General features: G+C 40.5%; 6 protein-coding genes across 8 annotated transcripts in view; 3 read left to right on the forward strand and 3 right to left on the reverse strand.

Annotated features, from left to right (window-relative positions):
- Positions 1–166, forward strand: part of letm2 (leucine zipper-EF-hand containing transmembrane protein 2) — a 14,690-nt gene extending 14,524 nt beyond the window's left edge. Inside the window, exon 11 of the mRNA XM_069683604.1 lies at positions 1–166. This exon is cut by the window's left edge and continues 2,379 nt beyond it. The gene's annotated coding sequence lies outside the window, so the exon portion shown is untranslated.
- Positions 167–1,778: 1,612 nt separating this feature from the next.
- Positions 1,779–4,877, forward strand: LOC138610667 (uncharacterized). Its single transcript, XM_069683466.1, has 2 exons — positions 1,779–1,806; positions 2,631–4,877. Exon 2 carries the CDS (start codon positions 2,664–2,666, stop codon positions 4,257–4,259), a length of 1,596 nt encoding a protein of 531 aa, XP_069539567.1. The 5' UTR covers positions 1,779–1,806; positions 2,631–2,663; the 3' UTR covers positions 4,260–4,877.
- Positions 4,878–7,616: 2,739 nt separating this feature from the next.
- On the forward strand, positions 7,617–8,753 carry prnpb (prion protein b). The gene has a single exon (XM_069682421.1). It carries the CDS (start codon positions 7,617–7,619, stop codon positions 8,751–8,753), a length of 1,137 nt encoding a protein of 378 aa, XP_069538522.1.
- Positions 8,754–18,173: 9,420 nt separating this feature from the next.
- On the reverse strand, positions 18,174–31,303 carry rassf2b (Ras association domain family member 2b). Of its 2 annotated transcripts, XM_069683593.1 has the most exons (11): positions 31,166–31,303; positions 26,807–26,851; positions 24,361–24,434; positions 23,204–23,279; positions 22,845–22,996; positions 21,949–22,064; positions 21,375–21,517; positions 21,064–21,217; positions 20,823–20,944; positions 20,550–20,647; positions 18,174–20,207 (listed from the first exon to the last, which is right to left on the reverse strand). In XM_069683593.1, the coding sequence occupies exons 3-11, from the start codon at positions 24,411–24,413 to the stop codon at positions 20,138–20,140; spliced, it is 984 nt and encodes a 327-aa protein (XP_069539694.1). In that variant the 5' UTR covers positions 24,414–24,434; positions 26,807–26,851; positions 31,166–31,303; the 3' UTR covers positions 18,174–20,137. The 2 variants fall into 2 exon arrangements, with proteins under 2 accessions (XP_069539694.1, XP_069539695.1); XM_069683594.1 differs by lacking the exon at positions 26,807–26,851.
- Positions 31,304–31,991: 688 nt separating this feature from the next.
- On the reverse strand, positions 31,992–70,959 carry slc23a2 (solute carrier family 23 member 2). The gene is made up of 15 exons (XM_069682383.1): positions 70,778–70,959; positions 51,495–51,724; positions 49,414–49,512; positions 48,018–48,134; positions 46,666–46,823; positions 42,685–42,773; positions 42,335–42,402; positions 41,027–41,208; positions 40,075–40,195; positions 39,126–39,282; positions 38,414–38,561; positions 38,181–38,286; positions 37,711–37,978; positions 36,994–37,089; positions 31,992–36,647 (listed from the first exon to the last, which is right to left on the reverse strand). The coding sequence occupies exons 2-15, from the start codon at positions 51,597–51,599 to the stop codon at positions 36,370–36,372; spliced, it is 1,992 nt and encodes a 663-aa protein (XP_069538484.1). The 5' UTR covers positions 51,600–51,724; positions 70,778–70,959; the 3' UTR covers positions 31,992–36,369.
- A 2,437-nt stretch (positions 70,960–73,396) lies between these two features.
- Positions 73,397–118,151, reverse strand: kcnip3b (Kv channel interacting protein 3b, calsenilin). 2 transcript variants are annotated; one of them, XM_069682385.1, is made up of 8 exons: positions 118,073–118,151; positions 100,466–100,640; positions 78,106–78,230; positions 77,949–78,018; positions 76,878–77,056; positions 76,529–76,633; positions 76,337–76,399; positions 73,397–74,464 (listed from the first exon to the last, which is right to left on the reverse strand). In XM_069682385.1, exons 1-8 carry the CDS (start codon positions 118,076–118,078, stop codon positions 74,417–74,419), a joined length of 771 nt encoding a protein of 256 aa, XP_069538486.1. In that variant the 5' UTR covers positions 118,079–118,151; the 3' UTR covers positions 73,397–74,416. The 2 variants fall into 2 exon arrangements, with proteins under 2 accessions (XP_069538486.1, XP_069538485.1); XM_069682384.1 differs by lacking the exons at positions 100,466–100,640; positions 118,073–118,151 and having other exon boundaries at positions 78,106–78,606.
- Positions 118,152–122,431: the final 4,280 nt, after the last annotated feature.

Consider the following 122,431-nt stretch of genomic DNA (forward strand, 5'->3'; position numbering starts at 1 on the left):
ATGCGTCCTCTGTCTTCAGGCTTATTTCCTTTTGGTTTAAAATTACACTGCTGTCCAGTTACTTCTGACCCTGCATTAAACTTGTGCATCACTTGACCATGGCAAACGAGTGTTGGAGTGATGGAAAAAAAGAATACACATGATTAAAATCATGAAACCCTCAACAGTCTTGTGTCTTGTATCTGTCTATGTTGATGATTTTAATGAAATGGGAGTGAAATCTTAACTTTTTCAATGCTGAAAAAAAATCACTTGTATTGGTGACACAAGAAGTAAAACAGGAACATTTAACATGGATACTCTAGGAATACCAATGTAAACGCCACATATTTCATAATTTAATGGAACCTTTGCAACACAAACTTAATTTGGTTTATATCAACTTTTATTTTTTTTATTAAAGATGAGGCTGTAGGTTGAAAGAAATACAGTTTAATGGTTATTCATGGCCAGCAGGTGGCATCGTCTGTCTACAGTAAACCAGTTTGTGTACGGCAAGGACAAATGTACAATATATTCATTGGGTTAAACAGTCTTAACACAATTTAAACAGCTTCTCTAACGTTAATCACAGAATAACTGAGTTGGACTTTAAATTTAATTTATTACAATACCTTTTTAATGTGACAAGAAAAAGTATCTTAAATTGTTTAAACAGATTTGTGTTCATTTTAATTGTATCCAGTCATGAAGGTGTTTTCATTTGTCTGTATATGGTCTGTGTGTTTCAAACATTTCAAAAGAATATTATTCATTTTAAATAGTTGTATTTGCCTTTGTTGCTATTCCTTTTTAAAAAAATGTTTTATCAAAGGGAGAAAATTTAAATAAATAGTGTTTTTTGCTTTTAATATATTAATAAATACCTCAACGGGATAGAAATTAGAAGCAGAAATTTCATAGCAGATATCTCGGATAAACCCTAGCAAATTGACGCCGCTTGAAAATTAGCAAGATCTAATAGAATTTATCTGGCTTCATATGCTAATCTGCAGCTTTTGGGATTTATGGTTAGATACTTCGGAGAACTAGTTTATCCTTGCTAGCTTCTCTAAAGTTGCCTACACCAGCAAGCTAAAGCAAACAAGCTAAGGCTAATTTGTTTATTATTTTTGGTTAATCTGATGCTAGGTTATTTGATAAATGTTGCTCAACTGTCAAAACATGCTGTTAGCCAGTGTAAAACCGTTTTTGAACAAACCAGAAGTTTACTTTAAAAATATGAACAAACTTGGAGCCATAATATCTTAGACTAACTCAGCAATTTTTTTGTTATTGATCAAGTAAACTACATTTGAGTGACAGCCCTTTCCTCTTGCGTCATGTTATTATTGTATCAATACATCTTCTAAACTTAGCACAAGTGAGGCAATAAGACTCAGAATCGGGTTATTATTTTCCCCAAACTCAAATATATTAATAGCCATTCACTTTAAGCCAGGTCTAAAGCCAATTATTGAAGTTACACAAAATTGATTAGCACACATTTGGCGACCAACGGCTGACAAAAAAAAGACGTCGCTCACTCCCAGATAGCAAAACGCCATCTTTAATCAAATCATATAGCCTACTTTCTTTGACGAACATCAAACTAACACCAAAATATAAACGAACGCTACACAAAACTTTTAACGCAAAGGTTAACCTGTTTCTCTTCCACTTTTCACAATAAAACGTTAAGTGATATGCTCTGCAGGTGGTGGGGAGGGGTCCTAAAAATAGTTTACCCGTAAAGGGGGAAGCTGTGGGCGGATACAAAACTTTCGGCCAAGAAACAAACGGCGGTGTTGCGGACACGTTTACAAGGTCAGCAGCAGTGTTTGTATCCATGTCTTTTGTCTTGAATAGCCTCAGACGTGTAGCCTACTGCATTTTCAGACGTGTAGCCTACTTTGATTACATCTCATATCTTTTCCAATGAAGGTATTTTCTGAAAATTGATGGGTCAAAAGGGTCAATATCATGAAAACTCTAAAGGATTGTACAAAGATGCCTTTCTTGTTACAGAATTTTTTCTGGTCTGTCTCAAGAAACATGACAGCATGTGAAACTAGAATATTGTTTTCAAAAATTAATCTTAGCTAAAGGATATCAGGTGGTCAGCAACAGGTGTTTATTTCAGTTCCATTGTTGATCATGTGCGCTTCATGAAAAAAGTACAACGCATTAGAAACAACATTTTTCACAAATAAGACTGTAAAGACTAACATTTGGTTGTCTGCAGTTAGCTAACAGTCTGAGGAGCCTGTGCTATTTTAAGCCTGACAGCTATGTTTGGACCAACAGCTTCATGTTGAGCCGATGGGATAATACAGATAAACAAGGCTTTGTGATGCAAAAATATATCAATGCTGTGTATGTAAACACGATTTAGTCAAATATATCCCTTTCAAAAATACTTGCTTGAACTTTTCCTGTAAGCCCAGCAAAAGAAATTCAGTAGGCTAATAACTGTGTGTTGTGTTAAAGGTAGGTTGGTAATGTATCCAAAAGTATTTTAAATAAATGTGTCTGTTCAGCGATGAAGAACACATTTTTTGTAATTTGTTTGTTTCAAAAATACTTAGTAAAGAGTAAAATAATAACATCCTTGTATTCTTTCTTATATTTCTCTATTTCTTGTTCTCTAGAATTCTTCCCTGGCTCCTCTCTGCAGTGCAACAATGAAGCCGACTGTTATAGCTATGTTGTGTCTCTCCCTGATTTCGGTTCATATTGATTTTTCGCTGGCCAAGAAAAGTGGTGGGTTTGGTGGAAAGATTAATCTCTTTAAGAAGACCCCCAAAACAACCTTTAAAGAGCCCAAACAACCCAAACTAGGAGGCAACCCTCAGCAGCCAGGCAGACCAGGAAGCTACCCCAACCAAGGAGGATACCCCAACCAGGGAGGCTACCCCAACCAAGGAGGCTACCCCAACCAAGGAGGATACCCCAACCAGGGAGGCTACCCCAACCAAGGAGGATACCCCAACCAGGGAGGCTACCCCAACCAAGGAGGCTACCCAAACCGAGGCGGCTACCCAAACCAGGGAGGCTACCCCAACCAAGGAGGACACCCGAACCAGGGAGGCTACCCAAACCAAGGAGGCTACCCCAACCAAGGAGGCTACCCCAACCAAGGAGGATACCCGAACCAAGGAGGCTACCCCAACCAAGGAGGATACCCGAACCAAGGAGGCTACCCAAACCAAAGAGGCTACCCTTCGCATCCTGGTAGTCCAGGAGGCTACCCGAATCAAGGAGGTTACCCCCAACAGCCTGGATACCCAGTTGGGGGCTATCCAGCGGCAGGTTACCCAGCCCAGGGCTACCCATACGGAGGGGGTTATGGTGGTCATGGAGGTTATCCAGGTGGATATATGAACTATAACCCAAACAACAAAATCCCAAGCCCTCACTATGGGGGAAGCTTTGGATATGGGGGCCACGGTGTCGGGGGCGGCTCTCCCTTTTCCCAATCAGTTCAGCAAATGGGCATATATCCCAAAGATCAGTCCAGAGGGTTTGGGCGCAGTGCAGTGATGGCAGCAGCTGGAGGAGCTATGGCAGGAATGGCTCTGGGTTACGGATTAGGAAGGTTCCCTCGTCCTCACTTTGAGTTCCACAGCCCGCAGGAGGAGTATTACTACAACCACTACATGTACAGGAAGTATGGTACAAAGTCTACTGATACAAACGACTACAGCAGGGACTACAAGTACAGCCGACCCCCTGAAACCTATGACAGCTACATGGACTCCTGCATGAAGAGAACAGACATACTTCCTGTGGAGAAGCCAAAGCCAAACAACAAACCAGCTGCCACGACCACAGCTGCAATTACAACCACTACAACTACTGTAACTCCGACAACCGCTTCTCCAGACAATGGCATGGGCAGCAACACAACTCAGAATAACAGCACTGAAGCAAAAAACTCCTCAACTTCTGCACCTTCAACTCCTCACCCTCTAAATAAGTCTGAAGCAAGTTCTGTTCCTCCAGCAGCACAGGTTCTCAAAGAAACTACTACTGATGATGATGATGACACAGTCAGCATTGTGGAGATTGGATACCCAGCACTGATCAATCAGCTGAAGGTCAGGAGATGTGTAGAGATGTACATGGCTTACTCTGAAAAGTATTTGAAGAAAAAGACTGAACCCAGCCCCAGGGATGGGGTGCAGGGACTGGAGATGGGCTGGCAAGGGCCTCTAGCTGTGGTAACAAGTACTATAGTGATGCTACTGAATAGCAACATGCTAATGCTGCTGCATTGAAACCTTCAGTAGCAGTGAATGTGATGGTGAAATATAGAATAAGCTGTACAACAAAGAATGTGTTAAAGTAGTGATGTAATTAAACACCGTAGCTTAGGGATGAAAGTGCCAGTTGGTTGGTCCATCACTTCAATCCAGATTGAAATTATCTCAGCAACTGTTGGACTGGTTTTCATGAAACTTTAGAAGTATATGATAATACGTGGTCCCAAGGCAACCTGGCCAGTGCTCGACTGCTGAAAGTTTCAGGTTCATGACCATATGCTTGTAAAACTGCTGAAATTTGAATAAGTGTCTTCTGAACTTTTTGTTTAGCGCTAATTCGCACATTTATGCATGCTAACATGCTAAAGTTTGTAAACATGTTAGCATGCTAATATAAGTATTTTTCTCAAAGCACATCTAGATGTACGCTTAGTCTTCTTTGGTTTATTTAGTCAAACTGGCCAGTATCTGTGATAAAAGTTTTGGGAAATTATTTTTATACTTGCCTCCCTGTTTTCTTGTATTTAGTGTTCAGTTTCTGAATGTTATCTTGCATTTTAAGCAAGTTAAGTTACTAGTTGCTGATATTGGATTTCAATATACAAGATTTTTTCTAGTTACCAGACAAATGAAAGGAGCACTGCAGGTTTGTTATTGTGAACAGTTTGTATTCTTCTTTTCTTTTTTTTAATCAAACAAGTTTGTTCACTCAGTATTCCAGTGTGTGTTTGGCTCCATGCTGCTGCTAGCAGTGCCTGCCTAGGAACTGATACTACCTTTGACTGTGCCTTATTTCAGTTAAATGTTACTGCTGTTCATTTATTTTTTCCTTGCATTGCATTTTTTCTTCACTATACCATGGGGAATAAAAATGGAACGAAAATCACATAGATCTCGTATATGTAAAAAAAACTCACTATTATTTTGTGTTGATAAGAGCAATAAAAGAATATATTCATATAATAATGCATCATTATTATTGTGTGAATGCCTCTATAGCCATATTGCTTGTTAGTTTGTCATTTCTTTGATGTTATGGGTTTGCAGTATTCTTTATCACAGATGTTTTTTAATGTAAGATTTTAAATGGCCAGCAGGTGGCGACATCTGTATTCATGAATGTACTGTATCTGTTGAGCTCTGTTTTTGCTTTTCAAAGCACCCACAACCTGCTGATTATTTTTTCTTCCGGAGCTTACCTACATCTGTTAAAAGTATTTTCACCTTCTGCTCTTACCACAAAAACTCTACTCTTCCAACCAGCAAATTAAGAGTAAAAAGAGACTACTGGAAGGTACCTCTGTTTCCATCTGTGTCCTTTTGCAAAAGGCATTGAAAATAAAGGAACCTGGCTTTTTCTATAGAGTTGTAGGCTTTCCTGAAATAAGGTATTTGCTAACGTATGATATTAAATAAATCTAGGAAACAAAGAAGTTCACATGGGTTATAACTCCTCTAAACTTCCTTGTAAGGTTTTGTTGTGTTTAATATTTGATTACACCCTGTGGAACTATCACATCAAAAATGATTAAATGTTTATATTATTTATTATTTATTATATTTATATAATATTTATGAAATTTAGAATATCTACTGTCTTGTACTTCAAAAAAGGAAAAGATAACTAGGAAGTTATGGTTTGGTCACTGTCTTTACAATTAAGTTAGATATAAGTGACGTTTAGATTTGGAATAAGTTTAAATGTTGTATTCCAGCAATGCCATGGCACAATACCAACCATTTTAATCCACAACATTGCATGTAATATCACAAGGTTTTGTTTGTGAAATATTAATGAGCAAAGAAAGTATTCTTGTTTAAAAATAAAGGTCATGGAGTTCAAAGTACAGTATGTTCTTTTCATTGTAGGCCTATAGTATAAATGGAACACAATGACAAGTCAATTGTCAAGTAAAACTACTTTATATTTGCCAATATGTAGTCGAGTAAGTGTACTTATTTTCCCACACTTGTTCCATTTAGTAAATGATGACTTGCTCCGTTAGTTTGATTTATTTTCCCCGAATGATGTCACCATCATCATCACATTATTGAGGATGCTGGTAACCCCGCCCACATCAATTGTATCTAGGCGACCCACACCCTTCGCGCCGTCTTACGTCATGTCGTGGGGCAGTTGTCTTCATCCGTTTGCAAACAGACAACGTTTCAACTAGTCTACAACAACATTCAAATGGAAAAGAGTACGCGGGAAACTAAAAGTAAATAGAACGGGAAAAGCGTCCAAACAGTCACAAATTAAGGTAAGGTATTTAAAGTAACTACACCTTCATCATTTAAGCTAAATTAAATGTAGCTACATCGTTTTTACCTACCTCGGACCACCGTAAATGTTTGTATTAAAACTGTAACACTACGCTCTCTTTGTCTTATGAATAATTACACTGGTGGTTAATTTAGTCTGACAGGCGCCATCTTTAAAGGGAATAAAAAGCTGGGCACTGAAACTGGTACATTAAAGTGATAGCACTGACAGTACAAGGTCAATATTAACATCTGTCTACAATATTTATTATAAACAATCCGCTTCCGCATCGCTTTGTCCGGAGCAGTCTTCCCGCGTTTGTTTGGAGTAGGAGGTTGTAGCATCAATATGCATCACGATCCCCGTCATAAAAGCTCGAGGTCTCGTGTCCTGTCACTGCCACACCTGTTTCTTTATTTATCTATTGACTGGCTTGAAAGAGCGATAAAGGCATTCATTTAAGCCATGAAAATGTATAATTTTCTTGTAAATGTGGAAGAATTAAGGGTTTAGAATTATGTTAAAACTACAATTTACCACAAAAAAATAAAAACGCTGACCTTATTTTGTAATTATGACTAGTTCTGAAACCAATATTTATTAATTATCTGGAAATGACATCATCAAGTTCTCTAAAGGACTAAATGCAGATCTCTTTATGATGATACTTCACACATCTGATATCAGGTAAGTAAACATTTGAAAGGACTACAAACTATATACTCTAGACTTTGTACTGTTCATCGATTTGCCATATGACAGGCCCAATATGACAGTTACATTTATATCATTTTACTAACAAATCTTTTTTTATATAAAGACACATGTATATTCTATATATACTCACACACATAGGTGTATCTTGAAGAAATGGATTAATGCTTTCACTCTGTATTGATGATACTGAATTGTTGATAATTAAATTGATATGTTGTACCATGGTGATGTATTGTTACACTAAAGCAGCAAGTATCTCATCATTACTACATTTTTCTCCCTTTTTAATTCTCCTTTTCTCCCCTAGACTGTCCCACAGTGCCAAGATGAAGCTGAGCTCCTTCTCTGTGCTGTGCCTTTCACTTCTTTTTTTTAATACCCATTTGTCCATGGCCAAAAAAGGAGGAAGCGGCGGCTTTAGTAAAGGCTTTGGCTCAAAGAAGACCTCCTGGTCCAACAAAGGCAGCACCAACACTAAAACTAACACAGGCCAGAGAAAAAATCAGGGCTCCAACTCTCAGGGTGGATCTAAACAGCCTGGACAACATAATACAGGAGGCTCCCCGCGTCAGTATCCAGTACAGGGCTCCCAGTATGGAGGGGGTTATGACGGTTATGGTGCTCATGGTGGCAGATATGGAGGTGTTGGAGGTTATCCAGGTGGATACGTGAACCATAATCCTAAAAACAAAATCTTGAGTCCTGGCTATGGTGGCAGCTTTGGTTACGGGGCCAACAGGCCTCGGGGCGGCTCTCCCTTTTCCCAATCAGTTCAGCAAATGGGCATGTACCCCAATGAAAGGTCCAGAGGGTTTGGGCGCAGTGCGGTCATGGCAGCAGGTGGAGGGGCAGTGGCAGGAATGGCTCTGGGCTACGGTTTAGGAAGGTTCCAGCGTCCTCACTTCCACTTCCGCAATTCCCAGGAAGAGTATTTCTACAACCACTACATGTACAGAAATTATGGTACAAAGTCTACAGATACCAATGACTACAGCAGGGACTACAAGTACAGCCAACCCCTTGAAACCTATGGCAGCTACATGGACTCCTGCATGAAGAGGCCAGACATACTTCCTGCAGAGAATCCAAAGCCAACCAAAAAAACAGCAGCCATGATTCCAGACACTGGCATGAGTAGCAACACAACAGAAACAAACAACACTGATGCAGAAATACCCTTGACCTCTGAAGCTTCAGCTCAACGGCCTCTAAATCAGCCTGTAGCCTTTCCTTTACCTCAAGCTACACCGGTTCCGGAAAAAACTGCTTCTAATGATGATGATGATGATGATGACACAGTCAGCATTGTGGCGATCGGATACCCTGCACTGATCAATCAGCTGAAGGTCAGGAGATGTGTAGAGATGTACATGGTTTACTCTGAAAAGTATCTGAAGAAAAAGACTGAACCCAGCCCCGGGGATGGAGTGCAGGGACTGGAGATGGGCTGGCAAGGGCCTCTAGCTGTGGTCACAAGTACTATACTGATGCTACTGAATAGCAACATGCTAACACTGCTGCACTGAGGCCTTTATTAACAGGGAAAGTGATAAAGAAATCGAGTTGATGGTATAAGAGTGGATAGAGGGACCTGTCACCTTTATAGGATTCTCTCATTTCCCATAGCCACATGGAGGCCATTTTCCTCTGATGTCACTCTCAGGGTGGGAAGCTCAAATGCTTTTATGATGCCTGACTGCTGTGTTCCAGGTTTTAAGTCATTTAAAAGTAGGGTATTTGACAATAGTTTTAAATTCACTGCTTCCCCTTTAAGTGAAAAGAGAATGGAGCTACATTGGGCCATATTTCAAAGTAGAACATCATATTTGATAACCCATTAAAAATGGCTAACATTAGCATTCAACCAATTCCTAGCTAACATTTAGTTTGCTAGGAAGTAAATCCCTAGTTGTGTTTTACTATAAATGTATTACTGACGCCATTCCTATTGTATTGTGTAACACTACCAAATGGTAGTGCTAGCTTTAAGCCACTTCCTAGTTATGGGTAATATTAGCTAGTAAGTGGCTGAAAGGCTAAAACATTAGCTGTTGTCTCACTGTAGCTTGTAGTTAATTAAATCTGATGTTATAACTTGAATTATGGCCCTATCTTCCTCCGGATTTTCAGTTACCATTGACTTTTCAGTTGCAGATCATTCAAAAAGTGAAATGCTAATGATTTTCTATTATTCTAATGTCTAATGTGTTGGTAGTTTTTTTCGGAGCCTCTCCTTCCTCCTGAAACGAACAAGCCGTTTTGTCGTTCGAAGGTTTGACTGTAGCCATGATTGGCTGACAGTATTTGGAGTGACTGCATAGCCCCTCCCCCACGTGGGAGCGCACACGTGTCCGGCCGCACTGCACTGTCACTCCAGTTGTAGAAAACATGGCTGCTCTAGGATCGGTTATTCGGCCTTATATGCACAAGCCAGAAACGCCAGGAGGTGTCGGAATGGTAATTTGAAATCTTGACAACGACTTGACTACAAGCTAGAATGAGGTGAATGAGGATTGGTCGATTTCAGCATGGAAGCTGAAAGCAAGGTTCTACGTAGAAACCTGCAGCTGTTCTGAACGGCCCATTTCAGAGGCGACCTTTTTAAACATGTCATTCTGGTAAAACACGGAATTATGCAGTTTTCACTTTTTCACTGTGAACAATAAACAACCAAACATGTGAAACACATGCAAAATATGAGGACATCCATTTAAAAGATACGGCCCCTTTAAAACATTACAGCTCCCCCACACACACCTGAGCGTGAGGTCAAAGGAATATGGTCAATTGTTTATTTCTAACCTGTCATGTGTTTTTTTTCGAGCATTTTATCCTCATAATTGAGCTCGACAGGCACCAAAAATCTGGCATGGACTGTTTAGCAAGTTTGAAATATTTATTAATATATGAAGGAAAGAAAAGGGATGGTCAGACTGCAGAGGCAGAGTGTTGTAATTAAATGCACTTCCTCTTTCCTCTTCTGATAGGTTGAGTGTCCATTAACTGTAGACAACAATCTTTCAAATCGAATAAGGATGAAATGAAACATGCTCTCTGGCCAGGCTCATGCTGTGTGTTGGTTTAAATTATGTTTTTTTATGTGAAAAATATTCAGGAAGCTGGCGAGGTTCTTTGTGTTTATTGTCTCTCTTTGTGTTTCTGGGGTCGGTACAGTCCCTGTCATGGTGCTGATCTGTGTAGACTGCTTTGCAATGTTGGACACGTGTGATAGGATCATATTAACTCCAGTTAAGGTTGCTGTTAATGAAGGGCTGTCTGATTCAAGGATATATGAAAGAGTCTGAAAACAGTAAATACTAATCCAAATGTAGTCTAACATTCCTATTAATCTAGTACTACAAATATCAGTACATGTTTTACATTATAAGCATGACTGAGTTAGTGTTTGTAATGGATCATATCTACTTCTTAATATCTTAAAACACTGTTGGACTTTCATCATATAAGGAAAACTAAAAGACATAAACTCAAACATCCAAAATGTATAACTATATGTGCTGGGACATATTCTATTTTGATGAACAGACAATAATATGCATGCTTTAATCCTAACACTCCTTACATTATTCACTCTGGAATCAATGCAAAGCAAAGCAAGTCTTTCTGAATATCCTTGTTGTCTTAACATCTTCCTTGTGTACTGCCATTTCTTCGTACAGTGTTGTATATATCCTGATATCTTTTTCTATATGTGCCTCCCTCCTCTTTTCTATCTGATGTGTTGCCTCCCTCTACGCTGTCTGGGGCAGATTGTGATTGCAGAAGTGCTCTTAATACGTTAAACCCCCTGATGGACTGAGTCTGAAATGAATCATTATCAGAGAGCTGTACAATACTATTTCTTATCACAGAAGCTGATGAGAAAACTATTTATAGGTACTCTCTGGAGTTTGGAAACTAATTTAGATTTAAAGAGCAGCTCCAGTCATGTTTTAAAGCATAAATTGTGTCTGCTAAGTTTTTGTCTGCAGAATACGTCTAACTACCTTGTAAAAATCCTCCTAAGGCATCTCCTCCTTGTCCTTCATTAAACATTCCTGAATCTGCTGTCCCACTATGCAAATTCTAACTGGTTCTGGAATGTTCAGCTTCTCCTTTGGTAAAATTACAGCCGAAAACTAAACACGTCTCTGCCATCGTTTAGTGGCATCTTGTTGAAACTTAGCTAGCTTGAAATGTTGTCATTAGTAGTAGTAACGTAAGTAGTCAGTTGTGAGTTTGCAAAAATGACAATGAAGGTTACAGCTGGCTTGCATATCACCGAAGTGGTTGCCATAGGTACGTTATGATATGCATAGCGCCACCCCGTCCATTAACGGGCTTCCTTAGATTTGTGACATCACAAACCCTGCCAATCTGAAAACGTGTTGTTGGTTCACTGCAGTTTAAAAGCAGACAGGCCCAGCCATGGAGATGACTGCTGATGTTGTCCCTGATATGTCTTGTAGCATATGGAAAACACCACAAGGTTAAACACTTGATTTTCACTGAAGGAGGTCTTTAAGATATCTTCACATTTTTCACACCTAACACATTTCAGAATTCTTTTGACATTGTCATTCTCTAAGACCCAGTTTTTAAGTGAAACATGTAGGATTATTTGTACCTACTGAATGTTCACATAGATGCAATAGCCAACTTTGTTGACTGCCTTGCACTCAGCTAAAACCCTAATGCCTCTTGGTTTGTCCATTAAGAGAGCCCACATGACTTTTCATTTCACTGCCAACAAATACACACAATTACAGTAAACACTTTTTATAGTTGATCACAGAACAATCTCTTCCTAGAAGTGATTAAAAACCCAAAGTGTACATTTAATGTGTGGTTATATGTAGCATACATTATCTCTTGTCTGACTTTGAATGTATTTTAAGTTTTACTGCTGTACTGTGACACATCTCATGTTCCAAGCTGATGTAGCTGGGTTGACTCGCACTTCTTCATTGTCTTGGCTAATAAAAGTACAAACTTTAATGATTTGCATTTGGAAATTTGTTTTTTATTACTCTTAGAATTGGGTGTGGACGTATGTAGTGGAATAAAACAGACAATATAACATGGTATATGATAAAGTAGTATAAGTATAAATAGCTGGCGAAGAAAATACTCCAGAAACTACCTCAATTCCAATTGACAATTTCCATCCAAAATATTAATTTAATAATGGAAAAAAAGGAAATTTGATTTGTAATAAACTTTTATCACTGACTTGATTGTATACAACAGGTGAACTAAAGCTCTGAGTATACTGTTAAGTAGCACACAGACAGTGGCAACATCTCATGTAATGAATAACAACACGACAGCTGTGTCAACACATCTCTGTGTTTGAGGTCTGTGCCGGTAATGAAGCATGATGATTGAATGTGAGAGGTTCTGATAACATGCTGCTTGTTACCATAACAGCAGGTGAAAGATGATTCAATCTAAAGCAGAGGTTCCCAAACTCTCAACATGTTTTACTGTATTATTATTATTATTACATGTATGTTGTTAACAAAATGTTCTAAGCACTACTTTCCACTGCAGACACCACCAATGTAACTGTAAAAAAGCCACCTCTTAAGCAATGCTCTTAGCTACCACCGGGTGGAGCTTGCAGAACCACAGGTGGTACAGGTACCAGTTTGGGAATCCCTGCTGTAGAGGACAACGAGGAGGTGAACCTGAGCTGGGTGTGATCTGATCAGCTGTGATCTCATGAGGATAACACCAATGTGTGAGTTTGCAGGCTGTTAAATGTCAGCTGACAGGCTGAGTCATGTTGCACCCCCACACCCCGTTGATGCAATTTACTGTTTCAGTCACATTAACAGGATGAACACACACAAACTGCCAAACCAGCACCTTACTACCAGAAGGTGCTGTGTTTGGAAAAAAACATCTCATAGTTCCAGCATGTAGTGATTTATTTGTTTATAATAACTGCAATCTACATTATTGTCTGCACTATTGTTAAGGCCTTTCTTTGGGCTCAGAGTAACTGACAGCATTTTCACTTTATTCTGAATTGTTACGAATCAAACAATCAAATGATAATCATAATTTTCTTCCCCAATACAAAACTGTCAACATGAATTTCAACTCAGCCAACTACAACAGTAGAACCCTATTTTGTACATAAATGCATAAGAAATAAAATATATTATTGTACATTGAGTACTTAATACTCAAATACATTTTCCTGTTTATATTTACATTCTTTTACTTTTATGTAATATGTAGGACTTTTACTTTTAACAACATAGTGTTGTGTTTGTACTTGATTTTGATTTGAATACTTCACATTCTCCTCGGGATACATTTTGAGACGTTTGATCACCGGGGCCCAGTGGTGCAAAAGTAATCTGATTTTGGATTTTTATCTGGATCTGAATTAAACATGCTGTTGGCACTTAAGGACAGTCCCTTCGATGGTTTGACTCCCTCCAAGATCGATCTGCCTCTGTTAGGGTTGATACAGTGCCCTCTCCCTCTGTACTCATCTCCTGTGGAGTGCCACAAGGCTCCATATTAGGGCCTTTATTATTTTTCTTATACAGTATAAGCTTTCTCTGGGTTCTATAACCTATAAACGTAATTTCTCCGACCATTGTTATGCCAAAGACACCGAGATGTACCTCCCACTGAAACCCTTTTGTCCATGCACACAAAAAGTATCCAACCACAATCACTACTCCCTGTTACTGAATGTAAAGTCTCACACAATTAATGATGTTATCTTGATTATGGTTTATAAATGTTGAGGGGAAAAAGGATGAGCTTCTTCCATATTAGATTACATGCTACATTACTTTGGTCAAAGCTTGCTGTTTTTAAATGTGCTACGTAAAGAAACTGATTTGTCTTGACTTTGACTGAACCCTCAGAATGTGCTGTTGAAAACTTATGAGTACGGTTAGGGTAACTTTAATGTATAATTATAATGGGATCTGGGTTGGGTCCTATCCATTTACCACAGGTCCAAGGCCTGTGTACCACATTATTATGAATCTTTGTTTACTTTTATTGATTTGCATGTAAAGAATTTTAAAAAGAAGTGGAAGATTTATTGTCTTATTATGATTATTTTTGTCTCTTTAAATGCAAACTAAAAGTGACCCTCAGCTGGCTATTTCCCCTGTTGCTATTTACATTGTGTGTAGCCTGCACTGTTATAGTTTAGTAAGTCCAATTTAGAGGTCTGGTAATCCGGATAAGGAGATCTTGAAAGTGTGTATTTGGATCAGGGGTCAATATAATGGCCCTTAAAAAATGGTGCAAAAGTGAGATGCGTAAGCTGATCTCTCCTGGACAGCAACATAAAGAATCTCAAAATCATTCTGATCTATCAAGTGGATAATTCACCTTTTTTATTTGTTATATAACGGCCTTGTATGCGGTAATACAGTTCAACACAAATCTTTGTTCTTCATTCTTTTTGTTTACATAAACATAAATAAAAGTCTACAAAATGGCATCAAATGAGTACATTAAATAGGTTAATATACACACACAAGCAATGTACTCAAAAGCATGAAAAAGCATGAATAAAATATAATTAATGAGTAAGAATACTGACAAATGGCATTATCATACTGTATTTAGCTGCTCTGGCCCTGACGTTACTTCTTGAGGTAGGCTTAGCATAATTACACATTAAATGTATTCCTATATTTACAAGAGGATTATGGAGAATAGATAAAATCATTATAAATAATAACCACTACTTTCATAAAAAGTATAAAAACACTGGCCACATTAAGAGGAGGAATGATGGTGTGGGGAACTGTGCAGTTATTCATCGAGCTTAGAGTGCTTCTCTTTATTCTTTATCACCTGCTCTCACACTGTCATGCTGTAGAGGTTAAAGGTCAAGCTCTTCTTCCTGTCTTCGTGGAGGGTCAGTGAAGTGTCGAGGGAATAAACTGGCCACAGTTTTTCTGCATTCAAGGGTTAAATTTTCAGTCACACTGGACTTTAAACCAAAAACAGTTCTGTTTTCTGTCAGGTTGTGGGTTATTTTTGGCCAGGGGCTTGGGCTGTGTCTCTGGCTTTGTGTCCATTTCTACATGAGCGTCGCCCAGTGTCCGATCAGCAGGGACATCAGGGAGCCGATCACAACAATGATGCTGTTGTAGATGGGGCCGCTTGATGCTCCGGCATAGTACTCCATGTCTCCAGAGCCCTCTTGCTCATATCCAGGTCTAGGTCCGTAACCACCTCCATATCGTGGATGGCCATACCCCCCACCAAACCCTCCATACCCTCCACCATAACCTCCGTACCCTCCACCATAACCTCCGTACCCTCCACCATACCCTCCATACCCTCCACCATACCCGGGCCGGCTCAGGGCAGACCCCAGCATTGCTCCTCCAACGGCGCCTGCTGCAGCTGCCCCTGCGACTTTCCCTGCACTGGGACCGCTGCTTTGCACAGGTCTGTAGGCCTGACCTCCACCCCCACCCCAGCCTCTACTGAAGCCTCCTCCTCCACCTCGACCAAAGCCACCACCTCCTCGACCACCACGCCGGGCCTCAGAGTCGGGCACCAGTGAGGCGAGGAGCAGCAGACAAAGGGCAACTGTGAGGGGCTGCTGCAGGCCAGACATGATGTTTATATCCTGTCAAAATAAGACAAAGAAACATGATTATGAGATATAAAGACAACCACAGGATAAAGGCTGCATTAAAAACAGGTGCAAGAGGTAAAAAAGATAATCTAATATATAAATAAACATGAAAAGATGGAGTATAAATGTTCTGAGTACAAGTAACCCAAATCGTAGTTATCCTGGGTCCTAAAGGAACACAGTGTTCATAAATAGAGTGAGGAGATGTTCTCACGGCAGCTTTGGCTCTGCGTCGTGTTATTTTTACGTTGCTGATGAGTTAAGAGCAGTACGGATCACAGGTCTTAATCTGGCTTTGAGAAACACATTTTACACAAGCAGCATCACAATCTATCACTGCAGCTGACCTGGGATCAGATTGCTTCTATAATCTCTAATGCCAGTCCATCTGTTAGATCTGCTATAAGATCTCTGTGGACCTGCAGCATTAAACATACTGGCAGCAGTGGGTGACTCTTTGTTAAATAAAAAACAAAAATTAAATTAAATAAAGTTTTAAAAAATATATATTTTTAAACCTGCCTTAACTACAAATAAAGTATGTAAGTTATATAATTATGGTGTTCTTTAATATTTTATGTGTTCACAATATAAAATATACACAGTACACACTTTACAGTTGTTATATCTTAGTATAAAATGTTTATCGTCATTATGTAAATCTAAAAGGATATGATGGGACTTGAAATGTAAACGCCTACATCTAAATATACTAAAAATAATAAATACAAATAGTTATATCAATATAATGATATATACGTAAATGGACATTTTTCGACAGTATTTTTGTAACACATGATTACAAAATATTTGGATTAAATGCAGCAGTGGAAAGTAATTTACATAAAATACATTGTTAAGTAAATTGTACTTTAGTGCAAATTAGAGATATATTAAGATGACAAAATATATATAATTTATTAGAAAATATGATGCTAAATATTATAGTACTGAGCAGCATCAAACAGTTAAAAGTGTGTTCACTGTAACCAGCTGCGACACTAAAGGTACCTACATATTAATCCATCATTAACAGTATAATAAAAGTACATTTTGTTTTGAAAAATATTTGGCAAATATCGGTATAGTTTTACTTGTTATGGAGTACTAGTAAAACATTAAGGTAGATAAATTACCTGAATACTTATTCTGCCACTGACAACTCCCGACGATGATGCTGTAAGCAGCATGACATCATTTTCTCTGCCGTCAACAAACTGTCAGTCTAATCTGTGTCCTCCTCTCAGATGAGTTCAGCTATAATTACTCTGGGTCACTGGGAATAATCCAGTCACTTTTAGATTACAGCTACAAACTCACTTACAAGATAGCTAACACACTTTATGATTAAATTTGATGCCATTTTATTGGTTGTTTTTCTGTGTATTATCACCAATTGTGCTTTCTTGAGATCGGCTATGATTTGTGCAGCAGATTAGAAATTCAACATCACACCTACAAGAAGAGAAATTCATTCACAAAAACAACAGAGAAAAATCAGGACCATCGTCCAAACCTGCTGGCATGATGTGTTGCCAAAAGGACAATTATGTTTATGAGGTCGTTAAGAAATAACACTTACACAAAAAATGTGATTAACAATATAAGAATAAAACGCCTGACAAAAGCCTTAAATATATTTTGGTTACATTTCTTAAAGCCTGAATAATTAGGACATGAATCAGTGTTTTTTTCAGATAGTCTTATTATTACAAAGTAAATATGTTTCCGTCATTAAATTATGAATTCTGTTGCATCTGATTTTTGTGTACGCCGCACTCTGGTCCTGGCTTGTAAGAATTTATGTCTATAGTTCAAAGCAATACGAAAGAAATAAATCATCAATTGTAAACAAAATGATCTTAGAGAAAAACAGACTCACCTGTTGAATGGATGTTAAGATGATGAATCCTCCTCTGTCAGTAGTTGGGATCGTGTGTTTGCAGCTCAGACTCCTCCGTCACTAAGAAGTGTGTTTCAAGGCCAACCTGCTGTCCTACAGACGTCTCTGTCAGGTGGATCACACCGTCTCACACCTGCTCATTGGCTGAATGAACAGTAAGCTGCTGTAACCGCCGCATCACACATAAATACCTGTGAGAGCATGTTTCTAATTTAACCTGCATTACTCAACCTCCCGCTGAGTGGAACGTTCAGAACACTTAACAAGCTCTCCAGAAGCTTCTACTACAGCTCGTCTTAAATTATCCAACCAGACCTAAACATCATTATATAAGCTGCGACAGGAGGCCTTTGACCCGGTGACCTGGACGTACAGAAGGAGATTACACATATATTTATGTTCATCTTCTCTAAACATAACTTTTTTTTATTAAATAACATTGACAGAAAAAAATCCTACATTTTCCAAATAGTGACATGAGTTCTTCACATCTTCAAGACTAAAGTTCATTCATTAATTTGTAAAAGACACAATACAAAAAGCAGGCAAGAGTCACTAAAAATACAAACATGCACGCTCTCAGAATCACATACACACACACGCTCTTGAGAACATTTCCAACAACAACGTTAGAAACACTGTACGGCTGAATAAAGTTACACCAGGGTGTGAAAAATAACTTTTAAAATTCACCCTCAGCTCAATAGTAGATCATATTTTGTGTCTGAGATCTACCCACCTTCCTGGCCGGGACACTTTCAAACTGCTGTACATGTGGAGAGGACATAGTTCTTCTTTGAAATGCTCATTCATTCATTTAAAACATTCTTTCATCAGATATCCGCAGCACGATTCACAGTCTTGTGGGATTTCAGTCTTTGTCATTCTCTGTTGGATGTGTTTGGACACCCCGTCGGAGTCCAACACGCATTCATCGTCTGAAAGTTGTCCATCTTTACTGTGCTTTTAAAATCTCAACATGACATCTTCTGGTCTTTTTACTCACAGGCAGAAATGTAAACGAGGACAGGACGCAGCTGAACACAAAAAAGGGGCCAAAACTTATTTTTCTGTCCTTAAAGGAACAGTTGGACATTTTAGTAAACAAGCTCATTCAATTTCCTGCTGAGAGTTTGGGAGCACTGTCATGTCAGTATAGTAAAATGTGAAGCTAAAGCAAGCAGCGTCACTGTGGCTATGTCCACAACTTTATTCAGTCACTGGTCAGGACCATAAAATGAATGAGTCTGAAACATGTACCCCTGTAAAACTGCAACTCACCATTTCTATACTTATTTTACATTAATTAAAACAAGTGAGATACCAGATGTTAACCAGTGAGCTTTAGAGGTGCTGGTGATTTGACTTTGTTAACCTTGGACGGAGCACAGCTAGCCGTTTGCCCTTGTTTCCAGTCTTTGTGCTGTGCTGTGTTAATCTGCTGCTGGCCGTAATATACAACAAACATTTTGGCTAGAAAAATTAAAAAATGTTTCCTTTAACTTCAATCATAAAATGTCTTAAACATTCAGTATGAATGACTGCAGAAAACCTGGAGACATTAAAGGTCACAACATAAACAGATGATCTGTTCACACATCCTTCATTAACCCCTGATGTTAACTTCTCAGCTGTGATAAAATGTAGAGGCTCAATTAAAGTCCTAATTACAGTTTTTAACACATTCAGGAGCACAAAGTCACAGTGCATTGTGGGATTAGATCGTGTAAGCGGCTCAGGTCTCTACTGTTTGCTTATTGTGCGTTTGTTTAGCGCCTGTTGTGGTTCGACTGTAGCTTCACTTTGTACTTTCAGGATTCACCTAGACGCACCTAGAAGTTTCCTGTTTGTCTTTTTGTGCTTAGAGAAACTTTGAACAGGCACTTTACTATGACAATGCTATGTGTTTTTTGTGCTTTAGATTAATGTTGAGTATCAGCTTGATATCTGGAGGGTGGAGACGGGACAGGATGTTTCATTTCAGGCTCATTCTGAGAAGTACTGCACAGCACAAGTTACTCAGAGTAGAGGAATGTGTTTATGTGTGTGCTGATTGTGAAAGAGAGAAAAAAAGCAGAGATAAATAAAATAATTTGGTCTGATGACTCTTTACAAGACTGCGTGAGCCGTCATGACTCAAGACTATTGCTGTCATAGTAACACGTAACATGCACACAGACAGCATGTTATGGTTTTGTCCGTTTGTTGAAAGATTGAAGGTTTAAAATAAACCCCATGCAGAGGCAGGAGCTCAGAGGAGCAGGATAATCGCTGAGACACATACATTGGGCTCTTGTCAGCTGATTCTTGGTCCCTCTTGGTGGAGGATGTGGTTCTGTGGGAGCCGATTTGACAGTTTGATGTGAGGTTCACATACATGTCGCTCCCTCTGGCAGACAACTGAGCTGCTTCTCAATTCTACACCGCAGGTAGGTGTACCTACAAACGCAGAAAGCAGAAAAGAAAGAATAAATGACTGTAGATTATATTTCTTTATTAAACAATTAGTTGTTTGGTCTACATTATGTCAGAAAATGCGAATAAATTGTTGATTGTTTCCCAAAGCAGATGATGTTTTATCTGCAACCCAAATACATTTAAATTACTGTCACAGAGGAGTAAAGAAACCAGACAGCATTCACATTTCAGAAGCTGGAATCAGACAATTATGAGTCTTCTATCCAAAGTGACAAATCAAAGCAGCTGACAAATAAAAACAATTAAACGTAGACTGCGGTGAGACGACTTGTAATAGCTGAATAACATCGTGATGTCTCGTACCTTCTCCTGAGTTTCTGCACCTCTCTGTCCTCCTCCTCCTTCAGTTTGGTGATGAAACTCTTCAGAACAGGCATTTCAAACTTGATATACTGCGCCACCTGGTGGAGGGGAATGGAAATATCATGACATAGCATAAAAAAGACACCAACATGGAGGATGCAGCATGTCACACAAGACTAACATATGTTCACTTATAATAGGGAGTCACATCTCTGTGTCTATGTGTGAAACTCCTCCTTAAATAAAATGTTACAGTTAAAAGTGGTGACTTACATCATACGTGACTTCTTCTACCAGGTCTTCTTCCATGAGGAACACCTTGCAGACCAGCTCACAGGGACCCTGCATCACTCTCAGCACCAGAGGATAGTCGCTGCGCTTCAGTTTCACACGCTCTGAAACAAATCCACAAAGGTCTTGCTTAAGAAAAGGTGCAACAATTAAGTACAGTATACCTGTGGTATATAGCAAACTCCATCACGTGTCAAACAAAAAATAAAGAAGTATCACTGACCTCCACTTGTATGGACGAGGTAGAGTGCAAAATCATCCGGGCTGTTTTCTATTTTAAACTTGTTGAGGAGAACTCGCAGCACCTGAGGCGTAGTCATGCAGCTGTTGATCCGCACATTCGTCACGGAGCCGAACGCAGGAGTAAACACGGCTGTCTGAGGATTAAAAACATACAATAATAAAGAGACATCAAACATTAATTCACATGTATATTCTTTTTTATTATCACGTGATTTGAACATCAACATCAGATTAACTTCCCAGATTAAAACGTGCATTATTACATTACTTGGATACACATTCTGTCAGCACCTTATGGTTGTAAAAGTGTCCATTGATCGAAAAGCGATGACGTCTGATTTTCCTCTGGTCGCTCGGTGACCGTCGCTGCCCCCGTCTTAGGACCCCGGCGTCACTCTTCGTCCTGAGGAGCTGAGCCGAGCTCTCGTTGTCATCTGTCAGATCAACAATCATAACATCCAGTTATTAGTTATTAATAATACAAATATTAATCACAAGGAGGAACCAGTTTGGAGATGAGAGGTTTACATTTAGCAGCTGAACGTTAGAGATTTGGTGAACAGAGCTTAAAGAGTGAAGCTCATTTGATCTTAATGAACTAACTAACCTTTCAATCAACACAAATAAACAAGTGAAACAGGATTCTTTGGTAGTTAACTTGTTTTGGGGTTGATGTATGTAGGAGAGGACATATCCAACATCATGTACACAAATCCACATGTTTATGCTCTTAAATTCATCAATGAATATAAATGTGTCTAATAATGAATCTTTTTGCAGTTTATTCCATGCCCAGAGTGCATTGTAGGAAACCCAAGGTTCATTTAAAAGCAGTCCCTTTTATCAGGATCATAAAGCCCCTCACCATCTGCCTGTTCCTCCATCACGCCGTTGTCCTCTGGTTCGCCTTCAGGTGGCGTCACTTCCACTGTGGGCGGGCTCTGCTCCGTCGTCTGCTGACCATCTGTGTTGTTGGGGGAACTATAAACAGAAAACAAGAGTCAGTTACTGTTTATATGTCACGTCTTGGTTGGTTAGTTTCAACTTGTTGTTCCTCTTGTTTTGCAGTTTTTCTGTGCTTGAGATCTCCTGTCATTATTTCTCATATCAGCTGTATCAGTGTGGATTATTTGGCCTGTTTGGAGCTCTGTGTTTGAGAGATCGTCTGTGTGTTGCATTGAAAACTAGACCTCTTTGTTGCTGGTTACTGCCGCTAACTGCCATCTGACCTCATTAAAAGCTATTATATAACTATAGTGTTGAAGCTGATTTAGTCACTTCAAAGTAAAAGTCCTTTTTCAAGACGTGGTCATGTTATTTTGTCTATTTCCTGTGAATCAAGTTGTGTCTGAAACACCCAGCTGCATGCCTGTGAGCTCTGTTATCCCTGGAATAAGAAAAGCCTCTTCTGATAAACGGGATTAGAGAGCTGAATGGGGCTTCAACCCCTTTGACTCAAATTGATTTGTGGTAGCTCGAGGCAAAATCCAAAAAACGAGCCAGATGTGTGGGCTGAAAGGCTCACTTTTGTCTACACACCGTTGCCAATTGGTGTTTCATCAAAGCGAACTGTGTAAATCAATTATAGCTTGTTGCACTGAAATATAAAGTTAAAACAACCTTCATGGATAAGAAGCGCAAACACATTTAGTCAAATTCATCAGACTAATTCGACATAATCTATATTTGCCCCCTGCTGACCCTCTATGCTCCACCATTTCCGGTCAGTGGGGTGTAACTGGATCCGTCTGCACCTCTTACCCTTGACTGTCCAGATTGCAACCCGAGTGCCAGGACGTGGAAGAGGGCGGCGGTCGGATTCGCTCGTGGTCGTCCTGCATCTGCAGCCTGATTGGTCGACGCAGGCCCCAAAAGATATTCAGCAAGCCCTCAACGACCAGCTCCCCCTCTTCCTGTTGGCAGAGAGGAGCCGTGATCAATATGAACGCAGACATATAAACACACAATGGACAGTTATTACCCCTCTGGGATGCAGCGTGTAATGGGGAGGGGGGTATTAGATTGCAAATGACAGAAAGAAAAAGGGGCGACAGGAAGTGGTGAAGGGAGGAGGCTTTGCTGTGCTGGAGGATTAAACACAAAAAAGGATAAATCCGCACCTCTCTGTGTCGGAGCTGCAGATTCTGTCCTTCATAGTAGAGGTTGTACGTCTTGAGATGTGAGAGGACCGTTACCCTGGAGACAGAGATGTTGAATCACTGAGGAGGAAATGCTGCTGAAAGGAGCGTGCAGCTGATTTCACACTTTAGTCATGTATGCTTCACATTTCTTGCTGCACAGTATATCGGATGTGACTGGATTGACTTGCTGCTGTTGACTTGCTGTTACACTCGCTGGTGTAATGTTATCAAGTGCATTTACTAAAGTGAAAATACAAGGTACTAGTACTCAACTTAAGTCTTTCCCTTTTATGCATCTTTATACTTTGAGTCCATGATAACTCAGAGACACATATTGTACTTTGACTCCACTGCTGTTCCTGACAGCTGTTACTTTTCAGATTAAAAATCTGTTTACCATTCCTGTCTGCTGAAAATCATGCTTCTCCAAATGCGGTGATTTTTATGATAAACTGAAGGATTACGTTTTTCTTAATGCGTTCAGAAAATTCTCCTACTTCTTGAACTAAATAAACTATTTAAAGTTGTTATCACGAAGATCTCAGTTTTGTTCTCTTTGGCCGCACCTATAGCGACAAACGGTAATTGCGGGAGCACACTTCCCAGACAGAGTTGCATGTTTGACGTCCACGTTTGGCTCCGGTTGTAACTCTACAACTCTTTTCAGACTGTTTGCTTCATCTGAGCGTCAAATTTGTTTCTTTTTCTTTGTATTTTCACTTATTTTTGAAGTTGTATCTGTAGTCATCGATCTTTTCTTTGTTTGTTCAGCCAAAGTAGATTACTGTTTACTCGCAACACTTGCAGAGAGCGGAAAAGCAGCCGCCTAGCTCCGCCTACCCTCTCTGGCAGACCAACCACTGCTGGATTAAACCACCCAATAGTGCCCTTCTCATGTATATTAATAGTGTGTGGAAAAATATAATGCACTGTAGTACAACACCAACACCCAATATGATCTCAATAATAAACATAGATGTATGTATGCTTAGAAATGGTTAACAGTGAAGTTAAGTGAGCACACGGTTTCATTCCAATTGCAAAAGTTACCTAAAATTATTGTTTAAAATCATAACTTTTGTATGTATCGTGTTGTGTGTGTGTGTGTGTGTGTGTGAGGGTGATTTAATCCTTACTTGCTGACGAACTTGTTCTCTCCGATCTGTACCCCGTACTGTGTGTTATCCATCCTCAGTCAGCATGAGAGGAGCTGGGACACAAAGAAGCAACACAGAGTTAATAATTTCCATCCCTCTGATTCAGTCTCATGACTCCTCATGACCTGCAGCAAGCGGAGAGACACGAAGTGGAGAGAGAGAGAGCAGCCTGAGGAGAATGAGAGTGAGTGCAGGAAGAGGAGGAGATGCAGCTCCACACAGTAAACAATAACAGCAGATCATATCTAACTTCCTGTCGATGTATTTCCTTTAACATACAGATCGACTTGTAGTAAAACACTTTAGTGTGTGATGGAGAGAAACAGCTGCTCTTCCTCCTGCAGACAGTACATCTTTTCTTTCCTGTCACCACTTCTGTCCTTATGTCTTTGTCTCTCTTTTACACATAAACACATGAAACACACGCACACACACACACACACACACACACACACACACACACACACATGCAGCTGTTTAAAATGGCACTCTGCCATCATCACCCCGTGGAGAGTTTTCCTTCCCTCTTTGCTGAGCGTTGTGTTTGTGTATGTTTGTCTTTGTGTGTCTGCAGACGAGGCAGGACAGAAGCCTGCAGGAAGAAGACGAACAGGTGCTGCGCACACAGGCCACCCGCCGAGCCAAATCATGTCAGCTGCTTAAACATTTATCAGTGAGAGAGCTACTGGCAGCACAGACTAATGCTTTCATCTATCATACATGAATCTATACATACAGGACCTGCAGTCCCTCTTTGGACTTAACGGTTCCCGGTTTTAAAATAACAAGCATAAAAATATTAAAGTGGGCTGCACGGTGGTGCAGTGGTTAGCTTTGTGACCTCACAGCTAGAAGGTTTGAATGTGGGGGCCTTTCTGTGTGGAGTCTGCATGTTCTCCCTGTGCATGCATGGGTTCCCTCCAGGTACTCCGACTCTGTTAGGTTAATTGGTGACTCAAAATTGCCTGTAGATGTGAGTATAAGCATGGACGGTTGTCTGTCTCTATGTGTCAGCCCTGTGATTGACTGGCAACCTGTCCCCTGCCTCTCGTCCTATGACAGCTGGGATAAGCTTCAGCCCCTCACAACCCGGGATAGATAATGGACGGATGGAAGATATCAAAGTACCATTCAGTTTCCTAATATTTCCACAGACCTGAATGAGACTTTCTTGACTTGAAAAATAGTCTTTTAAATGGGCAAACATCACATGTTCAAATAGTTTCGAAGTGTATTTGTCTCTTGCAGTCACTACTGTACGTTATTTTTTGCAAAATAATGTCCCATGGTGCGTCATTGGAAGGTGAGAAACTATATATATGGTGTGGAGATTCAAGCCAAACTTCTGTAAAACTACCTGATGGAACGATACAAAAGTATGTTTACAAAATGTACGGTTCCCAGACAAAGTGTCCTAATCAATTTGGTCATCCCTAACTTTTCATTCAGCACTATTAGCAGATTTATGTTGGTTCATGACCATATACTTGCAAAACTAAAGACACTCCCATCAGACTCAGCTGTAGTTTGTGTTAAAGGGGTTATCGGTAAAATGTGAGCTAACTAAGTGCTACTAAGCTTAATCCAAAGGCAACTGGGCTTGGTTGAAGTTCTTGAAGACGTTTCACCTCTCATCCGGCTTCTTCAGTTCTAAACTGACTGGTGGAAGAAGCCTCTGTAGGTCATTAGTTTATTATTACTATATTATTATATGACGACCTACAGAGGCTTATATACCAAGTCCAGTTGCCATTTGGGTTAAGCTTAGAATGACCATGACCTGGATGACTGATAAGTGTTAGAAGGCTAAAGTAACGTCTTGACACTGCAAATTGTTACAGTTGATGCTGTAAATTAACCTCTGCCAATGTTTTTAGCCTTTTTTTTGCCATTGTAGGCGCTGTTTGTCATGGTGTGCTGTAGGGATGCACGATATTATCGGCACGTTATCTGCCAATATTGGCTTAAAAATGAACTATCGGCCAACACGACGATATCCGCCGATATCATTAACCGATAAAATAATGGTCTGCTGCATACTTGATTAAATGCCCGACCTCGGCGCAATGTCCCCGGCGCAAAGAAGACCTGCGCGGTGCAGCGTGATGACGTCACGTGTGTCTACCTGCAATCAATTGTTTTTAAGGTTTACAGTAGGCTCTACATGGTTAAGTTTAAGACTTTTGGTGACTTGACTTTTGGTGAAAGAGAGAGAAGAAGCGTCATGTGAGAGAGTTGGCAAATCTAAGATTACCCTCTAGACACAACAAACTGCATGGTTTCTTTCAATATCACTCCCTTATAACAGTCAGTGCTTCTATTACATAACAAATAAATGAAATATTAAAAAAAAAAACAGTCAAATAGACAAACCTGCCAAATAAATCCTTACAGATGACAGTAACACGGCTTAAAGCGATCTTACCGTGGTGAAGTCTGTGTGATGTGCTGAGTCACCAGAGAGTGGGAGCTGCAGATGTGAGGAAAGAGAGAGAGAGAAAGGTAAGGCTCTGTATGTATCCTCAGGTAATAGATAAATAAGCGTTTAGTCACTCAGGCGTTGGTGTCAAACGGCCCATGTGGGTCTCTTCTTGTGATTGTGACAGCTAACAGACGAGCGAAGACTGGGGGCATTTTCAGGAAGTGCTCCCCTTCCGCTAAATCACTTCCTCCTTTACTCAGCTAGTCACACAGGAAACTGACACTCGCCTTTACACACCCCAAAACTTCCTCAATTCAAGCGGCTCAGATTAGTTATCATACGCGCCCAAACAAAGGTTACACACAGGAGCACGGGTACAAAACCAGATAAGATCCACATTTCTACTTGTCCTTCTTCCTGATCTAACACATATGTCAACGTATTGTAAACAAAGATATTAATGAAGTTATGTAGCAGCTTTAAACACACTGAGCTGATAAATAAGTCGAGGCTGTCAATCTCTGAAATAATTGTGTTCTGTTATTGTGGAAGAATTAAATATTAAACATCAATCAGCCCAGCACCCCTGCCAAGGTCTATTAATATTTAAGCGCCTATATTAGCCCTGTCAGACGCTCAAAAGCTAACCATTCACCGCTACAATGGACATCATTAGTCTTTAATGGTGCGGTCGTGGTCAAGGGCGGCCCTGCTCCTAGACTCATTAGTGGGCGATGCCAGTGGTCTGAGACGGACATGTGGCTGCCAAATGTAATTGTCTGGTGAGTCAAAAGACCAACATGAACTTTAAGTCAACTTTATTTGTCGTCTGATAACAAATCGATCACAGACCTGACGTCACCTCCTGAAAGAGAGATCAAATCAGACGTTTAACCTTTAAAGCTGCTGCTCAAGTATCACTTACTGCTGTGATACTTGCTTTCCCTGTTGGTGTAAGTTGGCAGATAGACTCCTTTTTATGCTTGATGTGTGTGTGTGTATTTTTAACATAATCCAGAGGGGATTTCCACGGTTTTCTTCAGCTGAAGATCTCACAGTTTTCTCAAACCTCAAGATAGAGCTGGGAGATATTTAAGAGCAATATTGATTTTGTGATATAAGACTAGATATTATCTGGGGTTTGTGTTGCTCTCATAATGTGACAAAGCTTTACCTTCCACAGGCTGTAAAGACATTAAAACTAGCTAGGGCTGTGAACCCCTAAAATATTTTGCCAATATGATACCACAATGTTCTTTTCCACCTGCCTTGCAAAAATATGATTTACATCAGCAGCCATCTGATGAAGGATAAGCAAACAAGACGATGGATCTGTGCAGAAAACATTCTGCTAAAACACATATACAGTATTAAGGTTTAAACCCGCTTCCAGGAACATAATCAGGATTTAAGGAACACTGAGGTCAGGAGCCAAAATCACTCCAGTGCAAACCTCCTTTCTTTCCCAGACACAAAAATTAAATCACAAAAAATATTATACATATTGAATCATTTTCTTTGGCCGGAAAGGACTGAAATATGTTGAGTCTAAATAAGTATTTTCCTTTAAAAAAGCACCGATTATGATTGAAGGAAGCTTAAAGCACTATGAGTTTCCAGAGGTCATGACCTTAGTGTCCAATAACTGCAGTGCTGCCCAGTCAGAAAGGGTAGATGAACATTGAAACTTAAAGCTACTGTGAGAAACTTTTGGTTTGTGTTGATTTTGGTAACCCCTGTGGACAGAACCTTACCTCTTATGTCTTCCCTGATTTTGTCCTGTACATGCTTAAGTGACGGTTTTCAACAAAAAAATCACATGCACTTTAAATTTTGGCCCAGTAAAAAGTAAACAAAGGCAGCATGCAGATAATCGTTTCGCCTGACACCTACCCCCCCGCCAGCAGTTTCAGGCATTAAAAATAACTATACAGAAATAATCAATCTTGTCGCTGATGGTCTGGTTTGCTTTTGTAGGTCATAGAGAGTCATCAGAATTAATTTCAGTCTGTTTCATAACCCGCAAAAAACTCCTCACAGTTATTCTGCAATCATAACCACATAAGTCCATTACATTTTTTGGAAAAGACGATCTTACCAACCTTGTTCTATTAGGAAATGTTGCCTCAAACCACCAGCACTTAACCTCCCAAAACACTGATGCAGAATTGACATTTAAATAAATTGAGGAAAACCTGAAAATAACAAAACTGGACTTGCATAAACTAACTTGCATAACGCTACATGAACACATAAGCTCATACCTAGAACCTTTGTACACCGGGCTGCAACTAACTCTGATGAATCTGCTGATTGTCTTCACTATTAATCAGATCATTATTGAATCTATAATGTCAATACATTTGAAAAACGCACATCACAATTTCGCAAAAGCCCAAAGTGACGTCTTCAGATTGCTTATTTAATGATTATAAAGATTGTAGGCAATATATGTTCATTCATTTGACTATTCATCGCTGCAGCTCTATTGTATAACATGTTCCATGTCTGCACCCACATTATTTCTAAAGATTAAAGCCTACATTGTCATCATTTTTCTTGATGTCTGAGCACAGTTGCATAAAGAAAAGCTGCTGTCAGTTATTACCAGAGGACTTTGTCTCTGTGGAAATTATCTGTGTGACATTTAGACAACAGAAAGCTGCTTTTTGTTTTGATCCCAAAAGCAGCAAACAAATGCAGCAAGCCTGACCTGCAGATAACCCAGTCTGCTTTCAGCTGAGGGAGCTCTTCTCTGTCCGAATGTAGACTTCATTGACTTCCTGAATACCCCTCTGTCTTGCTATAACACCAGCCAATCCTCAGTCTCCATCTTCCCTCTGTTTTCAAATCCTTCTCATTTGCCTTCTTCAGCTCCATTGTCTCGTACTGTCCCATTTTTCTGATCACAAAATTCTTTCCTCCTTGCTGTCTTGTCTGTTTTTTCCATTCAGCTTCCTCCTCCCTCCTCTTATGAAAGACTAGAAAGGCCTCCTCCATGCTTTTAAAACTCATGACCACCACTTCCTGACCCCCCCCCTCACTCTCTCTCTCTCTTTTTCATTGACACACATGCACGCTTGTTTTCTGCCCTCTTGCCCTGCTGCCTCTGAACCTCCTCTGTCAAAGTCTTTTGCTGAAATGGACGATGAATAGCTTCAAACCTCCTCCTGCCCGCTTTCAAACCCACCACCACCCCTGCCTTCAGCCTCCACATTACTACTGCTCTGCCTCACTATTGTCACCATAGTCATAGCAACATCGAAAACATCTAAGCTCCAGCAACTAGCACACAACATTGAGCCAAAAATAGTGTGCGTTTGTCTCTCCTGCTCCTTGTAAGGCATGCTGGGGTTGTCAAAATTGTGCAAGGCTTCATTTGAATCTACATATGGTGCACAGACTCTCCAGATGAAGCGGAAACTATTCCTCGACTCTGATTTGACTGTGAAGCCGAAATGATTTGGTCACCTACAAGGAATTTATCTGCAACTATTTTGATCACAAACCCCTGGTTACAGCTTTTTAAATGTGAGGGTTTGATGCTAAACTGTATATCTGTGAATTCCTGTCAGTTTTGTTGAAAATAATTGTGCAGTAACCTTAAATTTAAAAGGTTTAGTAAAACAGCCTCACAATGAATTCTACCTATAATGTTCAATTTATGATTAAAAGGTGTTGAATCAACTTTAAGATCGTTCTGGAGGCCGGCAGTGCAGTTGCATTGTATAGTATTTAATACTAAAACATTATAAGCTTCAACATTGTAGGAGGAGAGGAGATGTTCTATTTAACTGCAGTACTTTTAGCAAAATGCACAAACAAACTGGCAGCTGAGCGAACACAACAAGCCAAAAAATTAGGCATTCACTTTTATGCAGAGGGTCTATTTGTCTAGCCAGACTTATGTGTGCTGAGAGGAATCTTAACTATCAACTGCTTGTTATGTAACCTGTTTTACTAATACATAGCTACACACACTCCCTGGTAGAGACCAAATGTGATTTAAAAAATAGGGAATTTATATCATTTTCTGCTGAAGGTTTAACACTGGACCGTCATTTAAAGTGCAATGGAGCATGTCTAGTATCACGGCATGTCAGTGAAATACGACACATTTGCCTAATATTCGGGATTTTTAGTCAATATCTGTGTCGCCTTTGCTTTAATATAGCAAATAAATGTTGCTGTTTTATGTTGTAGAGAAGATATACTAAGTTGTTTTACTACAAACAATCACGCTTTCAAACTACACCCAGTCAAAATCGCCACATCAACCCCATCATCATGATCAGCCTACTTAGCTACACCGACGCTTCTGTCTGATTCCTGCCGACTTTTGGAGAGCATAACTCGGCTTACCAAACGCGGGGAAGAAGGCTCTCCGGTTCTGCTCTTCCACCTCCTCCGCCGTCTTCCCTCTTCCTCCCGGTGAAACGGCTGAACAGTCCGTTAACGGTTAAACTCCTCGGTCAACTCGCTCTCTATCGAGCCGTTGGTAACAATCACAGGGGCGCGTGCATCCAGGAGCTGGTGGAAGGAGGAGGAGAGCGCGAGAGGTCCATCTGTTGTGGCGGAGCTCGCGGCGCAGCAGCGTCGGGGCCCCCGGCCGGGAGCCAATCAGAGAGCGACCCTGACGCCCCTTTGTTCGCGCTGCGTGCGGAGATGAATGAAAACAAGAAAACAATAGGAGAGTCGAGCATGCGCACAATACCAGGACGGTGAATAACCAGCCAGTCATTACTATTCAATGGAAACCCAAATTTACCCAAAGTGCTAAATGCCAATAAAACTGCAAATGAAAAGATAAAAAAGAATGAATAAAAAACATAATTCAAATGTATGTGCTAATTATTTAAACTGATATTCTGACAGCTCAGGTTTGACTTGGTATATACGCAATATATATATAACTTTGACACAAGTCATTTTCATTTCTAGCAATGTCCCCTGATGGAAATGAGATTCCAACATAATGAAGAAACTAAACAAAAATTTCAAATCTTGCATAAAAGAATCTTGAAAATAGTGATATTTTTCTAAATAAAAGTATGACAAACAAAAGTTGTATTGTTTTTTGAAAACTACTAAGTGAATATTAATCAATTAAACATTCCTCACAGATTATTTCAGTCATCACAATCGCAGTTAGTGACCAATAAAGACAGAAGACTGCTTTCATTCTGTAACATCTTATTAAATTGTTTTAGGAACAGAGCATAAAACATTTTGTTGCTACAATTTGTTTACACAATTTCTCTTCCAGAAGGTTTAGCAAACTTTTACTCCATTAAATATAATACATTTTTTTCTTGGTTTTTACATCTATTTAAAGTTTCTCAGCTCGTTCTTTCATTTATACTGGCAATGTGTTAACATGGACAGAAAGCAATGTTATAGTAAAAAAATACATTATGAAAAGGTCCTAACAAACAAAAAGATTCCACCAAACCACAGATTTAAAATAGGATCAAAATGTATTTACTTTTTAAATAAAAAGTACAACAAAATGGTGCGATTTCCAGCATGATTAAAGATTAACAATTATGATTTGTTTCTTACAAATATTTGCTTGCAAAAACATGAAAACGATGTATAAAAAACAGAAACATTGAAAAAGATAAAACACTTAATACATAAAAGTATATTCTTCAGGTAGAACCCCCTTCAAAATAACTGAAAGGGATCGATGTCTTTGTGTTACATACCTAATGGCCACCTTCTCAAGAGCCACCTGCTGGTTACACTGACTTTCATGCAATTCAAGTCAGACAACCAGCAGGAAGAGAGTCTGGGCTGTGAGATCCAAAGTGTTTCACTGTAACTGTCAATAACAATGTGAGAACTATATGTTTGTGTAAACAATCCTAAAATAGAGTTACGATAGAAACTGGGAGGTAAGAGTTAAAAACAAGAGGAGCTGCCTTTAGACACAAAGACATCCATCGCTCATGTCGTCATTCAGTAATAAGGCAGGTTCATCAGCTGCCGGTGACTTTTATCAGGCTCTTAATAAGGTGGCCAGACGGTGTCTTCTCCTGCGTCCAGAAACTTTAACAGCAAGAACTCCCGGGGAGAAAACCAGGTACACTAAACATGAGGACACCATATTTTCACTGCAGGACTTTGGGGTATGGGGAGGGGGGGTTAAACAGAGAGTGTGTGGAGTGGGGAAAGGGGATGTGATGGGAGAAGTAAGTGCTTTTCTCATGAACATGGTATGACACAGAAAACAAGATCACACGTTGTGTATGTGACTATTATGTGTGCATGCCATGTACTACAACAATTTACTACAAGAGGTGCCAAAATCGTCAAACCAGCCTCTGTTTTTTTACTCTTCTGAGGGGAGAAGAAGCAGGAGGCGGCAACTGGGAAGCTTATTTTACTGAGCACCCCTTAACACTGCTTCTTATCCACAGCTACCAGTCCTGAGCACAAGCAACATTTGATGAGGAAGGATTTAGATCTACAGTTTCTGCACACATCAGAGATCACTAGCCAGCATAGCCCCTTTTGTGACTCCATCGCTCCTTATGTTTGTCAGTGAGTTGGTCACAGAAGTCTACTGCCTCCAACACAAGTCAGCACTGAAAACCAGCTGAAATCTCATCTTACATTTTATTTGTTCTGGTAGATTTGTTTGGATCCCCTCCAACTCTACTCCCTAGCGGAAAACTGTGACAACATCATTAGTGTAACACACAGAGTGATAATGAGGTCATAAATGGGGCTATAGCTAGCCATGATATCTTAGACTAAGGCCCAGGTCATCAAACCAAAAAATCATAATACACAACTACAGATCAGGATAAGAGACTCAGTGACATTTCAGGGTGTTAGGTTAGTGAGGATTACTCACTCAGACCCCGGTGTTCTTGGCACAGTTACTTGTGCAAACAGTACTTGTAGCAAAAAGGCCCTGACTCTGACTAAACTGTCCAGGTTAATATTAAAAAGTGTTTCTCTTTTGATTTTAAAAACAACAGGATATAAATGGAATGAAATCGACGCAGAGTGCATTAGAAACTATGGTTAGAAAAAGCTGCTGAACACAGACAGTAGCCGAGGCTGAGGGGCGGAGGAGCAGCTGTCAATCATCATCACACCGACCTCTACAGAGCACCAACAAGTAAACTAATAAATATACTTGCAACATTGTGCAACAGACACATAAACCTGCTTGAAGCAATCATTAAACATTAACTCTCTTATTATAAATAAATAAATAGCTTTAAGAAAAGTTTAAAGGAAAACTTGGGATTTCAAATTGCCAAATACTTAAAGTTTTGGTTTATGGTAACAGAACAAAGACAAAAATCAAGAACTTTAAGCATTTTGGTTCAGTAAGAATCTCAGGTGGGCTAAATAGTAATTTTCTTTCAGCTGTTAATTGTCATTGTGCTGTTTTTGATTTCTACATTTACAAAGATCATCATTTTGAAAACTCTTCTATGGCATATTTTTTAAATAGTTTTTTTTTTGTTAAAACACCAGAGGCACACAGTGAGGTCAAATTACAGACTCTCTCTTCAGGGTCACATCTCTGTCCTTTACAGTACAGGCTGCTGATGCTCCGAGACGGTTTCTGTTTCTCAGCCAAGTGTGCTCAACTACAAGCAAGACATGTACAGCATCAAACATTAGCATGTATCTCACTGAAGGGGGATAACAGGGGAAGGCGCACAGGTGATTGAGGATGGGAGGAGGAGGAGGAATGTAAGGAAAATTCAAAGGTAAATTGTAAATGACATCATGAAAGTTGTGACAGGCCGCAGCAAAAGAATGACATTTAATCCCCCGAACCCTTCTTACTACATTTAAATACCTCATATCCAAACCAAACCACCACCCTTACCTATTAGTACGATTATACTGGGGATCACTGAACACACATGATATTAAATGAGCATGGTTAGAGGCAGGGGTGTGTTATTTATGTTGCAGCCTTTGTAAATCCTACATTAACACACATTCCTGCTAAAAGCAGAGCACTAGTGACGGCTTAAAACTGAGAGAAGACCCACAGACGATCCGAATCTCTGCAGTCACGTGATGAAGAACATTTAAAGCAACATTATGCAACCGTTTTACCCTAAAAGAACTGCTTCTGATGAACTGACTTGTGCCAGGGAGAATGGTGCCTCTTTCATCCCCCAACACCTGTTCTGGCATTATGTAAGTTGTGTCAAGCAGGTACAATCTCCCAGGAGAAGTAGGTTTTGCCTTGTGGCACTACTTTATGGCAGAAAGCCCTGAAGGCAAACTTAGCTCAGTATTCTTGGTACGGACCTTGTAGCAGAGGAGAAGACTCCGAGAAAGAGTCCAGCAGAAGAGACACTGAAAATGACGCAAAAAATACCACTGTTTGCATAATGTTGCTTTAGTCCTCTTGTTGTCCATCAAAGTTTCTCTGAGAAGGCCACATATGTTACTGTGTGGCTTTAATGTAGCAAATGAACTGCTTTCATCACAGAATAATGGGGATTATTAAAAGCAAATATGAATGGATACAATGCAGTTACGAAAAGAAAAATCTTGCATAAATTAGTTTCTTAATAAAGAAAAAGTTAGGTCAGATTTGACAGCCAGATGAAACCGGGTGTGTTCAGGAAAAGTAGCGTTTAGGTCTTGTTAGTATCTGCTGCGTAATACTAGCACATAACCAGATGTAAACTGGGATGTTAGGTTAGAGATCTGGTGAATTTTTAGCACTCTTATGCATTACAGAAACAGGGGGTGTGATGTTCTTTAGCATGAGATGAACGGGTGTGATGTGCTGGTAAACGAGTCTCTGAGGAGTTTCACTGAAGAAACAGGGGGACGCGAGCTGTGGAGTGACATTCTGGTTTTGAACTCAAGAGGCAGATAGTGCAAAAATAAATTGGACAATCACTTTGCATGAGTAAGGGCACCTGACAAACCACTTCCATCCATCTGCATCACCCTGACGTGCATCGTAGCGCTCAAGCTAGTTTAGGCGAGGCTTTTGGTGTGCGAGCTTGTGTGTGCGTCTCCTACATGGTTGCATAAGAATCTAGAGACAAATGATCATAATAATCATAGTAGAAATTTTGCATAATCCTCAATTGACATAATAAAATCTACTGTGCTTTTAGTAGAATTGGTTTTATAAAAGGACTTGGGCAGTTGAAGTTAGCATTAGAGATCATCAAACATTCAGTTTGATTGTTAGTTTTCTATCTGTCTCGTCTGGATTAAAGTGCAAATAAATTAATGCACAAACCCATTCCCTCTTCGTGCACGCACATGAACACACACCAACTGACCTCAGCGTGGTGACATCTTTTATAGCATGCTGTGAGACTTGCTGTAGCATGCTTAAAATAGCATAGCGGGAAGTGGGAAAAGACTGACACGAGCTAAAGAAAACACACACTGGTGGGTGGGGGGCTGAGGGGGTTTGGTGCATCACATTTCTTCCACACAATCTTGAATCCTGCACCGCTCCTGTCCTCCACTCTCCCATCCTTTTATCTTAGTGTACCATCCCTTGCTCCCCAAATTCAGCCACATTTAAGATTTTTTCAGCAGCAGCCCGTTGGCTATACCCGACTCTCCCCCGCCGCTGTGCCTCCCTCCCCTCCAATTCCTCCTCCCTTCACTCCATCCCCATGTCCTGTTCTGCTCCTGCAGGCTTCCCGTAGCCTCCCCCACTGGTACCCCGTGAAGGTGGGGCTGATGGGGATGTACTTGAAGATGGGGTGTCTGTGGATGAAGTCCATTCCGAACGGAAGATCGTAAGACCTCATCCCCTCAAGTTCTGATGAACTGACACCGACACCACGTTTCAGCTTCCTGATGCCTCGTTCCTCTGCAGTACCTGAGGGGAAAAGAAAACATATGAATGAGTTCCTTCAAATTCACAGTCAAAACCCCCACACTAACAAGTGGGAGCATTGTTAACATCATTAACTGATGAGCTTTCATTTATTGCAACAATCTAATAGATTGTCATTAATGCTTAAAAGTTTATCCCCTGGGTCACAACAGCAGCAGGTTGGACCCAGATGTTGTCTTCCAGTTGTATCTTGAGATGTTGTTTTGGTATTGTGCGTACTCTAAACAACCATTATTACCATCAATAACATCCAAACATAAACACAACCAAATGTAAAATAATTTTCATGTTGGCACATGTGCAAAAAGCAGTGGATTAAACACCTTACCAGGGATAGTGTTGTCCAAAATGAAGGCGACGGAGCCTCCGACAAACATGGCAGTGGTGAGAAGCACGTTCAGTACTTGGTCAACCTCAACTATGCCTGTGAAAGATTAAGGAACAGGGGCTTAGTAACCGACTATGTCATTCCCAGTAATTCTTCAATTCTAGGCAAAATACAATCTGACATTATGAATGGCTAACAGACCTAATTTTTGTCATACTCAGTTTTTCCACACAGCATGATTTTAACTCTACTGGCTTGGAATTTATACTTTCTCTACCTAGTTTTCCACAGCAGACGGCCTCTGCCAGCTGCAAGTGGGCTTCTTATCTGAACATCATAGAGAAGCTGCTTGAAACGGACGAGTATAACTTGTGTTTGTGACTTTAAAGTGACACAAACACAGGCAGGAAGTTTAGGTCAAGTAGTATACTTGATGAGCTTCAGATACATACATATAGTTACATATTCAAATGTGTATGCTGTTAATGAATATATCAGATCTTTAACTCTTTGCATAGTCACACAGACAGCTTAACCAACATGATACAAGATGTCCTCTGACCATTCAGTGGGCTGTTTTCACATCAACTTTAATTATCGGCTAAGCTCACTTGGAATCTTGGTCGAGTTGAAAAAAAGAAAAAGGACAGTGTAATATCCATAACTTCCGATTTTGACCCTGCCCTAGTTTGGTACGGATCGGTCCCCTCCACTCACCGGTGACCAGCGGGTTCTGTTTGAGGTAGCTCGGCAGCATCAGACCAAAGAAGATGGAGAAACCCAGAACAAAGAGGTTCCTGGAGGAGTTGAGGTCGACAAACTGCAGGTTGGACAGCCCCACTGCTGTGATCATACCAAACAGCGTGCAGAACAGAGCTCCCAGCACAGGGTCAGGAAGAGAGGCAAACAGGGCGCTGAATTTACCAACGAGCCCCAGCAGCAGCATCATGGCAGCCCCGTACTGAATCACACGTCTGCTGCCCACCTGGATGACCAATCAGAGAGCAGATGCAAGGAAGCAGGGTGAGTCAAAGTGAGAGAGAAAACTAAAGACTTAATTGGTCACTGATGTGATTTGTTGGATAATGGAGGTACATTTAGGTATAAAAAATGTAGCAAATGTTACATACATAAACAATAGGCAAATTAAAGAGAAAATACTGAATGAGAGCAGGTGTGTGTTTTACCTTTGTGATTCCCAAGACGCCTATATTTGGACTGGAGGAGGTGGAGCCGTTTCCTGTCCCGAAAAGACCGTCCAGTACACAGGAAATACCTTCTACAAATATCCCCCTGCACAGACGGCAGAAAAACAACCTCATTAAAGTATCTTCCAGACAGTTAATTGTCCGTGTTATAAACAAAGTGAAACAGTAAAGAGGCTGAAGTGGAACAGAAATAAGATAAACTGAAGAATCACCTATTGATGGCATGGATGGGGGGCGGAGGAGCACAGGAGAGACGTGCACAAGCGTAGTAATCTCCAATTGATTCGATGATGCTGGCCACCACAGCGCTCATCATGCCGATCACACCTGCAGCTGTGACGGTAGGAAGGCCCCACTGGACTGTGGAGGTAAAAACACAGTGTGAGTCACAATTTTTATACAGTTTTGTTTCATTTAGTTTTTTAATAATAATAATAATTACTTTATTAAGGACACAAATAAAAGGTCCATAACACACAATTAGTTAGAAATTAATTTAATTTCTGCCTCTTATCTGCCTCTACCCTTAATTATCCAGTATATAACAATATTAACAGACTCATTTTACCCTGTATGCCTTTGTTGGGTTTTTGTCTCTACTCAAGATATCACAAATCCACTTATCTGTGATGTGCATCAGTAGTAGAGGAAGTATTCAGTAATACAACAATGTAAAAGTTTTCTGTTCAGTTAGATTCTGAATGCTGAAATATTAATTAAGTAAAAGTACTACAGTGTACTAGACTTTTCTTAGGAGGGTGGCTAAGGCTTGAAAATGTTATCAATATGCAAATATAGAAAAAAACCTTTCAGAACCTCCCTGCAGCTGGGTCAATCAGCATATTGCGACCAGGCATAAACATCATAAGTCTTTCAAACAGTCCTTTACCTCCCCCTCCTCCTCCTCCTCATAAACACACTTACATGGATATGGGACCTTAAACCACGGTGCAGCAGCGAGGATTCCTTGTCGTGCATCTGTGCGAGCATAGAAGCCGTACTTGTCCGTCTCCGGTGGGAAAACGTCCGTAACAGTAAAGATGAAACAAAGCAGCCATGACACCAGGATGGCCATGATGATCTGGGCGCAGGAGAAAATATAAACCCATTTAAACCCAACTTTAAAGTTAAAGAAAACATTTCTATTTCTTTTTAATCATGCATCCTCATGCAAGTTGTCCAATTATCTCTTGCTTGGATCCCAATATGTCAAAAGTAAATCACTTTTGAGGGTTGTTACTCTTAAATCTGGTAATTGGGCCAATAACCTAATCATCATAAAAAGCCAAACATGTAAGCTGGTTGTTTGTTTTATTTAACAGCACTATATCACAGCACAAGGTGTGCTTGTATCTAGCTAAAAACGTTCACTGTCACTTTAAATGCTAATAGTTATTCATTAAATGTTTCTTAACTATTAGAGACAATAAGTAAAGATGAACTGGTTCAAAGAGTTGCACATTGTTATCAATCTCCCAGGCTCTGGCATCCTCCTACAAAATAAAGCAAACTTAAAGATTTTTACAGTCAATAGTGACCCAGTAAAAAGCAGTGGGAAGCCTTTTGAGGAGACAAGTATAAATGGGCCTCATGGGTAACTTAAATAAGAGTTTTTCTATTAATTAATATGTCACCAGTAGAGGGCAGAAAAAGACTGATTTACACACAGCACAGGAGGCACGCAAGGGAAAACCTCTTAACCTCCCAGTGAGAGCGATATTAGCTCCATTGAATAATTTGTGACTCACACAGTCTGTGGTGAAGGCAGGGGCCATTTGGAAAGAAACCCAGGTTGATTTTCATTAAAAGAGAACCGAGTATTTAGTTAAATACTGAAGCGTGTATGCTTTTTATGAGTAGGTTGTGTACTTACAGGAAACATTTTGAACACCTGCAGCCTATAGGAAGTCCAGCCTTTCTTAGCTTTGTAAACAGGCAGAGGGAAGTGAACGTTTCTGGCATACTGAGAGAAGAGTAGCACCAAGAAGATAGTCCTGTGGACAGAAACAATCATCCTCAGTTTGTTTGATCACAGTCAAAAAATAGTCTTGTTAATTGTCTGTACTGTATAGTGTCCTGTGAGACAACGTATTCTGTATGAACATGTCTCATTTCCTCCCATCTACGTCTGACTAAGACCCCAGAGGCTTCGCCGCCAATCAATTACCCTAACTGCCTCAGAAAGTGCAAATCAGTGGCAATTACCGGCACATATCCTCCGTCCCTGTGGAGCGAGAGGAGAGGCCCTCAAGCTACAGTGTAAACAGCCGTGACACAGCAGGAAATGATGTCACGCCACCTGAACATCACAGCTTTAAAGTGGATCTTGCTGCCTGAGTCATTACTCTGTATCCTCAAAGTCAGTAAAATCCAGTAAAAGAAGTGCTTCTTCCTGTCCTATCAAATATTCTCTGATAAACAGAATCAGTAATATAACATTCTCATTAACAATTAGTTAGGGATAATAGAGTAAGCTTCCTCCTTCTTTGAACCACAGCTTAACTCCAAGCAACACCTTTTGTATATAAAACAGGTGGCTGTGAAAGATATCAGCTTCCTTACGAACAGAGAACAATGGTTGTAGACAGTTGGAATTCAGTCAGGTGCAGTGGTTTCCAGTGGTGACAGGTTTGCATGGCGAAACAAAATAGTTCATAGAAACCAGTCTTGGCGCTCCTGCAGCATTATCTTCTACAGCTATTCCAAATTCTACCTCACTTGATTTTGTTTGTTTGGATGAATCTCCGAAAGACAAGTTTCACTTTACATTTACGTTATATGTGAGACATGAATGAGTATTTCTCTGCATTGGAGTCTGTACTTACAGCATAGCAATGCCCCAGTGTTTCCCAGCCCTCTCTCCTGCAGCCTGGAAACCAGACAGGCCGATGAGGGCCACAGTGGGGGTGATGGTCAGAGGTCCGATGTACTTCAGCAGGAGCCCAGGCAGACCCAGCGCTCCAATACACACTTCGATCAGGGAGGACACGATGATGGCCCCTTGGATCTGACAGAACAAAGAAGTGAAACAGAAATGAGACATTTTTAGAAACATGGAGTCACTCACTTAAACACGGCTAAAGTTTGAAATTATGTTTACTCTGAATCAGCACCTCAAGCACAGCTCAGGTGGATACAACATGATGTTGACTGAAGTGACTGAAAATTGATTTAATCAAAACACTTGAATTGAAATTACATCTTTCATTTTGAAAAGCTATATTTCTGTTTCCTGCAGCATTCTATGAAGGAGGTGTCCCGTCTGAGAGGAGATAACGAGTTGTTCTGCTCGCATCAAAGGAAGTTATTACATTTTTATCAAACATAATATTAGACTTAAAGCAGTGGCATTAAAACACACTGTTGAGTCCACAAACTTTATGAATGAAGCGACTGTTAGAACCATCCTTTAGTAACAAGTCTGATCATGAATTGTGTCAGCTCGGCGCTAATAAATCACATCGTGTGGTAACTTAGCAGAGGTGTTAAATGCCGATTTTACTGCAGATTAATATCTTCAAGGAGAATCTGTACAAAACCATCATTCTTCTTATCTTTAGACGATTAATATGAGGAATCAAATTTATGAATAAACATTTTGTTTGTATCTGGGTTGGAGGAGACGGGCTCACAGATTCATCGCATGTACGTGTTAAATGTGAAACTTCCTGAGAGATAATCCTATTTGTTCTGTCTAGATCCGTCTCCATGTTCTCTGCTGCCACTGTTTATCACCTGCACGTTCCCCATGCCCTCATTCAGGCGTCACGTAACAACAATTAGTCAACTGGCTGGCGCAAACACAAAAGGTTAATTCAAATTAACAGCTCCTGTCACACAAAACCAAACCCTGCAGCCATACGCAGACACTGACGCTCCTATTTGACTTTAATTTCTGCAGCTTGTGTCAGTTGTGCAACATTACTTATTCAACTAAAGAATTGCATAAGGAGTTATTCAAGTGAAGTTGAGTAACATGTTAATGTATGCTAATGTTATCCAAGCTAACATAATGTTTCAGAGCAGTTCTAACTTGTCCATCAGTTTTACTTTCTCCTACTTTTTAAATCTCCCTCCCCCTTCTCCCTCAGGCTTCGGAGTCCGTTTAATTTCAATATCTTTCTTTGCCTCACCTCTCGTATCCTGGGGTGCCAGATGTGCTCCGTGTGGAAGAGCTCTGTGCTGTTGAACACTGGAACCTCTGGTGATGGAAAAAGAGACGGGGAGATAAGAGATTAATTAGATAACTCTGTGAATAACAACTCTGGTTATTAATTTGGAGCAGCCAAATCAAAACCGGCTAATCCCATTTGGGGCTCGTTTAATTCTCTGCCATCTTTGCCAGCTTTGATGCCCATAGCATTTGGAGTTGGGATCAAAGAATACAAACATACAATAATCCAAAGTTTTTAATCACAATATTATATCACATTGGCTTGTCTGTAGTGGATGAGTGAAAGACAGAAGATGAGGGAGGGGTTACCTGTGGTGTTACACTTCCATTTGTCCAGTGACAGGATGGCTCGGGCGGGTGCGAGGAAAGCGAAAGCGCTGGCCTGGAACAAAGGCAACCTGAAGATAACGAAAGAACCGTTAAGAAATGAGACTGAATAATTACACAACTGTTCAACAGAGGCAGCACTTCAATTATAAGACATCATTGTGGGATGTAGACTTCATGCTTATCTTGCTCATTATTCACAGTGTTACATGTTAGTGTTTTGTTGGATACCATGTGTCAGTCTAAACCAGGGAAGGGCAGTGTGTCTGTTATTGCTGGCACATATTCCCCTCCTTCCTCCATTCTCTCCCTCTTTCATCAAACCATCCAGCACCACTCACGCACCTCTATAAACTCATAAACATGTCATATTTTCTGTAATGGCCATTTTATGAGCGATTAAGACAATGTACAATTGAGCTCTAAAGTAAGGCTGACCTTTACAAGTTCCAGCTGTCATGGGCGCTTTAGAGAAGCAGAGGGAAATCAGAGGATCCGATCGGAGATAAAAGCATGAATAAACTGGAATGACGTGATGTCTTTGAAAATGCCAAAGACAGAAATAGAAGTGGGTGAAGAAGCCAGAAAAAGGACAGAGGACATTTGTTTCCTTATGAAAGAAGAAGTGATGATTCATAAGAAAACCACAAGTAGAACACCTGCTTGTTTTTGGTTGCACGGTTTTGTCTGCACACAGACTTCTGACCAAATTAGCAATTTGATCTTTGTCTGGTTTTGAAATGAAAACAAAAAGGTATAGAATTGTTTTCTTCTTAACATAAATTTATGGTTTAAGGACTTTAAGTGCAAACTTGGGTCTTTAATCACGTAGTTTTAAAGTAGTCGTACAATTACATGTTGAATGATGTGTGTATAATAAGTTATTTCCAATAGATGTTCAAAGAAAAAATGTCAGAAAAAGGCACTGAAAGAAATACTTGTAGTCTCCAGACTAAAGAATTATGGCTCGAGTAATTCCTGTTCATTCAAAAATTTCTGCTAGTAAGGAAGAGACAAGGAAAGAGAAAGGGTCAGAGACGGGTAAGTCCCATAAGTACCGTACGCCTTACCTTTCCTGGAAAAAGCTTTTGGGCATTTGTTGATTTACCTCACCGTCATGACTCATCAACCAGCACACAATTTGCCCTCTTCCTTTTCCCCTCTTCCTTTTCCCCCCTCCCTCCCTCCCTCCTTGCATCTCTTTACTGATGAGCACAAGTTCCAGTTTCTCTCCTTCCACCTCACTGCGTTTCTCTTTTTTCAGTCTTAGATAACTAAAGAATTGGGGCTCAACATTTGATTTTATTAATAAAAAACACATTTTATCTACTTGTACTTTGTCTATATTATCCTTCCTGGCTTTGTATATCTGTTTGTGCTGAATTCAAATTATTTTCCAATGCAGTGGATTGTTTTGCTTCAATGATTATATTCAATCTGAAAGGGAAATGGCTCCAGACCTCTGACTGCGCTTTGATTCTATGTTAGTTTTATAGGAAGTCCTTCAATGTGTGTTGTATTAGAGTCAAACACATCTTGGGTGAATTTACCCCTGTATCTGACCACCAATCAGATCACTTATCATGTGTTTCATTGCTGCGTATAAACATGCCTTTCACATGTCTTTTTCTTTGAGCTCACCAGGAAGAAAAATAAGGAAATATAATATCGTGGTCATCTTCTTGTCTTCTTTCCCCTGCTTTCTTCTACTCCCTTGCTTCCTCTCTTATATTTTCTCAGGAGACAGTGATCCACAGAGAGATGGATGGATAGGCTCAGTCTGTGTCACCTCAGTCTCTGAGAGGGTGTGTAGGCTTGTGTGACATGAATGCCACTCATGCTGAAACAAAGATAAGACTGTGCTGTGTCTTTGTTTGTGTTGGAGAATGAGCAGGAACTTAGGGAACAAATACATTTTACCTTTAGAGTAACTTTGTCCTTTAGATAACAAAACTTGCCTCCAAAAAATCTTAAGTATCAGAAAGTGTAGAAGAAAGTGTTGCAACGGAACGTTGCAACACTGAGGATCCATGAGCAAAAAGAAACAAACGCCTACACAAGGATAAATCCTACTGAGACAAACACCTTCTGCACAAGGACATGACTTCGCAAAACATCCACATACTTATTTAAATAATAAAGGGACATTTCTCAGAGCTTCCATGCGATTGTTTGACTTAGAAAAAGAGGAATAGATAGGACTTTGTTTGCAGGCTATTTTCATCGGGGCATCAGTCAAGGCCATTGAGTCAGTGTCAAAAAAGAACAGAGAGTATCTGCGTCTGTCTGGGTTTGTCTGAAGGAGGGGATTTGATCGGAGCAGCAGCTGCTGTTGCAGTCAGGGAGAAATAATGAAACACTCCGAATCTGCTGCAACATGATGGACAGATTAGGTTTATTGCTAAAAATGAAACAAGAGGCAGATGACCTCAGTCGACCACTCATCTTTTTTGAAAGAAAAAGAAACCCTCATGCCAACATGACCTGGCTCTGATAAACACACAGATCTAAACTACTGGATAGAATGCATGGCAACAGGCGTGAATGAGTTGATCCCAAGTCTATAAATAAGTGTGTGAAAGGGTGAATGCTGACATTTAATGTTTAAGTGGTTGGAAGACGTGAAGCGCATTCAAAAAGTACAGTCCATTTAGCATTTTTTAATTCTATAAGAAATGATAGGAGGGATGAAACTTTGGCAGTGACTCACTAGTTACCAAACACACGAGTAATGTTATAAGATCAAAATAATTGAAAAAAAGGTGTTGAACTGCAATAATTAACAGGTACCAGATGTTGGGAGTGAGAAAAAGCACCTTGAGGGCAGAGAGAAGAGACAGGACAGGTGAGGGCAGAGAGGAGAGACAGGACAGGTGAGGGCAGAGAGGAGAGACAGGAGGAATGTGTGTGCGCAGTCAGCAGGGTGACATGAGGTCAAAAATATTGTGCAAAAAAGAATGAACAGAATGTAATAGATGAGGGGGAAGCAGTGTTTCCCGACATGTGCATACCAGTCTGGCTGACAGCAGGGACTTTCCTCTTTACTAACAGCACAAAAGACATGGCTGTGTGTTTAATCGACTATAGCTTCAGTAACATTAGTTGTTTGGAAGTGATGCAATAGTTGAAGCACATGCCGCTCAGTCCTTTGGCCTGCTGTAAAAATAGTTTCTCTCTTCCGCTTTGGTTCGGTGTTCTCAATTCAGGAAATATAACTCATCATCACACTCTTGGAAAGTTGACTTTCTACTCTTACGAAAAACAAATCTCTGTTGCACAGGAGGACTGCAGTCACATGAATGAAACAAGGAACTTAAAGTGCTAACTCGCCAAATTCTTTTGAGAAACGTGCATACAAGAGCGATTCAACTGTTTTGTTAGCATAAATGCAGCCAAAAGCAGGCTTACACAACGCCAATATGTAGAAAAAAAGATCAGAAATCATAGTATTAAATAAGAATGTAAATAATACCAAACAAATAAAATGTCCTGATCTTTTTTCAAGGCTTTACAAATCAGCAGCCTACTAAATAAGAACAAAATAAACATCCCTTCTAAAAGTCAAAAACCTTTTATATTTATCTGCTCATTTTTCTATGACATATCTCGAATAAAAATTCTATTAAACCTGACTGTTTGACGTTCTGGGAAGCAAACACGAGAAAAAAAGTTGTGTAAGCATCTCCTTAAATGAGTGTGCACACTTAAAAGACACCCCACAGTGAGGAAGGATGGGGATAGAGGAACTTCATACAGACGATGGCCCTTGTCTTTAAGTGGTACTTAGAGGAGAAAGGGTGAGTGTGGGACAAAAGTGTGTGACTGGGATTTGTGCCTATTCAAGCATCCCTCTTGGCCACGAGAGACGGTGTTTTGTGTGTGTGTGTGTGTGTGTGTGTGTGTGTGTGTGTGTGTGTGTGTGTGTGTGTGTGTGTGTGTGTGTGTGTGTGTGTGTTTGTGTACCTGCAGCCCAGTGTGGTCTGTAACAGGGTGGTGATCCCCACACAGAAGAAGATGGTCCCTATGAGCTGACTGGTGGCCCACTGATCGAAGCCGACACACATGGCCTCAGCGAGGAGGAACGGCACGGCGATAGTCCCGCTGAAACACGTCAAGTAGTGCTGCATGGACAAGAAGCCACAGAGTTATAGTGAAGACGTGTGTTTCTAATTGTAAATATAAAGTTTATAAACTTTCACTCTTCAACAAATGTGGTACAAAAGGGAAAAAAGCTTATAATAAATATGTAATCTGTGTATCTTTTCTGTTGTCAGACAACCGTAACATTTATGTCTCTGACACTTCCATCTAAAAGCTACTTACATAAGGTAAATTAAACAAAGTGGATACATTAATGTCATCATATAAGCTGCTTCAAGATAATTATGACTATTCTGAGGATAGCAGTATTAAACCAAAGTCTTTCACAACTTTAGAACTATCAGTGTCCATTTAATAAAACAATTTTAGAATCATCATAAATAATATTTGATTGTGGCCTGGGCTGCCCTGAGTAACTGACAGTAGACGAACAACAGCACTTAAGTCGATTTGAGAATGAAAAGTAGCTCAAGCTAAAATGAGCAAATGATTTAAAAACCTTGCTGTTATGACGTCAGAAAGTCCCAAACCAACCAGAGCGCACAGAGGGATTTGGAGTTATAGCATTCCAAAAAGCCCGCTTGGAAATACTTCAGATTTCCGCACTTTGCTTGGAGGATTAAATGTTTGAGCTCTAAATTACAGTAAACGTATTACTCTGTTGTGGGTATTTTGTAATGTGCAAGTTGTAGATATTTTTTATTAATCTTTATGTCAGATGAAATATAAATATTTTTTCATTTTAAAGTATGTGCGTTTCTGTTGTTTTGGCTGATTCTGACTGTGCTAATGTGTTCACTAAGCTCCTTTGTATCTGTGAAATACAGGGAAGAATACACTGTCAAAGGAGCCTCTCAGTGCTGACTAAAAGACAGAGAGAGACGGCAGAGGACAAACAGCATCAGATACACACACATCATGACATAAACCCACATCAACATAACAAATACTGTGAGCAAAATTCTATTCCTGTGCCGAGTTTCCAGATAATGAATATTTTGGACGGTTGGATGTAAAACACTGCACTTAGATGACCCGCACAGTAAAGACATGACACACTCTGATTATAAAGTACATGTGTAGGTGTTTTTCAGTCCATATCGTGAGACTGACACATCTGTTATCCATTGTAAAGAAAATATTGTGATGACTGATAATACCCTAGCTAAGCTTTATGAACAAAAAACCAACAACCGTGAAGTCTGTAGGTTTACCTGTAAGCCTAAAAACACACACAGGTACCAGGGTGGGGTATCTTCAATGGTATAAATCATGTCCATCCTCCTGGCATCGGTGCTGTCTGTGCTGTCTAACGTCTCAGACATGGAGCTCTGAACAAACAAAGACACACAAATAGAGAAAGAGAGAGGATGATCTTATTTTCTTTATTCATATTTTCTTGACATGTTTACTTTGTCCTATACATTTCTCTTTGCGTAAAGGGTCAAAAGGATTCATTTAAGTAGAAAGTAAAAGAGGAACAAAGAAACTGAGTGGGAGACAACAAAAACACAAGACTATTCTCTCACGGAAAGGAAAATGCAGAGTCATGGTAACAACGAAGCACATAGGGGAATGAGGAAACATGCAGACAGATTACAGATAACTAAAACTCTGATTTTTGGTTCACATCTCATCAGCACTTTTGTGCACTTGGATTGGTTGGAAATTAGTTTGTGTTTTACTGCTTTCAATACAAAGAACCCAGTGAGCATTGTAAGTCCTAACATAAGTAAAGTTATCAATGAGATGTATATAAGGACATTGTCATTGTAAGAGGAAAACGCATCATTGGAGGCTTTTCTGAAAATATAACTGACTTACTGGAGTTCATATTTACCTTGCTCTGTATTTATTTTAATGAGACTGGGAGGTTGAAGGAAAAAAACTAGGGGTCATAATTCATGTTTTTAACTTCAATTGAGTAAGATTAGTATTAAATCAAAGCCCATTTTCAACACTACAACACTACTCAGCACTTTTCGGCAACAGCCGTTTTTCACTTTAAAATCATTCAACTGGCAAAAAACACATGCTGACTGTCATTGTGAAGCAGCACCAGGAAACACCAAGTGTTTTTATAAAGAGGTTAGAGCTGACCTGTGAACATTCTTCACAGGTCAGAAAAGAAGCGGGTAAGTATTATGTATAATGTCATTATATATTTCTTAATGCAGTGAGACATGACAGAGCAGCCGCAGTGAGCAGTTAGAAGCCAGACTGTAAACGTCCAATTTGTCAGAGAGGACATGTGCTCTTTTGAGCTCTGCTGCTGAGTGGAAAACTACCCGCCCCCATGTGACTTCTACAAAACACGAGAGTTTGTTGGCTGTATTGTTAACTGATAAAAGCGGTTGCTGTTTGAGGAGTGTTTGCTGTAGCATGAAACCACGAATGTTGTTACTGTGGTAACCAAGAGAGCTAAATTTACTGAGACTGAAAACATAAGGATTACATCTTCTCTGATGTAGGGGAAAGGTGAGGGATTCTGTCATGTGTGATTATGAGTAAGCTTTTTAAACCACGTGTTTATGTGTCAGTCTCTCTTACCAGGAGCTTATTCCTGAGTGAAGTAACACTTTGAGTATTTTATTTTCCCTATTCAGTTACCTTTTCTGCTCCTTGATTCTCTTTAGTGTAGATGGCCATCAGCTCTGTGTTCTCAGTATCCTGGTCTCCGCTGGCTCCTCCCACTCCATTTACCACCACCTAAGCACACACACACACACGCACACACGCACACAGACACAGGCACAGATAAGATTTTTAATATTTCCCCTTTTAGTCATAAAGCAATACAGGAGGCTATCTTAATTACAGTATACCAGGACACCCTGAAACAGACAGCAGATTAAGCATGACGCACACAGATCTGACACATTATTGGTCGGCTGACAAAGCCACAGGAAAAGACAGGCGAGGTGAAAGAGTGGGTGCATGTGAACGAGGCCGGGAAAAAATAATGGACCAGATTTGGCAGCCTGAAAACGTGTGTGCGAACTTGTGTTAGAAACACATTTTTGGAAAGGAATATCTGTTGAAGAGCGTAGTGTATTAGTGTGTGCTTTCCCTGGGTATGTTTCCAATGTATTTGTGCTATCAACAAAGGGAGCGAAAGGGATCACACTCTGAGGAAGATTACATTTAAATTTCAAGACGAAATAGTTGCATATGGATTTGCCTGAGTGACAAGTTGCAAAGACATTGAAGTATGCAAACATGCTCATCCATCAGCTCTAACCTCGCAGTAAAGACAGGCTGCTGGCAAAGTGATTTTACTGCCAAGATTGTAATGTATAGTCCTGCCATCCCTTCTGGGGAAAAAAGCAAAGGAAAGACCTTTGCAGGCATTCATGAATAATCCACATGTTGACATACTCTGCTGTGTCTATATGTCGAGTTGCCTTGAGTAAACACTGAGCAGCAGAGTTTTTGGTAAAATGTTGAATGTCTATGACCTGTGAGTTATACAGGGACACACAGATCTCTTCACAGTGCCTCAGTGGGACAAAATTAGTGTGAGGGAAACTTCAGGATTGTATCTTATCTAATTTCACAATTTAGTAAGTACCACACTGACATTGAACTTATAAAGTGCAGTCATTAATAGTTATTGACTTATAAAAGGATGTGTTAGCTATCAACACATCCTGCAGATATGTTGCCTAATCCTGATACAAATCTCTGGCTCTTTATCTGCTACATGCTCCACTGTGTCAGCAGCTAATTGCAAACTGTTCTGAGCAGTATGTTTTGGCTGAAAGATGCCTTCCTGCTGAGGATGTAAAGCCTTGTATATCCTTTAAACTAGGGATGCATGATATTATCGGCACATTATCCGTATCTGCAGATTATGGCTTGAAAATGACACATCGGCATCAAAAGATGTGTCATTTTTCTGCCAATATTTTCCGCCGATAAAACAACAGTTTAATTCTGCCTCTCAATGATTCCCTGAAAAAGGTTGACGTAGTGCTACGACAGTAACTCTGCACGAGTGCACGACGCTACATCTGTCAAGCGTGAAGAAGGGTGCAAGATGTCTGCGGTATGGCAGTTTTTGGCCACTACAATAAGAGTAGGCATGATATCAATTCCATTTCAGGGGCGACTTGATGATGATGAAGAAAACATGCGCCTAATATATCGGTATTGAAATTGGCAATCGGCAAAAAGGGTTGGAAAATATCGGCATAACAGATATCGGCAAAAAATCCAATATCGTGCATCCCTATTTTAAACCTAAACCTAACCCTAACCTAACCACAAGTACCTCAAAATAGTACATAAGAAGATAACTTTAGTAAATGTACCTGGTAGATTTTTTACAGGATTTATTTAGGAAAGTAATTTTGTTTTGGTATGAATGGAGCTCAGATGAGTCATTTTGCCGTCTGACCTAAAAGAAGCTTTGGCCTGGTGACAAGAGGACAAACAGAGGAAACTGTACACAGAATGTGTGTGTGTACTGGGGCCTGCCGCTCACACAATCACATTCCAAGTAAAAGGCGATGCCAAATCTGAGCTTGCAAGTCAAAGAAAGAGCGGGAGACGAGGGGTGGAGAAGGATTAGGACACTAATTATAAGGTTGGGCGCTCATAGACCAAACCCTGTCTTTGTTCCTTCCTTGAGGCATGCCCGTAACATGTCTTGTACAACAGTAAAGACTTCTGTTAAAACAGCCATGTACCGGAATTGGGTAGAAATCTGCGCCATGCTTGATTTCCTCTTCATATTTTCCTCCCTCACTGCCGCTGTCCATCGACTTGGAGGTGGTATTCTTCCCAACGCCCATCCTTGTGTCTTCGATATCCTCCCCCTCTTTCTCTTCCTTCTCTGTCCCTCCTCTGTCTCGCTCCGATGTGAACACTGCAGATGAATCCTTCAGTCCGATTACATCGTCCAGGACGGCCTCACCTGCTGGAGAAAAAAAGAGACAAACAGAGAGAGATAAATATCTTGATTTATCACTTTGAGAGTATATATCCTAACTTAACCTGCACATTGACTGATCTCAGGTCAGGTAGTTTGTCTTTCGTTCTCTACTCAGGAAGGCCAAAGTATATTAACTGGAAACATATATCAAGTAAAAAGAGAAAACAAGCTTCTGGTTTAAGCTTTAAAAAGATTTGCAGCTTTTTCTCAGTTTCATACAAAAACATTTCAGTTTTTTGGGCTGCTGTAGGTTTTCTGGTTGCTAAACAGATTATGAAGGCACATTTCATCATCTGTTTTACTTCTGGTAACAGGGCAAGGTGATTAATCAATCTAGAGTAGGAACAGCTAACTTCTTTGATAAGTTATACATCTTTTAAGTATATTTTAACAGAAGAGGTCAAGATTTAACTTGTACCAGCTCCTCCGTAATGAGGGTTTTGCTCAATTTCGCTTGTCTTTTGTCTTAGTAAACTGGATATCTTTGGGGTTTGGAGCATACAGCTTTGGCTTTTAGAAATTATTATGGCCAGATTTTTCACTTTTACCTAACAATTAACATAATAATAAAAAAATATTTGTCAAAAGATCCCTGCCCTACACTAACCATTTCTAACATTTACTCATAGTGAGACACAAGAGGAGAAAGGTAAAAACATAGAGAGCAGAGGTTATGCGAGGAGAGAAAAATATGTACACAGGTTTGAAAGAGAGGAGGGACAGAATGATCAGAGCAGAGACATGGTTAAAAAAGGTGCAGGAGGCAGAGAGAGGGAGAGAAAGGACAGTGTCAGTTAATCGTAGCAGAGGTGGTGCGTTATTGTCCGATTTCTGGTTTCATGGTAACTTTTGTTTGTGGAAAAACACCACAGTGAGCTACGTCACTCTTCATCACCCCCGCCCCTTGGCTGAGAATAAAAGCCTTTTGAACTGTCAGTGCTATGTTTTTTAAATCATCGTTAGCCGTCTCTCACTTTGTAACCACAAGGATGAGAAAGTGAAATGTTGCCAAGATCTCAGTACAGAGAGCTGTCACTCAGATATCTGGCAAACCCAATAAATAGATTAAACAACATGTCAGCTGTGTTTACATCAAGTCTTTCTGAATCTGGTCCACCTTGAATCACAAACATTTCCGCTCAGAAATGCAGAAGTGGGATCGACTAATTTTAAGAAGCTACATGGGCAGAGTTTCTAATGCTAAAATAAGACTTTCTGAATGAATAGTAGATGCTCTAAATAGAAAATGGAAACAGCTATGGCGAAAAAGTTCTCATCATGAAACATGGCTAATACTAGGGAACATTAAAAAGATCAGTTAGCCAAGGCCACTTGTTTTGTTTCCAGTTCACAACTTCAACATTTCTACTCAGTATGCTGAGAGTGAATGAAGAGTCGCCTCCCTCACAAACATCTGACGAAACGATGCTTTGCTTTGTTCACTCTAAACCAGTTAATTGATATGCACCCACCACCTACATATTTGTATTTCATTTTAAAAACATTTCAAAAGTGTGCTCAAAATCTGCCTGAAAATTAAGTGGAGACACAAATGGTGAGATTGTGATAAAATGCCAAGTAATCCTAAATAAAAAATCTGGATGGTTCAGTGTACAGTATTTAAAAAAACATTTTCTCTAAAAACACATGAATCACGTTTCAAGCATCAGGCAAACATGATACGTCAGGTGATAACTCTGACGCCATTGTTCACCTTGTTTCACATTTCAAAGTACATACTTTTATCTTGTAAAAACATCTTGTCAGGATCATTGAGGCAGGTTCATTGCATTATCCAGGACATGAATCATGTCCCACTGTAAATGCAACACTAACACTGTACTGCATCATCAGCAACGACTGACGTGTTCATTCAAAAGGTAGTGTTGCAACACAAAAGACAGTTGATCTAAGCAGTACTCTTAAATGTAAAGCTAACACTCTATATAAACAAAGAGTCTCATAGATGTGAACTTGTTGAAAAGACACTAAAAAGGATCCTGTTTCTTGCATCAAACTGGACTTCAATACAAAGCCGTTTCATTATTTAAAAGGTCATTTCATTTATTACATAGAAAGCAATTTACCAAACCAACTCTGTAAACATTAATTTTGTATGACGGTTTTATAGCTACTTACCAATAAATGTTTTTTCCTTCCTCTGATTGCTTTTTCATTATGGGTTCATGTATATAAAGGGTAAACTTAAACCACTCTGAATTTCATTCTTTGTGGCTATTTGTTTGTCACATTGAAACAGTTCAACTTCATTAATTTGAGAAAAAAAATTAAATGGCCTAATATATCAAATATCTATGTATATATACAGTATACTGTATATATGAATAAAACAAGATGTCTCACAAGTGTGTTAAATGCACGTGAAAAATACATTGAATTAGGCATTTGTCACAGCAATGTTAATTAAGATTAACATTATCAATAACTTTCCAACAAGATGTAAAATAGTTGACTTTTACCGTCAGCTCTGTCCACCAACTGTAAGCAGCAGTTTTAACCTGCTCACCTAGCATCACCTGCACTGTGCATGTGTCACCACCTCTCTTCAATGTCATATTTCCTTCTCTATTTATTTTTCCTTTCATCCCAGAATCTCCTTTCCCACCCACTGCTTGCAGTGTAAAATGTTGGGATAGGTGTAATACCTAGTTGACACATCCCATCACTCCTGTCAAGCTGGGCGGCTGGGAGCATCTGTGTGGAAGGGGCAAGAGAGAGAGGGAGAGGAGGAGAGAGAGAAGAAGAAGGAAGAAAGAGTAGAAAGAGAAGAAGAGACGGGGGAGAAGGCAGAGAGGAAGAGGAGGCATAGGGGTCAAGGATAAGGAGGAGGAGGGAGGTGAGACATAAGTTAATTTGACAGACAGCATTTAATCACAAGCAAAAGTTAGTGCGTAGTGTTAGTGTGATTTTAATTCAGACTGTCAGATGAAATGTGGCTTTAGAAAGCAGCAAGAGTGAATCATGGTGCAGTTAAGTTTCCCACCTATAGGGGGTGCATGTCATTTAAGAAATAATGAGAAGAGAAAACAAGATGTATCCAGCCAAGGTTAACTTTATACAGAAAAAGCTGCTTTATGAATGAGCATTGCATTATTGTTAGTAATGCACAGTTAAGCCCCTCTCCCAGTCATGCTTAACATGCTTAGATTTGGAAAAAAAACATCTTAAAAGATGAGACTGAACTGGTGTTGAGGATGTTAAAGAGAACAGTTTGTTTTTTGTAGCTGAAGTAACAACTTCATGAATACATAAACTACAATTATAACCTTGTTTTTATGAGCTACTGCATACTTTTGAGAGGATAGGTAATCCTTTAGGCAAATTCCAACATTTTCCATTTATACACTGACAAAATATCATGTGCAGGTTCATGTGATCCTGGAAAAATGGGCACATTTGCTTATTTTTGTTAATTTGGCAATCATTCTTCTCATGTGAAATAATAACCATCAAGTTAAGATCTGGAAAGGCAACAGGAAATCCACGCGGCAAGCAAATAGAGCAGTCAGATGATCATACAAGTTTTAAACAAGGGGCTCAAATCACCTGAAGGTCACTGAGCAGGCTTTTCTCTGCTAGTGGGGCTGCTTCAGCACATGGCAGATCCCCACCCCTTTTTTAAACTTCTGTTTCAACTTAGACACTCGAAAAGACAAACTGATATTTTCCCATTATGTCCCTTATACTTGGTACACACAAGTTCAGTAGAGAAATGCTGTTTGAGATTGTATGAGTGGGAAATGTAATCAGTTGTTCATCTCTTTTCAAACTGTCAGTGCACCAGGACAACATTTTTCCCCTTTTCTTTTAGGGCCTAAACAAATAAACTTAGTCACAGTTATCAGACACTTTAACACTCCCGTATTTATGGTTATACATTTTTATGCACAAACTGTGTAGCCCTTTCTCTGGAATTATTTGACAATATATTTTTGATTCAGATATTACAAAAACATGGCTAGTGGGAGCGAATTTTAAGTAGCATACTTAGAATAATTATGTGCATTTAGTTTTCATGTGTAATGAGGGAAAAGTGCCAACATGTTGCACACATCAAAAATAAACTGGTTCAGGCATGGGCAATGTTTTTACAATTGATACAAATGCAGCAACAACAAAAAAAAAACACTAGAAAGTCACAGTGTGTACGTCACAGCACACGAAAGCAGAGCACACAACTGACCTCAGAGCTGCCCAGCCCGAGGCTGTCAGGACTGTGAGTCAGTTGTGAGATGTGGAGGGTGACAGAAAATATCCCAGCAGCCTCTGGGTGACTTAAGGTCTGATGAGGCGTGTGCCAACTGCTGTAGCATTACATCCTGAAATACCCTTTTCCCACTGGTGCCGAGGAGACAGAAACACTCTACTCATCCCTGTGTTTTCTGTCTGTTGATGTTGAACACACACACGCGCACACAACATCAGACAAGCAGATAAAAAGAGACAGACACAGGGAACTGGAGCGAGAGAAGAGAGAGCTGAAAGCGAGCGTGTGGTTATGTAATAGAGGGGGGATCTGCAGGTTTCATACACATAAGTTCATATCTCACACTATGTAAAAGCAGGAAAAGTGTGAGTTTGTGTTAGAGAGGAAATCAGGAAAGAAATGGGAAAGCACTGAAGAAAAGAGAGCGAGGAGGAACAAAGACAACCACGGTGGTAATTTTAACTCATCCCAGAATATGCAGGCTGGTGGACAGAGTTACCGCCTGGATCTATAACCATGGTAACCTGATCTATGAAGATCCTGTGCAGGCTTGTGCCGTGTTGTGTGCGATTCCACTGGAGGAGGACTTCACACCAGATGTTTGTGTTGGTGGTTCGTCTCTAGCTAAATCTGTGTGCTGGTGTGCATACACACACGTATGTACTCCATCCTGTCCAGGTGTTAGTCTGAAGTTCAGTCAGAATTTGGGTTTATATTAAGCCTGCAGCTGTTTGAGGGTTGATGTGAAGTCTTAGTTTCTCATGTGGTCAAAGAAGACTTTTCTGGGGTCTTGAAAACCATGATTTTGTGAATATTTGTTTAGACTTGTTGAATCTAATAAAAAAATGCAGCTTTTCAGTAGTAGACCTGTGTCAAGGATCGTTTCACAATATGATATCAATGATTTTATAGCAAATTAATGCTAAAGGTATAACAAAATATTATTAGAGGTTGGAGCATGTTTAGGGTCAGCTATATAAAATCATAACCATTCTGTGAAGCTGTCTAGTCTTGTGAGCAAGGCAAAACGTTGCCACACAGGTGACTTTCGGGAAGCAGTGATTTGAACTTGTTTATCTGTCATGTCCTAATCTGACAGTGACCCAAAAGTGCAGCTGCAGGTTGCCGGTACTCAGCTGTGCCATCTTTGAAATGTTTGCCTTCTATGTGCATGTCCAAAGAAAAAGAACAAAGGTGGAGAGAAGAAATTCTAAGAGAAACGGCGATCCTGCTTTGATGTGGATGATTGAAATCGAAAGCATAATTCAATACATTTTTTAATTTATAAATTGTGACACCCCTGACAATAACTATCTAAAGTAGTTTAATCCCAAACACCAGCAGCATCACATCAATAAAGGACAAAATCATCTTGAAACCCTCAAAACAGGATCAGGCGTGTTAGTTACTAACTTGTTTGTAATGAGAGCAGGAAAAAAATAATTATGAAACCCTTGCCACTGTCACGTGGGATAACTGTCTTATGTGTTTTATTATGAAAACTACAGTTACGTGACGGGTACCTGCACTATTATTCAACACACATTACAACACAGTAGTTTGACCAGATTCCCGCCTGTCAATATTAACAAGCAAATTAACAAGGCAGACATCAAAGTTGTTCCATAACTGCCGTTACACTATTAGAGCCATGAAATCGTGTCATAAGTTGTGTGTTAGTCATGTGTATAGGTATGTGCGTGCAACCACACGTGCTTATGATTGTGTGACAGTGGTTCACAGTTGACATGAAAGGGTACACGTGAGGGGTTCCTATTTCACCATGAGAGGAGATTGTAAAAACGGCAGCAAGGTCATGTTTACATTGGTCAACTTCCTGTCAGTGGAGCAGAGGTGAATGACGATAAGAGAGGTCAGGGGACAGCAGGATCGCAAACTACAGGGAGAATATAAAGTGAAGCACAGTTACAGTTATGTGTCTGTATATATTCCACTACACAGAAAGACAACGTCATACGTTTCACTGAATTACAGTTATTTTCTGATACATATTCTGGGAAACGTATTACTTAAACATATTTTTTTTTGTATTTAGTTAACATAATGTGCTAAATACAAAACCTTTACATAGCTCAAACTGACATCCTCTGATTGTTTATAAGGTCAAGTACATATTCTTTAACCTTGCCATTAACCTTCTTATACATTTTTGGGATTGTGTATATTTTACATCACTAGATGCCTGATTTGTGACATGTAATCCTTTCATGGGAATTTCCGAAAAACAAGTCTTGGTTTAAACAATCAGCACACCTGAATTTAGTATTGAAATAACCTGGTGAGCTTAAAACATAAACCTATACCCCTTTCCCACCAAAATTAGCACGTTGACGCAGGTTTTTCAGACCCAGGAAGACCCGCTTATAGATGTCGATTGTCTCTTTTCCCATTGCCAGTGGAGTATCCTCCTTTTGGTCTCTTTTCTGCTGCGTCACCGTCTGACGTCACAAACGTGCCGAAGACAGGGTTAGTAAACAGTGAAGATGTTACGGTGATTAGGTCTTTATTGTATCTATTACTCATTCAGTCTATTCATCAAACTTGGCACTGACAAATTTGGAACGATGTTCGAGCGCTGCTGGGACGGAGACGGGTGGAATTTGTAGCTGAGATGACAAGGAGTCGCACAAGTTACCGACGGAGCATAGTATTGCGCCGGAAAAGGGGTGGAGATTAGCGTGTCGACACGAGTTTTGTGTTCCCATCAATGCCGTCCTATCAATGAGCTGAGGCAATAATTACCCAGGTCTGCTGCAGAGTTATTTGATCCGTGTCTGAATGCCAATTGTAGCCTTTCCTATTTAGCAAAAAGCTAGCGGTGTTGGTGGGTTTTTTGACCAGTGGGGAAAGCGGCTCTACAGAAATTTGGCCCTTAATCTCATGACATTGCCTCTAATGACCTGTTTTTTAATCCACACAAGTCAAATGGATATCAACTCAAGATACACGTGCACAGATGCATGGATAGATGCATGCACATTCATTTGTAATGAGATTAGAAACTATATCTGGGTCATCTTCCTCATAAAAAAGTTTGTCACATTGGTGCTTTGGTCTACTGAACGATCATTTTAAGTTGTAGGAATAGTAAAGGCAGCAGTGTGTCTCTGTGATGCTTTCATGTCACTTTGATTATGAAACGGATGCTGCTCTATAGTGTATAAAAGCTTCAAACATATATAAGTAATATAATTGAGCATAGTATAATTTAGACATTATTTAAAATGTCTCGGGCGCAATCAGAAGTCTGTCTGCTATTTCAGCACCATGAACAGCGCCATGACTTTATCAATACAGAGCCCAGTTAGACTAGTAATATTTCAGAGTCATGGGCATGGACAGAGACACAAGCCTCAGTCAGATAACAGATTAATGAGTCTGGCAACTTACATTTTCAACCAAACCTGTCTGTTCCTTATCCCTCTGCTAAGCTACTATGGTTGGGATGGAGAGGGGGGGGGGGGGGGGTTGGCAGGTTAACAAGGGGGGTGCGTTTTGGTCATTTTGCTAACAAAGTGGGAGGCATCTCTTCTATTCCACTTACAATTGCGTAGTATTTGTAACGCTTTTAATTTTCACCAATATTCTGGTGAAAGGAATTTATTGCATTTATTTCTAACTATGACTGGGTTATATTTATTCGTTTCTAATATACCATTTAATGTTTAACCTACTGACCTCACTTTGTGATGTCTGTTGCAGTATATAACAATCTATTTATTCACTTCTTTTGTCAATCCAATACATTCTGAAACTTAATCATCACCAATGGAGAAAATAAAAAGTATGTTTGTCTCAGGACACACTTGACAGCTAATGGAAAAAGAATATTAATATATAAAGCTTCCGGATCATTTGCACCAACTTTCACTTCCACACAGTTTTGGCACATGGATTGTGAGACACAGGTGGAAGTTTTGCATAATGCTTGATGGAGGCAGTGGTAGAAAGAAAATGTTGGCAAAGAAAATTGTCGGAGTTGTGGTGACATAACTGTACAGAAGAATTTTATACTGACTAATGAGTTTTATTATAGTACAACAAATGTAGTCATATTGGATATAAAAGCAGACTTGGACTGGCTGGTCTGAAACCAGGATAATCCTGCTTTCTTTGGTACATTACACTGTAACAGCAGGTGCACCTTGCTGCCATGCTGTGCTGTACACATTTCTCAGTTAAAGAAATCAAAGCAGCAGGAAAGACAGTTACATTTAGATCAGGAGAAGAGAGATGTTCAGCTTTTCCCGTTCTCACGCCAACACCTACACCCACATCTACACCCACACAGCAGGCTATCAGCAGCACATGAATGGGCGTTAAAGGTTAAGCACGGAAAAAAAGAAATCATTTCTTACATTTGTTCTCAGACAAAGTTGGCCTTTACTGTAACACTAGACTTTTCTTATATGCTCTTCCACCACCCACGGGCATTTTCATCAAGCCCAGCAGGGATATTTAAGACTAAAAGGTATCCATTGTTGCTTGAAGCATATGAAATCCTCGAGTGAAACTACAGCTGTGGCTCACAATGGGGCAACCAGTTTCATTGCTTTTACAATAACTGAAGATGGATTGCCTTCATTCATCCCCTTAAAAGTTTTATTGTGGTCGGCTTACAATGCCTGACATGAGACACCGACTGTTTTCACAGCAAACACAGTTACTCGGTTACATTAAATGTGGGTCATCACAGTGAAAATGTTATGATAGCACTCCATTACAACCCTGACATGGGTCAGCCTGTCTGTTTAAAACAGACAGTGGTAGTATAATGTGAGATACAACAGTATGTTATAGAGATCTAACCTTTGTTTTCATTACAGATCAATCTTATGATAATTCTGTTCAGATCATGTCCTGATCATGGTTTGTGCTTAAACAATAAATAAAAGGCCTACAGATTTGAAGTTACAAATAACTGTAAGGTGTCCTGTTGGTTTAATCTCGGGGTTAAAGTGGAGATAAGGTTAAAGGCTAACTTTTTAGGTAATAGCTTAATTAGCTTATCCAACAGGTGACAGTACCATCACTAGCAGGATGTAAGCCATCTGCCCTGGGTATTTGAACATATTCAGAATTAGTTTGGGATAAAGATAGCTATCAACATGGTGTCATCTTGGCTCCAGCTGAACTATACCTTAGCCAGAAGTGATGCTGCATTCACATTTATTCAGACTGATGACAAAGTTTAGTGGACAAGAGAATGTCGGTAAAGAAATATTGGACTGGGTCAGGATAGATTGCAATAAGGTCAGTTAGTTAAAATATTTTGACTTTCTGCCGTCATAACAGGAAAATATTTAATCAAATGTTACATTGCTCCCTTGCGTAAGGAGCATAGCTGTTCTAAATGAGAAGCTAATAATATTTACATCAAGTCTTTTTTCATGTACCATGCAGAAGGTGTTGTCCAAATGCAGTCTACCACCTGCCTTAATTTGAGCTGCCTCCAGCTAAAGATTTTCCTATTTGACTGGTTGTTGTTGTGAGACGGTAATGATTCTGAACGGTCAGAAAAACTAGGAAGTAGAACCAATATTAATTTTTACGCAGTATAGCTAACTAAATAGCCGAGAGATGACGTCAACCTTTTCCACTGACTACTGTAACTTAATAATCCATGGGAATCATGCGCTTCACTATGTGTGCTGTACATTCTTGAATTTGTTTTACTCGTGCACAGGAGAGACTCACTCCAATTAACAAACCTGTCCGGGTACATCACACGTTACCCACAAGGCCATCGTCCTTAAAGGGGAAGGCTGGACGTGTAAACATACAAATAGATCTAACAGATGCTCAGACAACAAACAAGATGCAGCTTAAGGGGTTTTTTTTGCCACCAACTGACCAAAGAGAACTTTGTTGACTCTTGGCAATGCCTAATGTTTGGGTCTACTTAAAGGAGGCAACCCTACCCGACAGAGTGGGGGAGTAGTGCAGCAGGTTGTTCTAATAATGAGAACACCTAAGCCTATTCACTTGATTATTAGCTAGATGAAGCATTTGGTATGACACCATCTAGTGGAGGCGTGGTTCTCTACCAGCCCAACAACACCCAATTCTGCAGAGAGATGATCTCAACCACCCAAACACACAGACAAATGCTGTGGTTCATGTGAAGCTCGTTGGTAGAAAAGGAGACGGGACAAATAATAACAAATATGGCTCAGAGAGATAAGAAGACGTCAGTGGGCGAGGCTCTTCAGCACAGCCCTGATACCACAGCCAAGAGATGATAGAGATCAATGAATGAGGGGTAGGTCAAGGTCACAAAACCTCTTTTCCTCCATGTACTACAGACATCCCTCTCATATAATGCAGATTAACAGATAGCTGAGGATGTCCTTCAAAGTTCCAGTCAAACTTAACTGTCATATACATATCTACAGGGGATTAACATAAACATGCAGAAGCCAGATAAAACCAGCAATTTGAAGAAGTTATAGAGGCAGATTTCTGACCTTGTGCCGTGTTCCTTTTAAATGTCCTCATTTGGCTTTTTTATCTGGCATAATTTCCGTCAATGTGCCTTGAAGGACAAACATTAAACTGTAGGACAGTCAGCCACCAAGCTCGCAGAAAAAGTTTAATCAACTGATTAACTGTTCCATTCATTTGTCAAAGAAACAATTGATCAATCGTCAAAGTAGTTGCAAATTAATTTTCTTTCAATCAACTAATTCAGTCAACTATTTGTTTCAGATCCAAAATAAATGCTTAATATTTCATTACACTTTCAAAATAAAGCCAACTCTGAAGCAGGATCAACCCAAGCCCTCCAACACACACATTGTAGAGCATGTTTTGTGGGTTCACATGAAGCGTAAAACATTTATGGACAAAGCATATACGGCTCAGCGAGATAAAGAGATGCCAATGGGCGAGGCTCCTCCACGCAGACCCGATACCACAGCCAGGAGATGATGGAGATCAATGAATGAGGGCTACTTCAACATACATTAAGGTTACATTGCTCTGCATGTAAAACATTAGGCTGCAACAGAACACTTTACTGTTGTTAGCAAGACAAACAGAAGGTAGTGACTTTATAGTACTTCCTGAATAAGTGAGGAAACTTTAATTAATAGAGATTAATTCATAAAATCTAAAAGCTTTAGCTTGTGAAGATTTTGTTGGTAGTCTTAGCCTCTCTCTTTGTTCTTTTGACCGTTAGCCTAATAATTTGATCATAGATGAATATTTTCAATCATTTTTTAATGGAAGTGTGAAGTATCTGCATCATTGTGTGAAGATGTTGTGTTTTATATCACTTAGAATTTATTATCTCTTTTGCTCTTACTGTTTAATAGACACACGGAGGAATTTGAACATCTTACCTCGGTTTCCGGGAAGTTGTAATGGTCAGATAATGAAATTCATAGCTATTTGCACCCTCAGCCACTTGTGCACTTAGTGGTTGCTTCACATCAATGTGATTTAATTTAGAAAGTCGAGTGCATACGGTCAAGCCTTCCTGCTGGTCTTTGCTTCAACTTTTATTTTGAAAGGCAAACAGGAAGAGGCCTTTTAAAAGCCTTTTCAGCTTGCATCTACTGTGGGGTCCTTGATCAACTTTTAGGTGCTTCCAGTCATTTTTCCAAGTTTATTTTCTAAAAACACTTTATAATTATTTGCTAGTCACGTAAAGCTGGCATTACAAAGAGGTTTTAATTTCAAAGGTTTCCAGCTGAGGATACCACATACCCTGAATGTCCCCAGTTCAACATCAACAACAGACCTTGTTTTCTTGTCCACCTCTAGAATCATCTGTCCAGCAAGGAAAAAAAACAAACCCTGAAACTGTACAGACCTTACATATAACAAAAAACAACCTGGTACACAGCGTTATAGAAATAAGTGAGGATGTAGACAGACCTCAAATGGACCACGTGCAGATGGGTAGAACACAGTTAGTAAGTCAATTAGAAATGCTCTTTAGTCTAATGCTACCAGTCCATCCATCATCTGTCATGCTGCGGATTACATTTTTTATGAAACTTGTGATGTGGGTCAACGCTCAGTTCCAATATTTAGTAACTGCACTGATTGCCTCTAAGGAAATGCTTCCACATTCAAATGAAGTGAGGCACAAATCTGGGTCGTGGCTGATTAGATTTCTTTATAGGGAACTGTGGAAGTCAGCAGCTACATCTTGGCATTTCTTCAATTCCAATAAACTGACATGATAGTGATAAGACAAAGAGAGGTGGAGAGAGGCCAGAAAGGCGTTTCACTGATTAACATTACTTCTGACAAAACTCTTCATGAGAGTAAAACAAGAACGTCAACAACTCTTAAATGACTTACAGCAGGAGAAAAATAAAATATGTGTAAGTACCTTTTATTTGTGTAATGTAATAAGGAATAGGCACTTCATATGAAGAATAATTTACAGACTATGTGCTATACTGGGATATGTTTTGTGATCTGGATAGGAAATGACCTACGACATCAAGATATGAGAATGAAGACATTTGTACAGCCCAACTGTCATCACTTGCATATAAAAGGAGATCAATAAATACCGAAAGATGTACTTCAGGGTTCATGTCCCAGTCAACTGTTGTATAATGAATATCCCAGCCAGTCACATGACCAATATAAAGTGGACCATGACACACTCACAGTAACTCAGGTCTTTATATTCTTACCATATAGCAGGTGCTAAACAGTGTAGAACCTGAGCCTCTCACACACCACATAAAAAACATGCATCTATTCAAACACAAGCACCTGCATCAAAGTATGATTAGCTGGGATTGCCAAAAAAAATCAATAAAGTGTTCCCACTGGTGTCTTCTATCCACACATCCCCACTCACATTCAGTAAAAATCTTTAAAATACCAAGAAAAATCTATTAATTGCTCATTTCTTCACTAACTCGTTATACGACGCCAGATGAGACCCAATAATTATAGTTTGTCTAATCCTAAACAGTGTATACGCATGTAGACATTTATCCAGTGCAGCTATAACAGCAACCACACACACACACAAAGACACATAGAGGACATTCCTTTACGATGAACGGTCGATTAAAGCCTATTGTAATTCTGATACAGGATACATCCTCAACAAAGCCTGAAAACTTGACCTGCAGCAGCACTACCAGCTGGTACTGTTACAGTAATGAATGCAGCCTAGTTTGGTGTAATACTGCTGGCTTTATTGTTCAGTCCTTGTTACGTAAGAATCTTATGGTTCGGTATGCTGCCTTTGACCATTTAATCTTTAAATTACTTGATTTCTTTGTCACACATGAAAATGAAGATTAGAAAGACAGAATGTTTCATGAAAAGTCCTATTTTTTTCCTTACTTAGAAAACTAAAAAAGGAACCAACCAATAAACTGACTGTAAAGGACATCATTTTCAGGGTCACATGTTAAAATCTCATCGTTTACTGCCCAATATGTAGTGCACACACACACACACACCTTTACACAGTACAGTGGGAAGGCACAGCATGACCCAGCACTATGGTGTAATCTTAGTCACACGCAGCCTTCAACAAACAGAGCCAGGAATCTGTTTCTGTGACCCAGTTCACCTCACTGTGCCTGTTCCTGGCCCAGTCTGGCCCGACATCCTGTGAGGTGATCCTCTGCTCTACATCCATTTACTATAAGTCAGAGTGACTAAGAGGAACTACTGTAAAAGGCTGAAATACAAGTCCTTATATAAAGACTCTGTGATAGTCAGCAAACAGATTGCATTCTGATTGCGTTCCTGATTTGCTGCATATATATATATAGACCAAAAGAAACGTATTCGAGTTTTGAACGAAAGATGCCAAGAAATAATCGCCACTTTATAATTATTAGACACAGCGATTGGTCTGACAGACTAATCAATGATTAACAGTTGTTAGTTATGGCTCTATACATAATGGACAGATGGGAGAAGATTTAATAAAAAAAGAGGTCCCTCATATTCATCAAACTGGCTGGCAGAACACCATCTATTTATCTCATCCGTTCTAAAAGAATTATCTTTCTATCCAAAATCCTTGTTTAGTTCAGAGAACAAACATACCTTTTTTTTTTAACTGGACTGGACTGATTTTCTACCTTCTCCTGCCATGCTTTGTCACAAATTTGTTTTGAATTTTCCTGCTGAGTTTTTTTTCGGGCCATTGTTTCCTTTAATGCAAATAACATGGCTTCTCTTAGAGGACAGACTTTTAGCGATAGGGAAATGTTGTCTGGATGCCTTCAAGCCAACTCCCCCAACCACCTGCCACTCAACCTGTATTTAGGATTTCGAAAGGGAATGCATGTCATCATTTTTAAAATACCTTGCCTCACAACAGAAGGTGATGTTCTATTTCAGAAACAGCACTGTCATTCTGGTCTACACAAAAAACATTCATCAGAGTAAATGTCTAAGGCCTGCCACGCTGATATAGGGGTGATAACACCTACACCATCTAATGATCTGCCTGTCCCTTAAAGGTCTGCTTATCTGTGGTCTTCAGATATCAGGACAGACATACCTGTTTAGACAGTGTTCAGGTAACCTTTTACATGACATCTAGATTGAATGTATGTAATGTGTGTTTCAATTTTGTGCATCTACGGTTTTACACATTTTATATTACGTGGCTCGAGCAGTCACCTTATATTTTATTCTTTACTTTTTCTATGTGATATAATTGCAAAGCACTTTGTGACTAACCTCTTGACACATTAATTTTACTTGCATCTTTGGGTGCTAAGACCTACAAGTCATTGTATCATTAACTTCCATACAGACAATTTGGACATTACATTTTGCCAACCAGATGAAGCTCTAACTAGCACTCAGCCAGCCTCAAATTAGCCTAGTTGGTGTCAATTTGGTAGTGACTGCTGGTATAGCTAGCATAATGGCTGAGGAAGGAGAGAAAAGGAAGGAAAAAGAAAAAGAACAGTCAAGACTACAATTTACATGTCAAAAACGAAGACAAAGGAACTGTGTATGCACGCTTCAATAGTTTTTAATTTATTGCATGTTAAATATTGAGCAATGCTATTGCACATTTTCATATTTCAAGCAAGCCTACCGGACACCTTTATATCCAGCACTGACACCACCATGGGTGTCAGCTGTCCCTACGGCCATTCTCCCTTTACATCACAACTGCACCTTTGAGGTCCTCTCTTTCAGGCCTTCAACTCCCAGCAGTCATTCGTCACATGTGACACAGTGATGAGGCTGCATTAAGAGCAGAGGCTGACCAGGAGTTGGGAAGGATTTCCAAGAAACAGGTTAAAGTTAAAGTTAACAGTTAAAGGTGACCGTGCTTTTGCCGCCAGAGCCTTGGCTTTGGAACGACCTGCATGAGGAGATAAAGCGTGCAGAGTCAGTGACTTCTTTTAAATCACTTCTTAAAACTCACTTTTACAGACTTGCTTTTATGTGATGTTCACCTTTTTAAATGCATTTTGAAAATGCTTTTTATTCCATCATTTACAGCTTTTATTTTATTTTAATTATTTTATTTTATTTATTTATTCTTTAACTTATTTAATTATGTCTCATTTTATTGATCCCAATATTTTTTTATCTCTCTTCCTCTGATATGATGTCGTCTTTTTTAACCTTTTATGGTCTTTCATTGCTTTTATTTCTTTATTGATTTGCATTGCTTATTGCTCCAACTGCCCCTGTTTCTGTTTTGTCACTTTTAATCTTTTTACTTGCATTTATTCTTGTTGCCCTTTGGTGTTAGACCTGAGTTCTTACCTTTTGTTGAAATGTCTTGGATACTCTCCGTTTGGCCTTATTGTTGAAAGTTCTTTAATTTTTTTTGTATTCTGTAACCCTCCCGAGTTCCTGCCTTTGATTTGTCTGTCAAAGCACTTTGAAAACATTCCGTTTTTAAAAGGTGCTATATAAATAATGTTATTCTCAGTATTTGACTAACCGTGCTTGAGAAATTTGACAACTTATTTCTTGTCCTTTGATTATGTCCAAAAGTAACTCAGCAAAATACTAAATCCTGAGGCAATTGTACGCAGTCTCTTGTTAAGATGAAAGACTTATTGTTGACTGCAGTAATTGCACATACCTGTGCAAAAAAGTTGCCATTAAATATGGCTGGTTTGAGTTGATACACAACATGAATTCTATTAATCCAAGGCAAAGTATAAAAAAAAACATTGCTAAAGAGAGACTGACACAAACCTCAGTCTTGCTCTCAAACACCAGCGTGCATCAGTACAAGACACAATTTGCCAAACCTGAGTATTAAGCAAACTGCAAGCACATGCGATGCAAGAAATACTACACATGCACGAACAGGGATTTGTATACAGATGGTACTACCGCCAATATCACTTTGCAAGTGCTCAAAAACCCTTAAAAATGGCACTTAAAAACAAACAAACCACTTATTGTAAACAACAACAACATAGTACAACAGAGGCAGAGTACTCATTATCTCAGGATCTCTTTTCAGACCAGCTTCAATGGTTTAAGTTTGGTTTCATTGTTTTTTTCATTTACAGGAATTAACCAAATCCACAGAAAGACTCTTATAATTGAAATACACTTGCAACACTGAGCTAAACACTTTGATATCTCACACATGAACAAACACACAATCCTAAACAATAGGGACCATTTTAGGATTATCTGGCTACTCTGCTGCCCTTTGTCTCTCCTCCAAGAGTTGCCTGTTTAAGTTGAATTGACAGGATGGAAAAAACAATGTTTGCATGAATTGTGCTAAAACAATAAGACCCAGAACATCTTATCAGGATTTATTGTCTCATAAAATCCAATAATGCTGAATAGTAGACTGTTGAAAAATGTCTCAGTAGTATGAGGTGAGAACATCCTTATGATCCTCCCTGAAGTCTGTACCAGCAGTGTTTTCAATTATTAACCTAGACTGTGGCGCCCGCCATAATCTCATTTTCCCCACCACAGTCTGACAATGAGCCAAAATGTTTTTACACTGCTTTTAATAACATAAACATATCTGTAATGTTGTGTTTGGTTCTAGAGCAGAATAAGAAAGCAGTCTAGCAAGTGTTATTAGTGGTTTATGTGTGTCTCTGTGCATGCAGTATGAGCATCTGTGAGAGACACAAAAGGTGAGGAAAATCATATCACAAAATCATCTGATTTCACATGGTGATTATGGGTGACGCTTATGAATACAGGGCTGTATTTATATGGAAATGATCAGGCCTCATTCAACAATGATGCAACATTATTTACCCTGCCTGAAATCTCTGTGATGACTTGATTTTTCTTTTTACACTGTCATTTTATAGATGGCTATCAACTGTTCTGTGTATGTGTAAGGTGTGTGTAGACATCACTTTTGAGAAACAAATAAAATACTTGTTGTTTTGACTTGGGTCTAAATAAAGCTGTTTTAATCCATGTGAACAAATGGCTGATATGAAATATTAACTTCAATGCTTTTTTCTCAAAATAAGGTTTGATGACAGTCAACCTTTACACAAGCATAAATACAGGATATTTAGTGTGGAAGGATAATGTTGGTAAAAAGTTGAGACATAGCTCTTTACAGGTGAACAGAAAACGTTAAAATTAGCTAATGACAATAGCTGTTAGAGTGTTTATGCTTAAACCAACACATCCGTCAGCGTTAAACTCTGTCTCATTAACCATGATTTATGGGTGAGTGTTTTGCTGCATCATCGCCACAAAATTGCTTAAAAGACCACAGAGATCTTTGAATAGCTTGTCAATTTTGTTCTTAAAGTGCACCACATTGATGCATTTAACTTTAAAATGAGCATGACCCCATCCAAGCCAATAAATTATGTGTAAGAAAAATTTTGTAATGTGTGTGCCAGCTATGCACGTTCAACACAAAGCCCTAAATATAGTTAGCCACCTTATGTCAAGGCTCACAAATAGACTGGCATTTGACAAAATTTCCACGTTCTTTCAAACATTGATTCTTAAGTGGTCAAGAATTACTGATGACCTTTTTGAAGCATTACTTGTGAATGTTGGAAGCAGTAAAGGTTGTGCCTGAAATCCCTACTCTGGCTTAACTGTGAGTATTTCATCTGGAACATTTAACTAAACATTGATAAGATTGGGAGCTCAGAAAGTCAAGGTGGTTTTTAGAGAGGCAGCATCTTTATCCATCACCATAATATAGTTACTTCTAGACATAGCCTGTATACATTTCATAAAGTGTGATTGCAAATAACAGATGCACAAGCACACATACTGTAAGCATACTCACGCACACACACACACCTGCCACGTTTCCAGGACAACTCCATCATCAGGAGCCAATAAATCCTAACAGCCAAATAAGCTCTAGTGTCCCACTTTATGCTGCCTGGTGTTTGTAGGTTATCAGTTTAAGCTTTCGCGGTCTCATTAAACAAAATGATATCGTAAAATGACACCTAGTGATGCTTGGTAAGTCATCTTATAGTGTGTTTTATGTCTGAGAGTCACAATAAAAGCCCATATCTACAAACCTTGAGTAATTTGGCCTTTAAAACATCAAGATAGACGATATCGCGTGCGTTAAATGTATTAGGCCTTGAGTGTCACGGTCACACTAAATCATCAGTAGACACACGGTCACACCGGCATACAATTCCTCTGGCTCTTTGACTGCCGGAGGCGAGACCTTTCCGTTACATCTTCAACCGTTAATAACCGCCGCGAGCGCGAGCCCCTTCTACGACGACATATACAGTGAATTCACAGCAGCAGTTTCTAAATGCCCGGCTTCCCAACATCCACATGTATGCTAAGTCTTTCTCAAGGGATTAAAATGGCACGTTTGTGCTCACCTGCGTGATGAAAGAGAAGACGAAGCCCACTTCCCTTCTCGGCTAGCTTTACGTCTGTTGGCTCGTCCCCGTGGTTTGTGTGTTGTTCAAGCGGTGCGCGGAGAGGAGGGAGGCGGGGGCAAAGATAGCCAAGCCGGAGGATAGCCCAACCAGAAAGGTCAGTGTTGGAGAGATGAGACCGTCTTCAAGCCCGGTTCCCCTGACACAAGCTCTTCCTCTTGAACAGATGGGTTTTTAAACTGCTACCGCACGCTCTGCCCATGGAGGGATTTTGCCTTTCATAAAACCACGGGGTAGATGTTGGTCACCACGCATGCCCACATCGACCCGTGACGTCAAGTGGCTACCTCTGCACTCGCCCCGCCTTGGAACCGTGGCTCAGCCAATCAGTGGTGGAATTGACGTTGACGCAACACTCCCTTCCCCCTCACCGCCCCTCCCCTGTGAAGATCTGAGTGACAGTGCCTTATAGTTTGTGTTATAATGACCTTTCTTGCATAAGATGTGCTCTGTTTTTTTGTGCCGTTGTACAGTTGCTTAACAAGCACGTTTACCGCCTCCTAATATATTAGAATAGGGTCTTGTTGCTCTTTTTCCACTGTGCTTTTAGGTTACGTAGTTATTCCACCGCACTGCCATCTAATGGTTGTGCATGTGCACTGTCCTTATTGGCCTACATTCACATAATTAGCAAACACATAACCCAGTGGGCACAGGGTTGGATAACAAGGATAAACAGGCAAGTTGCAAAAAGTTTGCGATGTTGTAAGGTGGTATTTTTGGTATATTAAGTTTTTATAGATTTGTAATCAAATATTGGTACATGGTGTCAAATAAAATACAATTATTTCAGAATTACATGTGGAGAGACTGTTATAAAACATTGAATTTGGGTTTTGAAAAATGTTCAATATAATATAAATCAGGAATCAAAATCATTGTAGGAGAAACCAATTTACCAAAAACCTGAACAACATACAATAAAGAGAAATTCCCACTTTCGTTTAACCTTCTAACACAAATGACCCTTCATCAGGTTCTGTCTCTACTGAAGCATTATAAAATCTATGTTCACTATGTGGTGTGGAATATCAACCCCCTAAGCAAAACGTTACCTAAAAAAACACTCCTTTATTATGAAAGCTGTTTTAAAACATTTTTAGCCACTGGGGGCAGAGACACTCAAAAACAGTCGGATACTTTATTATAAAACTCATGTAGAAACATAGGGATGGCTGGATCAGCCCAGCTGAAGCCGCAGCCAACACGCAGCCTGTGTGAACACGCGATGCAGCCCTCATGCTCTGCTCATGCTTCCGGTCTGAGCAAGCCGAACTCTTCATATTTTAACCTTGGGCTTTCTGCAACAAGATGTCAATACGTCATGCCTTACATTTAAGGGTAAAATTATTCCACACAAACATTTTTTGTTCAGAATGAAAACCCCAAAACATTGTTTTTCTATGAATGAACTGAGACACATTTCAAGGTTGAAAGGTCATGATGATGCAACCAAATTATGAGATGCTCCACAACAAATCATTAAGAGTTACTTTTATAGAAAGATAAAGGTCAGGAGGCCATGGAGTATAAATAGTGAAACAGTCTATGATGAGTTAAAGGAAGTTTTTTTTTTTGGATTTTACGCAATTTTTGGTCTGTTTGGGTTTGCAGAAGAGAGCATATACATTGTTTATACTTCTTCAAGTGTTGTTTAACAGTAAGACATCACCGTATTCTTATTATTAGCAGTATGTGCGCAGGCCTTATCTCTACATCTGATCTGAATGACATAAATAATCTCATAAATATTAACCGACCATTTATTGCAAATGTTTACAAAAAGCTCTGCTGCTTGAAAGAACTCTAACATTAAGGATTCTGCCCAGAAAACATTTACAGTCATACAAAATAAGATCTTGTTGCAACATAAGAAACAGATTTGAGTGGTTAAGGAGGTATGGAGATCCTTTAGTTAAGTGAAAGTGCAAATACCAAACTGTAGAAACTCTCAGTCACAAGTTTAAGTCCTGCATTGAACATGTTACTTTGAAAGGGTGTACATTAATCAAGAAAGTGTACTTTAAAGTAAAAGTTGCTTGAGTTGCAAAACCTGAGCCAAAAGTGAAACCTTCACCATGAAGTTGAAGGAAAGCAGTGAATCTTCACTTTAGTAAAAATAAAACCAGGAAATCTTTGTGCGTGAAAATGACATATTGATAAGCAAAATTAGCTAGTGTAATTTTGGACTTTGTAAGTCTATCGGTAGCCAATTAGATGATGACTTAACGACTGGAGTTTATCTGAGTGAAGCAGCTGATGTAAGTGTGACTTCAGTGCTCTTCCTCTACTGCCACAGTAACTCAATTGAAATAATTTGTATAACAACTAAACATATACCTTGCACTCTGTATGTTTTTATAGGCTGCATTCAGTTCAAGTTCACACCTCACATTTGCTGACAAAACATCCTCATTTCAGTGTTTTTGTGTCACAGTTTTTCCTCACAGCAACTGCTGTCTTCAGCCCACTTCCTGTTTGCTGTCTCAACATCTGAATTCAGGAGGGACATGTAGTGAAGGGACGCATTAAAAAAAAGGACAAGTGGCAGCTGTCGACATCATCTTTAATTAACCGACATCACAAAGGTCCTACTGTACTGTTCATAACACCGGGGCACTCAGAGTCAGCATGCTCGCAGATACTGAAGAACCAAGAGACAGCCTTTATTCAGCGTGAGAACACACTTTAACAGTCCTCGTGTTTCTCCATTTTACTGTACAGACTCACTTTGTCCAATCTGACTGGTGAATACATAGTCTGACATCTTCTAAAATACAAAATAAAGAGAAAATATTAATAATACATTTAAATTCTGTAAAGAATTGCTACTAAACTGAGGTTTCTAAAACAAATATTCAGTTCTGGTCCTATTCCATGACCCGGTGCAGCACAGATGAGACCGATACAACGCAGGGTATATAACTATTAACTATACATATATACATACACACTGTTTCCACAGGTGTGTATCAGGTGCAGGTATCTACAGTGCCTTTATTTAGGCGCATATTATACATAGTCATAAAACTGTAGTGCAAGCTAATTCCACATCACATATCTGATGACAAACATGCTTTTCTCTTCTTGTTTTTGTGTGTCACGAAAGTTTGCTCCATCCAGTGCTTCATAAACCTTCAAGGAAACAGCAGGCCTCTGTGTGTGTGTGTGTGTGTGTGTGTGTGTGTGTGTGTGTGTGGTCAGATCAGTGGATTATTGTAAGCTTCTTTATTCCTTGTTGATTCTTCTTATCTGACAATGAAGACACAAGGAGCTCTTCTGTTTCTTCATGTCGGACACTCACAAACACATCACGTGGATCGACGGGAATTTTACCCAGGAAGCTCTTCTTTTTCTTTTTCTTCTTTTGTCCTTTTAATCCAGAAGTAGTCATAAGATACAGTTAAAGGAGCGCAGCGAGAAATAGAAAAAACATCTACTTCCTTTATCTCTACAGTGCCTACATTATGTGTCAGGATGTGTGAAGTGTGAAGTGTGAATTGTGAGGTGTGGGTGGGTGTGGTGTTTGTGGGCATGTGAGCTAATAGAAAAGAAAATAAGTGACAGCATCTTCATCTGTTAGATCACATTCTCAAACAGCTGCATGGAGTTCATGATGTTCTCATCCTGGGAAAGACAAGAGAAAGAAAAACATTAGGTGTGTTTTATTCAAATAATACTTTAAGCTGCTACAGTGATGATGTCTTTAAGCTTCCGAACAAATGACTCAGTATTAGTTTTGCTAAATCCATTTTCAACATTGTCCTGTAATATTAACTTATTACGTACTAACGCTTTTTAGTCACAGCTCCACAGATGTTCACAGGACAACCAAACACAACACGACTTCACTTGATTAATTTACTTATGTGATGTGTCACATAAGTCAGGAACAACATAGCCATCAAGTCTGTTCCGCTTTGTTGCAACCTTGAGGTCGTACTGTGCACATGATTTCCATGGTCTGTACAGTTTGTTGTTACATTTTCTGTTGATTAGCGAGGTATCAGTATTTGTTGGTGTTATTTTGAATGATTCGGCCTAGACCGAACTGACACAGTTTAAAGAAAAAAGGGGTAGGACACGAATCTTTAGAAAGAATGCGACTTGCTTTGTTTGCCTGAATGTTTTTTATTTTCTTTGATGTTGTCATTTTGAAACATGTTCGAAATAAATAAATAAATAAATAAGAGAATAAAATAGATATTAAGTAAATATTCAAGTATTTAGGAGGGAGCTTCTCCTTTTATACTATCTCAAATAACACACTGTGAACCAAAGTTTAAAAACATCCTCAAAAACAAATATAAATTGAGCTTTATTCTTAATGATACGCATTGAGTCTGTCTGAAGCAAGTGCCTAGTTTTGACTGTAACAGTGGTGGGGACAACAACTTTTTTAATTGAGTTAGTTTAAATTTTTTATAGCATTATTTAAAATATGATTATTTATGTCACATCTGCTAGTAGTCTCGGAGTAGTTTAGTTGACAGAGTGAGGACACTCTCCCTGTCTCCACAAAAAAAAGTTGTTATTGTTTTCATTGTATCATTGCTTGAAATTAATACGAACTCCAATCTCTGTCTTTATCTCCACCTGTTTGTAGCAGTAGGTTTTATCCTTTATTTTATCCATTAACTATAACTGATACAAGGTTGAAAATGCAACAGTTGCACGTATCATATATTCATTTTTGGACAAAACTATTGGCACAATTCAGTAATTTCTGTATATTTGTACCTCCAATTCTACGCCCTTGGTCTGAAGCTGTGTGGAAAATATTCTTGGCTACTTGCATTCAAGTTAATATTTGAATGATTTTGAATGCAGTATGAACCTAATTTATAGCATGAGATTTGTCAGCAAGTTTCAATAGAATTAGTGTTAACATGTTATGAACCACCTCCAGTCTCTCCTGCTTTGGGCTAGGTGAGGTGTCTGATACTGGCAGGTGTGGTTTCACAATACCTGCCAGACAGAGAGGTCAAGGCTTACATTTGTTTTTTATTTATACATTAATATTAGTCAATCTTTATATCTGGAAATAAAATTGTGTTTAAACCTGACAAATGCGATATACAATTAGTGTTGTTATTGTTAGCATATTTCCTACCCTTTTGTACTTTTCCTCCTGTCAGCCATATTATTCTAAAGTAACATGTTCCTATCTGTTTAGAATGAGGTTTCATTTAGTTTAATAGTCATTTTATGATAACACAGTGTTAATATAAGTGGTGGTATGAAATAGAGACAATAACAGAGTAAATATGAAGCTGATCTTTAAAACTGCATGCTGCTAGAAAGAATGGAGTGTGGATGTGATTCAGGAAGATGACAGTAAATGAGATGAAACATGACTGATGTTTTACCGTATGTGGATAAAATTCGTCAGCACCTGATTACACAGTGACATCATGTTGTCATTGACACTGAACCTTGACTTGTTATTCTGTCTTTGTGTTGCTGAGTAACTGTGTTTGTGTTTAACGTTAAAGTCACCTTCTGACAGGTCTCAATGAACTCTTCAATGGTCACCACGCCGTCTCTGTTCTTATCCATTTTCTGAAAAGAATCAAACAAACAGAGAAAGCATCTTAGGTCGCTTTGCTTTGTTGCCTTGAATAGAAATGTTAAAAAGGGCCTTATCGAGCAGTGTATGTGTGTGGTTTTTTTTCTGTGCTCATTAAGAACCTGGAAGAACTTGTCCACGTGTTCATACGGGGCTTCATCTCGCACACAGGGGTATGTGTACCTCCCCATCATGTCGTAGATGGACTTCATGATCGCCAGCATCTCCTGAAGAGAGAAGGACAGAAGTGAAATAGTTCAAACAATAACTCTTAGTTTCCCCAAACTGTTGCTAGATTTTAATTGTAGAAATACAACCGCATAAATGCAGCTTTTTTGGTAGAGTTGAGTCGGGAACTTATTGTCCCTTCTCGCCTAGTTCCTTTCAGTCAAATAAAAGTTGAGTTGTAGGAGTTATCTGAAATACAACATCTACCTGTTTTCAATGATCTCAACTGTAACTTCCTCTAACCTCTTTGGTGATGTAGCCGTCCTTGTTAATGTCGTAGAGGTTGAAGGCCCAGTTGAGCTTCTCGGTGACTGAACCTCTGAGCAGCACTGACAGGCCGATGACGAAGTCCTCAAAGCGGATCGAACCGTTCCTGTCGATGTCGAATGCGTTGAACAGGAAGTGAGCGTAGGTGGTTGCATCTGTGGGCAAAAGGAGTCGGGGCTTTAGATTAAGTGTACTATATATTTTCCAAAACACCAACAATTGTAAACAGAAAATTATTTGGTTGGGGAGGAGGGTTTCACCTAATATATTTGACTTCTTGAAATAAGCAAGAGGTTAGAGATATTTGTTTTGGACCCTCCATCTGTCATTTTTCAACCCTACTCTGACTTAAAGCAGATTTATTAAAGGGAATTTTGGCCCTGTTTTAAGTGGATGTCCAGTCTTAATTATAGTAAATCTAGCCGATTGAAGCAAGTTCTCCTGCTCATGCAGGACGCACCAGCCGGGCCTACATGACCCAGGATGCAAAGCCACGAGCACACACATCCTGGGCATCTCTTTGCTGTATTTCTTTGGCTGTATACTTTTGCTGTTGGAAATGTAGCTTAGCTAGTATTTATAATACTAGTGGAGGCGGAGACGAGACAAGCAGAGGCTCTTCCTTGCCACTATGCACTGTACACGTCATGGTGCCAGAAGAACTACAGAGTTTGATGATTACTGATAAAGATACAGGATTTATGGCTTCGGCATGAGATAAAATATACCTTTTTGATTGAATAATGGAAGTAAATTTACAAAAATACAATTTTAAGTTACTTGAGTTTTCCCAATTCATGTTTTGCTCTGAAAGCTGAAGGTACTTGTTACTCATAACTAGGATCTTTCATAAAAAATGTATCAACATCCTTTCAGCTTAAGCTGTAAGAAAAAGAGGAAAGAAAATGGAGAACTTGGAGAACTTAAACATCCTCTTTTACTCTCCTACATACATTCGAACCAACTACCTTCTGTGGAAAGAAAACTTTTTTCTTGAAGTCCTTAACAAGAAAGGACAAGAAAGGAGAGATTATTCTAACGTCTAACCTCCTTGGGGAAAGAACTGAGAATAGATGGTCTTGAACGTCTCCTCATCAACCATTCCACTGGGACACTCCTGCTCCAGAGAGGAAGACAAGACATGTATTAGAATTATTCAGGTCTATACACAGCATAGTAAGAGTTGTAAAGCAGCCTGACATACATTCTTAAACCCCCGATACAGAGACTGCAGCTCCTTCCTGGTGAACTTTGTCTGAGCCTGCAGCTGGTCCAGCCCCTCCGGCTGGTGACGCACCGTCGACAGCTCCAAATCACTGTCGCTGCTGTCTGTGGGTGAGAGTGAGAGAGACAGAAATGGAAGGATGGAGAGACAGACAGGAGGAGAGAGAGGAAACAGAAAAGAGAGAGAGAGAGAGAAGTGAGGTAGAGAGGGAAGGATGAGGAGGAAACAGGAGGAGGATGGGGGCAGACATTGAGTTTGTGGGTGCAGGTAAACATTCAGGGAGGGTGGCATTTTTACAGAGCACGAGGGGAGAACAAGCAAGTTTGGAAATAAATCAGGCCGAATTAGGGAGAAAAAAGAAGAGGAGGTACTTTCTTTATGGCGGAAATGTCACGTTACAAGTAAAGTTTTGATCTGATGGCTAAATTTGAAAAATTCAATCTTTTTAAACACAAATAAGTGTTGCAGAAATACTGGTTACCAGTTCTCACACGATAAGAGAAAGCACGAATGGGTAAAAGGAAAACATTCAAATTTTTAAAAAGAGGGACATTTTATAGAAGATAGTATTGCAACCATACTCACCATCTTTAGACAGAGAGAAAAGAGCAGGAGGAGGAGGAGGAGAAGAGGTGGTGATACAGAGATGGGGTGAGAGAGTAAATGGAGAACAGTGAGAGCGATAGTAAGAGGAAGAAAAAAAAACAAAGAAAAAAGTCAGATCAGACACTGACACGTTTATACGATGAGGCACTGTGCGGTCCAGAGGAAAAAAGACTCAAGTTATGTTCTGATCAAACATCCAGCAGAGCACTGAAATATGAGTTACAGGAGACGACCTTTGACCTCCTTCGACACAGGAATACTTTCAAAAGCAGGCCCAACATGAAGCTGTGTGTTTAATCATGATGTCGGTGATTAACTGTGTTTTTGCCCTCCAGGATGAACTTCATCACAATCTTGACCTTACAGAGCTTTCAACCACACCTCAAGTGAAAACTGTGGGAAAAGTCAGTAAGTGGACCTTGAGTTAAGATTTCTTTTCTTTGAAGATTTCTGGGATGATTTGTCTTCGAATAAAAATGCAAGTGTAATGTTTTTGTTGTTTGTCCATATCAACATCAACAACACTTAATACCATTGTTTAGTAATGCTGCATTTATGTCATGTCAGTGTTATGGTAATTCAGAATTTCTGACTTCCACTTCCAAGTCAAAAATATGAGTAGCAACTCAGGTTTTGTCAGACTTGAGGGAATGGCCAAAGTTCACTGTCATTCAACCCAACTTTAAAGCATATAGTATCACACTATCAGTGCACAGTATTCTAATTGTCAACCTACTTTGTAATCATGCGTTCTTCTTAATGATGCATCCCGTTAACATGCAAATCTTCTCCTGAGGTCCTCCTGCTCTCTTGTGATGCTAACTGCTACAAACTAGCTGGCTTTGTTTTAAAAGAAAATCTTTTTTACATGGGCACAGTTAAAGTTAGAAATGCCTTTGTTAGTGAAGATTTTAGGAATGTTTAAATCTGTTGCTAGAACTTATACAGCACCGTCCAATCAAGAGCAATGAACCATGTTAACAGGAAGTCACTCTCCTGTAGCATCATAAGCTAGCGTTTCTTTACAAAAAGACACTTACTTACTACACACAATGCTTAATATATTAATGTAGTATTTCTGTCTTACTATATGGAGGAGTTTGTGTTTTTGATTCATTATATTCAAACAGTTTAGAAAGAGCTGAAAGGTCATTTATGCTAACCTAGCTAACGGAAGTTAGTTAGTAATTTAGTCAGATGTCATCAGCATTATGTTTCATAACTTACGATTTTTCAAGGTTTATAAGTTATTAAATAACATTTATCATGTTTTAGGTCAGATATATCGACCGCATGTGTTTTTATCTCTTTTACAGTACACTCTAAACAGGTTACATATTAGCAAGCTAACATTAGCCTTGTTGGTTCAGTTAGCTACACAACAGTACTACAAGTTCCGAGGTGTAAATCTTAACTGCATAAAACTTCCCTTAGTAAACAGCTAACATTGTAACAAAGCGTAGTTTGAAGTCAGGAACAGCAGGTTTAAACTGTCGCTGTCATTCCTGTTGCTGTAATTACAAACTAGAGCATGAAAATGTGTATTTACACCTGACTAACACAAGTCCCAAATAAATGCGCTCATGCTTGAGTAACCAGCTGACTTAGGAACATGATGACTCCAGTTTTTTCAACACGTAGTTAAATATTACCAGACTTATACTTTAAAGTTAAATTACTTTTCTGCAACAGCCTACAACAGAATCAAATAATCCCAGATTAACATTAACATCTTTCTTATTTACACCCTTTGTGCTCAGCTCACCTTTTTAGCAACTTTAGAACTATTTGTATTCAAACTCGGTTGAAACAACCATAACACAAATTTACAAGTAGATTATAGAAACAAAACTATCTCCAGCCTCTTCACTACATGTCAGCCTCCTCCCCCTATTCTTCCTTCCCCTCTCCAGATCCCCTCACCTGTCTCAGTGATGTCAATGAGGCCCAGCAGGTGCATCAGTTTGAGGAACATGATCACCAGGCAGACGATCCCAACTGTCTGGAGTCCCTCCGTCTCCCACCTCACACTCATCTTCCCCCCCTCTTCTTCTACCTTTTCCTCCAGGGTGGCTATCGTTCTGTTCCCCTCACTACTACATTGTTATGTACATTATCTGTACACCTCTCCTACAATCCATGCGTCTCTTTCAGGTTCACTCTCTCTGTCCTTCTTCTCTTTCCCGTCCCGTCTCAGAAACAGTGTCACTCACCCATCACTCATTTTCTGTTTCTTCATTTAGCCCTTCCCTTCTGCCTTTTTTAATTGACTGCCTCCCCCCGCCCTCCCCTTGTGCTCTCCCTCTCTCTCCCTCTCTGTCCTGGTGTGATGGATCTTTCAGGATACTCTCCACAACTACGTGCAGGGTCTGATGGTCAAAGTCCTTATGAATGTTAACTGGAGCAGATTATTGTCGAAAAAGTACCTCTAAGCCTAGATCATCACGTTAATCGAAGGGAAATCCAATAAGAAAGAGAGGAAGATACTCTCACAACACACATTGTTTTAACACAGATGTTTTAACTTCTTGCTTTATTTTGTTCCTTATTTGTTGCTAATCGACCTTTGAACCCATCCAGAGAAGAGCTGCATTTTCATTCAAACAGCTGAATAGAATACACAAAATAAAGCAAGGCACTGAATAGTGAATCTATAAATGGATAAGACTAATGAGATATGAATTCATTTTGCTTAATGTGACATAAATAACACAGTTTGCCTTTAAGGAAGCAGAGTGGGTGGTGACAAAGGTCAACAGGTGTCCTGAATCTCATTTTCCCACTCAGCTCTGTGATCCACTTTCTAATTGCGCCCCGGTCTCTCCAGGGGTCCATAACACAGATTTAATACTGTGTCACACACTCATAATCCTGTAATAAAGGCAAACAGTGAGCACACGCGCCCTCTCGTGGAGACAAATGAAACTACAGGAGCAGACACAGGAGCTCTATTTATTTCACCATGAACAGGTACTTTTATCCTACATGTACAGTTCTTATATCTCTTTATAGATATATTATATAGATATATGTGCTTTTATGTTGAAAGGACCATCAGACAGGAAGTATTTGAATACTTTATTTTGTAGTTCAGAGGCAGACTAATTTTTTTCCATAGTGGATAATTAATTTTATTTGACATTCATTTTAAGGATATAAAACTTGACTGTGTTTGATTAAGTAGTGACGTTGATGTTATTATTTTGATTGTTTATCTTTATTCAATTTATTATTTTTACTTTTGCTGGGATCCTATTTTAGTTTAAAAAAAAACAAATCTTCATGTTTTTTGACCCAAGAACCCTTTTTGAACACAAGATGATGCATCTCAAGTTAATATCTGACATGAAAGATGTGAATGATAAACATTCATAATGTGGGTCCTTTGCTCTGTCTATGTCCATATAAGGTGTCTAATTAGAGACAGAATTACACACTCATTCAATGTGTAAAAAACATAATTTCAGACTGTACTACGAAGAAAATCATGATGAATGACCTGAAGACTACCTCTCAGGATGGACACAGCTCTGACGAACTCCACCCATAAGGCAGGATGGACTGAGTGTGGCCTGAGAGGCAGAAACAGTCTTTCAATCTCTCCCTGCCGCTCCTAAAGCTCCTATTAAAGCTCATATTAAAAACTGAAGGAGAATGATCAACGCACAGTTTCTGTCCTCTGTATTGCATGCCTGCACAGTGAGAGGACACTGATGTTGACAATTTCCTTGACGGCCATCTATTATCACTTTGAACAGTTTATAGCAGGATATCCTAACCTTTAGTACTTTCCTCTTGAAGCACTGATGATCATTAGAGCAAAATGGACATGTTCACAGTGCGAATGCTTCTTGTTACACCATTTCTATGAAATGATCCTGTTACAAAGGCGGGAAAGAGGGACCTTGTCTTCAATCTTTATGTGTATTTTGTGTCATTACATTGTGTTTCACTTTTTGAAAACTCTTATTTTTAAAAATCTGAGAAAACATTGTGTTTTGCCTTTTCAGGTTCTGTTGCTTTGGTTAGAAATGTGAAGGATGGGTGTTATTTTTTTTTTTTTTTTACTTCTGATTGGATGAATGTCTTTGATACACCCCATAAACACAGGGAGCTAAAAGGTGAACAAATGAAGCTACTCACTCCCCCATATGTCTCTACAGTGTATTGATGTAACTCAGCACTAAAATAAATCCTGCACGAGAGACTAATGTGGAGTAAAAATACCGAATACTGGTATCAGAATAGGACTCGTACATCTCTGAAGACAAGGCTGCTCTGGGATCAGATTTCAGCCCAAAATAGGGCCAAGCTGGACTGAACCCAAAATCCACATCAGATCAGAGAGCAACACTGAACCAACAATCAAAGGCCAGCGGGTTCATTAACCTGGATTCTACATATGCGGACACACACACGTTTACTACACACACACACACACACCCACACACAGAAGGAGGGTCGGTGTGTGCATTAAGTGTGAATCAACATCAAAGGTTATTTTCTTGAGAGCTGATGACATAAATAATGCAACGAATGAGCTAACAGACGTTATTGGACTGCTGACTGATAGAGGACGTCTGAAGCATTTTTAAACACCAAGTCAGCTCGGAGCCAAACAACATCCTCCAAGGCTAAAACATTTGTCTTTCAGGTCCCCACCCCTCGCACCTGATGTAACTGGTTCGTAACTGGTTCGGTTACAGCAGAAGTAAACATGCTAACAGCCTGGTACAGAACACGGCTTTGCTTTCTGTAGGTAATTTTTTCATGCATGACAATTGTACAAGTGGAGTTGATTTTTATATAACTTACACTTTTTAAGTTTTGCAACGTATGTAACCTTGTTTTTATCCCTCTTTATAGCATCATAGTCCTAGAGAAACAACATTTGATCTCACTGTGTACTTGTATATGGTTGAAATGACAATAAGAAAAACTTGACTTGATAATTGAAAGTATAGCCACTTCGATGGACAGGTGAGTGGCTCGGCTGGCTGTTAGGCGTTGCCTCCAATAATTCCAGTCACTGAGTTTGACTTCTTAGGTATCTGCTTTCTTGGCAAAATATGGTCACTCGTGCCTCAAAAGAAAACAAGATTGTGATGGACAAAATATCAAATTCAAAGCCTCAAAACGGTCGTCCACAAAAGAGTGGGTGACATCAAACACTTCCACATTTCTTCTTCATTCCACATCATCATTTGCGTGATCAGTAATATGTTAAAATATGGGGTTTGAGATTTCGGCAGACATGCCAAAACCCCTTGTAGTTATTCTGAGGTTGTCATGTTCAACGCTTTTTTTTTTAAATGTTACAATTTTATTTAGCAGACGCTTTTGTCAAAGTCAGACAACAAACAAAGTGCAAAATTCACAAAATCACAAAATGTATTCACTTAGAAAATAAAGGCCAAACTGTAAAATATAAATTCTTCTAAATCATTTCTGAGCACATGACCTCAGTGTCCACAAGGGGGAGCTACGGCCTTGAGCTACAGGTGAATCACTCACAGAAGCACTGAAGAATACTCTCTTAAAAATTATAGTATAATGCCAGATGCCAAGTTTGCAGACTATAAAACCATGGATTTACCTTTAAATAAGCAAGATACATAATAAATGTTCAATATATGACGACAAGACTGACAGTAAGAGTCTTAATAACAACTGTGATCACCACAAACATGACACATTTATAACAGGGCTTCTTTCGGACTCCAAGGCCAAACAGCATCTAAACTTGTGTATCCTGATGACAAGCGAGGTGACTGTTTGTGGAGAGTTAAATGATGCTTAGAATGTTAAATATCTGCGGCCAAAGAGCCAATCATGTCTCTGTTGATGAAGATGCTCGAGCAGATGATGATGTAATGATGCTGTGGTTGTAAAATCAGTCCCACTGAGAGGAGCTGAAGTCATGCAGTTACAGGAATCAGCATTAAGACACATGAGGAGAATTTTGAGGCTGCAGAGGGATGGCCAGTGTCCTTCAGGGTCCTGGAGGAGTTCTCCAGACTCCATATTTAGGTGGCCTCAGAGAAAGCCTGTTCGATAGCGCATGTATAATTAATGTGAAGTAATGCTAGACCGGGGTGTGGGCACTGCCACAGAGGGGGGAGGAGGGGTCTTATTGGAGGAACTGCAGATTGGAGAAAACGAGATGAGTGATAAATTATGAAACGATATTACTGCTGTTTTTGTTGAATTTATTACTTAAGATGCCGGGCCCGATGAGAGGCACTAATGTGCCGGCTGGAGCCTTCCTGCTGTAATTGTCTTGGCACGCTGACGGGCAGGGCACTCTCTCCGGCTGGACTGCAGCCCAAAATCTCTGATCAAAGGCAGCAGCATCGCTCAGAGAGCACATCCGATGGCTCTTTTACTGTCCCTCATGGACACAGTCTGGTGGCCCATCAGGGTTTGATGGAAAATCTCTCAGTAGGCAAAATAAAACATCCCATTAACCTTTTCTCGCATTCTCACGCTGATGCCAAACACTCACGGATCGATGATCGCTCAGAACTGATGTGTTTTTTTTTTTATCTTAATAGAAAAAGTAAAAAACTGAAGTGTTTAGTTCTACTTTACTTGTATTTTCTCTGTTAATTACATAGTAAAGAGCTGACAGCTAAAAAGGAGACCGAGAGTGAGGATGGATGACATGTAACCTGGGATAAAATGGTCGTTAATCCCTTTAATCTCTTCTTACATATTTATTTTACCCATTTATTTTTATGGGGATAATGTAGATTGATAATCATCACTATAAATGTGCTGAAGTTAGCGTCCTGTCTCTGTTTTATTTCTGACTACTTTGTCTTTTATTTTGAAAAACCTATTTTGAAACACTGACATGTGATCTGGAAAGTGTACAATTGTCTTTGCTTACTGTATGTGGGAAAATAATAACTTCCACACACTGATGAGCGTACTTTTACATCAGCAAAACTATCAATACTATAATATTAAAAGACTTTAATTATAACATATGTAAAGATGCAGGAGTGCTTCAAGCAAAGTGATTTAACGGCAGGATGCTGCATCGAGGATATTGGACTGTATTTGTATTATTTTTTGTGTGCAATCAGTCAGCGTGGTGTTGGTTTTGCATTTAAATACTGGTGTTTATTCATATTCTGCTCATCCATATTCCAAACGAACTGTTCTTCTTTTGGGAAGGGCGCCATCGACAGAGTCAGCGAATTAAATTGTCAGCAGTGTTTACAAGGAGACGGACCTCTACTGAGACACGATCAAACAAGTATTTTGGCGTGCTTCAGCCGGCTCCAAAATATCACAGTTTTATGAGCTGAGAAAAACAGTCCTGTCCTTTAAAACTCTCTTTTGTTCAGATATCTGATGGCGAAACCTTCAGAGGAATGGCAAATCTTTTTGTTTATCACCAAATTTGGAGATAAAACACTTTTATACAGGCGCCTACCGCTAGAGTTAAACGGATAAAAATGTGACCTCAGCACCTTAATCCCCTCTATCCCTCATTAAATAAATGGTATAACACAATATAATATCATTGTGAGCAGATAAACAATCAGTAAAAATGTATTAATCTATTTGTCAGCAGCTGTAACTGGTGTAACTGGAGGCTTAAACAAATACTGTGAATTAACTTGTGAATATATCCAACAAAATTGAGTGTTATAAATTACTTACGAAATGTTTACACAGTGATTGTACAGTAAATGTTAAACAGGTGGATTTATGTTAAAGGCTTCCCACTGATGTAGTGACTAATGTAAGTGCAGCCATGCCGTACTACAGGTGTCTGTTATAGAGGGGCCTCAGAGGGGCCCTTACCTTCAAATGAGGACATGGGCTCCAAGATGCCAAACTGCTTCAGAACTGCCATGAAAAGGATGATGACCACGCCGATGGCAAACAGCTCCATGCCCTGGATCCCCATGACTGCAGGGCCCTGGGGGGGAGCCCGCTGAGGGCTGAGCCTGCACGAGAAGGCCTCGTCCCGGGGAGAGACAAAGAGGAAGCCGGGGTGACCCTGGTTCAGCCGGGCCAGACGAGTCAACAACAAGTGTTCTCACAGGGGTGATCAGGGATCAGTCTGCTTGTTGGATGACTTCATGTGTTTGTTTCCAGGCCCAGCAGGCAGCATGAGAGCCGGGGCCAGCGAGCTGGACGCAGGCTGCTCTAATGTCAACACTGATGCTGAAGTGGAAAATATGTAGAAGCCGACATATATGGAAAACCTCCCTCTCTAAACCCAAGGGGGAAAACGGGGGATGTGTCACTGGCCATTTATTATGGCGCATTAAAACGAGACGTTTAGAGTCACTTTCCCTCTGCTCGCACTCTCAGCAGCTCAGACTGATAAAGACACAAGTTACTGCTCACGCTCTTAATCCAAACAGCTATTATCACTCCTCACGTCATAGTTTACGCTCACGGATCACATTTTGGTTACAGATGGAAACGTCCTTCGGGAAAAGCAAAGAATGTGGTGCAGCCTCGGTGTCCATTTTCAGGATTTGGCTCCCATTAGATTTGAGAAAGTCTGGACTTATTGAGATACAGAAAACAGAATATGAAATAGTTACGTCTCCTCATCTTCCATGCTATAAAACTGCAAAACTACATAAGCAAATTAATCATAAATTACCCCTTTAGAAGTGCCAACCACAGGCCGGTTCTGTCACCTCAGCTGTGTGACTGAAACATCGTGTTTTCTGCAGGACAAGGACAATTTGACTTTTGTCTTAGCTGCATCCACTCCCCATATTTAGAAGAGGATAACCTTTTAAAGCAGACCTGTCAGTTGAGTTGACAAAAGCAAAATTGAATGCAAAGTGAAACTATACAGAGCAAAGCTGCAATGTCCAAGAAAATCTTAAACATTTACTTGTGGGACTTGTTTTAATCACCACTTTTCCTCCCGTTTTCTCTGTAATCCTCAGGTCCACCAAACCCCATTCAACAAAGACTCAATTTACAAAGACTGGAGGTTCTCTGTTGTTGTTGCCTCTGATTCAGTCCATGTTATTGTTTGTCCAAATCCACCTCCAGATAAGGAAGAGTTCGGCTCTGGAGAGAAGGCGCTCAGCAGCAGCGTCCTGAGAGGGAAATCCTTAGAAACTGAGAGGAGCTGTGGGGAATGAAACCTCCTCCTCCCCCTGGAGTCTACCTCCTCCGCACATACTTTCCCATCACTCCCCTCTCTTTCTGCAGCTTCATCAATTTATCTGTTGCTGCATTTAGTTGCAACTTTACCTCCCGTGGCTCACGTAGTTGCGATCATTCCAGCTGAGGTTGAAAACTAAAGTGCCCCGTCCACTCCAAACCGTCCACCCACTCGGTCTTTCCTGTGGTCTCTCCTCACTCCCCTGCACTCCTCCTTTTTCCTCCGTCTGTTCATCTGATTCGCCTTTGCTCCTCCCGATCCTCCTCCCTTCATCCTCTCCGTCATTCCATAACTTTGGCAAACCGCAGACTTTCTCTCCACCTCCTCTTGACTCCACTCTGTCACTTTCCTGCTCCGAAGTGTCCTTTGTTTCTCCAACGCATCCAAGTGTGCAGGAGCTGGTGTAGAAATGTTTAAATGTAGGGGACCAGATGTGGCAAAGAAGGGGTGTACAGTTGTATAATTGAGTAAGAACCATAACCCGAACCAACCGAACTTTGTATTGTTTTTAATTGTTTGTGTTGTAATTTGTGTTTTTCAGATCTTCCTGCCCAGGTACCACAGATGTAAATTAGCTCTATAGCTAACTCTGGTCCAAGAGAGTAAACTAAACTAAACTAAAACTACATGGTCTTTAGCTGCTGCTGCCTCTTTTCTCTCTATGAACGTAGACAGTGTTAGAGTAAATAAGATGCCTGAATATAAAAGTATAATTATGTTATTCAGACCTCAAACACCTTAATGATTCCTGGAAGTGTGTGCAACAGTTTGTCTCAGACGACATGGAAAAATATTGAGTGTGTGTATAAATGTGTTTGTGTGACTGAAGTCAAGAGAGGATAACTGATGACTCCGCGCTTGCTAATGCATCAAGATAAGACGGGGAACAAAGATGTGTGTGTGTGCATGTGTGTGTGCGTGTGTGTGTTAATGCATTGACTTGGTTGGAGATAGGAGATACAGATGGGAGGCCGGAGTGAGAGAGGTCGATATCTTTGTGGCGAGGCGGTGGTGGTGTGGATCACCCTCCTCTCTCTCTGCTTCGTACACTTTACCAAAAAAATACAAATAAACGATCAATAATAAAACGACTGATCTATTTTCAGTCACTATAGATACTGCTCGTCATGAAGTCAGAGTGTGTGGTGTCTGTGTTTACAGGGGAGGAGTCACCCTGAAGGTCAAATTTACAATGCAGATAACACTTTGTGAAGGAGAGTGGATCGGGTGACACGCATTCACATTAAAAACACACACAGACGCGCACACGCCATGCATGTAGGAATCTGTGCGTACTGAAGCTTCATGTTGGAATGTTTATTTATGTGCATTTAAGTTTGGTCTTTTGTATATTGATGCTAGTGTTGTGAGTTTGTGTGTGTGTGTGTGTGTGTGTGTGTGTGTGTGTGGTTGTTCCTCTTTGCAGGCCATTAGGACACTAACAGGTTTTTAAAAGGTAGGCTGGGCGCTGCATGCTGACACAACAGTCAGTAAAAAGGGAGAGAGGACTCGGACTGTTTCCTCTCAGTCAGACACATCATCAGCAGAAATCACCTCAAGCCTTCACCGCAGCCGGAGAGGAAGAGACGCGAGTATGACGCTCAGGCATGTGCAGAGGCTTTTGTTAAAACATGACGCAGAGCGCCGTGCTCTGCTTGTGATCTTGCACTTGTAACATTCTTCTTTGGAGCAACATAGTCAGATATAAAAATGTTGTGCATAATAGTTCACTAAGGTAACGCATAATGATCCAACCTGCAGCCACAACACTGTTTAGATGTGAAAGAAGATATTTCTTTAATAAAATACAAAAGCCATCTATTACAAGAACAAATCCTCAGTAAAGTTACTTAGTATAGCAGCAACAACATGTACTTTAAGTCAGAGATGTGGACTTGAGACTTGGTGACTTGGACCCGAGTCGACTCACTGTGCTCACTGTTTTCATGACTTGTGACTTGACTTGACTAAATATAAATTACTTGAGACTCGACTCGGACTTGCAAGTTAATGACTTGAGAGTTGACTTGAGGGATGATGACTCAGATGACTTGCGTGTGGACATAAGTTTGAATGTTGTAAAATGTCAAGTTTCTAACTATCAAGTATGTATGCAGCGGAAACTGGGAACCATGATTGGACGACTCTAAAAGCTCCCCGGTATGTGATTGTCACGATTGGATGAATGGCTGTCAGTCAAACTCCTCGCTATGGCAACACGCAACATCAAAGCCCCCCGCTACCTGATGTTTTTTCCCCAAAGAGAAGCCTCATCAGTCGTACTCTTCACTACTCAATACGGTCTCAGAGCAGACCATCATCATGGCTGCGTCTGTGCTAAGATAATACAGATACAATTCATTGTCATACTTTTTGAACTGTTTATATAAATTAGCCAATAATATAATTATTAGACGGGCTGCTAACACCTTGTGTTTTCTCTTTATAAAGACCGGATACTACAGGTAAGAGTGCTGTATCTTAGGTCAGCTAAAAGTGACTTGACTCGGGACTTGACTTGCCTTAACTAAGGACTCAACTCAACTTGACTTGACATAACCTGTGACTTGACTTGACTTGCCCAAGAAAGAATGACTCGAGACTTGCTTGAGACTTGGACCAAATGACTTGAGACTAACTTGGTACTTGAGCAAAGATGACTTGGTCACAACACTGCGTCAAGTAAGTAAGATCACTTTATTATAGGCTCCGCAATTTCATAATGGTACATGATCATGAGTTTATGTTATGATGTGCTGTCGGGTCAGAGGGACGGGGAATTTATCTATTTCTTTTTTGGTAGTTTAATCTTTCAGTACGAAACGTATCATTTTATTGTATGTTTAGTATCGAAAATTGCATTTTGGAAAGCCAAATGACACAACCGTGAAATAAATAAAGTGTGCAAAATACAACATCTAATATGTAATACAGTAAAGTCGTGTAAAATCCATAAAGTCAAATAAAGTGTCTATAATAAAGAAGTTATGTTTAATGTAAGTGTAATTCCCATTACCACTAACCAGACGCTGAAACTAACTTCAACTGCTACAGAGTAACAGATTTTATAGAAGTGATTTACAACTATTAAGTGATTTCTGGAATGTCTTCTGTAAAACCACGGCTTCATTAAGACGTGTCCAAAGTCAAACAATAAGAAAGAGTGAAAAAAATGAGACGGAGTGAGACAGTGATGAAGGGAAAGAATAGACAAAGAGTGAAACTGATTATGATGAAATCAAACGTTTGCCTACCTGAGCGGTGGTACCTGGCTGCACTGTGGCCGCAGTGCGAGAGGCAGCTGGGCCGAGAGAGGCGCCTCCTGGCCTCCACAGAGAGAGCGGCCATCACAGCTCCCATAATGCAGCTCAACTACTCGACAACAGCGAGGCTAACAATGCTAACGAACCGCTCTGAAGTACTGTGAACACCACACGAGATCCTGGATATCACGACAAGATCTAAACTTTAAAAGACTAGCAGTGAATGCTCAGTCATGGAGATCAATGCTAACAGGGAGCTTTGAACTGCTGAGCTGCAAAGTGTGAACTCCAGAAGTGAGCCTGAAAGAAGACGAGGAGCACAGCTGAAGGTCTGGATGTAACATACAGACAAAGGCAAGTGACTGCTACTGTGGAAGAGGCGACAGGTGAGAGAGGTTTTTTTTGTGTGTGTGCCTGTGCTTTTGAGGCCACATTTGAAAATCTGTTGGAGTTTGGGACAGCACGTGACAATAAGAGAGGGAGATAAAAAAGAAGAAGGGATCAAACAGCAGCACAGAGCTGCTGACCTTTCACATCACACACATCACACACCTCCACATTTCTTTTTTGTTTGTCTGTCTCTCTCCCTTCCACTCCTCCTCCTCTCTTCTGATCGTTCTCCTCATAGAAGCTGAGCTCTTCCAGCTACACTGATTCTCACTAATAGACTCTGTCTATTATACAAATACCTCCTGCTGTGTAGGCACAAGCAAACCTGCAATATGTGTGTGCAGTATGGGTCAGAGATATGGATACAATCCTCTACTGAAGCAGGAAAGGTTAACATAAGGTGCTGACCTTAGCCTAATTAGCTTGATTCAAGCTAATACCATAGTTTAGCTGGACTAGACTTTGCTTTCAGTCATGGATTGGATTGTCAATTTGGTTGATGAGGCCCACAGATACAGACAAGTTAATATTGAGCATTACAGACATTAGCAGCAACATCATGGCATAACTTCTCAGTAAATTTGTGGGCTGTTTTTTTTCATACACAGGTGAATTTCAGAGGATCAACCCTCCTTTTTTCCACCTCTGTCGCACTTGACGTAGTAAACATTCAGCTGCGTAAGCTCTAAAACAAGACGATGAAGAACGTTTCGATGACACCTTCTGAAGAACTTTTGGGGGTCTATGAGGGGCAGGTAAGGGTTATTTGCAGAATGTTAAAGTTCATATCGCTGATCAGATAGGCTAAACGTTTTACTGGGGTTAAGTTCTGTCATATGAGAAGCTTCACTTTGTCTAGTCTTGATAGAAACTCTTTTCTACCGGTGTGGTAGCTGTGGTTAGGGTTAGGTGCATGTCTGTTGAAAAAAAATTGAGAAAAATAAAATGTTACATAAAAATATCAATATAAAATGTTATCAGCAATTAAATCCAATGTAATGAGGTGTGTCTTACTTGTCCAAGTGAGTATTAATATCTGACATTGATTTGAGGACGCTGGGTCACATGACATGGAAGCTATTGAAAAAAAAACTACAATTGTTTCTATAAATAGATGAAAAGAAAAGTATTATAAGTGTCTTCTACTTCTAACTTAAAGTCGAGGTGAAATGAAAAATGTCATTTTAATCCTTTTAGATCACATCCCCAGTGATATTGTGCATCTATTTGACAATATAAGCAAAAAAAATACAGAAAATCCATTTCTTCGTTTTCTTATATCAAAATCAGATAATTTTTTCTTCCGGTAAAACTAAATTTCACGCGTGCTTACGTAAGTTAGCACCAAACAATTTCAACCAATCAATCTGCAACATTTAGCCGCAGAGCACCAAGAACGCTCGGTCAGTTAGCTAGCTACTGCGCTGTGGAGAACGTCTGTCTACGCCCACTTCTCAACGATCCAATCAAATCGCTCTAATGATACGTCCCACCTGCACGTCCTGTTTCACTCGGAAATACGTCACGATACGGAAGCTAGATACTCTCGAAATACCGTTTCAGCTCGACTTTAACTGATGAGTTCAAAATACTCACTCGTGTTAAGTTCAGTACACTGAATGCACTGGGTACTGTTTACTTAACTTATGTCAGTTACCTTAACAATAAAGAAAAGTCAGGTTTCCTCAAATGGTTTGAGTTGCACAAACTTCTCAGGTTTTACAGTGTACTTTACATTAAGTGCTCACATCTTTAAAAAAGTACAGCTTACTCAAACAACACATGTTTAACTAAACACATGATCATTTCACATGATGTGACACAGGTAAGTTCTTTTACTTACTTTTCCCAAGGTAATCTGTTTCCTCTTGTTTTTTTTAAGTAAACTTAACTTGTTAGAATTACAGTGTGTGTTTATGAAATTAAAACCTGTTGTGCCAGGGTAGTTGTTTTCCTGTTTCACGCTCTTATGCTATGCTAAGCTAACAAGCTGCTGGCTTTAGCCTTGTTTTAAATGGACAGATGTTAGAGTGGTATTGATCTTCTCATCTCACTCTTGTGAATCAGTATATATTTCCCAAAATAAAGAATCATTCTTTTAAGAAACCACATTAGATCACTCCAGCTTTCATGAGCTGCTCGCATTTATTGATCTCAGGCCCTGATTGTATTTTTACTGTGATGTCAGTCACAGGGTGATCCCCTGCTGCAGTGTATGACGGATGCAGGATAATGGAGCCTGTCTTAAATGCCCACACTTCTTGTCAGTAAAAACCACAACTTATATTTACAGTATCTTTTAAATGGATTTGAAATGCATTTATTTCTGCACGTTATGTATTTTGAACTGCACCACCTAGAGACAGTATGTCTGCAGTAGCTTATGAGTTAACTATATTTTTGGGGGGGCCTTGGACATTTTACTGACTAAATGATAAATTGAATCAGCGAATATGAAAAAAAAACAATCTTAGTTGCAGCCCTGTAATTGATCTTTTTTTTGTTCCAGCCTTGCTATAGCTCCTAAATCCACTAGAGGACACTACACACCTTTCAGCACACAGCAGAGCAGAACAGCAACTCAGCTAACCAAAGAGGTGAGACAAGGAAATGAAACATGAGATCAAATGGATCAAGTTATTCTGACTATTCCAGGACGAGCTCACTCAGCTGCAGAGCGACAGGAGGATGCCTGCGGTTTTTACACGTCATCAATTTCTGTGTTTCATGTGGAAATGATCGATGAGTAACTAAAACATGGATAAAACAACAGCCACAAAGGAATGTAATATGAAAAGACTGCGGCATGAGCGTGAATGTGTGCCGTGAACTCCTGCATACAAGTGGAAGTCTGTGAGTGCCTGTGTGTACAGTACAGAGCCGGCTGATCAAACACAGAGCTGATTATTCCCTCTCATTTTACTGCTCGCATATTCCAGGGACTGGAGATAAAAAACCCTTTTATCACTTTGTGCTCTCTCCTCACAGAAATGTATATTTTCTTTATAACCTTATCCCCTTAAACCATAACGCAGGTCATTAGAGGAAAGATGGCAGCTTTCTCTGTATTTTCCCACGTCTGCTATCTCCGCCTCGCCCCATCAGCTGCCTGATATGCTCCAATTAAAACGCAACCCACTTCCATGAGAGATTATCCTCTTTTCATAAAACCATCTCAGCTGAGTAATGAAAACAGGGCCTTGTTAATCGAAGCTGTATCATCTTCCTGTATTGCTTCAGACAGAATAAGGTTCAGTTAATAGGTCGGTGGAGACCTGCACCCTACCTGAGAGGGACTCCTATGTGAAAAAAACTGTGACCTGTCTAAGAGGAGGGTATGACCAAGAGAACCGAAACAAAGCAGGAGGCTTTTTTTCATGGAGCATTCATCATGGAGTCTCCTGTTGCCTCTCTACAGAGGACGTGCAAACACTGCTGCACCCCGAGGTGCCCTCTCTGTCTGCACACGTCTCGGGAGAATCTGGGACAGAGGAAGCAGCAGGGGGTAACAGACAGAATGGGATTGATCATTTAAATAGAGAAGAGAAGAATGATTGTGGATGAACAGGAAACAGGAGGGATGAGAGAAAGCGGCTGAGTGTGCTGATTCAGAGGTTTGATGATGTAAAAGGAAAGGACGCAGGAGGAGGACAGAGGATAGACTTACATCTGATCAATGAAGAACGGAAGGCAGGCTAACTCAGGAAGGAGACAAACAGAAGTAAGAAGAAGGGTCAAACAACAACACAACAGTACTTAAAGCATTTAGCTATGTTAAAATATAATATGTAAAATACTCCTTTACAGTTTTGTAGGTTAGTACACCTTCACAGGGTCGCGAGATAAACCTGAGGGGTCACGAGACCATCAATTTAAACTGCGCAACTACACGACTTATTTTACTTGCTTGAATCTTTGCTCATGTGAAAAATCATATCATCTCTTTGGGCCTCAAACATTTATGAAACGTGAGAAGTTTAGAAGGACGTCTCCGAAGTCTCAACAACTCGTAAACATATCAAGAGGACGAGGAGCCAAAACTCTACTGTAATTTTGTATTTTTAAAAGCAAGATAATAATAGTAGGATAATGTGGTGGAGTGGAAGTTTAAAGTAGTTTAAAATAGAAATACAAGTAAAAAGTAAAGTCAAAAAATAAATCTACGCAGTAACTTATCACTACTGATTTAATAGATTGAGATTTTTTGCCATTGCCAGTACATGACCCCCCACCTTTACATTAAGAAGCACGAAGTTAAACCAACAAACCAGCGTCAGGATAAAAGAGAAGATACCTTGAACGATTGTTCCAGTGATGAAGCCAAAGAAGCAGCGCAGCAGCTTCGTGATCTCTCTCTCACACTCTGCTCTGCATGCGTTCATCCTCCAAACTCTCTGACCAGCTGAACCTCCAGCTCCAAACAGGGTAAGAAGGATCAGGAAAATGTGGCCGTCTTAGGAGTCGAAACCAGTCGGAACATCCCACAAACATGGACGAAAGAATCACCGTAAAATGTCTCTTCTTTGGTCTGATGTTTCCTGTTTCTCTCCTCTCTGAAGCTCCTTTTAAACTTCATCCCAGTTTGGTTACAGGTGTTGTTCCCTCCCTCCCTCCCTCCCTCCTCCTCCTCTTCTCCTTTTCTCTCATCTTGTCTCCTCCGCCCTTGCTGCTTCAGAGGAGGTGAACTTTATCGCATGATGCTGTGTCCGTCTTGAAGCTGCTGCTGCTGTCGTTTCATGTGACCGTCCCTGACAAACCGCAACACACACACACGCGCACACACACGCACACTGACTCTCCTCCTGTTCCAGCCTCCATCGGGCCACATGCTCGCCCTCTGAGGTTCATCTCACGTCTCTGATAGACAGAAGTCACACAGAGCGAGCTGACACAGAAATATCTGACAGTTCAACTTCCCCCTCCTCTCTCTCATATCTAATCCCTCTCAGATTACACTCTTCATATCACTCTCTGCCTCATCCCTCTTGTTCTTTGTCTCTCAGTTTCCCCCTCATGGCCTCATTATAAGACTCTTATTTTAACGTGTTGAAGTGACTTTAATTCAGAGATTAAACTTTGTTCTTTGTGTTCTTTCTTTTCTCACTTTAATACAAGAGTTATGCAGAACGGAGAGTAGAGGAGCGAGGCTGTAAGTTTAGATATATAATAACTTCTGAAACAATAGGTTGATTGACTATAACAACTTTTTTGATGATCAATTATTCATTTGTTCTCGCCTCACAGCTTCAACGTAGCGGGCCTTTCTGTGTGGAGTTTGTATGTCCTGTCCGTGAATGCGTCTGTTCCCTCCAGGTACTCCGGCTTCCTCCCGCAGTCCAAAGACATGCTCGTTAGGCTCATCTGTCACTCTGAAATTGCCCGTATGTGTGAGTGTGAGCATAAGGGGTTGTCTGTCTCTACGTGTCAGCCCTGTGATTGACTGGTGATCAGTCCTCTCGCCCAGTGACAGCTGGGAAAGGCAGGGATAATGGATGGATGGAGCACTTTTATTGAAACATCTTTGTGCATTGGTTGTTGAGCAAAACAAGCAATTAAAAGACGTAACCTGTGGCTGTGAATATTATTGATCAGCATTTTGCACCAATTTGTAACAATTAGACTCAAACAAGCCCTTGTGGACGCCCATGTGTGTCATGATAAAACCTGATTAGTGCCACCAAGGCTACAGGCTAGAAGAGACTTTGGAACCACATTCCAGATGTTGTAATCCTTTGAAACTTATTGCAGCAGCAGAACACAGCTTGTGTTTGGCGTCGAGGCTCCGACCTCATCACTCCTCGCGGAAGGGAAACTTGGAGCCTGCAGGTGGATGCTGGGGTGGTGGTGGTGGGGCTGACAGTATGAGCGCAGTACTGGTGCGGGGAAAGCGGCGGCACTGACAGATCAGAGGGATAGACCGGGAATTTAGCAGCTTAAATAGACGCCAATTTGGGAGGAAGTGTTTGCAGAGAAATCAGTGCAGCACGAGTCCCCTGCCTGAACTAGCTTGCAGGCGTCGCTCCATTTATCACGACCATTAAAACGCTGCAGGTGGGACCAACTGCAAATACCATAGTCCAGAATGAGAGTACGATACCAGACCTTTGCTGTCTGTGCAGAAGAGATCAAGTAATGACTTGTATGAAACAACATGACCTCCACCCAAGTCTGCACATTTGGAACGTGGTGAATGTGTCAATGATGTTGCACTTTACTTCATCTGATGTGGCTGTGAGGGTAATTATGAATTACATCACACTGAGCTTAAAAAACATGACGGCCCATTGTCCTCCAGTCATTAAAACCCGACAGCAACAACATCCCGTCTGCAGGAGCTTCAGCTGTCCTGACCTGCAGGCACAGCCTCTCTCTCATCCTATGCCCCCGTTAACAACACCAGCCTCCACTCTTCCTCCGCTCTTTATTTTATTTCCCATATTTATTCTCTGTCTCGACCTCTCCACATTTAAACTAAAGCACAGCTTCAACACCTCCACCACCATCCACCCACCTCTCTGATATACATCTCCATCTCCGCGCTGCTATTTTTAGCAGCTGGTCATTAGCGAGGTGAGGGCTTGCCCGTCCACAATCTCTCTTCTCATGGCATCGCTGAGATAAAATAGATCCCATCACAGCCCTGCTTCTCTTTCTCTTCCTGCTCCTGTTTCACTACACAATCTGCTCTTTCAGCTCATCTGCAACCAAAGACGGGAAAAAAACCAACGTGTAGGATAATGAAGCTGTTAGAAAGTCATTATGTTTGTTAATATGCATCAGGAGAAGTTAAATCTTCAAACACTACGAACACTGAGGAGGAGTAATTGAGGTACAAGGACATTGGTGGGAATCTTTAATCTTTATCTCTTTTTAATTGAGACAGTGATTCAGTTTCTGCACCATGTCTGAACCAGCTGCAGACATTTTTCTCTGCATCTTTATAACTTTGAACTCGGATATTTCATCCGAGCAGCTGTAAGTCCTTCCACCTTTAAAACACCTGAACACCTGGGGCCTCAAAAAGTGCAAAGTTTTAGCTTTGAGGGAAAAACTTGGCGGCACTTTTGATGTGCAGCCAAAAGAGAAAAGGAGAGGCCTACCTGATACACGCAGTGTGTGTGACACAAGGGATAGTGGGATTAGAAGTGATAAGGGCAGGTCACATACAACTGGGTCAAGCTGTCAGATTTCAGCCGCCCACTATAGAGAACTGTTACCTGGTTCGTGAAGCTAAAGGCAGCTCACAATCACACACGTCCGCCTTATTTGGTTCTAAAACGAGGTATCTGTTTCCCTGTTTTTTATTTGATATGCAATAACCTTTAAGAAGGTTTGGAGGAGAATACAGCAGGAGGATGGGGAAAGAGGAGACAGAGATGAAAGCAAGAAGTAGGGAACAAAAAAGAAGCAGGAGAAGAGAAGCGAAGAGAGGAGAAGGTCATAGGAGAGGACGCAAGAAGGTAATGAAAGTTAGAAAGAGGCAAGGAAGGACAGGTAGGAGTAAAGGAAACCAAAAGTTAAAGGAAAAGCAGAAGAGTAAATGGAGAGTGTGAATAAGCAACATAAAAATAGCAAAGGAGACAAGTTGATAGTTAAAGTAATAATCTCAAAGATTTTCTGACCTCAGTCGCTATCTATCGCTGAATGAGGTAACACAGTGGTGATTGAGCCTATGGCCCACTGATGAAAGCCTTTACATTTGCAGTATCACAGACTGGGTGTCTGTGGCGACTTTCAAGGAAAAAATCTCAAGTGCCGCCCAGTTAGTGACACGTTTTCCATCACCCAGCAGTGGTTGGTCTGCCAGAGAGGGTAGGCGGAGCTAAGCGGCTGCTTTTCCGCTCTCTGCAAGTGTTGTGAGTAAACAGTAATCTACTATGGCTGAACAAACAAAGAAAAGATCGATGACTACAGATACAACTTCAACAATAAGTGAAAGTCCAAAGAAAAAGAAACAAACTTGACGCTCAGATGAAGGCAAACAGTCTAAAAAGGAAAGCGACCGTCAGCGAGGAAAATCAAGAGATACAACCGGAGCCGACCGTGGACGTCACACATGCAACACTGTCTGGATATCTGGGAAGTGTGCTCCCGCAATTACTGTTTATCGCCATGGGTGCCGCCAAAGAGAACGAAACTGAGGTCGGGACAGTGAAAAGTAAGTAGTAAAGAAAGATAGGGGAGGACAGGAAGTAGACTAAAAGGATGCAGGTAGTGAATTTGAGATGATGGGCAGCATCAGGGATGTTAAGATTTGGTGGCTGGAAAGGTAGGCAGTAGGGAAGGAGACAAGTAGATAAGAGAAAGAGGAGTCACAAGAAACATAAGGAGAAGCAGAGCCAGGGGGGAAAAAAATGAGGGCCACGCTTAACTAAACTATAACTATGAAAGCTGTTTTGTGTCTTCAGTTAAAGGTGAAGAGTCATCAAGTTGGTGATGCTGCAGCCTCAGTGGAATAAACTATGACTTAACACCAGGATGTAACAACACTAAAAGCTCAGTGACAGACTGAGTGCTTTCATCTCTCGCTCTCTCTGCAGGCTGAGGGTGAGCTGTGCACGATCACAGCTGGACCACAGGGTGGAGCACTGAGACCAAGACCAGGAGCAAGCCAGGACTCAGGCCCAGGTCGTGTGCTCATGTAAATTTGCTTGTTAAAGGGACAAATGATTAGAGGCACAGAGGAGGCAGGCAGGTGTATCAGTATTTCACGTCTGTTCAGAGATAATTAATGGTGCTTCGAGGATGTGAAGACGTTTGATAAATGAGTGTTTGGACCAAATAGTCTCTGGGTACTTGACCCCGAGGTCAATGAGTCAGCTGAGCCCACAGAGGTCCGGCCGGTCAATCCAGCGATCGATTCAAACACTGTTAGTCACACTTGTTGTGCATGCACCACCTCATCACGCACACTCGGCATTTCTACCTTTGTCCTGTGGCTGAGTGCTGGCGATGATCCATTTCACCAGGCAGCACTTCATCAGAGCCTTCCGAGAGAACCGAGGTTTCTGCCACTTCCCAGAATCCTTCACTCTGCCTGGCGCCGGCTCCACGCCGTTGGCATCTCCCAGCAGGCTGCCGTCGCCCACCTTACCATCCGCCTGGAGAGAAAGCGGGGGGGAGAGAAAGTTCACGAGGCTCAGATCTTTAAATGAAGCAGCAGATTACGTGTGTGCTTTGAAAATATGATTAGCCTCTGATCTGAAGGTTCTTCAGGAACTCTTTAAAGAGGTTCACGAAGAGTTCACTTCAACACATCCTCTGTGTTTCACAAGTTTCTTTAATCAGTGTTTCTCTAAAGTTTTTGTTAAATCTGCTGTCTGCTCCAGCTCCACTTTCTGAATGGACACGTGTACTTTAGTGCAGACAGACAGGCAGACAGGCAGAGAGGCAGAGAGGCAGACAGATGGAGGTTTAGAGGGAAATGGATGAGTGACTAACAAGGAGGTATATGCACATTACAACAACTTTCACTGTTATGATCTTATTTTGGGGTTTAAAGTCGATTAATTATCTCAAAACAGTTTTTTGGCCACTAGGGGGCAGTGAACACAACATTGACACACCATCACTGCATAAAGCTGATATTGCAAACATGACAATAAACAGTTGTCTATTGACGTATCCAGCCGAAAAATGATTGTTCACTTGAAGTCATATTTTTGTCCTCCTTGTGAATCCAAGACCCAAAAAAAACCGAGTAAGACCTGTCAGCTTCAGTAAGTAAACGCACCACTCGAATGGAGGGGGAGGAGCAGAGGTCAAATGAGGTAGAAAGTGGATGAAGAGAGGGAGAGGTGTGAGCAAGAATTTTATTATCTCATTCAGTTTTGTTCCAGGTGCTGGATTTTGTGTGAGACAAGCGCCTGCTGTGGCCTCTCTAAGAAGCAAGGGACTAAGACGTTGCTGTGGTCGTTATGTTATCCTTGAGTACCGACCTGCGTGCTGTTATTGGCTGGAGGATTCACATCCCTGCTCCAAGGGTGAGACCCAAAACACTGTAATAAGAAAATTGAGGAAGAGGCCTGACGTCTGGTGGGTAAAAGTGAAGTAAAATAGAGTGTAAACCAAAATCCTAGCCTTAAAAAAAACAGTGAGCTAAAAGACACAAAACCTCTCCAAATACTGGAAGTGAAATGGTTCAAGGGAAGTGCTAATAACATAACATGAAGCCATTTAAGCCTTTGTTAGTGTAAAAATAGACTGCATTCATTCTTTACTGGATAGTAATTCACCTCACCACTGTAAACTCTGACAAATCAAGTTTACTTCAAAAACAATAGGAAACAGATTACCTTGGGAAAAGTAAGTAAAAGAACTTTACTGTGTCGAGTCATGTGAAATGACCATGTGTTTAGATGAACATGCTTCATTTGAGTAAGCTGTACTGTTTTAAAGATGTCAGCATTTAATGTAAAGTACACTGTAAAACCTGAGAAGTTAGTGCAACTCAAACCATTTGAAGAAACCAACTCTTTTATTTATTGTTAAGGTAACTTAAATAAATTAAGTAAACAGTACCCAGTCCATTCAGTGTACTGAACTTAACATGAGTGAGTATTTTGAACTTATCAAAAGAAAGTAGTTTATCTCAACTTACTGTATAAATTCAGTGTATAAGACGCACTTTTAATACATTTTTTTTCATCTATTTATAGAAAAATGTATAGTTTTCTTATCAGGAGCTTCCACGTCATGTGACCCAGTGTGCTCAAATCAATGTCAGATGTTAACACTCACTTGGACAAATGAGACACACCTCGTTACATTGGATTTAATTGCTGCTAATATTTTGTATTAATATTTTTATGTAAAACTTTGTGGGGAGTTTTTTCTTTTTTATTTCAACAGACATGCACCGTCATGATCGCCATTGCAGCTGCCGCCCTGACAACAATCAGCGTTACCGTAGGCTGCCAGCTACCGCTAGCTACCGCACTTCATAGACTAAATAAGTGAATGTAACTAACTGTAATCAGTTACTGCAACTTAAAGTGTTCCAAAAATTACTGTCACTCAAAATGAAGGAGGGCCACAACCATAATTTTTGAGTTACTGCGAATTCACTGGGATGAGTTCGGTCAAGATTGACTGTTAGGTTTTATGTAACAGTTCAGAACTTATTAACAACTTTATTTTAATAATGGTAAATGGGCTGCACTTATATAGCGTCTTTCAAGTCTTATGAACACCTAAGACTACGTGTCACTTTCTCAAACACACATTCATACAGTTATTTAGAGCCGTGCAAGGCAACTGTTCAGATCATTCACACACATTCACTACTCTGGGAGCAATTTAGTGTTTAGTATCTTGGATACTTCGGCATGTAGACTGGATGGGCTGGGGATCGAACCGCCGACCTTATGATTTGAGGGTGACCCACTGTATCCCTGAGCCACAGAAGTTAAATTTTCTTAATTTCTTCGATGCATATTAAAAATTATTATAGTGACATATTAATCAAATGTTTGAACAGCTTTTGCATCCTTCTATTTGAATGTGTTTCCCACACTAACAGTTTTATTAGCCAACACCAGCATCTTGTATTTGCTCCACTCACCATATGGTCATTAAAATGTTTTAATAAAGACGGATCAGCAGTTTGGCTGCAGATACAGATTCTCCAAACGATCCTTTCACACTGAGAGGATACAGGGAAAAGATTTCCTTAGTTTGAAACAGAGAGGTGACGGTTTGTTTCAACACAGGACGGGTTACTGAGGGTTACTCTGGGTACCTTAAAGATGAGACACATGAGCTTTCCAGGAAATCAGGGTGGAGGTGAGGTGACTCTAATATTTCTGAGTTAATCACATCTTTGAAATATCTTCCCCCTCCGATGAATTAAAATCCTGTTTCTGTTCATTTTCATATTCAGCTCCAATTCATCATCCTGACTCTTATTATGCAAGACCGATCCTCCGCGGCTCGTTCATATTCAGCGCTTATCGGCCTCCATCAACGAAAATAAACTTGACATCCACGATTTTTTTTCCTCTAATATGTTTTTCAATTCCTTTCCCCTCATATCTCGGCATCATTTCAGGGATGATTTAGCGAGAATGTCTTTTTCTTAAATTCCCAAGAAGCTCCATTAAGCTGCTCCTGCTGGGTGCATGCAAAACACACACGCACACACACGCACACACACGCACACACGCGCACAAACACGCAGAAATCACCCGCTCATACATGTGTACACTGGAGCAAGTGTGGGGAGGAAGATGAAAGAGGTGAACGCAGAACAAACAGCAGCTCTGTTTACTCTGCGGGGAGGAGAGGGAAGCAAAGGATGACAGAGGGAGGAGAGGGAGATGGGAGGACACACACATACACACACACACACAAGCACACACAGAGGATTTTAAACGCCTCTTTAATCCCATGGGAGTCTGCCCATGCAAATCCTTTACTTTAAGGTAGTGAGAGAGAATTAGAAAGAAAGAAATAGAGAGAGAAAGAAAAAAAGGAAAAGATGTGAGGAGAACAAGGTCCTGCTCGTGTTCCTGGAAGAACTGAAGTCAATTAGCATAATGAATTCTGGCCTATCTGAGACGAGGAGCAAAAGGACAGCCAGAGGACGGAGGGATGGAGGGATGGAGGAAGATGGAGATATGGAAGCTCTTTGCGAGGCTTTTCCTGCACGTCTTCCACATGAGGAGATAAAAAGAGCGTGAGAGGTGAGAGAGGAAAGGGCAGGAAAAGAGGAGGACAACTGCAAGGAGGGAAAGAGGAGAGTGAGCATGTGCATACATACACGCACACACACACACACACACACACACACACTGACTGGTAACATAATGACAACACACTGAAACGGAAAGAGGTAATGGAAACTCCTCTATTTATCCCGACACCTATTTATTCACAGATCAACGCTGGCACACGGAGGGAGGAGTAAAAGAAGAGGGGATGAGCTCAGCAGCGACTCACTCCTTCTTCTTCTTCATCTTTATTTCTTGGCAGACGTAAATTTAAAGGAAAGAATTGTTTCACCGCTCTGCTTTTCAGCGGAAAACGCGCAAATTGGAAAGATGAGAGCCGGTTAGACAAACAGATGCAGACAGACGCAGTGTAAACACGAGAATATTCAGCACTGCGTTAGTTGTTTATTCATGGAACACTGGACACTCAGGCGTACCCACAATTATAGCACACGCACACACACACACGCACACACACGCACACACACAGATTCAACTAGTTTTTTTTTTTATCATGTTCTTTCTTAACGCTTCAGTTAGCTTTGTCCTGGGGCAGCACTTCCCTCTTAATGTCTGCACAGCATCCTCTGAACCACACACACACACACACACACACACACACACTCACACACACACACACACACACACACACTCACGCACGCTCTATATGGCAGAGCATGTACCCACAGTGCTCAGAGCTAACAGAGCAGCGGTGCAGATCGTTATACTCTTGTTATAAATTATTGAATATCAGTGGCTGTTGTTGGTTCCATGAATGTTGTTTTACATGAAGTGTGACCTTTGACCTCATTACAGGAAGTCTTCTCACCGGGAGTCCGCGGTACGTGATCAGGACAGCACAAAGCAGGTCTCTCCAAGGATGGTTGGATCAATCTGGAAAGTATTGATTTGCCTGATACAAAGTGTTCAGTCTAATCAGTCAATTCACAGCTCACAGCTCGAAGGTTCCTGGTTCGAATCCCAGTTCGGACGTAGTGGGCCTTTCTGCGTGGAGTCTGTATGTTTTCCCCGTGCATGTGTGGGTTCCTCCTCTGCATACTCCTGCTTCCTCCCACAGTCCAAATACATGCTCGTTAAGTTAATTGGTGACTACCCGTAGGTGTGAATGTGAGCATGAATGGTTGTCTGTCTCTGCTGTGTTTGAAATGCCAAACTATACTAGCAGTACGTACGTATGCAAACAAAAGCAAAATTTACAGTACGCCAAAAATGCCCGGATGTCGTACTGATTCTGAACAAATCTCCAGTATGCATCGGACCAGTCTACCTCGCCTACTGTATCCCAGGAGCACGTGAATGCACGTCCAGAGTCAATTGGAATACAGCCCATTAAAAGACGGGAAAAAAAGTGTTATCTCTGTCCAAGGCCAACACTCATCTCCCTCTTCTCCCGGTTTGGCCTCACTTTAACCCCTTGGTTAATCACATGTAGCCTTTGCAATTTCGTTTCTTAGATTTCCTTTCATATATATTTGTTTCCTGCTGGACACAAATAATCAGAAGAAAAGAAACCCAACAGCATCAAAGGATGAAACTGAGCTGCACTTCCTGCTACGCAACAACCTGTACAAAGACAGAAACCTCAAACTCTTTGCTTAAATTCTCAAACATCAGAAGTTTGACACTCTAAACAAAAAATCAATATTTACTTCAGAAGCTGACGTTTCTGTGGAAGCAGCAAAATATGTCAGAGCCTGAGGGAGAACCAGAATGACAATACAACTGAACTGAGACCATTCAAAGTCTGCCTCTTCTTTTTGAATGTGATTTTATCTCCTCCATATATATTCTTCTACTTTATATTTTAGAATTTATTTTGATTTGTATCCCCTCTCTTTTTGCTCTGTTCTTGTTCTCCACCAGCTCCTGAGGGAAATATCTCTGCCCATAATCGAGCTGCCTGAAGTATCAAATGAAGTTTGTCCCGTCGGCAAAATGTTGCACATTTTCAAATTGTGCATAAAAAAGTGAAAATACTCCTGGATTGTTGCAAAATAAATTCTTCATTTTCTATCTTTGATTTGACAGGAGCTCTTCTAACAGCATCACCGTCTTCTGCATACGCCAGATATCCCAGATAACCATATGCCTACGGTTAAAGTTGTAATCTCAGTTTCGTTGGTGATAAATGGTAATTGTGGGAGCACACTTCCCAGATATCCAGACAGTGTCGCATGTGTGACGTCCACGGTTGGCTCCGGTTGTAACTCTTGATTTTCCTCGCTGACGGTCGCTTTCCTTTTCAGACTGTTTGCCTTCATCTGAGCGTCAAGTTTGTTTCTTTTTCTTTGGATTTTCACTTATTGTTGAAGTTGTATCTGTAGTCATCGATCTTTTCTTTGTTTGTTCAGCCATAGTAGATTACTGTTTACTCGCAACACTTGCACAGACTGGAGAAGCAGCCGCTTAGCTAATAAAAGGAAACCTACATGTTACATAAAAACATAGTTGCTTTAGTTAAAGGCCTGTATATTTGGGCGAGCCAGTGCTTAGTGGTAGAGTTGGCGGATCGCTCCCTGACTGCTGAAATCTACATATTGAATCACCTTGGGCAAGACACTGAACCCCAAATTGCTCCGAAGGCGTAGCCGTCAGTGTATGACTGTTATAGATCCTGACTGGAGATTGGCGTAGCAGCCTCTGCCATCAGTGCATGAATGTATGCGAAAAGGGTGAATGTGAGAGTTAGTGTTAAAGCGCTTTGAGTGGTCTGAAGACTACAAAAGCACTATATAAGTACAGTCCATTTAGCTTTTTAGTTATTGTTTCTTCTTTCATTTTCTTTCATTTAACAACAGGGTGGCATGGACAGGACGGGATGATCAATGGAGTCAGAGATGAAAGAGGAGGAATGATGTGAAGGGAATAGAGACAGGGAGAGCTGTAGTCTTGTAATGTCATATTACCAGATGGGAGTTCCATTAATAAGTTATATATGATTAACATTCAACCAGGCCACAGCAGAGATACAGCGTGTCTCTCCCTCTCTCTCATGTTCTGCTAAAAGCTCGCATGTACTCAGACTTTTTCTCGTCTGTTCTGCCCGGCTGCTTCTTCAAGGTCAACATGTGTTAAACAGTCCACTCCGGGGGGAAATCCTCTGAGTCACAGATGATGAGAAACTCTCTGAAGCAGTCACAATAACCTTTCTGTCTCATGACATCTGAGCTCATCTAACCGTACATTTTAGAGACGTAGAAAGCAAGTCACTTAAAGCTGAGGGGAGGCAACTTTGAAAAAACAACAAAAACAGCAAAGCCAGAATTTAAAATATCCAACCAGAGAAATGTGAACGCCACTGCTCCCAAAACAATGAACATTAGTCTGTCTCCCTCAGGTACACTTCCTGTCCAACTCCCCTCGACGGCCACTTTAATGCAACTACCTCTCTAACTGGCTCGCTGCAGTCTTCTTGTTTGTCTTGAGTATGTTGTGTGCACTATTTTCTTAGCACCTGGTCCGTGAGGGCTCACAGGCTCACAGAAATAGTTTCGATGAAATTATGCTTTTTATTATGCCAAAAGAAATATGTCCATTAAACCATAATAGAAATATAATATAACATAATGGAAAACTGTACCAACATTTAACATATAATTTTTTAGTATTTAATGAATATCTGCCAATTTACAAACCATTGACACCCACCACTATTAATATTAGACAAATCATGACACATGAGCAAAGCTGTGCTAAGAGAGTCGGTTGTTTGGCCTTCACACCTTTTTATAGATTTTGTTACAAACCTTTTAACAGTTTTATCATCAGCTGCTAGCTATTGTCTGTGAAGACATCTAAAGAGCAGAAAACTAAAAAAAAAAAACCCACACAAACGTATGTGAGACGGCAAGACGTGTAGAGACAACATTCAGAGCTGAGACTTAAGAGCAGACAAGAACGGGCTATAAATAAACAGAGACCCCAATGCAAACATGCACACAAATATATCTCCCTTTACATCTCACACATACAACAACCGCCCACATACCCTCCTGCTGCTCAGTGATAAAGTATGAAGGAGTGCAAATAATACAGATAACAAACAACCAAACAAAAACAATCAACTCAGGTTCAATAAAGTGTCGAACTGGATGCTTGCTAAACGTACATGTTTTAACGGTGTGTATATAAAGAGTCTGAAGTGTTGAATGTTCATTAGCTTTTCAAAAAACAAGAACACGAGCAGAAGTGTGTTAATGGATTGAACAATTATTTCTGTCTGCTCTAACAAAAGCTACATGCTTGACTGTCCGGCTAACTAGCTTACCACCTACAGTTACGTAGCATAACTTTCAAGGGTTTAGGCTAATGTTAGCGGCTCGGAAATTATAAATACTCATGTATGTTGAGCATCCAAGCAGGGCTTTATTTACAATAAAACAATGTGATGTAGTTATCGTGTACACAACTCAATATGTTGTAAACACAAGATAACATTTTTCACTTAAAATCTACTTTACACAGAAATAAGAAGAGTGGTGTTTCTTCATCCTCTTGTCATATGGATCATCGACTGGTGAGGATGCTAACTTGTTGCCAGTGAAGTATTGTTACATCTCCGTAGCCAAGAAGAGTCTATTTAATTTGCCTTTATACATTAACAGTAGCTTGTATAAGAAGTTGACCTAGCCACAGTTAAGTCAAGTAAAGTTGTGATTTTAGGATCACAGCCGTCACCATGTTCATGTTTCTCTGTATCCAGAAGTGACTTTATTCTGAGGAGAAGCTAGGGCTGGAGTGGAGCAACACGTTAGCAAACTAAATGACTAGCTAACGCTAGAGCTAGCAAGGCGCACCCTAGATTTAAAGAACCTGTGATATTACGTGGGAGGCTAATTTTAGCTAGGGTTAAAACAGGCTTTGAACAGAATGAAGTTACAAATAAATCAAACAGCTTACGGTTCAGAGTACAACACAGCACTGAACAATAATGCATTTAGCTAACGTTGACTTGTTTAGCTAGTTAGCTAAAGCTGTCAAAATGTACTAGTTGATTTAAGCCAACGAAATGACAAACTGCTGTTTACAAGCCTACAGATGAAATATGTGCCAACTGTGCGAGCAAGAAAAAAATGACAGACGTAGCACAGTGTTAATTTTGTAACGAAAATACTGACGAAAAATGACATTCACAAGCTAAATTCTCTCGTCATTTTGACACCAAAACATGTAAACACAGGGCCCAGCTATTATGTAAGCTGATAATAACTTAAAAAAATTACCAATTGATTTAATTAGATATTAAAATTAGCCATGAGATCATATTACTTCCTTTGGTCTCTTTATTCAGTATCTTCTAATCAGTTCAACTCTCCTTCATAAGACTCTTGAATCACCGTGCTACTTCAAAAACTAACCTACTTCACTTGGAAGTGAAATGAGAGTGTACACACACACACACACACACACACACACACACACACACACACAAAGGAACACAACAGCATTCATTTAATCAGCTGTCCATATACTCATATTCACACAGGATGTGGACACACATCTGTCCTCCGTCTCCTCACCTCTTCATTCCTTCCCATTTATTTTACAGTCAATCACTTCTCCATCTCTGCTGTAGCCACATACACACACAGCTCACACACCTCCCTCACCATAATGTCACCTGTCACCAGGCCGCTGTCCAGGTGAAGCAGATACACAACCTTGTCCCCCAACATAAGTCAGGTGGACTCAGCCCGTGACAGTGTGAGTAAGACCATATGCGTGTTTGCGTGTGTGTAAGCCCATGTGTTGCAGAAAGAAAAGGAGCAGGCATGAGGAGGAGGAGGAGGAGGAGCGCAGTGACAACGACTGACAGCACAAAGGGAGAGACGCAGTAAATACTTTATTAAAACCCTCACACATAAATACTACCATGCATCAGGGGTTTCCCACAGAGGAGCCGAGCTGTGCATGAGGGCGAGGCGATCTCAAATCTCTGCATGAGTAGGACATGATTTTTTTGGTGTTTGGTTGCATTTTGTGTTTTGGTAGCGCTGTGTTTGGTTGGTGCGTTGAGCTCTGATGGCCACCTTATGCTCCTTTAATCGTAAACTCCGAGATCAGTTTACTAATGACGAGGAATCGAATCAGCCTGTGGAAACTGTTGGATAAAGTCTCCGTGTTCAGTCCAGGAAAGTAAACCTGGTCATACAGTCAGGGGTTGAGACAGCAAAGCGTTACAAACTGAGAAAGATGTGCTTGTTTACCAGGCAGCAAAGGCCGGACATAGTGACTGTTGCATTATGGGAAATGAAGGATCTAGCACTTTGCTTTGCTTCAATGATGGATTTAAAGTCTGGACATATCTGCCTCTGCTGATTCAATCTGATACTTTAAGAACCCCGTCTGTTCTGAATCTGGGGAGCAACATTATATCATGTATACACTTATAGAAGTGAGGTTAAAGTACGACTAATTGACAACATTAAGCAAACATAATGCTGTTTAATTATGAATGCATCTTTACATTTTCTTCTCATACTGGAACATCTGGAAAACTTAGATGGAGACTGTTTTAAATTAGGTTTCTATAAAATATGCTCTTGTCGCAACACCATCATAATTAGAGTTTTGTTGTGGCTCTGGCCGTGCCACCAGTTGTTCCTCCTGTTTCTTTGTATCTGCCTGTATATCTCCCCCGGTTCTCCATCCCCTCATCGCCAGATTGTTGTTTCAGCTGCGGTAGACTACGTCTCAGGCCTTTCATTGATTTTGATACCGAAGCAGTTCATTGCTCTGCATTGTTCGACTCCGGTTTCTCATCGTGTTCCCTCTCTGCCATAGGATTAGCACTCTCCCCATCTGCCTTCCTGCCTGCCTGGCTGTCTGCCTTAACCTGCTGGATCCTCCCTCACCTTGCCCCACTCCACCAGCCACACTCACACCCTTGCCTTGCCTAGCCCCCGGTCTGCCATATCACTTTTCCCTCTGCAACCTTCTGGATAACATCCACCCATCTCCATCTCCCTTTCCCTCCAATAAACCTCATTACTATATCCCAAAAACCTGTCTGTGTTCTGCATCTGGGTCCACTGGTCGTAACCGGTTTTTATTGTTATGTTTAGGCGCTGTCAACATTAAGTTTAGGTAAGGGGAAATGTAAATGAATAAAACTGTACTAACTCTATAACTAGGAGGGTTGACTTATAAGTGCCTATTTTATTTCCCCCGCATGTTTTTAATTTGCTCATTTGCTCAAATACCTAATACAAGCTACATCATGTTTACCCTACAAGGACCCGAATAATACACCCAAATTATGACTCGTGCAAGTCTGAATCAAAGGTGGAATCGTTGAAATCTTGTTGCAGAGTTACACAGACCCGTAGGTGAAAGCTTCGAGTGGATGGTTAATGAAGTCTGTGACTTGACCACTGGAGTCGCATCCCAATTCGCACATCAGGGCCCTATATGTGTGGAGTTTGCATGTTCTCCCTGTGCATGCATGGAGGTTATCCAGCTTCCTCCAACAGTCCCAAGACATGCTTGTTAGGTTCATTGGTGACTCTAAAATTGCCTGTAGGTGTGAGTGTGAGCGTGAAAGGTTGTCTGTCTCCTGATTGACTGGTGATCAGTCCAAGGTGTACCCCGCCTCTTGCGCACTGACAGCTGGGATTGGCTCCTGACCCCCCCGCAACCCTGAACACCATAAGCGGTATGGGTGGACGGATGGATGGATGGACAGTAACTATTCCCCCCAGCTTTCCCCAAACCATGAAGTTTGAATGGCTGAGCCTCACCAAAGTCAGCCGTAAATCTCTTCCTGTTTAAATTTCTTTTAACTGTTACACAAGAAACACAGTGTGCTCTAATCTCAGCCTTATGTAATACAAGTGAGTCTCCTTGTTACGCATATGTCTTAATAAATAAGAAATAACTCAACACAGAAAACAAACAGTGACCATGACGACAAAAATATGTTTTTATGGAAAATAAAAACAAGTGGAGTTCATCTTCACAGATGCTGAAGGAGAGTTAGAGAGCCGGACTGATGGACTCGTGGACGTGTGCCATCTTCTAACCAGCATCTGTAACCTTCACTGAGGCATTGATAAAAAAAACATGGGTATCACTGTATATAAGAGGTGGCTGCTCACAGAGCGGCTCTCTAACATGAAGCCTGCAGCCTCCTGAAGCAAATCTGCAGCCTGACGGTCGAGAGCTGATACTATTTGTGTCCTGACTGCTTGAGCCTCTCAGTATGGCTGTCAGTGTGAATCAGTGTGTCTGTGGGAGGATGGCACTTCCATATGGACTGCATGCTGTTCATGTGTGTGTGTGTGTGTGTGTGTGTGTGTGTGTGTGTGTGTGTGTGAAAGAGAGAGAGAGAGAAAGAGTATTGATGTGTGAGCCTTCATGTGGAGAAAGAATTAATACTCTGGGGAGCCTCTGAGCGATAGAGGAGCCGTGTTTCAATTATCAGCTCCTCCTCTCCTCTTCTAACACACACACACACACACACACACACACACACACACACACACGCACACACACACGCACACACACACACACGCACACATATCAGACCATGCCAAAAACATCTGATTGCCCTATTCTGACCTGTCATTCGTCTCTGTGTAGGTCAATAAGTACACAGATAGATAACAGATGCGTTGCATGAACATGACATGCATTAATTGATCAGTGTTTTTATTCAACAGCAGCATCTTTGTACCCTGACGGTCGATATTATATTGAGCAGTATAATCACACTGTGTGTGTGTGTGTGTGTGTGTGTGTGTAATGTGTGTTACTTTATGTGCACGCCTAATTATGCTCAAAAAAAGACATTCCCCATTTGGACTAATTAACCACATCACAGCTAATTTACAGAGATAAATATGCCTCCTTTTAAAGCCGATCCAAAGCAAAATAAACCAGAGAGAGACGGAGCTGTGTCTCACTGCAGCATGCTGAGGAAAAGTGTCCTCTGAGTTTGGTGTAAAGTTGGACCAGAGGTGTGCGCCGCCCCTCCCTGCTCCCACATTAAAGGATATGGTTACCACAGCTGTTCAATTATTCACATCTACCAATCACTCCACCTATTGAACAGGTGGCTCCTCACACTGTATCGCATGCAGCACAAAGCACTGAGAGTGTGCGTTGTCGTCAGCCTGTCTGCTGTAGGGTCACTGATCTGTGTGCAGGCTGATTGCGCGTGCTTTGATTGACACGCAGCGACGTGGAAAACTGCAACATAAGGCCGAGCCTCTTAATGGAAAAGTCCACCATGAAATACTCTGTGATGTTACGAAAGCTTTAAAGTCACAGTGACAGTTACGTCATATTTATCCTCAGCACAGTTAGAAAAAAAGAACTGTGCTGGTTCTGCCATCTAAAACCAACATTTCATTTACAGACGCCACATGTTCCCTGCGTCTGTTTGGAGCATCAGCTGTGCATGTCCTCAAATATTAATGCTAATATGCGTACGTGAGATGCAGTGTGCGCATGACCAGTAGGGGCAGTGTAGAGGCAGAGGGGATGTGACAGGGTCGACACAGCAGCAGGGACAACAATGGCAGAAAGCTTTGAGGACAAGTTGCAATTATCCATATCTGTACGATGTGTCATTGCCACTGCACAGAGACAAACATGCCTGTCAAACAGCTGGAGACAGATACATTCTGTTTAAGAAGTCGACATGGAAACCTGCGAAGCTAAATGGAAACAAGTCCGGGGCCGTTACGTGTGTGCACGGAGGAAAATGTTGGAGAAATGGAGCAGGGGCGGTCCCACAATTAACATGATATTAACCTCCTTGAATGACGCCATGTCTGCTGTTTACATCCCGCACATGTGGTCGTTGCATTCGGACTGAGCTCTTTGGTGCGCCCTCTAGAGGTATCCTCCAGTACCACGTGTAGTGCATAGACAAGTATGTGAACAATTACTTTCATGACGCAGGTGGTTGTGTACGCAAATGCAAGCTTAAAAGGCAAGTATATCTCTGGCCTAAAGGTTATTGTAAAGATATATGAACTATAAGGGCACTTAAAAGCCAACAGTCTGATGTCGCTTTGTTGAGAACAGAGAGTTAATTACCAGAGTTGTCAAAGCACTTTGTAAACTCTTTTTATTAAAGGTGCTACTATTGATGAAAACTTTTTTCAACACTATTGCTATTTATTTTCATTCAACACATTCAAAACACACACAAATGATAGACTTGCATCTGTTTTCACCATGTCGAGTTCGTAGTCCTGCGAGCTAGTGGTGCGGTCGTTGAGCTCAGCCTACGTTAACGTTGATTGTTGTGAGGATGGCGGTTGCCCCGGCGATCATGACGGAGCTTGTCCGTGACGAAGCTTTAGCTCAATTATAACGCCATCGTCTGGGTAAAACACCTCTCTCTGCATTTTATACTGCCATATTGGTCGCACCGGTATACAGGATGCAGCCCACTTTTTAGGATTGAAAGTGCGTCTCTCTCTAGACTGACAGAACTCCTGTGCTGCTGTCACTACATGCGTGTACAGTGAGTAAGTAAAGCTCACGTTTTCCGCAGCTAGCAGGACATGTGAGACAGGTTCACGGATAAGATGAGTAATGAGGATATTCTACACTGTTGTTGTTGTCAACAAATCCCATCAAACACCCGAGCATCCACGTGTTAATCCATACTTACACCTGACTCACCACTGCAACTCTGCATGGATGCAACATGTGTGATGAGACCATGAAATTTCATCTTTTGACTTGAATCCAAACAGATGTAGAGCAGTGAGTCGAGGGTTTGCAGCTGAAACAGATCTGCTGGATGTTTAAAAGGACTCGGTTACTGCTCCCGCAGCTTTAGGCTTTCATATATACAGTGCAGCCGGCGTAACTCCGGGGTAAACTGGGCAACTGCGTGGGACTTTTTCCAGCAGGACAGAATATTTGGGATCAACTCTTGATGTACTAAAGTGCCATCCTGTGATCAATTCGCCTTCAATGCTTAGAAAGGATGCTAGCTGAATCAAATGACATGGAAGTATCTACCCATGATAAGAGCTGGTTGAATTCTCTAAATGCTAAGAGAAGAAGCTTCGGTGCTTCTCAGCTTATTTCCTTAAGCAACACTGGACTGGAGCGCTAAAGGAAAGGAGATTTTACAGTGACGCACCATCCAGTCGTTCAAAACATAAACTGAAGATTCGTTTTCATACAATCATAGTGAGGAGGAGGGTGAGCATGAGCAGTCATTATCATAGCGACACTTTAGTGACGTGTGGCCTATATTCCTTTTCTTATTTCAATTCAAACCGAAGTAAAGAAGTTACATTTTTCCCCGGATTGTCGATGATTGAATAGCGTCAAGAACGAAACGGCAAGAACGCAAAGGACCAAGTATCTAAAGCTGTTTTTACTGTATGTATAAACTTCGGAGAATAATCGGTGTTGCCAACCACCAGATTTAAACCAGATATGTTGAGGTGATGGGGGAAGTTTGGGTAAAGTAAGCACAATGACTAGACGGTAATGAGGGGTGTTTTTGCATTGATAGCAACACATGTACAGATGTGGATGCAGCTGCAATATCAGCGAGACATCAAGCAGAAAACAGACTCGTGTTACATTCTATTGAGGTCAAGAAATAGTTATTAGGAAAGACATAGGGCGTCTTTTTTCTTTTTTTGGCCGCCCCGTCGTGCAACAGTGTGTCTCAGTTATTTGTTCTTCAATGTTTCAGGACAGAAAAGAGCAGCTCTGAGCTCTGAGGAAAAACATCTCTGAGGCTCTGGCTCCACAGAAAACTTGTGTTTTTATCATCAATACACCAGATCTTTCCTGAAGCAACCACATCCAAGCCTGCATCACAAAGACATTCTTAGAAGCACTGAGCCTTTTGCAGACTGGAGTAAAATCTGATCTATAATGATGTTACACGGAGGAATATGTTTGGACTCTTTGTGACAGATCTCACTGAAAATCACTCAGAATAAGAGGCTGAAAACTCGATGGATCACAGTCATTATTCTGCTAAAAACACGGTGAAGTGAGTCACACAGTGAAATATCAGACACCCTGAAGCCTCGCAGCGGGGGCTCCATTCAAACACCTGCACGTCGATAAGCAGAGAAAAGAGACTAATCTGAATGTTGAGGGAGAGAGGGACACCGGCAGACATCAAGCTGCTGCTGATAAATTGACCTGTTTGACCTTTAAAAACACGGAACAGGAGAGGAAGGATGTTTGAAAGCAGCAAACAATAAAAGCTGAGCTGAGCTATTGTGATGTTTTTTTGATTGATTTAAGTCAATATTGCTTTTTGCGTTTTTGCTTCTCAAATCAGGGAATTTGTTGCTTTTCCAGTTTTTTTCTGATATTAAGCTGAATAATTTCACATTCTTTAACTGTTGGACTGAACAAGCCATTTAAACGTCCCCTCAGACTTCAGGGAATAGTGATGAGCAGTTTTTTGGATGTTCAAAGGTCGAGCGATTCATTGATTCATTCAGAAAACCAGCTGCAGTAATTTAAGCAGTTTACAAGCAACAATAAATGTTTCATCGTTTTATTTGGGATATTTTCAGGTTTTCGGATGTGTCCGTGCACGTTTACCGAACCTCTTTTGGTTCTTGACAAAACAGGACATTTCTAAATGTCACCACCGGCTGTGGGACCTTGTGACGGACATTTGTCACAATTTGCTGACAATCTTTACTCTAAACGAGTTATTGATTAGTCCAGGAAACAGTCTCCAGATTACTTGATAATGGAAACAACATTTTTTGCAGCTTTGCAGCGTTACAAAGCCGTTACTAAGACCAACCTGTACCATGATGAATCAAAGATGTGAACATGCATGCAAAGAAAAGCTTCCAGGCTGCAGACCTCAGCTGATTGATCACTGGACTTTCTGACTGATGTATTGACCCGTTGAGTGATTGATGATGAGCCTCACTGCTTTCACTTCAATATCCAAGCACAGCCTCTTCATATGAGAGATGCACCCTCATCCATCAGTGACCTCATGTGTGCATCTGTGCGCAAACAAGTATGAAACTTTGCAGAAAGGTTGCACTCTCCTTTCTGAAACTGAATCATGTGCAGCTGTGCAATCCTCCCTGACCCCACTCAGTTTGCATCAGCAGTAACAGGTTTTTCTTCATCATTGAGGAGGGACTCAGGAGCAGATCACCCTGTGAGCATTAATGAGCCTTCAAGGTGTTGGGAGTCACTTTAGGAAGGCTTGCCTTTCACTTTACAGTTTATTACCTCCGATCTGAGACTCAGAGTCTGCTTAGAGGCAAACACGCATCCGCAGAATTACAAACACAGCCTCCCCTCCTCTTCCTGGAATCGGGGATTTAAAGCAGACTGCGCGGATTTGACTGTAAACCAGACTCTATTTAGAGGTTTTTGAAGTCACGCGTGAATCACTTGGAGCCACACGAGGAGGTCTCAAACACTCAGTGTAAAATAATCTCACGGATTAACCGCACAAAATTGGCGGAGTGAGAGGGGAGGAGGAGACGTGATGCTAAGTGACACTTTGCTGGAAACCGTCTGCAGAGACGCGTCTCTCTCCCGCACAGCTCCACAGCCTCCAGCGCAGCAAGGATTACATAACTTCACTCTCAAACTCCGCTTTGGGCAGAATATGAAAAGTGGGAGCAAACGAGTCTCTGGTGGTTGTGGAGGAATTTTAAAAAAGCATCAATATAGCCAACAAGTAGCCTGACTCCACGCGGATTTAACTTAAGACGCGTTTTGTTCGCTTTTGCCTCGTGCGTAAAGAGAACACAAATCCTCATCTCCTTCTCTCGTGCGGTCTTCCACTGGATAATAAAAGCAGCATTATATTCATGTCTTACCTGCATGATTCTCTGTGTTGTAACGGCGACACTGATGCCTGCTTTCTGCCAGAGTGTGTCCTCTCTGCCCGGACTCTCAACCTCCGACTGCCGCTCCGCTGCCTGCGAAGGAATGCGCGCACACACAGGCCGTCACACACGCTCTGACACACACTCACACACACACACACACACACACACACACTCTCGCGCGCGCGGAGGAGAGATAAAGAGGGAGGGTGGGGTAGGGGTGGAGTGAGAGGGGTGTGCAGCCAGTGGACAAGTGGACCTTCAATTTTTACAGCGTGATGATGATGTGAGGACAAAATCAACAGGCTGGATGAGGATTCTATTCTCCTGTTGGATGAGGCTGAAAGAGATTAAACACCTGGACTCATGATGATGTGGCACACCAGGACACTGCAACATAACGTATATTCAGACACATACTGTTCATAGAGTTTCTAACCTTCATTTATTTGTATTTTCTTCCTCTCTTTATTTAAATACTCCTGGATCTTGTGCTGCTGCTAAAAATATCTTTCCAACAACACAGCACTTATAAGCTGCAACTAACACCTTTATAAACGGTTACTAGATCATCCACTGATGTGTAATAGATCAATTACAAGCGATTAATAGGAACATATCTTTGTCTATCTGATGTTTATCCTCTTCAATAGACCACCTACCTTGTGTGAAAGCAGCTCTACCGTAATGCCTCCTTTTTAGCATTCATAAGCTACATATTAACAACAGCAGTAACACACTATAAGGTAGTTTCTAAGTGAGGACTTTATCCACGTTAATTACCTCCTATGAAGTATTCAGAACTCACAGTTTACCACAACAAACATGTAACCATATAAAACATTTATACTGTGTGTTTAAAGTGTTTCTGCTGCATGTGGACCCATTTGTTAACGAGTTATTACAGCTTTATTGCTTATAATCACAGGTGTAACTCAGCTTTGCTGTTGGTTTATTGAAGAGTGAGAGACCTAATGGACCTGAAGAGCTAAAAGATGATAATAATTAACCAAACCTGGCAACCCAAAATGTGTTTATGGTTTCATGACTCCTGTATGAAGCGTTGATAAAACTTCTCTATTGCCTTCATCAGGTGTCATCCTGGAGAGAATCATGCGATTAGTGTTTCAGTGTGTGTGTGTATGTTTGTGTGTGTGTGTGTGTGTGTGTGCTGGCATTTTGATCAGTTAAAGTTGTAATTCTTTTTTTATTTGTTTATTTGTGGATTAACATGACAAACAAGATAGTGACATTGAACAGAAAAAAACAAACAGATAAACAGAACAAACAGACAAACAAACCAAAAAGATAAAATAAAATAAAACCAAATAAACCAATAGTTTAGAAAAGTTGCGACAGTGTAAGTGTTGATATCATTAAAGTTGTAATCTTGAAGATCTTAGTTTTGTTCTCTTTGGCGGCACCTTCCACTTCCCAGATATCCACATGTGTGACGTCCATGGTTGGCTCCGGTTGTAACTCTTGATTTTCCTGGCTGATGGTTCATCTGAGCGTCGAGTTTGTTTCTTTTTCTTTGGATTTTCACTTATTTTTGAAGTTGTATCTGTAGTCGTCGATCTTTTCTTTGTTTGTTCAGCCATAGTAGATTACTGTTTACTCGGAACTCCTTCAGAGAGCGGAAAAGCAGCCGCTTAGCTCCGCCTACCCTCTCTGGCAGACCAACCACTGCTGGGTGATGGAAAACGTGTCACTAACTGGGCGCCACTTGTGATCTTTTCCGTGAAAGTCGCCACAGACAGCCAGTCTGTAATACTGCAAATGTAAAGGCTTTCATCAGTGGGCCATAGGCTCAATCACCATTGTGTTATCTCATTCAGCGATAGATTAACAGACACTCACTTGTACACTTGGCAACATGTTGGCTAACATGACATAGCAACATGCTCGCCAAAAGGAACGAACTTTCCTTAATCTCTTCGTTCATTTTGCACAAAATCACATGACAAAAAGTATAAACAAACCTTTCCTCGTCTGTCGTCGGCTGCATTTTGTCTTTTGTTGTGGCTCAAAATGATTTGGTCTCATTTTGAGCCGCAACATCTGCAGATTAACTCCATACCAGATTTGTTTTAATCCACTCAAGTTCGGCACAGTACGAGATCAACGAATGTCTATGTTTTTATGTTCCAGCCCTCTTCACAGTAAGGGAGCCAGGAAGGACAATCTGAGTGAGATTAAACTCATCCTTGTTTAGGACAGCAGAGGGAGAAGGGGGGGGTTTCTTCACCCAGATGCCCCCGAGAACACGTGGTGGAGATCTGAACTCTGCTGAGTTCACTTTTCTTACTGTAGTTAATCTATAGATAAATGACATGCACACTGTAATGTGTGTGGGGGTATTTTAAAATACATTGTGATGTAATTTATGGTTTTTATTGGTATTTTTATTCATCTTTTTTCTCTCATCTGTGATCAATACGTTCAATTACAGTATTTCATGTAAAGAAAGAGGGAGGTCCTCTGTGTGTGTGTGTGTGTGTTGCATTAGATTACAGTGATTGTCATTAGGGTGATTGGTACAGAAATGCAATTACAGCCCTGGTGGAGAAGCTGTGAGCCGGACGAGGAACTGAATCAATTTAGGTGACCTTGGCTCTCTGTGAAGCTGCCCAGAGCGGGGCGGGCGAGAGAGAGAGAGAGAGAGAGAGAGAGGGTGTAACAACATGCTAAACAGCGATCAGACCAGGTCAAGCATCCTCACACACATGACGGTTGTTGCATAATGAACGGCTCCGAGATGTAAATATGCTGCAGGATGTCAGAGAGAGAGAGAGAGAGAGAGAGAGGCCATCTGTCTAATGAGACTGTTTCATATGTTTCCACACAGTTCATTCATTCACACATCCACATGGAGAGTAATTTCAAAGTGAGCCTGCAGTACGTCCACAGGTTAGAAGAGAAATTATTATTATACAAAGTTAATGATGCTGGTAGAACTTAAATGATCACCCGGGGACTAATGACACAGCATGCGTACAAAAGAATCACTGCAGCTTTATACTTAAACACATCCACAGCCTGACTTCAGCTGGACCTCCTGTATTAAGAGTCAGGCATCTTGTGGAGGAAGTACATTTGTCTTTTAATGATCGTGTTTCAGTACGGGAGCCGAGGACGGCTGTGCTCACAATGATTTTTTAAAACTGTTATCTTGAGATCACAAAATTGTATTTTGAGATCATGAGCTTTGTTAAACAAGATCTCGAGAAGATCTACCCTTTATCTGGAAAAAAAACAAAAAGGTATTTTCCTGTCACCACTGTTCAGTTATCTGAAGTAGGTTAACCTCTGACCTTTGGCTTTTATTGATTATCTGCTCTGGGGACATACCTACAGCAAACTCCATCTACTGTATGTTACTGCTCCCATCCATCCATCCGTCCATCTGTCCATCCATCCATCCATCCGTCCATCCGTCCATCCATCCATCCGTCCGTCCATCCATCCATCCGTCCGTCCATCCACCCATCCATCCATCCGTCCGTGCATCCGTCCATCCGTCCGTCCGTCCATCTGTCTGCATGCACGGGGAGAACATGCACCCTCCACACAGAAAGGCCCTCTTCATCAGAACTGGGATTCAAACTAGGAACCTTTTGAGCTGCGAGGCAGCAGCGCTAATGACTGAACCACCATGTAGCCCTGTTAGGAATCCTCCCTAATCACGACAGTGATCTCAAAGGCTGTGAAACGGTGTGATCACATGAACCAGACCATTACCTTTCATAAAGTCGTTTTTCTCCCTAAAATATCAAGTGAAAAATCAGCCATTTGTGTTCTCGGGATAAAGGCATACATTTAGCTGTTATCAAGAGAAAAACATCTTTGTTAACTCAAGATGACAAAACTATTATCTATGATCTCCACAAACACAATTATCATGGTATTGTTGTGGTATATAATCTTGTTATCTCAAGATATCTGTCTGTTGTTTTCTGTGAGAAAATGAGCTTCGTTATCTGGAGATAAACGCATTAAAAAAAGTAATTGCGAGCCCGGCTGATCTCAGATTCTGTTTTTAATGAGCCAAAAACGGCACGATGTAAAACTTGGAAACCAAATTAACCTTAAAGTCATTGAGTGCTGAAACATAATTCATTGATTCAACACAGAACCATCAATGTCACTAATGAACAGAGCTAATTTAGGGTAACTCATAGACAGTCAACTCCATGTTCAGATCAGTACAGACTACACATGGCCCATGAGTCACTGTGTCCAAGACTAAACTTAATTGAGGAAAACGTGCACAGTGAACACAATTTAAACTGGAATAATCATCCTGACACACTGCCAAAACATCAAAGAGTAGCTCAGAAGCCTCAGTTG

The sequence above is a fragment of the Semicossyphus pulcher genome, unplaced genomic scaffold (genome assembly GCF_022749685.1).
Source record: "Semicossyphus pulcher isolate SPU_LCO1_2020_fin unplaced genomic scaffold, fSemPul1.0.p SCAF_6, whole genome shotgun sequence".
NCBI lineage: Eukaryota > Metazoa > Chordata > Actinopteri > Labriformes > Labridae > Semicossyphus > Semicossyphus pulcher.

Excerpts from the sequence above, each read along its gene's own strand:
- LOC138610667 (XM_069683466.1), top strand. The coding sequence starts at position 2,664 with ATGAAGCCGACTGTTATAGCTATGTTGTGTCTCTCCCTGATTTCGGTT.
- prnpb (XM_069682421.1), top strand. The coding sequence starts at position 7,617 with ATGGCCAAAAAAGGAGGAAGCGGCGGCTTTAGTAAAGGCTTTGGCTCA.
- rassf2b (XM_069683594.1), bottom strand. The coding sequence starts at position 24,413 with ATGGATAACACACAGTACGGGGTACAGATCGGAGAGAACAAGTTCGTC. Across the intron at positions 21,518-21,948 it reads GATGGAGGAACAGGCAGATG|ATGACAACGAGAGCTCGGCT; the intron begins GTGAGGGGCTTT and ends TTGATCTGACAG. Across the intron at positions 20,945-21,063 it reads CCTCGTCCATACAAGTGGAG|AGCGTGTGAAACTGAAGCGC; the intron begins GTCAGTGATACT and ends GATTTGTTTCAG.
- slc23a2 (XM_069682383.1), bottom strand. The coding sequence starts at position 51,599 with ATGGGCGTTGGGAAGAATACCACCTCCAAGTCGATGGACAGCGGCAGT. Across the intron at positions 46,824-48,017 it reads GTGTGTTTTTAGGCTTACAG|CACTACTTGACGTGTTTCAG; the intron begins GTAAACCTACAG and ends TTGTCCATGCAG. Across the intron at positions 41,209-42,334 it reads GGCACCCCAGGATACGAGAG|ATCCAAGGGGCCATCATCGT; the intron begins GTGAGGCAAAGA and ends TTGTTCTGTCAG.
- kcnip3b (XM_069682384.1), bottom strand. The coding sequence starts at position 78,417 with ATGCCACCCTCCCTGAATGTTTACCTGCACCCACAAACTCAATGTCTG. Across the intron at positions 77,057-77,948 it reads TCAGTTCTTTCCCCAAGGAG|ATGCAACCACCTACGCTCAC; the intron begins GTTAGACGTTAG and ends TTTTGCCCACAG. Across the intron at positions 76,634-76,877 it reads ACGGCTACATCACCAAAGAG|GAGATGCTGGCGATCATGAA; the intron begins GTTAGAGGAAGT and ends TTCTCTCTTCAG.